The sequence below is a fragment of the Cupressus sempervirens genome, chromosome 6 (assembly GCF_028749045.1).
Source record: "Cupressus sempervirens isolate cs-2001-9-10 chromosome 6, ASM2874904v1, whole genome shotgun sequence".
Classification (NCBI taxonomy): domain Eukaryota; kingdom Viridiplantae; phylum Streptophyta; class Pinopsida; order Cupressales; family Cupressaceae; genus Cupressus; species Cupressus sempervirens.
The window spans coordinates 190,159,862-190,304,040 of NC_143123.1; positions in this window are offsets into that span (position 1 = coordinate 190,159,862).

The window sequence follows — 144,179 nt, forward strand, 5'->3', positions numbered from 1 at the left end:
GCATTTGATTTACACTACAGCAACATCTTTTGTACATCAGCAAGAAAAATTCTGGATTTTGTTTGCAGCCTCGAAAAACCATCTGGGTATCTTTTAGATTTTGCATGTAAGTTGTATATTTTGCAGAATCAAGCATGCAAAGCTACAGCCATACCCCTCTCCATTGGTAGTCACAGATTTGAATGCAGTTTTCAAATGTCTCATTCTTGCTCATACAGACTCTGATTTTAATGATTCTTGTTATGAACTTGGCTATGTTTTTGTGCTCTATCCACTAGTGGAGTTGTTTTTTGATTTTCATGCATGAATTCTTCAAAAAATTTAGATTCTCAGTCGTGACTGTGCACAGTTCTCGTTTTGGAAACTTCGAAGGATCATAACTTTCTCATACGATCTCGTATCGAGGCGATTCTTTTTTTGAAAGGGCATGATTTTTCGAGTAGATCGCAGTGGTGCTTTTTTTTCTTGATTATTGTGCCCAAGTTTCACTTTCAGCATATGCTCTTCATGAGGGTTTGTAATGCATTGAAATCAAGACCACTAAGTATTTCTTTCTAGTGGTAGTTGTAAACGCACTAAAATAAAGTGCCAAATCATATTTCTTTAGCGAGGGGGGGGTGTTCTTTGATTGAGTAAAGAGGGGGGGGGGGCATTGTCATGGCTGGGTTCTCTTCTTTCTAGCATTTCTTCTATGTATTTCTTCATCATGGATCAAACAAATATGCCCATCCTAACTCCATACAATTACTTTGAGTGGAAACCATGCATGACAATTCACTTAAGGAAAGCTGGATTAAATAGGATAACTATGGGACTTGAAATTGAACTTGCTAAAGATGAAGATAAGATTAAGTGGTTTAACAAATGTGATGAGGCATTTGGAACATTGTGTTTGTCTATTTCTCCTGACTTGCTATTTCACATTAAGTCTTTGGATACACCAAATGAAGTATGGACAAAGCTAGAAACACTATTTGGCACACAAGATTCAATGAGGGGTCATATGTTGGAAAATGAATTAATTAGTTTGAGTCTAGGCAATTTCAACACAATCCAAGATTTCTTCACCAAATTGAAATCACTAAGGCTACAGTTAAAACAATTTGGAATTGAAAAGAAAGATGAACAACTGATTCTTAGTATTCTCTCTAAGCTAAGTTCAGAATATTCTATGTTTGTCTCTACCTTCTATGCTACTAAGGGTGCACTTGGTACTCAATTCACCATGCCATCTTTAGATGATTTTGCTGTCAATCTCACTCGAGAACGGGACAAGCTAATCTAGCTGGGCATTCTTAAGTCCTCTAAGATACATGCCTTGGCTACCAACCAAGGCACAAAAGAACAATAAGGACAAAGTAGTAACAACAATAGTAAGGACAAGAAACAAAAGAATAGCGAGGAGAAGAAGGATCAGATGTTGGTTTCTTCAAAAGCAACTATTGATACACCATCTTCCAAGGGTGATAAGCCTAAGAAAGAAAAGGTCAAATGTGCCTATTGTAAAAGACCTGGTCATGATGAATATAAATGTTTGCAGAAACAACTTGATCACTTAACATACATTCTTGAGAAGAATAATATCAGTGTTCTTGAGTCTATCAAACAAAGTTCTAATGAAGGGTCTAACAAAGAAAAAGAAACTAGCAAGGGGAAAGGAAAGGGCAAGGCCCTTTTTGCAGTTGCTTCCTCACCATCCACTTGGGTTCTTGATTTGGGTGCTTCACATCACATGGATTCATCTAAGGAAGAACTTGCATCCTTTGAGCTGTGTACTATGCCTTCTATTTTGATGGGTGATAACACTCTTGTTGAGGTGTGTGGGAGAGGGTCTATTGATGTGGGGGATGGCACATTTCATGATGTTCCTTATGTACCCTCATTGTCAACTAATCTCCTATCAGTACACCAGATCACTCACATAGGTTTAGGCAAGTGGGTTGAGTTCACTCCTGATTTAGTGGAGAGACATGAGTTGCACAATGATTCTACAGTTGCAGTTGGGAGAGCAGATCATCAGTCACGACTCTATGTTTTCTCACTTTGTTCCTGATCCTCCTTTGACTGTTTTGCTCACTCACTTTAATGATGTGAGCAGATTATGGCATGAGCGGTTTGGTCATCTTAACTTCCACTACTTGCATCAACTTAACTAGCAGAGCATGGTCATAGGGTTGCCTTCTACCTTGACATTGGAGTCACTTGGAATACATGATAGATCTTCTAATGGGTCAAATTCACTTGAGCAGTCTTCTACCTCCACTTTTGATGTAGAGAGCGATTCAGAGGACTCACCTCCTTCCTGTCCTAGTCATCATTCACAAGTTGATGATTCTCTAGATTCTCCATCTTTTGGTCCACTTTGGGCTAGACAAACCTTGCAGTTTGTAGGTGATTGGGTTGGGGATCCATCAGACACCAAGCAGACTTGTTCACAATTCCAAGATGCTCTACATATCTTCATTGCTACTGCCTCAAATCCATAGTCCTTTCATGAGGCTTTTGGTATTTTTGAGTGGGATACATCGATGCAGGAGGAGTATAGTTCCTTGATGAGGAACTACACTTGGGATATTGTCCCTTTTCCTAAGGGAAGAAAACTTGTTCGATATAAGTGGATCTACTAGACAAAATTTGCAAGCTTTGCTAGGGGTATGGGATGTTTCATCTTTTGGGGGGGGCACTTCCTCTCACTTGGAGTCCTAATTTTCTTTGGGGAGTCTCTTTTCTCTCTCTTTTGGGGGAATTTTATGTACATGGGTACCTCATCAGGCTTGACTTGCCAGGACCCATTTCTACATCCACCTAAGCTTCGCTTATGGGGGGGTGTTAGTGTAGTTTTTTATTTTTCCTATTTTGGTAGGTTTTTCCTACACTTTTAATAATCTCGCTTAGGTTAATAAAGCATGTCTTATTAGGTGAATGGTTGTGAGGTGTCACCTTCCTACATGTGAGCATCCATTAGCTATCTTGGGAAGATACTTTGCTATCTTTAGTCCGATAGATGGTTTCTCCTCATTGGTTGGTGTTGCCACCTCCTCCCTCTTCCTAGCCTATATAAGCATGCTACCTAGCTTGTATTTGCATCTCTTGTTTTTGCATCCTCTTAATGCTATTTTTCTTCCAGCATTTGCATTACTCTCTTGGAGACTAACTCTATGATGCTATTTTGATTTTGTATCATCTGCATTCATAGTTTAGATATTTACTCTTTGCACTAGTTTTCTGGGTTATTAATCTTTTCAGATTCTAACACAAACACTTATTCTCCAATCAAATTTATAGAACCTCAAATCACCCATCACATTCTTTTAATCTCTAATGGAAACACTACAAAATTAAAACAATAGTGAATATTATCATTTAAAAAAATGCACTATAACATATTCTATGCTCATAATTTGAGGCTAAGAATATTTTTTTCTTTCAAACTTTTTTTTATCTATGTATCTTTTCATGTTACTAGTTCCTTTTAAATCTACCCATAATATTTTCTAACTTTAGATTATTTTTTCACCCATTTAGAAAGATCCTCAATAATGTCTATAAATACCACATTAATAATTTTAGATGTCAATAAAGTGAAAGTAAGAAAAATCTTCAAATAAGTATTCTTCAAGTTCAATCTTATGTTGTAAAAATCAATCTTAGACAAGACAAGTCAATATCTCATGAAATCTAGGAATAAGGTATCTATTCTTGATGAAATCTATGTAATTTATCAAATAAATCATTGATCCTAGGAATAGGGTACCTATTATTGATGCTATTTTTGTGGAAGTTGTGATAACATAAATACATCCTCATGTTCTCATCCTTCTTAACCAAGATAAATGGATGAAATCAAACACTTTTCTAATCATGTCACATCACAATGTCTAAAAATACTATCTACTATTTTCATTTTCATTATACCAAGAGTGCCATTAGACATACTCTCAAAATAACTAGCTTACCATATTCTCTAAACATCAATTCCATAGTCTAAAGTTCTAAGATTGATTCAGTATTGAATGAAGCCATTAAGTATGTGATATGTCATTAGGATTCCATAAGTACACAATATAGAATTTAAATGTGTATCTATTTAATCTCCAAGAGTAATGTTAATGTAAGGGACTTGTTAGGTATAAGCCATGTTCAAACCATCTACCACCATAAATATAACTCTCTCAAAGTCTTCAATTTGCATTAAAAAATTCCAATACTATTAAGTCTACAAAGTAATGGGCTTCACGACTGTCCACTAAAATTATTACACTAAGACTTGACACACTCTAAATGAATAACATCTAGGGGTACTAGAAAGAGTATCAATAGTTTAATTCTCACCACCTTTGGTGTTTATTCATCATCTATCATATCTTTGTCATCCATGTAACTCTACTCACTTTCTTACTCTTCCTCTATCTTCTCATCCTCCTTACTATTAGATGCTACCTCAATGTAGTTAACCTTACCTTTCGTGGACATACAAGATATGGCTCAGATAGATCTTTGTAGTTGAAAGATAATTTTTCTTGGGTAATTCATAGCAAACCTCATTACCCTATTATTATTTTTCCCTAATATTTTTGTCCTTATCCTTCATATGTGAGACTATTTTTTATTGAATTTTTATTTACAAGTATATAATTATGGATGTCTCTTTCCTTTTATTGCTTCTTGAAATATGGGTGGTCTAAGTTCATTAATCAATCCTCATGGATAACTCATTCAACCTCCTTTTCTTGAATGTTAGTTACCAAAAATTTATGTATCTAGAATGATAATGTATGCATTATGCATTAATAAAACCCCATGCTTAAGTTATACCAACTTCTTGTAGTGAAATTAAAGATTTTTGTTAATCAAACCTACCATTTAGCCTCTAGTGAATTCTTTATAGGAATTAATATAATTATGCACCAATACAAATTAATCTAATTACATATCAACATGGTCATTTTGTAATGTCATCACTCATGAGAACTACCATTCAAATGAATAGTCTCTTATTTAGAGGCTACATCATCTAGTACTAGGTTAAGCTGAGAATAAGTATCTAATTTTTACACATGCACTCTAGCCATAGTTTTTCAAACTCCATCTCTTCTTAGTAGCTCTTCTCTTCTATGTGTTACAAGGATTTAATGGAGACAAGATATTGGGGGGGAAGATGAAATGAGATCTTAAACTTTTACTTACAAAACCAATTTACTAAATTCATACCTAATACATCTTATATCTTAGATCTAACATCAAAACTATAATTTTGAATTGTAAATAAAAATATCACATCCATGAAAAGATTCAACACATAACACAGATGATTTGGTTACCCAAAAACACTTCAATGTGAAGGTAAAACTAGGGTGGGGATGAAACCCACAAGTCTTCACTATTGCAACAATAAAGTTAAACTATTAGGGTTACAATATTTGATCATAATATATGATCTACCCTATGAAGAGTCTTCCCTATTAAAAAATATTAAGACTATTAGGTCTTACCCTGTTAAAGGATTTTACACTTAAAATAAAGTAAGGACTCTATTAGGAGATTTACATAGATATGTTAGGATTACTTGGTTAATACATTTTCCCTAACTCAATCTATTAAAACTAACCAGTTCCTGACCCTCAATTTTCTCTACAATATAATTTTGGGTCTCCTCTATTCAATGTCTCAATCTAATATCTTAATTTGATATCTCTATTCTATCCTTCACTGCTTGGATTGTTGTGTTTGATCTCCTTTTAAACTTATCCTTTCTTTCTCTATTTTATTCTTGTTCACTCCTTCATTTGTGCATTCACCCTTTCATTGACACACACACACACACACACACACACACACACACACACACACACACACACACACACACACTTTTACTCTTCCATCCATTCCATACTAATCCTAGGGTTAGAACCTATTAGAAAGGCTAGGGTTGTCATTGCACCAAAAGATAGACCTGCCAATGCCTAATAAAACCAATAGTCTTATAGAACCACAAGAGGTAGTTAAGCCATGTCACAAACCCTATGAGGGATGCTAGCCCAATGCCAACAATCCCCCTCTTGATGTCACTCATCATTTCTTGTAGGATTTGAACCTATGATCAAGCTCTGATAGCAATTGTTAGAAAGACTAGGATTGTCATTGCACCAAAGATCGACCAGTTAATGCCCAATATAACCAATAGTCTCATAGAGCCACATGAGGTGGTTAAGCCATGTAACAAACCCTATGAGGGATGCTAGTCTACTACCAACATACCCTCTTTAAATAGAAAATCTTTGAAAGTTATGGATCATAATCAACAATTCATGGTTTATCTCTTTTTCCATTTCCTTTTTGATTTTTTGATTGGTTGATTTTCTTTCCTCAAGATCATTACCTTCTATAAAGATGCATAAACTCCATTTCAACTATTTCTATAGCCAAAAATGGTTTACATAGTTTTCTTTGCAATTATAAACCCATATGAAAAATTGGTTTTCTTGGCATCTGAATGTCCTGATGCTTATTCATTACTAACATTCATGCTAGAACTTGACTTCTACATGGTTATATATGCACTTGGTCCCAATTTGGGTGCTTGGGAATCTTTGACTTTCTTGACATGTAAGGAAAATAAAATAAGTCATTGGCCTTTACTAGATGACTTGGTCATAATGATGACCTTCATCCTTTCTTAGTAAATGAAAAAGTGTTTGGACACTAATAAAAAACTTAGGCATAGAGATTAACAATCTCTCCCTTTGACATTAGTGGTAAAAACACTTTGTTATGAATATTGAATCCATACAATCTAAATGAACTATTTTTTTTCAATCTAATGTCTTTGACTTTGATTTCTAAAATTTCACTTCATTTCCCCTTTGATATGACTAATTTCTCCCTTGTTTTTGTCACTTACCGATTGGGGTTTTCTTGGGTTAACTTATATTTCTCAAAAATGATTGGTGCCTTGCCAAAATTTTGGAACATCCTTTATTCCATTGTTTTTTTACTCTCTCCAAAATTCAAATTTGAATTTTTGGCTTGGCAACTATATCAATTAGGCTTTCAATTTGTGAGAAATGTATGTCTTTCTTCATGATATTATGTGCTATAGACACTCCCTTCTAATTACTTTCCAAATATGGTAGAAATTAGAATTTAATTAATATCAATTTATTCCTCATGTCACCAACTCAAGCTATGAGCTCAACTAACCTCTATTGTCGAAATGTTAACTTATTGTATGAGAGTGAGCTCAAACTTTCATTCTTTCTTAATGAAATTGTACATGCCCTCATTTTAATGTGTATTATATCAATAGATTGTTGGTTCTCCAATGTGAAGAACTCAACATCACAAATCTTCATATACAAAGTATGAATAGATTGCAAAATTGCTTCTAGCTATGTGACTAAATTAGAAAGATCTTCTTGTCTATGTACAAGTTCTTGAGAGATTTTCTCTAATACTTTTGAATCAAAATTTATTTTAGACCATTGCATCAATTCATCATTGGGCTCTATATATTTTGATTGAAACTTATTAATTGTATTCACTAGGTAATCCAAAATTTGATGCTAATTTTTCAAGTCAGTTATTCCAAATGCATCTACAAAAATATCTTTAACAATATGTAATAGCTATTTCTTTTTGTGCTCTCTCTTTAGTTGTTCATTCTTTTCCTTGAGACTTAATAAAGTTTGCAACTTTTGTATTTGCACAAATGTGAAGTTGCTTAAGCCATACATGGGTAAAGTAATTACATCATCTAGACTTACTAACTCATCTACCATCTCTTCTAAATGATTCATAATCTAAGATCATAGGTTTATATCACTTGGAAGTGATAACTTGAACTATTTACCCTTCTCAATCAATCTAGATACCTATTGCTACTTCTCTTGAGTATATGTCACCTACTATTTAGGTGTTCCAATCAATGGTTCTAATGGTTTTTCCCTCGATGTTTTTATGAGAGCTTGTATAGCTTCTTTCTCTTTTGATTTCTCATTCTCTTTTACTGACTCCTCTACAATATTCATCTTTGTCTCCAATATAGGCATACAAGTGAATTGTAGAAACACAATTATAGCTTTGCCTTGATGATCAACATTTGTATCCTTAGTAACTAATTTAATTTAAAAATTATCAGTCTTAGCACTCTCAATCCTTGGATAATCTATGACTTTTAATAGTGTTATATTAGTGTTGGGTAGAGATGTATCATGCTCAACTTTTTTTAGGTATTCTTCTATTAATACATTATAATAATGTGGTGATGAATTAGGAATATCTTCTATGGTGACAACATCTTATTGTTCATACCTTTCCATCAATTGTCTCATTTCCTCAACAAGTCTTGCAATTTCTTCTACTTCATCCTTATCTACTCTGACTTCTCCGTCTCTTTCCTCTTCCTCTTATTTATTAATTGATGGATTAAGAAAATAAAATTCTTCTCTCCATACATTGATACTCTCTTTCTCAACCTCATGATCTTTATTCATCAAAATTTTATACGCCCTTTCTTTTGGCATGAATTTCTTTACAAAATATTTCAGGTCAATAGACATATGCATATTTTCTAAATCTAGAATTATCTATGCTAAGATGGTCTCCCTTATCTATCTCTTAGTATATAATTCCCACTTCCACTTAGCATAAACCTTATTGTACAATTTTTCTAGAATGCCTTTTCCCAACTCTATAGGTGTAGTCTTAAACTGTATCATTAGTTTTATCAAATATTTTTTGAATTTTTATTGATCTTATTTATTTAAGGAATCAAAATTAATCTCTTTGAATCATTTCAAGTTTTCTTGTTCAATGATTTCTTGACATACCTTATCAACAATTGAGGGAGGTGGTCTTGACACAATCTACAATTTGCTTTGGTTGTAAAACTCAATCTCTTCATCATCTTCTTCCTCCCCAACAAGAACCATTTTTATCTTTGGCCTTTTTGGAATGCTCTCTTTAGGTGAACCAACTTATTTTCTCTTTTCTTGACTTCCTTTAGTTTTAATAGCTTGGGGTTTGGCTATCTTTGATCTCATTATAATTTTTCCTTTTAGGCTCCTAAGGTGTAGCAACCTTCAAGACACCTTTCCTAAAATCAGGTTTAACATTGGGGTCTAAAATTATCACTTTGTTTTTCTTGGTTTTCTTAGGCTCAACAACAACTAGCTCTTTGTTTATTCCTTCCATGACTTTAACTATTTGTTCTAATCCTACTTCTTCTTCTTCATCCTTTTCCTCAAGACTTTTCTACTTTCTTCCTTTTTTTTCTTGGGCTCAGTAGGCTCCACATTCATCTAACTCTTTACTATGTCATATGTTTTGAGTGTCTTGGAATTTGCATCAACATCTTCTAATAAGGCTATAGTCACTACTATTGCAACTTCATCGACATTGACTTCATAAGGCATAGGCCTTAACCATGCAATTCTTGGTATAACTACTTGTGTATAAATAAAATCCATGTCTACCATGAAACATATGTCATTAAAATATCAATTTACAATATATTTAGGAATCTTCATTCAATTTTTCATTTTTCTTTTGAATTCATCAAAGTAGATATCCATGACTACTTCAAAATCCTCTCCTAATTGACTTATCAATTCATTTATCTATTCCATAGTTGTCTTGTACCTATCCTACACTATTATACCAACTATATGAAAATAATTATGTACATTAAAGAATATAAAAACTAACAACGATCCAAACTTACACGATGCGTTCTTTTCTTTCCTTATTTCTCCCAAATTATTTGTCAAATGTTGGAGTTGTAGCTTGGCAAGGTCATAAGTATGATCCTTTTTAACAATTTTATAGCCTATAAGGTCTATAGCAATACATTTCACACTATTCAATCTATTGGATTGGTATAATTTGTGTTCTATCACACATACTACAAATTTAATCACAAGATCTTCAATCCCATCAATTGACATCCCTAGACAATTGTTGGACATGATTGAAAAGATCATGAATGAAGAGAAATGGAATTGGTAAAGAACATTTCAGTCATTGTTTTGTCATTGATGTCAAACTTGCTACTTGCAGGAATGACAATTGCTTAAGTGATCCAAATCCTATCAATTGGTTGATTAACAAGGAGGCGGCAATCAATAAGATGTAACTAGAGTACCTAGAGAAAGGTTGAAGTTATGATGTTGTAATGAAGTATAAGGATTAGCTAAGCCATTGATGAAATAGTGCATTGATGACATACTCTAAGACATAGAGGATGGACACACTGAGACACATGATGTAAGGATCAACTAAGTTCTAGTTAGTGACAAATAGATTCTTATTTAAAGCCAAGCAAGTTTAACTTAGTGTGTCTCAAGTGATCTTTAGGTGTCAAGTGAAGATTAGGTGCTGAGCAGTCTTCAGGTGCCAAGCAAGATATAGGTGTTGAGCACCAGTAAATAATATTAAGAAGCTGGATAACATAGAAGGTGTCAAGCATCAATAAACCAATGATGTCAAGTTGTTGCATTATTTTGAAAATTCAAAGATTCACTAGATCTGAGCTGACATGGTGTCATGTCCCCTTTTCAAATAATTAAAAAATAATAATCTTTGCTAAGGCAGGCAGGCCCAAGAAAGTGAAGTTTCGAAAAAAGGGGGTTAATCTTTGGAAACCGTTGGACTAATAAATGAAAATTATTATTAAAATATGTTTCATTAACCTCTCTTGGATGTGATTTACAATTATTCCCTCTTTTAAGGGGTTTGGAGGCATTTTGGGTAGATTCCAGAACTTGATTTTTGCTCATTCTTTGTTATTCTTCAGAGGCTGCCAAACCTATCGAGAAGGAGACCCAAGAACGGGAGTTTGTAGGTTTCCAGGGAGACCCAAGAATGGGAGTTTGCAGGTTTCCAGAAAGGCTAAGGATAGGATTTTGAAGCCATTCCATGTGCATGCTCATACAGAGTTTGCCTTTGTGCTGAACAGTGTAGATTTGTGGATTTTTGGGTGTGTTTTTTGCATGAGTTTGGTGTTTTCAGTTGAGCATTTCATATCAGTTTTGGTTGCTGCTGTATTTCAGACTTTAAGCTGTTAAAATAGATCTGAATATATGTATTAGGACATGATTAAACTTTTGAGATAGTTTATTAGCATTTTTGTGGTGTTTCTGGGCATTTTTGTGTTAATTTCGAGAGCCCGATGAGCATAGTTTTTGTCCTACATTTGTGATCTGTTGTGTAAAGGATATATAGATCTGGAAATGTCATTTTTTAGGTTTTTATGCTGCTGAAATTTCTGTAAAAATGTCCATTTTCAGATTTATTAATAATAGGTGAAGCTGTGAAGCTTTTGGCACCATTTCTGGCATACCCGATTTGGGGTTTCTTGAGAAATTTGGAGGATCTTTGTGATATTAGTTGTTTGATCTTAAAGATCTGATTAAAGGTTGGAAATATCATACAAAATCAGAAAAGGGACATTACAGTGGTATCAGAGCCATGATCTTGCCAGCCTGAGGGTTTGTAGAAGTTTGCAGGTCAGTTTTGACAACTACCCATATCTTGCATTTCAGTTTTGAGAACTACCCAAATCTTGCATGTCATAATTTATGGTTGCATGTTGCTTGTAATTAGATACATGTCAAAATTTATGGTTTCATGCTACTTCTAATCATTTTCATGTTAGTTCTTAGTGAATTTGGTGGTTGTAGAAGTTTCAATGTCAGTTTTGACAACTACCCAGATCTTGCATGTCAGTTTTGACAACTACCTAGATCTTGCATGTCATAATTTATGATTGCATATTGCTTCTAATCAGCTACATGTCAAAATTTATGGTTGCATGCTACTTCTAATCATTTGCATGTTAGTTCTTGGTGAATTTGGTGGTTGCATGTTGCTTCTAATCAGTTGCATGTCAAAATCTATGGTTGCATGCTACTTCTAATCATTTTCATGTTAGTTCTTGGTATTTGAAGAAGTTATATCCTATTGGGGTTACACTCTACTTTATCCAAAATGGACAGGTATAGTACAGAGTCTCAGAGGACACAATCTTGGACAATTGATAACCAGAGTCAAAATAGTAGAAAGGATGGTTATTTAGACATTCGAGATAAACTTATGAAAATAAGCCATGACATGTCTGAACAGTTGATTGAGCACCATCGTATAATGAATGACATTTTGTTTGACCCAGCTAAGGTGGATAAGTTGACTGGATTTCTATTTGATAGATTTTCTCATAAGATAGATTACATAATTCCCAAGAACTTGCATGAGGAGTTTGAGAAACTAGCTGATAGCCAGGTAGAGGTCTCAGATTCTACTCTACCACAGGGGGTGGTGGGAAAGGATATTACACTGATTGATAGTAACGGTCAACTTGATACTCAAATTGAGACATTTGTTTATAGGTCGTCAAAGGGTGATGCCACAGGTATTCAGGATGGTATAGTTACAACAGGTAGTGACTACAGTGTAGTGGGTTTAGATGATGATTATGAGGATGTTGTTGTGCAGGATGGTGAGATACCTGGTAGAGATGAGCAGACATTGAGCATTCATGAATTTTTTGAGAAAGAGTACTAGGCACAGTTAGATGCTTCATCACATGAGGTTGAGGCTGGTAGTACTTCACATGATTTGTCCAGCCAGCTGAAGGTGAACAAAGATAGTATTGTGACTTCATTATCTCATCATGACAGGTATGTGGAGTTAGTTGGTATTGGTCATATTACTCAAGTGAGGAGTTTTCTTGAGTTACTAGTTGATTCTAGTTTATGGATATGGACTCGGGATTGTTATATTGGCGTTTGGGATTCAGTTGATTGGAGATCTTTAACACTTTTTGGTAGCAGTGTTTGTTTGGGTGCTATCATGGATTTGATTAGCAGATTACATGGTGTTGTCTTTTCTTGTGCCAGTATCTTGTCTAATGTTGGTATTAGTTTTTATACACCAATGTTGGGCTTTGTTCACATATCCAGTCGACCATACTTGCTGGAATGTGTTGATGATATTTCATATTTGGTAGAGTGTATAGATGAGTCTCAGGATCATATTGGCATTGATGACATCCAGGAGGATGCAGTGGGCAGTTTTGAAGACTTAGTTTCCTTGGGTATAGAGGAGTTGGACATAAATGCTAATGTTTTTGATACTTCGTATGTTGATATGAGCTTTAGATTTGATTCACAGGATATGGATGGTAGTACTCTAGAGACTAGTAACTTTGAGGATACTCCTTTAGATAGTGCATCAGAGGAGTTTTGTAGGAGACAATCAAGCCAGTGCCATCATGTGTCTAATTAGTTGAGAGTTAGTGACCGAGACATTGCTATCACTTCCCAGCATTTTGATGTTGCTCGTCAGTTGTTAGCAGTTTATGGATGGTGTTCTCCTACTAGTGATGAGCAGGGAGGCAGTTATCTTTCCTTGACAGAGTTCAACTCTTTATGGGAGGCTATTCAGATTTTGAGATAGAATTATATGCAGTTGGTAGCCGACAGAGATTATCTTATGGAGTGGAGTAGTACAGCATATGATGCATTGTTGGCCAAGGAAGATGAGGTGAGTGAGCTTACTGAGCAGCTTGAGGTGACTTCTGAGATTCTTGAGAGTACACAGTTGGCTTTCAAGGAGTCACAGTTTCATTTGGCTAAGGTAATCATGGAGTTAGAGTGACTACAGTCTTTACCTAATTCTATACAGTCACAAGCTATGGTGTTTGGTGATTCGAGGATGTCCATGGCCGAGATTTTCAGAGATAGTGGAGATGGGGATGCATCCATCCTTGATACTAACATTGGCATATCAAGTTCATTCCCACTAGAGTCAGGTTCAGTTGAGTTGGGTGTTGTAGCAGATTGTTGTATGCTTGACATGGTGGTGGCCTATAGTACTGATGGCACAGAGACTAGAGATGTATCAAAGATTGTGTGTGATGTTGGTGAGTCGACAGTTGGCATGGTTCCTACTAGTAATACTACTCCCTTGGTGATATCTTTGGAGGTAGTAGTCAGTTCAAACATAGTTAATGATCAATTGCAGTTAGTTTCATCTGGATTATAGTCTGAGCCACTGACTGAGATTGGTGCATTCTATCGGCATTACACTGTGAGGTACGCTCATCAATTTACCTTTGATGACCATGTTGATGAGATTATGATACAAAGATGTACTTTGGTTCCTAGTGCTTATCATCAGTTATGGAATAGTTTGATGCTTCGGGATGAGAGTTATGATGGGCATGACATGGTGATAGGTCCTGCAGTTGATAGCTTGATAATACATGACTTAGAGCAAGAGTTTTGGAGTGATGCTTCAGTAGGTGTTGTTATTGATTCTACTCCTTTGGCTATGACATCTCTTGACTTAGCTAGTGATCAGTCACAGTGGGTTATATCACTTGTTCATGGTGAGCTGTTGATTGAGGTTGTTTTTTTTAATCAACATTATATTGCAGGTTATGTACATCAGTTAGCAATTGATCCTTGTGTTGAGGAGTTGATGGCAGGAAAATTTGGTTTGGGTTCCATTTCTTGTTGTTTATCTTGTGATGGCTTTTCACCATCAGGGGTGCATGGGAGTTATGGCTATGAGATAGTGGCTGATGATCTACAGAGTTGTGTTGACTGCAGGAGTTGTACAGTGTGTGGATTCTCCATACTTGGTATAGTTTCATTTGAGAGCATTCACCATTGTTGCAGAGTTGGATTGTACATTCCTTATAGGCCAGTGGAATGCATTGATGGTATTTACTGTGTTGGTAGTCCACTTTACTTGGGTTTTGATGTTCTAAGAGTTTGTGTCTCATGGGTTTCTGACTGTGGAAGTTGTGATTTTGGAGTTTGGTTGAGCTATAATTGTCAGTTTGATTATGGATTCCTCTTGGTCATATTGCAGAGGATATTGCAAGAGCCTGTGTTAATTGGTAGTAGTATAGTTCATGACTACATTTGGGATCCAAGTGGATTGATTGGTTTATTGTTCAGCCATTACTTGAGGACAAGCAATGTTTGGGAGGGGAGGACTTGTCATGTCCCCTTTTCAAATAATTAAAAAATAATAATCTTTGCTAAGGCAGGCAGGCCCAAGAAAGTGAAGTTTCGAAAAAAGGGGGTTAATCTTTGGAAACCATTGGACTAATAAATGTAAATTATTATTAAAATATGTTTCATTAACCTCTCTTGGACGTGATTTATAGATATGCCCTCTTTTAAGGGGTTTGGAGGCATTTTGGGTAGATTCCAGAACTTGATTTTTGCTCATTCTTTGTTATTCTTTAGAGGCTGCCAAACCTGTGGAGAAGGAGACCCAAGAACAGGAGTTTGCAGGTTTCCAGGGAGACCCAAGAATGGGAGTTTTTAGGTTTCCACGAAGGCTAAGGATAGGAGTTTGAAGCCATTCCATGTGCATGCTCATACAGAGTTTGCCTTTGTGCTGAACAACGTAAATTTGTGGGTTTTTGGGTGTGTTTTTTGCATGAGTTTGGTGTTTTTAGTTGAGCATTTCATATCAGTTTTGGTTGCTGCTATATTTTAGACTTTAAGATGTTAAAATAGAGCTGAATATATGTATTGGGATGTGATTTAACTTCTGAGATATTTTATTAGTGTTTTTGTGGTGTTTCCGGGCATTTTTGTGTTAATTTCGGGAGCCCGATGAGCATAGTTTTTGTCCTACATTTGTGAGCTGTTGTGTAAAGGATATATAGATCTAGATATGTCATTTTTTAGGTTTTTATGCTGCTGAAATTTCTGTAAAAATATCCATTTTCAGATTTATTAATAATAGGTGAAGCTGTGAAGCTTTTTGCACCATTTCTGGCATACCCGATTTGGGGTTTCTTGAGAAATTTGGAGGATCTTTGTGATATTAATTGTTTGATCTTAAAGATCTGATTAAAGGTTGGAAATATCATACAAAATAAGAAAAGGGACATTACACATGGTACTTATCTAGAAATTTGTGAACCAGATAGAAGATTGGAATGATGAGCTAGTGGCATTGAACACTATGTAAAACATTTTTGGCAAATGCTAATGGATTTATCATGAAGTTTCTAGATAGAAATAAGATATGGGACAGATACATTGTATCCTACCAAATCCATTGAAACCCTAAAGTTAGAGAGGAAGATTTGAGCGAGAAATCAAGATCAAAACTTCTATATAAGGAGTTGCAGGTTAGAGATCAAGTGCACATGCATGAGAGGGAGTCGGTCATAAGTGTAATCATGCAAAGAAGCCTAGAGGAGTAAGAATAGAGCATCAAGACTCTGAATTGATCAAGTGACCAGAGAGAGCATTGGCATAACGAGTGGAAGAACTCAAGGAGACAGATCTTGAAGGGTGAACAAGCTATCAGCACTGTAAGGGAGGAAAGCCAAGCAAAGAAAAGGACTAGAGAGTGATCTAAAATCTACAAGGTTGAAGTTGCAATTTGTATCAGGTCAAAACCCTTCTAATACTTTCTTACCATTGTATTGATATTGAAACCCTACATTGCTAGGTTAGCTTAAAAACTAGGTGAATAAGCCTCAGGAAAAGGATAAAGAGATCCCCAGGAGAAGGACAAAGAGATCCTCAAGAGAAGGATAAACAGATCCTTAGGAGGTGGATAGGAGATCCTTAGAGAGGGATGAAAGATTCTTTTGAGAAGGTGACTGAAAATCCCATGGACTTGGGTGAGCCTAACAGCTCTATGTAAATCCTTTAACAGGGTGACATTCTAAGTTGAATGTTCTTAAATCCTTTAATAGGGTCACATTTAACAATGTGTTGTAACCTTTAATAGGGCAAACCATCAGAAGTGGTTGAAATCAATTGCGTAGTTATTTTGTGGGTATCATCCCCATTCTAGTTTTACCTTCTTGTTCTTGGAGGGTTTTTGGGTTATCAAATCCTTAGTGTTATGGTGTGATGCATGTTTACTTTTCATGATTGTTTAATGTTCAATTGCGTGCATGATAATTTTAGTTATGTGCAATCAAGGATTTGTAGAAATAAAAAAAAATTGTATTGGACATCATTGGACCTTGGATAACTGATTCACCCTCCCTCTTAGTTATTCTAAAGAATTCTAACAATTGGCATCAGAGCAATCTGCTGATTTGTTTCAAGGTACTAGCAGCAGGGAGATCAAGATGTCCAAGAATGAAATTCCCAAGCTAAACAAAGACAACTTTGTTAAATGGAAAAGTCTGATGAAGCTACACCTCAGATCAATTGGTGACTATGCACAGACCTCAATCATAGCTGATCATGTAGACTCTGCATGACCCCTCACTGCAGATGACATGAGCAAGAAGAAGGAGCACAATCAAGTAATGTTAGATATTGCTTCAGCATTAAGCTATGTTGAGTATGATGACATCAAAGGATGTGATACTTCACATCAGATGTGGAATACATTATCAATAATCTATGGAGGAGATGATAATGTCAAGAGAGCCAAAAGAGAAAGCCTAAAAGGAAAATTTGATGATATGAAAATGGAAGAAGGAGAGAATGGTGCTCAATATGGTGCAAGAATGAAGGAAGTAGTCAGTGCCATAAGAAGCCTAGGAGGACAGTTAGTAGAAGAAATTGTATGCAGCAAATACTTGAGAACTTTTCTTCCCATCTATGTTATAAGAGTATCAGCCATCCAAGAGCTAAGGTGTGTACCAGGAAACACAATGACATTTGAAGGAATAATTGGAAGATTCACTACCTTTGAGCTATCCAACTTTGACAACTACAAGCCAAAAAAATTTGAATCTGCATTCAAAGCTAAGATGACAATGAAAGATAACAAGGAGGTTCAAACAAAGAAAAAGAATGGAAAAGGAAAGTATGTATCCAGTGATAGTAGCACTGATGAAGATGATGTAGACCAATTGGAGGCATTACTAGCAAGAATATTTCACAAAGGAAAGGGTAAATTCAAAGGTAAGCTACCAATCATTTGGTTCAATTGTAATTAAGTTGGTCACATTACAACTAGATGCACACAAAAGAAAAATTACAAGGATGGTGGCAACTTCAAGAACAAGAGAGATGAAAACAAGGACTACAAAGGTAAAGGAAAAAGATGCTACATTGTTGAAGAAGACTCTGACAAGAATGATGATGAAGTAGTCTATATGGCTATGGAAGATGAATCAGATGAAGAGGAAGAAACTATTCTGGTAACTTGCATGAACAAAAAAGATAGATGGATCATAGACAGAGGATGCTCTCATCACATGACTAGAGACAAAAGTAAGTTCATTACCTTTGTTCAATATGAAGGAAATAGTGTTAGATTTGGCAACAATGCACCATGTCAGATCAAAGGGAAAGGTAGTATCAAGCTTACTGAAAAGATATCATGTGATAATGCATACTATGTTGAAGGACTGAATTATTACTTGTTAAGTGTCTCACAGTTGGGCAACATAGGGTGTAAGGTTGAATTTGAAAAAGGAGTTGCTAAGATTTATGATTCTCAAGGAAGTCTATTAGAAAAAGGTGATCAGACTAAGAGTAATTTGTTTTACCTAGACATGGAAGATGCTTCTTGTCTTATTGTTCAAATTGATGATGTATGGTTATGGCACAAGAGACAATGTCATGTAAATTTTGACAATCTGATAAGCATCAGCAAAATGAAGAAAGTTAGAGGTCTACCAAAGTTGAAGAAGCTTGATAACATCATGTGAAAATAATGTCAACTAGGAAAGATGACCAAGTCAACTTTCAAAAGCAAGACTTATACTTCAAATGAAGTATTAGAGCTAGTTCATACTAACTTGTGTGGTCCTATTGAAGTACAAAGCTACAAAGGTGATAGATACATAATGCTATTTGTAGATGACTATTCGAGAATGATGACAGTCATGTTCCTGAAAAAAAAATTAGATGCATTCCAAATGTTCAAATGGTACTTGGCTAGAGTTGAGAAAGAAACTAGAAAGAGCCTAAAATGTCTTAGATCTGATAGAGGAGGTGAATTCACATCAAGAGAATTTGAAGATTTCTAGAATGAAAGAGGAATTAAAAGGCAGACATCAACACCCAAAACTCCACCTAAGAATGGTATAGGAGAGAGAAGGAATAGATCAGTTATTGACTATGCCAGGACCTTAATGATGGAGAAAAATGTTGCACTCAAGTACTGGAGAGAAGCTATAAGTACTGCAGTCTACACACTCAATAGAGTTCAAGTCAATAAAGGTACAAATGCAACACCTTTTGAATTATGGTATGGGCATTCTCCTAATGTAAAATATTTCAAAATATTTGGATGCAAATGCTATATATATAAAGAGTCTAGGAATGTAAAGTTTGATGCAAAGAGTGAGGAAGGCACATTTCTTGGTTATTCTACTAGAAACAAAGCTTATAAGTGCTTGAATGGTAACACTAACAAAGTAGTAGAAAGCACAAATGTGAAATTTGATGAGCTTGCAGAAGTTCAAAGTGTTGAGAACACCAAGAAAGAAAAAGAATACAAGACCTTTCTATACTTTTATGAAGGAATACCTAATAATGGTGATGTTCTAACTCAGAATGACAATCAGCAATAAAATCCAATATCTGTCGAGTCACAGATAGTGAATGCTGAACAACAGACACATTCAGAAGTCAAGCTATAGAATACATAAAATGTTAATTCAGATTTTGAGAATAGCCAACAAGAAGAAAATGAACAAATACCTAATGAAAATATGCATGAGGATATAGATTTTGAAAGAGACAACATGCAAACAAGGAAAAAACCTATATTGGAAAAGTATGTGAAAAGACATCATCCTGCAAATCAAATTATTGGAAACAAAGAGGCAGGACCAATGACAAGGAATAGACTCAGAAATTAAACATGTTTTCTCAGCAAAATGGAACCAAAAATAGTAAGTGAAGCCATAACAGGTGATGACTGGTATAATGCTATGAAAGAAGAAATGAAAAAAATTGAGAAGAACAAGACATGGACCTTAGTCTCAAGACTAGTTGATAAGAATGTGATTGGAACCAAGTGGGTGTTCAGAAACAAGTTAGATGAGAATGGTGAAATCACAAGGAATAAGGAAAGATTAGTCTACAAAGGATATGCACAAGAAGAAGGACTAGATTATGGAGAAAATTTTTCTCTAGTTGCTAGAATGGAAGGAGTAAGGACCTTACTAGCATATGCAGCATTCAAAGGATTTAAAGTCTATCAGATGGATGTAAAGTCCACATTTCTGAATGGTATACTTGAAGAGGAAGTCTAGATAGAGCAACCTGAAGGTTTTGTTGATGAAAAGAAAAAAATTAAGGTATGTAAACTGCATAAGGCTCTATATGGATTGAAGCAAGCCCTTAGAGCTTGGTATGAAAGACTTTACAAGTATTTGGTACAAATAGGATTTGAAAGAACTGATGATAACAACAACATGTACATCAAATCAGAAGAAGGTAAGGATATTCTTGTATATGAAATATTTGTGGATGATATAGTTTTTGGAGGGAAGGAAGTATTGTGCAAAAGGTTTGCTGACAAAATGAAACATGAGTTTGAGATTTCTATGTTTGGAGAAATCAAGTTCTTTGTAGGATTGCAAGTACATCAACTGAAACATGGCATATTTGTGACACAATCAAAATACATCAAAGATGTACTCAAGAAGTTTGGATTAGAAGACTCCAAACCTATCAGCACACCAATGCCAACAAGACTTAAGTTATCTAAAAATAATAAATCAGCTGAAGTCAATCAAACAATGTAAAAATCCATTGGAAAACTACAATATGTTGTACATAGCAGACCAAACATAAAACTAGTAGTTGGAATAGTGGCTAGATTCTCTACCAATCCTAGAGAAAATCATCTCATGGCAGTAAAAAGGATAGTGAGGTATCTTAAAGGAACTGATGATTTTGGCCTATATTACAAAAAGAATGAGAAGTTCGAGCTCAATGCATACACAAATGCAGATTGGGGAGGCAATATTGATGATAGGAAAAGCAAAGTGGAGGAGCATTATTCTTAGGCAAAAGGCTAGTTACTTGGACTAGCAAGAAACAAACATGCACATCTCAGTCCACTGTAGAAGTAGAATATGTGATAGCAGCAGTCAATTGCACAAACATTGTGTGGTTGAAACATGTATTGAAAGGAATGAAAGAAGAGGTAACTACACCTATGATACTGTATTATGATAATACAAGTGCTATAAACATATCCAAGAATCTAGTAATGCATGCAAAAACCAAGCATATTGCATTCAAGTATCACTATGTCAGAGAATTGGTGGAAGACAAACAAGTGAAGATGGAGTACATTCATACAAAGGAAAAAATTGCAGACATCTTCACCAAACCATTGCCCAAGGATACTTATGAGTATCTTAGAGGTAATTTGGGGGTAATACCCCTAACTCAAGTAGTCTAAAGAAACATAGAAACTGCCCTGCATCAATAGGAGTAGATCGTTGAAATATCAGAAGTGTGATGCAGAGGATGACAACAGGAGCAGAAACTCTAGATCAATCACAAGCATGGTGATAGAGGGAGAAACATATGAAGATGTAAAGCCTCTATTTAGCATGTTAAAGATGTTACATCTTTGGAATTTATGTCAAAGAGGGAGATATAGGAGAAACTGATCAAAAAAAAGTAAGAGGGAGATATATATGGAGATCTATATGAAGGATCAGGAATACAGAGTAAGGATGCAACAGCCCAAAAGGAGAAGCAAAACAAAGGATTCAAATTTTGGTGGTAACTAAGTTGATTAGCTTAATCATTTGATCAGTTTGGTTTTCCATCAATGTCAAAGAGGGAGAGTGTTGGAAATGATTGAAAAGATCGTGAATGAAGAGAAATGGAATTGGTAAAGAACATTTCAATCATTTTTTTTTCTTTGATGTCAAACTTGCTACTTGCAGGAATGACAATTGCTTAAGTGATCCAAATACTATCAATTGGTTGATTGACAAGGAGGTGGTAATCAATAAGATGTAACTAGAGTACCTAGAGAAAGGTTGAAGTTATGATGTTGTAATGAAGTATAAGGATTAGCTAAGCCATTGATGAAATAGTACATTGATGACATACTCTAAGACACAGAGGATGGACACATGATGTAATGATTAACTAAGTTCTAGTTAGTGTCGAACAAATTCTTAGTTAAAGCTGAGCAAGTTCAACTTAGTGTGTGTTGAGTGATCTTCAGGTGTCGAGTGAAGATTAGGTGCTGAGCAAGATACAAGTGCCGAGCACCAATAAATAATATTAAGAAGTTGAGGAACACAGAAGGTGCTGAGCATTAGTAAACCAATGATGCCGAGTTGCTGCATTATTTTGAAAAGTCGAAGATTATGGTAGTTATCTAGAATTTTTTGAACTAGATAGAAGATTAGAATGATGAGCTAGTGGCACTGAACACTATGTAAAATGTTTTTGGTGAATGCTAATGGATTTATCATGAAGTTTCTAGATAGAAACAAGATATGGGATAGATACATTGTATCCTACCTAATCCATTGAAACTCTAAAGTTGGAGAGGGAGATTTGAGTGAGAAATCAAGAACAAAACTTCTATGTAAGGAGTTACAGGTCAAAGATCAAGTACGCATGCATGGGAGCGAGTTAGTCATAAGTGTAATCATACAAAGAAGCCTAGAGGAGTAAGAACAGAGCATCAAGACTCCGAATTGATCAAGTGACCAAAGAGAGCATTGGCATAGAAAGTGGAAGAACTCAAGGAGACAAATCTTGAAGGGTGAACAAGCTGTCAGCACTGTAAGGGAGGAAAGCCAAGCAAAGAAAAGGACTGGAAAGCAACCTAAAATTTGCTCAGTTGAAGTTGCAATTTTTATTAGGTCAAAACCCTTCTAATACTTTCTTACCATTGTATTAGATATTGAAACCCTACATTGTTAGGTTAGCTTGACAGCTAGGTGAATAAGCCTCAGGAAAAGGATAAAGAGATACCCAGGAGAAGGACAAAGAGATCCTCAAGAGAAGGATAAAGAGATCCTTAGGAGGAGGATAGGAGATCCTTAGAGAGGGATGAAAGATTCTTTTGAGAAGGTGACTAAAAATCCCATGGAATTGGGTGAGCCTAACAGCTCTATGTAAATCCTTTAACAGGGTGACATTCTAAGTTGAATGTTCTTAAATCTTTTAACAAGGTCACATTTAACAATTTTTTGTAGCCTTTAACAGGGTAGACCATTAGAAGTGGTTGAAATCAATTGCGCATTTATTTTGTGGGTATCATCCCCACTCCAGTTTTACCTTCTTGTTCATGGAGGGTTTTTGGGTTATCAAATCCTTAGTGTTATGGTGTGATGCATGTTTACTTTTCATGATTGTTTAATGTTCAATTGCATGCATGATAATTTTAGTTATGTGCAATTAAGGATTTGTAGAAATAAAAAAAAGTTGTATTGGACATCATTGGACCTTGGATAACTGATTCACCCCTCCTCTCAGTTATTTTAAAGAATTCTAACAACAATTCTAATTTTCTTTGGTAGATTTTTCAATCTCTTTTTGTGTTGCGCTCCTTAAGCTCTTCAATCTATCCAAGGTAAGGTATCTAGTAACTCAATGTATTATGGCCTTGTTAATTTTTATTGGACCTCGTTCTAACCATACCTTCATATCATGAACACAAATTAGGACAATATTTATCCATTCAACTTTGACCTTTTTAGGAAATCCTAGGGCATGGGTAAGCCCTTTCTTAGAAATGATATTGTATTCATCCTTTAGTACACCATTACTGCATAGCTTCTCATAAGCTATCGTAATATTAAAATCTCTAATTTCTCCTACTATGCACATATAATAGCATCTCACATCCTGTACAATCAAAACTCTAGGTGGGATTGATGACAAGGTGCTAATATCATCTTTAGTTTCCTTGAAATTCACACTTATGGTGAAATTTAGTGGTGGATGCTAGTCATTCCTCACAATTTGAACTTTTCTCAATTTTTACATATCACTTACTGATGCCATTTCAATCTAGGGTTCTTGAAAATAGATTCTTCTTTAATAACCTTAGAAAAAAATTAACCAGGCATTGAAAGTAACACTTACTCATTTATCAAATTTTCCAATGCTTCATTGTGATTTTCTTTCTTTGTTGTTAAACTCACCTTGTTCTCCTTTGAATCACTTGTGAACTCTGGAACTACTTGGTAAATAGAAATGTTTGCCCAAATTTGATAAATAACTTCAATTCTCCATTTTAGGTGTAAAATAAATGTTCTCATACTTGGTAGGTGTATGAGAGCTAGCTCGGTCTTCATGCTTAGTTTTTGTTACCTTACTTTTTCAACACTAATTCATTCAATCAACACATCAATTTAGTCAATCACTTAATCCATATTGTAATGTTTTATCAATATAGACTAGATAATTGATGCTTGATACTCTATGTAGTAAATGATTCTTTTTTACTTTCCTTTCTATGGATATGTTCTTAATGCATCTTTTGTTATGAAGATATGAACTTTTAGCATATCTATGTTAGGAACCGATGTAAGTTATATCATTGAATATATATATCCTACATACCTTCTTCTCTTAGTTAGTTGTGGTATGATCACCTGATCTATTTGATTGGGTGATCTTAAATTTTTTTGATCCACTAATTTTAACTTCTACTATTTATTTCCATGTGTTTTTTACCTCAACCGTTTATTTACCTTTTTCATTTCCATTGTTTGGTGCTAACATTTTGGTTCTACAATTTCTACTAACATGTCCAACTTTGAGACAACTAAAAAAAATAGTTCTTTGTTCAACCATTTCTTATAATTTCCTTTGAAAAGAGTCTTAATGAAATTCTCTAGAATATTTCCATATTATGACAATTCTACCATGTATTGTAATCCCAATGGTGAGAGTTTCCTTTTCTTGGTGTTTGCTTTTATTTTTTAGATGTCTAGTTAGATTTTGTCTTATATCTGCACTCATGAGCTCTATGTCTATATTTTTGAAATTTATAAAAATGTCCTTCAAATCTAGATATAGTGAGTGAATCACTTTTCTTTGATCTTCATTCATGTGCTTGATGTCCTACCTTCTTGCAATTAAAGAAATTACCAATAGACTTAGGTGTATAAGTTTGCATACCATTCTTGCTTCTGCAATTGTTGGTTGTATGTCCAAGTTTACCATAGTAATGACATATAGGTTTTCCTTTAGATTTTTCATTTCTTTGTTCTCCACTCTTTGATGGTTTGATGCAAGAGCATCCTAGGCTCCTTGGTGATCCTGCATGTTAGAGTGTTTGGCTTTGGAGTTGGTGGACTTGGTCACCAAAGTGGTAGTGCTTCATCATTATTAGGTGTCGAGTTGGCCAAGGTGCTCATCCATTGAAGGGAATCGGTTGCTAAAGATGCTTTACATATACTATTTCTTGGCATAAATTGTTTCTTGACAATGCTTACGGGAGCTCGACAATGCTTGTGGTTTTACTAATGTTTGACAGTGTTGTTTGCAGGATGGCGATCTCATAGATTTTTTCATAAAACATGGTGCATTTAATTTATTTTGTGTGTGATCATGATGTGGAGAATTTTTTGGAGTTTTAATGCACCTATTTTGGTCTTGGTTAATTGTTCTTGATGTATTTAATAAGTGTTGTAAGCCTTTAAAATCATTTTGTATTTAATATTTGTTGGAGACCAACTTGTAGCTCAATGTGGCTCAACATGTATTTAATGTAAGGGTTAACTTAATTTGTAGCTTACTAGGCCAACTTATGGATTAGTTGAGTATAAGTCAAGGGTTTTTTGGAGTCTTTAGTCATTACATTCATCCATCTTGGAGAAGAGGATGTGGGAGAGGAGAGAACTATGAGAAGGGCTAGTAGTTGAGGCTTGGGAAATAAGGAGATTTCTTAGTGGTCTTATGAGCACAATTTTAGATCTTCCTTGGAGGTTTCTACCAGAGTTTGGATCTAGACTATCTAGGGTTTGGATTTTATCTTGAGGGATATTGTAGAACTATTACTTTTTTTGTATTTGGCCATAAGTAGGAAGGCCTTATAGTTTGGCACATTGCATGTGATTATTTATTTTTTGAATAAAGAGTTGTGATTTGGTATAAAATCTTACATTTTTTTTGTTTTTCCACTATATTGTTATTTACTAGGGGCTAGGACATCTCTTTTGGGGATTCTTCTACCTTGTATTGTGTGAGGTGGGTTGTAGTTTGGTGTCAAATTTTGCATCATTATTGTTTTCCCACTATGTGGTTATTTGCTAGGGGTAGGACATCTCCTTTGGGGATTCTTCTACCTTGAACTAAATTAGGTGGTATTAGAGAAAAGTTTGTTACTAATTGTGTAGATATATCACTGAAGTTGAGGCAGTTTGCACCAGGAATTGGGTGAAGGTTGGAAGAGAAGGTTGATCTTGTGGAGTTGATTGATCTTCTAGATTTATGGATTTATTGCATTAGGTTTATGAAAATATTGAAGATGCCTCCAAGAAAATTGGACCCAAGGGTGATTAATGATATTAGTAATTCTATGGAACAATAGATCTCAAATAAGGTTAAAACATATTTTAGATTTGAAATGGAGGAGGTTAAAGATAGTTTCAAATCTGAGATAGCATGGATGAAGAGTGACATGATTTTTGAAATCATAAGTGTTATAGGTGGTGTATCTTGGCATGTGGGTATTGAAGATGGTAATGAGGAAGTTGGTAAAGACTTTGAATTTTTTGGATCAAGTGGTGAGAATGGAACTGATCATGTGGAGAGACCTATGAGAAATAGGGCTGGTTAGTTTGCTAGGCCTAGATCTTAGTTGAAGTTGAAGAATAAGATTGAGGTTCCTAATTTATCTTGAATCCTAAAGACCTAATTTATTGGATTGGTAAATTGGAAGACTACTTTGAGCTTGTAAATATTTGAGATCAACTCAAAGCAAGGTAGGCACAAACTAAGTTGAAGGGACATGCTGCTCTTTGGTAGAAGGAACTGTAAAGAGACAAAGAGGAGGAAGGTGAAATGAAAATCACTAGATGGAGGTTTATGGTGACTAAGTTGAAGGCTAACTTCATTCATAATAATTATGAAATTGAGCTATTTAAGAGGTTACAAAACTTGAAACATAAAGATATAACTATGAAAGATTATACTGAGAGTTCTACAAGTTGACTATCCAGTCTAGGCATAGAGAATTGTCAAAGGAGAAGGTAGCTTGGTACATTAATGGTTTAAAATTCAATATCAACAATGAGGTTGGTATGTTGAAGATTGATTTAGTTGAGGATTCTTATCACCATGCTATAAAGGTAGAAGATAAGTTAAAGAGGAAAAGTCAAGGTAATTTCAAAGGGAAGGAGAAGCTAGACTACTCAGAAAAGGCTAAACCAAATGCATAAGATGATCCAAAACTTGTTAATCAGAAGAGAAGGATATGTAGAGGTGAGTTTAAGGGTACTTGCTATATATTTGGTGAAGTAGGACACAAATATTATGAATATTCATTGAAGGTTATTGATAAAAGAAATGCTATTGTCAGTGAGGTTGAAAACCCTACCAACGAACCCGAGCAAGGAAATAATCTACTAGATCATTGAGGATTGATCGGTCAAAGGACACTAGAATCCTATCAAAGGAGTAATTTGTTCAGGACTCATTGTAAGTTTGGTGCTAAAGTCTACAAGGTGATTGTGGATGGTGGTAGTATAGATAACCTTGTTGTTAACGAGATCGTTAAAAAACTTGGTTTGAAAAGAGTGAGACATCCTTATCCTTATAGAATTGTTTGGTTGCAAGGTGAAAATGCTTTAGTACCTTATTTATTTATAGATTGGGAAGCATAAGAATCAAGTGTTATGTGATATTGTGGACATGGATAGTTGTCATTTGTTGTTTGGTAGACCTTGGCAATATGATTGTAGGCCTTTGAATGATTGTGTCAAGAATGTGTTTTCAATTGTGAAAGGTTGAAGGAAGCATTCCCTAATTCCTTTCATAATGAAGAACTTGGTAGGAGGAACTTGATTATTGTAATCCAACTTAAGTTGAAGGATTCTAAAAGGGTTAGATATCAATGTGCACAACAAATCTATGGAACACAAAGGGTGGATGTGAAGAAGTAGAAGTGGAACAAGGAAAAGAGTGTGGAAGTTGAGGAATTGGAGGATATGTATGTGAAGAACTAGTTTTGGATGTATATGCTTATTCCAAAAAGATTTTCTTCTAGCTACTAAGAAAATCTTTTCAAACCTAGGGTGTTTGATATAGGAGCATCCTAGGCTTCTTGGTGATCCTACATGTTGGAGTGTTTGGCTTTGGAGTTGGTGGACTCAATCACCAAAAGAGTGGTGCTTAGTTGTTAATTGGTGTAGATTTGGATGAGGTGCTCTGTCATTGAAGGGAATTGGATGCTAAACTAGGTACTTGGCATATACTATTTCTCAATATATACTATTCCTTGGTAATGCTTATGGAAGCTCGATAATGCTTGTGGTGTTGCTAATGCTCAGCAATGCAGTTTGCAAGATGGAGTTCTTGTGGATTTGTTCAATGAAATTAGTGCATTTAATGCATTTTGGGCGTGATTGTGATGTGGAGTAGTTGTTGGAGTTTGTGTGGTCCTATTTTGGTCTTGGTTAATTGTTCTTGATGTATTTAATAAGTATTCTAAGCCATTTAATGCATTTGGTATTTAATATCTATTGGAGGCCAACTTGTGGCTCAACATGTATTTAATGTAAGGTTTAATTTAATTTGTAGATTACTAGGCTGACTTGTGGCTTAGTTGGGTATAAGTAGGAGTTTGTGGAGTCTTTAGTCATTACTTTCATCCCTCTAGGAGTAGAGGATGTGGTAGAGGAGTGGACTTTGAGAAGGGCTAGTGGCTAAGGCTTGGAAAACAAAGAGATTGATTGGTGGGCTTATGAGCACAAGTTTAGATCTTCCTTGGATATTTCCACTAAACTATAGATACAAAATAGCTAGGATTTAGATTGGAGTTTGTGGGATCTTTCCAAACTATTTCTTTATTTGTATCTAGCCATAACCAAGAAGGCCTTACAATATGACACATTGCATGTAATCAACTATTTTATGAATAAAGAGTTGTGATTTGGTATTAGATCTTGCATTCTTGTTGTGTTTCTATTGTGTGGTTATTTTTTGGGGGACATGACATCTCCTTTGGGGATTCTCCTACCTTGCACTACATGAGGTGGGTTGTGATTTGGTATCAGATCTTGCATTGTTGTTGTGTTTTTGTTGTGTGGTTATTTGCTAGTTGCAAGGACATGTCCTTTGGAGATTCTCCTAGCTTGCACTGCCTCATGATTCTCCTTCTTTAGTAGATGAAAATTTCTTGTTGTATCTAATTGTAGAAGTATCTCTTGTTGATCTAGGTGGTCTCATTAGTTCTTCAAAGTATTTGATAGCCTCACTTGGTTTTTTCAATCTTTCCAAAAGTTCCCTTTTAGCCCTTAAATAATTTCTCAGATGCTCATACTATGACCTTAAACTTGTGATCTCCAAGTCCTTCATGTTTTCTTCTTATGTAACAATTATCAATTAATTCACCATATCCAATTGATTGTTTGTGATCTTTTTTAATTCAAATGATCTTTCTTCAAGTCTAGTTTCCATCTATCTTTTATCTTCACAAGCCATGATTTTTTCTTCATCTTCTTTTTTCTTTTACTCTATTACTTCACATAGTCTTATTGATTGGGTTTCATGTTATCTTTTGAGTTATTTTACCTCTTTACTATAAATGTTATTCTTTAGTACTTCTACTATTGTTGCATTGCAATCACAAGTCTTCCCACTATCAAATAGTCCTTATGTGTCGACTTCTTGGTATTGTGTGCCATTTTGCTGAATTGCCAATTCTTTACTTTTTGTCAATGATTTTTTTAACTCTTTTCTCACTCCTTCAAGTTGTTGCAATATGATATGGATTTCAATTATATGGTTCTCAATGAATTTTCCCATTAGGCATTCCTCCATCACCAAAATCTGATCCTCTCAAGCTATTAGACTTATTCCAAGAGAATTGATGTTGTGATAACAATTGCTAGAAGGATTTAGTGGGAAACAAGATACTGAGAGGGGGGGTGGGGATGAATCAATATCTTAAACTTTTACTCACAAAACCAAATTACCAAATTCATACGTAATACATCTCATATCTCAGATATAACTTCAAAATTGTAATGCTGAATTGTAAATGAAAACATCACATCTATGAAAAGCTTTAACACATAACACAAATTATTAGATTACCCAGAAACACTTCAAAATGAAGGTAAAATTGGAGTGGGGATGAAACCCAAAAAAATTTCATTGTTACAACAATAAATTTAACCTATTAGGGTTACAATGTTTGATCATAATATATGATTTACCTTGTGAAGGCTCTTCCCTATTAAAAGATATTAAGACTACTAGATCTTACCCTGTTAAGGGATTTTGCACTTACAATCAAGTAAGGACTCTATTATGAGATTTACATATATATGTTAGGATCACTCAATTAAGATGTTTTCCCTGACTCAATCTATTAAAATTAATTCAATGCCTAACCCTCAATTTTCTCTACAAGATGGTTTCGAATCTCCTTTGTTCAATGTATCAATCTAATCTCTTAACCTTATATCTTTGTTATGTCCTTCACTTCTTGGATTTCTTTGTTTGATCTCCTTTTAGATAGCCTTTCTTGCTTTTTTTTATCCGTATTTTCTCCTTCACATACACATTCACCCTTTCATTCACACACACACACACACACACACACACACATAGACATTCAATCATCCATCCATACCATATTGATACTAAGGTTAGAACCATCTTTAAATAGACAAATTTAAAAATTTTTGGATCATAGTTTTTTATTAGATAAATAGGTTTTACAGGGACCCTGAAACCCAAGAGTTAAAACATAAACAAGGTTGATAATAAGCATTAAAAGCCCAACCAAAAAATAACAAGTCTAAAGGCTAATAATAAGCACTAGGTCTAGTAGAACAAAAAAGGCCATAGGAAAGGCCACATTGTTTTTTGAAAAATGAAACAGGCAAAAGCCAGGACAAAAAGTCAAACAAAAAAGGAACAGCTAGAAACAAAAGGATAGAAAAGAGCTAATCCTCATTCTTTCTTTCTAGCTCCCGCATGAGCTAGGTAGCCTCATAGGCCATCTAGTTCTCCTCAACCCCCTATTGATGATTCATGTGTACTTCCTAGTTTAGACAAGTTTAAGTGATACCCATGGTAGTTTCATCATCAGATCTAGCTTTTCCCCTATCTTTTCCTTCCTCATCCCCCAACATTCCTCTATCTTTAAGAAAACCAATTAAAGATAGGATATTATCATTTATCGAGTTGAGTAGATAGATCATTTGGCTCGACAGATTGTGGTTGTGATTTTCTAGGTTGAGAATCCTCCTTTCCACTAGGCTAGTTCTATTGTCCTAGTCTATCCCTTTCTCAAGACCCGTAAAATTCCTAGCTCCTTCCATTTGACCCACCTTCTTCTTAACATTCTCTAGCTCATGAAAAAGCCACTTGATTGACCTAAAATTGTCAATCATGCTATTGTGCACATTATTCAAAAGGTTCATCCTAGTTTCCCTAGCATTATTAGAGATTGCCACAATTGTAGGGTTAATTAGCTCTTCAAGCTGTGGCTCCTCCTGGTTCTCCACCAAAATCTAGGGATTCATCACTTCTCTGAAAATACCCATTTTTGTTGTCCACACATTAAAATTCCTCTAGGCTTTCCTCCTATCTTTGGCCAGCACTTCCTCCCCATTATCTCCAATACTATCCTTTTTCTACTCATCTGGATGGACTTGAGGATGGACAGGGGAGAGAGGTAGTGAAGACATATCTAGTTCTTGTTGCATCCTCTCATCCTCCAATCCCACTCGCTTGTGTTTCTTCCCACCCTAGTCTTCCTTTTCTTCCTCCTACTTCTCCTTATCCTCATCTTTAGTCTCCATGTCCTCCTCTTCATCACTATAGTCCTTCTCCTCATTCCCAATCATCTTTTGACCAAGACCCCTAGGGCTTTTTCTACTAGGGGTAATGGGAGAGGGTGACTTCTTATAATGAGGCATAAATTTTTTACTAGAGAAATTTAAACCCCCTTCCTCAGAGCTAATGCTCTAAATATCATCTAGGTTAGAGGAGTTTCTTAAGCTACCATTTTTCTCTTTCTCAACCTGTGAGGGGATGTTACTTATTGTCTAAGCCTTAAAGTGCTCATAGATAAGCAATAACAGCTCCTCATGCAAAGCGGGGTTAACAGTGGGCTTCTTTTTGAAGCTAGACACTTCCTTGCTCATGGAACTCAACAAATAGAAAGGAAATGAAACTTTACTATCATGCCAAAAATGATTCAAAAGAACAAAATGGTGGGTGAAAACATGATCAAACCTAGGGTCAAGAGTAGTGTACTCAATGACAGTGCACAAAAAATACCTCCATAGATCATAGAACATATCACTCTTTTTCAAGGCATTCAACTCCTTAGTGTTCTCAATTAAGTCCTTCACTACATTGGCCAAAAGCTTTTTTTCCCTAAAGAACTTAAAACCCTCCATCAGAATCTTAGTTACAGTCAAAATCACCTCCTCTGTTATTAGAAATGAAACCTCATTCACCTTGACTCTACCATCCTTCCATGAGCTAACCATGTTGCTGGTCACATCTTGATCAAAACCATGCAGCTTCATGATATATCTTGCAATCCTTCCCTATTCTAGCTTCTCCCACACTTTGTCCCTACTTCTCCATTTTTTCATCTTTCTCATCAGTTCTTTTCTGCACCTTTCACCCACCATTTTAGCACTTTGCACTCCCACAATTCTCATAAGCACAACACACTGTAACTTCACCACCTAATGTGGACCTTTGTGTTTAAGAAAAAACCTAAAGAAATTAACCTTACAGTAGCACAGGTTGCATATGAAAAAAATGACCCATAAAGCAAGTCAAATAAACTATAATAAATTCTACCTCTTGCACTTTCCAATACAATCTTTATGATTCATATCCTTTCCCCAATAACCATTCCTAGTCATAATTGCAAATTGATCTCCTCTATACTCCCTTGGATATTATCTAGCTCTATTAGGCTCTTAACATCCACTAGAAAACTCTTTCCTGGTTGTTAGGTCATCTTTTGGTCAGATTCGAAACCTTTATTTGTGAACCAATCTACCACTGGGTTTGCTTCCCTGAAAATGTGAGTGACATGGACTCTATTAAATTTAGCAAGAGTCTCACATGTTTCTTCAATTAGATTTGCAATTGACCATGAATAATGAGAATTTCCATTAATACATTTAATAATGTTATTTGAATCCCCTTTAAGCCAGAGATTAGTAACTCCAACTTCAAAACTTAATTTCACCACATGGCAAGCAGCACTTACTTTCGTAAAGTGATTAGTTTGGAAGCCCAACAGGAGAGAGAAGGCCACTACTCCCTCACCAAATCCATTCCTTATTATGCCTCCACTTCCTGAGGAGCCAAGATTTCCCTTGGAGGCCCCAATAAAAGTTGTCTTTATGCCATCCTTCTGGGGGGAGAAGTCACTCGGCTTCCTATCTTTTTAACATTCTATCTTTTTCCTTCTCAATTTTTCTACCACCTGCTTTGATATCTCCCCCCTTCTTTACTAGGTAGTTTTCCTTTTATATTTTTATAAATCTTCTTTCCAAGAACTATGGCTAGCTCCTCTCTATCTCTGAAGATTTTATTGTTCCTCTTCTTCCATATGCTCTGGCAATAGTGAGATAAGATCTAGGTACTTAATTCCTACAAAATAGACAGATTGAACAAAGTTTTCCATTGGCTAAAAATATATGGGAGATTATCTGGCATGCACCAGCTAATTCCTAAGTCTTGGGTAAGGAAATCCCAAACCTTCCTTGAGTAGGAATAGTGAATGACCAAAAGGTTTCCTATTCCCAGCTGGTTCTTACATAAAATACATTTTCTTGGCATAATCTATCCTCTTTTTATAAGGTTATCTTAAGTGAGGATTTTATTCTGTAGGGCCAACCAATAAAATATATTGATTTTTGGTATGAAGCCAGGGAGCCAAGCTCTCAACCATGGAGGCTTCTCTTTTAGGCTCCAAAGAGCCATATAACCTAAAGCAATAGAGTAGTTTCCATTGGAATTGTCCCCCTAGATCATTTCATCCCTCTTGTTGCAGACAACCATATAATTTAACATTAACATGATTAGATTTAGATCTTCAAAGATAATAGATAGATCTTTCCAACTTGGTCATTCCTATAGTTATTGACTTTTAGCCCAAAATGTTGAATACAGTGATTCACCCAAACTTCATAGATAGGATTGTTCATAAGGGTACCTTGAATAAGCTAGCTATCACACCAAAACTGGATATCCTCCCCATCCCCCAATTTCCAAGAAAATTTTGCCTTAGCTAGGTTCCTAGCTTTTAGAAAACCATTCTAGATAGAAGATTCTCTAGGAATATCCTCACTAAAAAGGGTGAATTAAATTGAAGGCCTCTTAATATACTTGTTAACCAAAATGTCTCTCCATTCCCTAGTGCTATTGAAGATATGCCATAATTGCTTTTCCAAAAGAGCCTTATTTAGATGAGTAAGCTTCCTTATACCAAGACCTCCATATTTCTTAGAGAGACAAACTTTGTCCTAGGCAAAAAGAGGATATATATTTTTTCCCTTCTACACAAGTCCATAAGAAATCCCTTTGCATTTTCTCCATCCTCTCAACAAATTTCACTAGAATCACAAAAAGACTCAAAGCATAAACAAGTAAGTTCTGAAGCGTGGATTTAAACAGTTGGCATTTACTAGCTTGGCTAAGAGTGGCATCTTTCCAGCCTACTAACTTTTTGTTAAAACTATCCATAATACCATTCCAGAAGGAGTTGGGAGGAATCATTCCCAAAGGAAGCCCAAGGTAAGTAGAGGGAAACTTTCCCACTCCACAATGCAGAATCCTAGACATTTTTCTCTATCTATCCTCTAGGGTATTAATAAAGTATAAAGATCTCTTATCCTAGTTAATAAGTTGACTCAACCCTCTAGAGTAGATATCCAGGAGTTCCTTCATAGCTTTAGCCTCCTTAACTAAAGCCTCCCCCCATGATAGTCTCATCAACAAAATGCTGATGCAAGAAATGATCACTTTTAGAGGTAGGTTTTATCCCTTTGATTCTACCTTCCTTCTTATTTCTCTCAATAAGCCTTCCTATACATTTAGCTAGGATAATGAAGAGTATAGGCAAGAGAGGATCCCCTTGATGAAGACCTCTAGAGGGTTTGAAAAAATCTGAAGGAGCTCCATTAACCAACACAACAAGAGAGGAAGTAGAAACAAGCTGAGATATCAACTTAAAAACTATTAAATCAAACCTAAAAGCCTTGAGCACCATATCCAGAAAAGACCAGTCAACTTAGTTGTGGGCTTTAGAGAGGTCTAGTTTAAGCAACATCCCTTCTCATTTGCCAGCTTCCATAGAGTGAATCACTTCATGCACCATCATGATTGAGTCTAAAATATGTCTGCTTGGGACAAAACCTATTAATTGCTCTGATATGATCAAAGGGAGGAGCTTGAGCAACCTAGAAGTAAGCACCTTCAAAATAATATTGTAAAAGGAGTTGCATAAACTAATAGGTCTAAAATTGTCCAAAGAGTTAGACCTAGGAACTTTGGGAATGAGAACCAAGAAAGTGGAATTAATCTCCTTAAGAATGCTCCTGGATCCAAAGAATTTTTGAACTACCTTCACCACATCTTCCATCACTACTTGCCAATACATTTGAAAAAAGAAGGTTGGAAACCCATCTAGGCCTAGAGATTTATCAGTAGGCAAAGAAAAGAGAGCTTCACAAACTTCAAAAATAGTAGGAGTAGCATGAAGTATTAAATTATGGTGAGGTTGGATGATCTGAGGAATGCAAGCAACCATGTCTTCCTAGTCCACCTTAGACAACAAAGGGTCCCAAGACAAGAGAGAGTAGAAGAAGGATACTACTTTAGCTGATATATCATTCTCCTTAGTTAGTAGATCTTTCCCTTTCTTAATACCAACAATTTTATTATTAGCTCTATGCTTGAGAGTGGTTAGATGAAAGAACTTTGAAATCTGATCTCCATCTTTAAGCTAGTTAATCCTAGATCTTTATCAGTAGAACTTCTCCTCTTTGTTGATAATATTATATAAGTCTAAAAGAATAGACAACTTAACTTCCCTATTAAGCTCATCATACCCATCCTATTGAATAGAGGCTTGAATAGAAATAAGTTTATCAGACAAGTCATCTTTCTCAAGAAAGATATGGCCAAAATAAGATTTGTTCCAAACTTTAACCATCCTCTTAACATTACCCAATTTCCTAGAAACTCTAAACATAGTAGTGCCTTCCACATCTACTCCCCACCAATTTTTAACTTTATTCAAAAGATCAAGATGAGTGGTCCACATTTTTTCAAATTTAAAAGGGGGGTTCCTTCTAGGTCCTATAGGAACAACCAAGACAGAGATAGGAGAATGGTCAGAACCCACTCTAGGCATAAGAACTAACCTACAAGATGAAGACCACAACCAATTAGGAGAGATTAAATCTATATCCAATCTGACTTGGATACAATCCTACCCAATACATTTGTTTGACCAAGTAAAGACACCTCCCATTAGATCCAAATCCAAAAAAGCCAAACCATTAGTGAAGCTAGAGAGGTCTTGTTTACTTTCCCAGTCCAGAGTCAGACCACCCATCTTCTCCTCGTCCACAAGAGGGGTATTGAAATCTCCTATAATGATACCTTTCTTTAAATTACTACTTTGCACCAGCTCTCCTACTTTAGTTCAGTAATTCTTTCTTTCTCTTTTATTGTTAGAAGCATATAAATTCAGAAAAAAATAGTAATTCTTTCTTTCTCTTTTATTGAATATGATAAAATTTACAGAAAATAATATTACCTTCATTAAAAATTGATTCAACTCTAAAATGTTTGTTATTAAATAGAGTCAGCAAACCACCAAAAGCACCCTTTGAATTTGAAGCTTCCCCACTCATCATGTTACTAAACTTAATTTTCCCCAGAAAATCCTTTTTCATCTTAGTTTCTTGGATCATCATAATATCAGGTCTCTGATCTCTGATCAAATTCCTAATAATTTATTGTTTGTGGGCTCCATTTAGGCCCCTAATATTCCATGAAATAATCTTAATTTTCCATTCCTGGAACACTCCTAAAGAGTTCTTTGGCACCCATTTTCCAAACATCTTCTGGTCTCCTCCTCTCTAGTTTTCTTCCTTGTTCTTCTACCTCTTCTAGCCATTGTTCCCACATCCAGTTTACAACTGCATCTAGTCTCCACTAGAGAGGCCAAAGAGGGTTCTCTAACATATTTCTTCCTAGGCTTAGGGGAAAGAAAAACTTCTCTTTCCAATTCAATGTCCAACAACGTAGATACAATAAGAGCATTCTTCGGAGTACTTGGAAGATCCTCACAATCATCAAGAACCTTCTCCAGAAAGTCATTCTCCACTACTCTTTCATCTCCTAATCTAGAGGAAATAAGATTATCCTTTGGACCTTAATAGATAATTATATCCTTCTTTACTCTATCCTTTTCTTCTTCCTTGGAGGCCAAAACACACCCCCCTTTAGACTCTTTAGGGATCCCTTCCGAATTAGCCTCCAACATAATCTACTATGAAGCATCCTTGCATTCAATTACCATAGGATTAACCTGTTGCAATTTTTTTATCCCTTCAATGACCTGAGATTCCACTATCTCTTGAATGACATCTTGATTTTCATTTGGGTCATTTGCCTCTGGCAGTTCCTTTAGATCGACGGATCCATCAGTATTTAAAGATTTCTTGGCTAGCTCCAAAATCTTAGTTTGGGTAACATCCTTCTTATCTTTGGTCTGAGATATTGTAGCAGAAGATGATAGCTTTTGATTTCCATCCTTCTTAACTCTACAGCTTTCTAACCAGTCATTTTAGAACCATCCTTTTGGCCTAAGATGTTGGTCTTCTTCTACCAAACTTTCTTGTCCCTATTGAGATAAGAAGAAGAAAGAATCTTCTTCTTATCCATCTTTTCATTTGGACATTAAAAAGCCTTATGTCCAGTCTTTAAAAAATGAAAGCATCCAAAAGGTACACTCTCATAGTCCAATTGCTAAATATGAGTACTGAGTTTAGACTTGAAACACACCACTTTTGGCATATCATCCCCTTCCCTAACTCCTATACAGATCCTTGCATAGGTTAGTCTACTCTTAGAAGTAGTGATAGGATCAATAGATAAAAGTTCTCCAAAAGAATTGGCCACACCCAAAAAAACATCCTCATTCTAGAATTCCAAGGGTAGCTCAGGGAGTCTAACCCATACTGGAGCTTTCTGAAAAAATGATTCATTTAAGTCCAATTTTGAAGACCATTTTTGCAACACCAGTGTTTCTCGTCCTATGCTCCAAGGATCTTCACACAAAATATTAGCCATGTCCTCATTAGAGGTGAAGTCAAAGGAGAGAAACCCCTTTTCCATCATGGTAACATTGACCTGACCTTTTAGATGTCATTTCTTCATGGTGAAGGACTGCACCACATCAATTTTTGGTCTTTGGCCAATAAACTTCCCAACCAGTGTGGAGGCCATCGAAGCAATACTATGATCAACTAATTCATCTGGAATAGAAATCATGCACGATCCCTTTTCTAGACTAGAAACAATCTTAACCAGAGGGAAAGATGACTTACCAAAGGGTTTGACATTGAAGAGCGAGGTCCATTTCACTGGAAGATTCCCTGGCCTATCCACCTTGGGTTGCATTTTTGGCTTGTCTTGGACTCCACCAATAGCACATGGGTCCCCATCCCCATTTTCTACCTCACTACACTCTACTTGAAACCCCTCCTTTGTACTTGGTTTTTGATTTCCTCCTCCCTAAGGATTCTCGCTCAAGACCAATTTTGAAATTTGAACAGGTGTTTTGGATCATAGTTAATGGTTCATAGTTCATCTCTTTTTTTATTTCCCTTTTAATTTTATGACTAGTTGATTTGAGTTCCTTGGGATCATTACCTTCTACATAAAGATGTGTAAAATCCATCTTAACTTCTCTACAATCATTAAATATATAGAAATAAAACAAAAATGGTTTACATAGGTTTTTTTGTGATTACAAACTCATATGACAAAAGTGGTTTTCTTAGCATCTAAATGTTCTAGCACTCGATTATTACTAACATTCATGCTAGCACTTAATGTCTACATGCTTGATCTTTTTTGTTTACTTGGAAAAACCATCTCCCAATTTACTCATTGTCAACTGTAATAGCTTAGCTTATATATGCACTCAATCTCAACTGGGGTTCTCAGTAATCTTTAACTTTCTTGTCATGTAATGCAAAATAAACAAGTCTTGACCCTAAACTAAATGAATTTATCACAATGATGACCTTTCATCCTTGATATTAAAGGACTAAGTGTTTGGACACTAATAGGCAACTTAGGCATAGAGATCAACACTATGTCCTAGCTAAATCTTGAAATTGGTCATCTTCTCAACAACTTCAAAATGTTCTCAAACTATCCTTCTAGACAAATCATGTAGCTTCTTCAATACATGACCTAATTAGGGTTTAGATCCTTCTAGAATGATCAAATAATTAGATCAATAATCCTTATTCATTCTCCCTTACCAATAAATATTGCTTTATTTTCATTGGTTAAAATTCTTGCATTGGAATCTCACCTAATCATTTCCTTGATCTTCGTAAACTGTTTCCTAGCTTGGTAGGTTCAAACACATAAAATTTTGTGTATCTAAAAAATTTTATACTCATCCTATAATTCTTAGTAAATACTATTTGATATACTTGGTAAACATGCTATCCCTTCATAATATACATGCTTGGTCAAAACTGTGGTTAGTTATCATACTGCTTGATTACTATACTTCACTCAGTATCTACCCCTATTCAATAACTTTGTATTAGTTTGGTGTCTTCATTCACTGACCTCTCTAAATTGTATTTATTGAACTTAATCTTCAACATATTGTCACACTAATAAAAATACTTAAATAAATTTAGGAGTACCATTATCCCCTGTTCATATAACCAAAAATGCACTTAGTAAAAAATTTGAATTATTCCCCCTAAACCTGTGCTCCTTGGGGCTTCAAAACTTTCCTTGCAATTTTAAAAAACCTTTTTTCAACTCTGTACCATCTCCTTATATCGCCTTAAACTTATATCTCCTAGAACTATTTTACATATAATCCCCCTTATTCATACTATCACATACTATCCACTTTTTTTTTAGAATAATGCCAAAAATACTATTATGTACAAGCTATACTTACATCTTATCAAAAAAAATACTTGTAAGAATTATTTTCGCTGTCTAGAGTACTCCTCTATGCTTCTTTTAGTGCTTCCAATGTACTTTTTTCTAAATAGATCTATGATGAAAGATCTATCATTAGAGTAATAAAATCTTTTCTTATTAATTAAATCATTTGAATTTAATCATTAAGTCACTTATTATCTTTGGTTTACTTAAGCTAAACTTTGGGCATATAACAATTAATTCTTTTATTAATTAATTGTTAGGGTTTTAATCTCCTTTATAATGATGATCTCTCTTTGTAATTCATATTCATTCAATATAATTGCAATTTATTTTTTTCACATTAAGAATGTCTCATTTGTGGATTTGGGAATTCCAATCTCCATAGCTTTTTATTCTCTCTTTCAGTGATATGTGTTTTCATTTAGGTGATTCTTGGGGACTATGGGGTTGATCTTTCATCAACTTTGACATGGTATTAGAACGCCAGATTTTCATTGTTGATCATAGATTGGTTTTGAGAAGTGAATGTCTATACACCTAAGTCATTTACTTAGTTCATGTTGAACAAGTTGTATATGTCCAGCATATGTATAAGTTAGAGCATGTTGAGTCAACAGTGAGTGTCAAGTCACTCGTGTGCTAAATCTCTCAAGCACTAAGCAGAAAATGTATGTCGATTGATTCAAGAGCCAAGAAAGTAGTGCATGTTGAGTTAATCAAATGCTGAGTCATAGTATTGAAATTAGTTATTGTTGAGTATCAGGCACTGTAGATGTCGAGCAACATAGTTTTGTCATAATTTTTTGTATTAGCACAAACTACTATGTAAACCATTTTTGAGTCGACTTACAGATTGAATTACAATATTTTGGTGATAAGGACGAATCTTAAGTTGGAATCCTTATGCATTACATGCACCTAATCAAGTAAAAGGAAGGTTTAAGTGCCAAAATGGATGAATCACAATCGTTGAATCATACCTAACCCTAAGTCACCTAGGTCTTCTTAAGGAAGAAAAACCCTAAACTTTTTATGAGTGTGAAGGGAAATGTATGAATGATCAAGGAGAGCTTTTCATGTGCAAACTAGGACATTCATGGTGACCAAGGTATTATGATCTAAAATTGCATTACAAAATTAGTTGAAGGAGAACACAGGAAGGAAGTGACTAGCAAAGAGACATTTGATCAAGAAGGATCAAGTACATAGCAGGATAGACATGATCTATCATCAAGCAACAAAGTGCTAACTGCAGGATCAATGCTCAGATATTCTAACAAGTGAATCAAATAAATCTCTTAATAGAATAGTCCTAACAAGTTGTATTAAAATCCTCTAACAAGGTGCTTACTTAATTGTGAGTTGAAGTCCTTTAACAAGGCACACTTTTAATAGGGTATTGAAATCCTTTAACAAGGTAAGACTTAATAGTCTTTGTAAGCCTTTAATAGGGAAGACCTTTCACAGGGTAGATCATGGTTCATGATCAAACATTGTAACCTTCATTGTGTTGGCTTGTTTTTTCACCTTTCCTTTTTTCTACATTTAGTAGTGAAAAACACTAAGTATGCCTTAAAATTTTAAAAATAGGTCAAGACCCTGGGTATAATTCATCAAAAACCCTAATGCCATATCTTGTTTTACCCTAGCTTTTGAAAACTTTCAAAAATGCTATTTCAAACTATTTTTAGGGAGGAACACATTTACCCTATGGTTTTTACTTGCACAAGGATGACTTCATAAAATTTGATAAATCTTATATGACCTTGCTTTGGATCATAATTATTTCAAATATTTTATTGAAAAAAGTAGTGGCTATAGCACCTTTTGATCAACCATCAATCTTAGTCAAATCAATGGATGGCACATCCCTGCAATATTAAAATGCAAGGTTTTTAACTAAATCAAGCAAGCACCTTTGCGCCACATAGCCCTTGCTTATGATGGAACTTTGGTGTGCCACAAAATTTATGGTTTGGCAGAGCTGGTTGGAACTTTTGTAGAATCTACAATACCTTTAATGTACGTTCTAAAATTCCTATGATGTCATTGGTTGGTCTTTTAATGAAGGTATTACTTTATGTTCAATCTTTCTACATTGTTGATCTTGTTTAGATCAAAGGCTAGTGCTTGCCCGCAATAAGAAAATGCATGAGCATTAAACAATGCAGGCAAGCACCAACAAGACACATAGCACAATGTGACATCATGGGCCTACATTTTTAGAGGATAATAATGACATACTTTTTGTGGTAGTTGTCAGATGAGTTGGATTAAAAGGAAGTGTCTCATTGGTCATTCTAGCTAACTCGATGTTGTAAGGGTGCAAGATTTTGTGACTATTGATCTATTCAAGATCCATGGTTAGTGCATACCCACTTTATGAAGTTTCATGAATGATAAATAATGTGGGGAAATGTAAATCTAACATGTGGCAAGGTGGGACCAACTATGTAGGGTATGTTTTGAGTTGTGCCATGTTGTAAAGTTGTGATAATTCAAGTGTGTTCATTGGTCAAATGTGATGTGAATTCCAAGTTGGGAGTGATGATGTCATGGGCACAGAAACTCTAACAATTAATTTGGTAGTTAGACTTGTTAGAGCATGATGGTTAAAAGGTATTATTTTAGGGGTCAAATTGGGTGATTGGACCATAAAAGTCTAAGATTTTGACCCACCATTGATCTTGGTCAGATCGACGAAGGGCACTTGCCTGTATTAAGAACCTACAAGAAGTTTAAGCAAAGTGGGTAAGCACCATGTGGATACATGTCCATGGTGATGTCAATGCCTCCATCTTAAACTATAAAAGGGCTTAGGTTTTAACATCATTGATCTACAGAGATCAAAACCTAGTGCTTGCTTGCATCAAGAAAATGCTTGTTGGTTAAACAAAGTAGGGAAGTGCCAGCTTGACACATGAAAAGGTGAAATCAAGGACCTACTTTCTTAGCAGATAAAATAGGACCCACTTGCATGCAAGTTTTTTAGAAGGCATTGATTCACATGGAGAGTTCCTATTGGTCAATGCAGCTAACTAGGTATCATCAAAGTACAATAATCTGTGATCGTCAATTCAACTATGATCAAGGGTTAGCGCTTGCCCGTAATTTCAAGATGCAAGAAATTTAAACAATGTAGGGAAGTGTTAATGTGACATGTGGCAAAGTAGGACCAGTTGTAACCAAAGTGGGATGATGTGTGCCAGGTTGGAATATTTATTAAGTTAGTTGTATTAAACTTTCACCTGTTGCCATAAAAATGTTTTATTTCTCTTGGTTGTTGATTTGGAGGAAGATCAACGGTTGGTGCTTGCCTACAATTTCAAAATGCAAGAATTTTAAGAAATGTGGGGAAGCACCTGTTTGACACGTGGCTAGACTTTTAAAGCAATAAATTAGTTCTACTTTTTTGAATTAAGGTCATCCAATCTAATGAAATCAAAGGATAAGATTCAAATCTGAGTGCAATATGGAAATAACAGCTAATGGAAGTTAATACTACTCAGAGCTCATTCATGTGATTTCAATGCCCTGATATAATTCATGATCTCACCAATATTGGAGCACCAAAGCATAAAAAATTATCAAAGCACAAAGAAATTCCAGAGCTAGGGCACAAAAATTCTACTAGGTGATTCAGTGAATTGTGGCAAAAATTCCATAGAAAAGAAGTGCAAATTTAGCAGATAAGAGATCTGTAACTGATAAAATTAAGTATTTGGTGTTGTGAAAGTTTAAAATTTTCAAGATGTCGCTACGAAAGGAATTTTCTTGACAAGCTGATTACCTTAAGCGGGTTGTACACAATGATTTCCTTGAACAACTCCCACTATCTGTAAATGAAATAACTAAGGGTAGAGAGCTTATTCCAAAGAACCCAAGGGTAGTTGTAGTAGAGGGTTTCTATGATAGAGAAAATTGGGTAAGAGACGAGAAGGTTTCTATGGGAGGTCTAGAATTGTTTTAAAAATGGTTTGCTGAGAGAAACCTTGACATTACTTTAAGCAATGTTTGGGAATTTGAAATTAGGAAACTAGTACTACTCGAGGTTTTCTTTGATAGTGATCTACTTATTGATTTGGCCAAAAAGTATGATCATATTACTACATTTGTGAAGAATTATGCTAGAGACAATCTTTTTAAGATTTCTCATGAACTGATTAGTGAAGTTTTCAATCTTAACCCTAACTGTGCTATGCATGAGACCATTGACATGGATGACCTTCAGGAAAGGTATGATGCATAGAAAACATACCTAAGGACAGTGCCTTTGCAACAACATTTTTCTAGTATTGGTACATTTCCTTTGGTTACAACCCATACATCAAAACCATTAATGAGGAAACATTTTAGTCCTAGGTCTTAGGCATTATATTTCACCTTTTGCCAAATTTTTGGGATGAACGAGGAGGAATATATTAAAGGATCTATCGTTTTGATCATGGCTTAGACATTACAATTAGGAATGAGTAGTATTCTTGATTTTGGCACTTTTTTGCACAAGAAATTCATAATGGTTTGGTGGGAATATCACAAGGAAAGGTAAACAGGTCCTTTTGTTAGTATTCATTACTCATGCATATATATCTATTTAAGGGAGTTATTTTTTCCTCTAAGGGCATGCAGTTGGAAGTAACAAGGGATGAAGAAAAGAATCTAGTTCAATTGTGGAGTGTTGACATGACTTCAACGGCTAGGGATGCCTATTTGGTGAGATTTGATAGATATTTTGCATCCAGGCTTAAATTGCTTTTGAGAGGAGATAGCCCTAGAATTCCACAATCACTGCTAGAATTGGTCAGACTCAAGGACCATGTAAAGGGGCTTTTGGTTGGTCATAACTGGGGGGATTTAATCCCATACAATGTTTCTACAGTGATTAGAGTATATGGCTTTCTAGGGAAGCCTCATGTGCTACCTTTCCATGTGCCTTTGAAGATAGGGATAGCAAAGTTGTTATGACAAATTGGGACTATTGATGAAAGAGATTTGCCTAAGAAAGGTACGTTCTTCCCAGTTGTTACTATGGCACATGATTTTATTTTTGTAAAAAGAGGATGGAAACATTTTAGTTTATTTTTGGATAGGTACAACATGGTAGAATCCCATGCAAGATTTATTGATCCAAAAGGATTTTATGATCTTTTAAGAGAAATGAAAAAAGCTACTTGCATGACACAATAGGTGTATTTTCCTGAGGATGTTATAAGGAATATTTACTCTTTATAAGAGCAAGAAGTTAGGAAAGAAAAATGGATAGTGTTTAGCAAAGTGTTGGAATTCATCAGTGCTTTTGACTTTTCCTATGATCCTTTAAAGGATAAAAAATACTAGGGAGCCAAAATGCATGTGGTGATGAACAATTTTTCTACAATAATGCAAACAATGAATGAGAAAAAGGCTACATATGCCAAAACCTATCTAGACAGGGTTGCAGAGGTACAAAGGAGAATAAATAGTAGAAACATAGTAGCTCCTAGTCAATATACTTTGCAAAAGAGGGTAGGATATGTGATGGTGCAACATATACAATAGGCTACCCCTCATGGAAGACCAAGGCCAGAGAGCCCATCTATATGTAGTGCCCCAAAGAAGCAAAAGTTGGAACAAGGATCCTCTTCTCGTGTAGAAGAGTACTCCCCAAGCCAAACCCCAATCCGAATAGATGATGAAGCATCCTTAAGAGAGAAACTGAGACAAATTGGTGGAGAAGAGGATGTCATTGTTACCAATACACCTAGAAAGTGGAGTACCTCAAGAGCTTCCTGTACCCTCCTTGGACCTTACAATTGTTGATTATCAAGGTAAGTAGATAAAACAATAATTGCCCAAGCTTCTGAGAAATTTATTAATGATGAAAATTTTGTTAAATCTAACACTTTTGCACAATTTTTGTGGAGGAAGAATATAGGAAATTTTGAGAAAACAGATGAGAAAATAAAAATAGAGAAACCTAGCAAACTAGACTCTATTATTCATGAAGAGGTAAGAGCCAAGTTTTTGAGTGACTTTTTCCAGTTCACACCTGAGGCCAGGAGGCAATTAGTCAAAGAGTTAGGGGTCCTAATTTTTCCAGAATGGGACATAGCTAATGCTACGATTTTTTATTCAATTAGAAAAGAGAAAGATGTACAATATAAAATAGAAGAAGAAATATTGCCAGCCCATAGGGGAGTTAAATTTAGTGATGATGGCCAAGCCCTACTAATCTGGTCAATTGAGAAGAGAGACAAAACTAGAATGCAGGAAATTTCTAGTGTAGAGCATACTGGTGCACTTAGAGTATTTAGGGTTGGTGAGGTTGGTAGTAAAAAAAAATTTGGAATGGCATCAAAAATAATGAAATTTAACAATGTGGTGTCTAGATAAGAAGAGGATAAGTTTTTGGAACTTAGTGCTATATTTGAAGAGGTTTTAAAGGCATATGAGGAAAGGGGTAAGAAAATACAATCATTGGAAAACCAAGTATCTCAAATGAAAAAACAACTTGGGAAAAGAAAGGTGGGAGAATCTAGTAGGCCCAGAATTGTATACCCTTGGCCACCTATTGAACCATTTAAATCAACTCTCATTAATGAGATACTAGACACCCCAAAGAGGCCTCAATTCTACACTGTAGAGGAATTTGAAGAAGAAAAGAATAAATTGTATGCACTGCATGTAGAGTTGAACAATCAATATAAAGAAAAAATAAGGTAGGGAATAATGCATTTGATAGATAGAATTGAATGGACAACATTTTTTGACCAATTGGCTAGGATTGTAGCAATTAAAGATGAATTAAAGGGAAATAAGGATAGAATAAAATTCATTGTACAAAAGTGGACTAAAATAAATAATGATATTAATCTCATGTACATATCTTTCATCTATTTGTCATGTCATGAAATAGAAAAGATTTTTTATTTGTTAGATCAGTTAGAGAATTTTGATGAAAAATAGGATTCATTTCAGATAAGAGTGACAATTTTTTTCTCCAAATACATAGCTAAGAAGTTTGATTTATTTCCAAGTGCTCTAAAAATTGTTGATAAAATAAAGGAAAAGGAACAGTGGAAAAAGGAATTGCATGAAATATTTTTTCAAAGAATGAATAATGTTATAAATGAAATTGGTCATTTATTATGGGCAATGACCAATGAGGAGTTGGTTAAAGTACAGTTATTTTATAGTGCCATTAGAAAAGACCTTGTTGAAATAGAGGCAATTGGAAATTCTTTAATAACTGTACAAAGGGAGATCTTAAATTTTGATTGGCCTGATGACACTATTTATAATGAATGGAAGGAACCATTTTTGTCTACAAAATAAGTGGTAGAAGGTGACGAGGTAGAAGAAGATGCAAGTGTAACTATTACCTTAGCAGTTGATGATGAAGACAAGGAGAAACACCAAGTCAAAGTAAGCTTGCAGGTAATTGAAGAGGACACATTGCTTTCAAGCTTGATAGCCACTTATTTCAAAGATTTAGAATAATAAGAGAATTCAATCATAGAGTTTTTATTATTCCAAGAGATGTAATAGAAAAAGGGCCTACCAAAAGAATGTTGTGATGTATAAGTCTTTCTCTTACACACAATTTTGTCTTTTTGTGACAACTGTATGTAAATATCCTTTTCTTAGGATAGCTATCAGCTCTCTATGCCTAAAACTTGTTCCATCTCACACTATATAAGTGAGATTCTAGGGCTAGAGAGGGGTCTAAAAGTTGTGTAATTTTTTTTTTGTTCAAAAAAGGTATAGTTGTTCCAATTATATGTAGATGTTTTGAGCTTACTGTCAAATGTGTACTCTCTGATAATATATAAAAATGACAGAATCAACAAGATATTATGAGCTTCTCATTGAATTTCTATTGGTTATTGTATTAGTCATCTAAAAGAATAATACAAAGGGGCACTTTCACCAAATTTGTGTCACCAATTTCTATCTCCATTTTATGAGTTTGATTATTTTGAAGTCATTTGAATAAGGTTTAATTGATTGAATGTAGTATGGATGGGTTGTATATTGGTTCTATTATTTCTTTTAATTCAAATAATTAAGTAAATGCTTTAGTAGATTGGTAGAGTTTATGAGTTTATGAAATGGATAATTAATAAGAATGGTAATGGGTGATTACAATTGATAGATTCATTTGCAAGTTATTTGAATTAGATTTCCTTCCAATAGTCAATCCTTTGCCCAATGGATAAGGCACTGGTCACATAAGTCAGGAGTGAGTAAGGGTAAATTTTGTCATTACGTATCAAATCAATTAAAAAAATTAAAATCATTTTATTTCATTTTGTTCAAAGTTATGAATGCTGGTCACCACTCATCTACATCTAGTTTCTAAGTCTTAGGTAGTTGTTATTTCTAGAAATATTTGTGAATGATAGGAGATTTATGACCATATCTGCTTGTGAGGAATGTATATAAATTTGAAGATATTTAGGAATTGGATGAATTGTGTATGTGTTTGAAGATAGAAGATAAGAATTAGAATGAAACTAAGATAATTTTCATACAATAGTTTGCATCAGAATCATCCCTAGGTATACCCACCTTGGTTTTGTAGAGCCTAAAGAGTAGAAAACCATCTTTGGTTTTCTTGATGTTGGGTCCAAGTGGTTCACACATGTAATTTTTAATATGAAGTAGCTAATCCTTAGGTTATGTGAGCATTACCACTTTGATATTGAGCATTTTGTTGTTCAGTAGTTTTAAACACCAACAAAATGGTGACTCTGGTGGGGAAAAGTGTACAAGATATGCTTAGGTGTTGAATTGCTATACTTTCCTTGGCCATGTTAGTATTTTAATTATCAAATATTTTGGGAATTACCCATGGTTTTAGTGGTCTTTTCTAGTGACAAACCTTGAGAATTTAAAAAGAAAAAGAGAAAAGGTGTACACTGACATGTATGGTCCTTGCAAAGGTGTCTTATCCATCAAAAGAGAATTGTAATGCCAAAAAAAATTCTAATTTGTTGGATTCTATTTGTTAGTTTCCTTCTTGATAATCTCATAATATTTTACTTGGTCAAACATTAAGGAAGTTTTTAGATCATGGGAAGTGTAAAAAATACATGGGCAAATGTGAAGAAAAACCTAGCTATTAAGTTATAGACTAACTTTCCTCCTAAAGGAAACAAAAATTGGGCTGTGAAAGCAGCTCGGATGCAGAAGGGAAATTTTTCCTAAGAACAAATGGCAAGGGAAAATAATACTTACCTTTCTGTTGTTGAAAAGGAACCCTTCTGCAAGGGTCTTAGATCTCACCCTAGTTTATCTAATGATGATTTCTATAATACTCCTAAAATGATATGTCAAGAGAAAGTTGTCCAACCACGTGCACTTCATCTGGAGGATAGGAATAGTAATAATATTTTCTAGCATAGTACAAACCCTTTCATGTTAGATTATTCTCCTGAAAGGGTAAGACCTAAACATTTAGAACTTGAGAGTTTCAATGATGAGAAGACCTCTAATTCTGAGTTTACTATTCCTGACCTTGATGAGAATGAAATATTTAGAATGTAGCTTGTTGAGCAAGAGGATATTGATAGGAAATTTTAGAAGGAAAGGGAAGAAAAGATCATGAAATCTTAAATGAAGAAAAGCAAGAATTACTTAGGTGAATTACTACCTTGAAGAAGAAGAATGAGATAGCAGCTAGTGCTTGGTAGCCCAAAATTGTGGGCCAAGTTGAATAGCTTAAATTACAAGAGAAAAAGTTACTAAAAGACCAAGATACAAACCAAGAGGGTCTTGTGATACAACAGATCAAGAATTATAAGACCCTAGTAGTTAAAATGGGTGTAGGACATGTTGTTGGTGTTAAAGATGAGGGAAAACAAAAAGAAGTTGATATTAGGATCAATGAAACAACAAAGCTCATCTAGATCCATGATTCTTTGTTACCTTTTGATATTGAGTTGGAGAGGAGGAAGGAAAAAGATGCTTTGGCTAAGAAAGTGGAAATTGCAGAGAATGAGGTAGTCATAGCTGAGATGAATAACAAGATTAAGTTTCTAGAGAATGCTAAGAAGAAATATATATTACTCTTGAAGATAATGATAGATCACATATTGCAAATTAGAATGTTGCTAATTTGTTTACTTCTTTATTGTCTTCTTCATCACAGAAAGTGGATCTTAATAAATCTAGTGTAGATGCTAGTACTAGTAATGCTTTTAACAATAATGAAAGAAATGTTGTCAATACCTTTAAGATTGATCTACAAAGGAGAACTATTCAGTTAGAAGGTTATAAGAAGATATACTTTGAGGTATTCTTGGTTTCCCTAACCCTATCCCACAAGAAATGAGGAAAAGGTTGCCTAAGATTGCTTGAAATAATGCTATCACTTGTGAGGATCACTTGAGGAATTTTCTTGACATGATGAGTGATTATGAGGTTGAGGCTAAAGATATTATCATGAAGTTATTTGTTCATTCATTAACTGAAGGTGCTAGAGAATGGTTCAAGAGGCTCCCTGAGTCATCCATTGCAAACTGGAAAGACATTAAATATTGTTTCATGGAACAATATGGTGTTAAAAAAACCCAAGTTATATTTTAAGTGAGTTCAATAATATTAAGAAATTGCATAATGAATCTATTACTAACTTCAACACTAGGTTCTAGAAGAGGGTGTATAAGCTAATGCAAGCCATGCAAGTTGATGATAAGGTATGTATGATCACTTATTTGAATGTTTTTTATGGTAAAATGGCATACTAGCTTAGGGATAAGGAGCCTAGGACCTTAAGAGATTCTTTCAGAATTGCTATCAATATAGAAAATAATTTGAGGATTTTAGGGAGATTAGAAAGCAAAAGAGATGATCCTAGGTTATTTGGGAGCAAGGGAAATAGAAAAGAAGAACACAAATATATAGGAGGAAGAAAGCATGAGTCTAGTGAGATGAGTCAAGTTTTAAATGCTAGAAAAGGTTTAAATCTTTCTCAGGGAAAGAATGATAGAAAACCCACTAAAAATAAGGTCCTTTATCAGTCCAACTTTAGCAGATAGAATAGATTGCAAAATTTCCCTTATAACACTATTTCGAAGGATGGTCAGCCCAATATTCCTCCTCCTAAGAACACTAGTAGAAAGATCTTCCCTGATCACTTATCAAAAAATTCTATAAATGTGGTAGATGACCCTAAGTTCACTGTTGAACCCACATGGTGTTTTATTTGTCAATTACCTCATGCTCCTAACTATTGTGCAGTAGCTTTTTCATTTTCTGGAAATCAAACTGAGGTAGAATAAAATTAGGAACATGAAGAGAATAGTGATATTGTACGATGCAATATGTTTGAGTCACATTATTACCATTATAACAGTGATGATCATGATAGGGATGTAGAGGAGCAAAGATAGTTTCAAAATCATATGCAGCAGTAGGTATTTTATGATGAGGAGAGTGATGTTGAGGATAATATATGTAATATGGAATCTACCAAAGAGGTGGTGATACTAAGGAAGCCTTCTAGAGAAGAGTTTGATCATATCACTACTAGCATGGTAGCTCAAATACAGAGCAGACATATGGCTCAGAGTGTTGATGGTGGTAAGATGGCTAGTATATTTATCAAGAAAGCTGACCCTAAGAAAAAGGAAGTTGTAAAGCCTAAGGATATCCCCACTCTAAAGTTCAAAGCTATAAACAAGAAATGGGAGCCAAGAAAGGTTGATAGTCCCAAGGATTGTGAGTTCCCAAATAATGCTCCCAAGAAGTTAGATGAGAAGATACCAAAAGCAATCATTATAAGTGATCAAAAACACCAAGGTGTTATAAACATTTTAGATAAACATCATGACAGAAGGAATATGGTTATTGATGGCCCATCTAATTCTTCTATAGATATGACTATAGTGTTATCGTAAATCACTATCAAAGTCCCTTTGTTTAAATTATTAAGAATCCTTGAACATAGAAATAAAGCTTTAGCATGGTTGGGAGATACTGATATAAAGGTGAGACATGAGTGTAATGAAAATCACAATCCCAAGAAAAGTAGTAAAGAAAAGGTGAAGGATAAAGAAGTTGAAGTATTTGTGTCTCAAATTCCTCAGATGTTTTTGGATAATTCTATAAATCAATGTTTGGGAAATGTTGAGCCATTTTTCTTGAGTATTTTATCAAATGGTAAAACAATAAAAAATTGCATGATTAATTCTAGTGCTTTCAATACTGTGATGCCTTTTGAAATAATGAAGGAATTAGGCTTGAAGGTAGATACTACTCAGAGAAGATGTTGTGCTATGGATAAAAGAGAAGTGAGAGTCATAGGTACAATTAATTCTTTACCATATAGACTAACAATCTATCCTAACAAATAACTTACTATGAGTGTATTGGTTGTTGATATTCCACCTTAGTATGGCATGTTGTTATCTAGAAAGTGGACTGCTACCATGGGAGGGAGTTTATAGTGTGATTTATCATTTGCTACTTTCAACATTGAAGGGAATTTAATAAAAGTAAATAGGGAGCCTAAAAGTATATATATGATAGAAGAAGACATAGAGGATGATATGACAAATTTTGTGGATATAGATATCAATGCATTCAAAGGTGAGGTTTTGACTTTGAAGAAATTCAAGCATAAGTCTCAGATGGAAGTAGAAGCTGACACAACAACAGAAAAAGGTGATTTATGGACTATGTTTTTTGATGGTGCATGTTGCAAGGATGGATCTAGTATTTTGTTGATATCTCCAGCAAGGGTAAGATACAAATTTTCCTTTACTTTAAGTTTCCATTGTACCAACAATATAGCAGAATATGAGGCTTTGTTATTAGGCCTTAGATTAGCTCACAAGTATGGGATAAAAATTGTACATGTTGTAGGAGATTATGAGTTGGTTGTATCCCAAGTAAGAAATGCTTATGTGTCAAAAACCAAAAGATTAAAACAATAAAAAAAATGTTGTATGGGATATGATTGAATGCTTTGATGTTTTTGGGATAATATGGAAAGATAGGACTAATAAAAAGATGGCAAACTTACTAGAAAATATAGCAATAAAACCTGATGATATTACATTTGCTAGTATATCTAAAGTTGAGACTCAAACTAGACCCTCTATTCCTAATAATATCTAGAATTGGCAAGTGTTTGAAGATGATAAGGATATTCTAAGATTTTGAACTGTGAGAATATATTGTTAGGACAAGAAATTAATTGTACAACTTATGTAGAAAATATAAATGGAAAGGATACTATTTTTGGGTAGGAAGTTTTGAAATTGAAGATAAACAAAATCAAGGGTTTAGTTGTTTTAGAAACTATTTTTGACAACCAAGACAGGTCATAGGTTGATGCCAGTAAGTATGATGCTAAAGATTTGGAGGAGGTAAATTTGGGAACTGAGAAAACACCTGAAAGGGTATATATTGGTAAGAAATTACCTTATAAAATTAGGCAAGACTTGATAGATTTGTTGAGAAAATATAGACATGTGTTTGCATGGTCATATGATGATCTAAAAGCTTATAGGGAAGATCTTTTTCAGCATGAAATTTCTTTGAAACCAAATGCTAAACCTTTTAGGCAGAAACAAAGACCAATAAATCCAACTTTGGCTCCCAAAATGCAAGAGGAACTAATCAAGCTAAGAGATGCAAGAATCATAAAACCTATTAGACATTCCTCTTGGGTATCCAATCTAGTCCCTATTAGAAAGAAAAGTAGAGGCATAAGGTTGTGCATTGATTTTAGGAATCTTAATATATCTTCATTAAATGATAATTATGGTTTACCAAATATGGAAGCTATGTTAAAAAAGGTTACTGGTTCTGAACTTATGTCCATGATGGATGGATTTTCAAGGTTTAATCAAGTGGTTGTTAAGAAATCAGAACAATTTAAGAATACTTTTACCACTCCATGGGGTACCTGTGTGTATGTTAGGATGCCTTTTGGGCTTACTAATGTTGGGGCTACTTTTCAATGTGCTATAGATGTGGCTTTTTCTGACATTATTGAGAAATTCTTGGCTATATATCAAGATGATCTAACTACTTATTCAAAAAATGAGAGTAATCATTGCATGCATTTAGAAAAGGTATTTATCAGAGCTCTCAAATATGGCATTTCTTTGAATCCTAGAAAATATAATTTTTGTGTTACTAAGGAAAGTTGTTAGGACACTTAGTTGGTAAGCATGGAGTAAGGATTGACCCTGAAAGGGTAGAAGCAATAGATAAAATTTAGAAGCCTAAAATTGTTAAGGGAATTCAGTCATTTTTTGGATAGATTAACTTTCTTAGAAGATTTGTGACTAACTTTGTAGAGATTAGTAGGTGTATATCAAGAATGTTAAAAAAGGGATCTGAGATCAAATGGGATGGTGAGCCTAGCACTGTATTCCGAAAGATCAAGCAAGCTATTAAGGATGCTCATGTTCTTAGGGAACCTAATTATGATAAGCCAATGCATATATTTTCTTTTGCTTCATTTCACACTATTGCTACAGTACTGTTATAGAAAAATGAGGAAGGTTATGAGTAGCCCATTGCATTTTTTAGCAAATCTTTGCAAGCAGCAGAACTCACATATGATATAAATGAAAAATACACATATGCATTGGTAAAAGGGGTAAAAGCTTTTAGGTGTTATCTAATCGGAGGCATTGTTATTGCATTCATCCCTACTACTGTTGTAAAGGACATTTTTTCACAAGAATAGGTATTTGGTAGAAGATGTAGGTGGATTAACAAATACAAGAATTTAATATTGATATTCAAATTACCAAACTGGTTAGAGGTCAAGGCCTAGCCAAATTAATGGTAGAAGAAAATTTAGAGGCAAACCAAATCAATAAACTTGATGATGGTTGCAGAGAAAACCTTTTTGATATGGATACTTCTAACTAATATAGAGATGTGATTTATTACTTACAAAACATGAAATCCCCACCAGGATAAATAGACAACTAGAAAAGATCTTTAAAATTGCAGGCTATAAGGTATGTTATAGTGCAAGGGTAGTTGTGGTGGAGGAATATGCAAGGGGTCCTTTTGAAGTGTGTAGATGAAATTGAGTCTAAAAGGATCTTAAGAGATATGTATGAGGGTGTGTGTGGGGGTCATTATATGGCTAAAACCACTACTCATGAAATTCTTAGGGCTGATTTTTGGTGACCAACACTTTTCAAAGATGCTCATGAATTTGTGAAGATATGTGATGCTTGTCAAAGGTTTAGTGGAAAGTTTAAAAAATATTTGAATTTACCATTAAGACCTGTTGAAGTGCATGCACCATTTCAACAGTGGGGAATTGATTTCATTGGTGAGATTTCTAATAAACCTAGTGGTGGACATTCTTGGATCCTGGTGGCTACCAATTATTTTACCAAGTGGGTTGAAGCAATTCCCACTAAGAATGCAACAAGAAAAGTAGTGATTAATTTCTTCCTAAATTATATTATAACCAAATTTGGTTGCCCATAGAGGATTGTAACTGATAATGACATGTGTTTTAGGTTTGAGGAGTATAAAGAATTCTACATGAAATATGGCATTACATAGTATACATCTTCACCATACCATCCCCAAGGGAATGGTTAATCAAAATCAAGCAATAAGAGCATATTGAAAATCATCAAGAGGATTCCAAGAGAAAATAAAAAGGCTTGGGATTTCAAACTGCCATTAGCTTTATGGGCTGATAGGGTTACTATGAAAAAGGTCATTGAATGTGCTCCTTTTGATTTAGTTTACAATATATAGGCTAGACTTTTAAAGAATAATCTGAAGGAGATGTATAAGTTTGTTCAAATATATGAAGATGATATCATGGATGAGATGCAACTTAGGATGGATGATATCTTACAATTAGAACAAACAAGAAGGGATTCCTCTATTTAGAATACTAAAATGTAGTCATACATGAAACACCTATGTGCTAGGAGAGCTATTGAAAGGAAATTTGAAATAGGTGATATGGTGCTGATGTGGAATGCTAGCATGGAAGATAGGGGTAAGCATGGTAAGTTTGATCCTATTTGGCTTGGTCCATATGAAATTTATGAGAAAAATGGTGAAGATTCATATTATCTGAGGGATCTAACTGGAGATATTCTTAAATTGCCTATTCATGGACAATTCTTGAAGAGATACTTTTCCTAAAATTATCTTTGTTTCCATGAGTAGTAGTGTAGTCCTCTGGTCTTTGTATAGTCTCATGTACATAGTTGTTCCCTATGTTGGTTGCTCTCCTAGAGTTGTCAGTAATTAAAAGGTCAAGCTTGTGGTTTTCTTTCCCCAGAGATTTTGAGCCCTCATTTCAATCCAAAGAATTCAATGTCCCCAAATAGACCCATTACTGGCCTAGTTCTTCACCTTTCTTGTTTTCTACATTCAGTAGTGAAAAACCCTAAATATCCCTTAAAATTTTGAAAATAGGTCAAGACCCTGGGTATAATTCATCAAAAACCCTAATGCCCTATCTTGTTTTTCCCTAGCTTTTGAAAACTTTCAAAAATTCTATTTCAAACTATTTTTAGGGGGAACAGATCTACCCTAGGGTTTTACTTTGGCAAGGATGACTTCATAAATTTTGATAAATCTTATATAACCTTGCTTTGGATCACAATTATTTCAAATATTTTATTGTAAAAAGTAGAGGCTATAGCACCTTTTGATCAACCATCAATCTTAGTCAGGTTGATGGATGGCACATCCCTGCAATATTGAAATGCAAGGTTTTTAACTAAAGAAAGCAAGCATGTTTGCGCCATGTAGCCCTTGCTTATGATGGAACTTTGGTGTGCCACAAAATTTATGGTTTGTCAGAGTTGGCTAGAACTTTTGCAAAATTGGCAGTACCTTTAATGTATGTTCTAAAATTCCTATGATGTCATTGGTTGGTCTTTTAATGAAGGTATTACTTTATGTTTAGTCTTTCTACACTATTGATCTTGTTTAGATCAAAGGCCAACGCTTGCCCGCAATAAGAAAATGCACAAGAATTAAACAATGCAAACAAGTGCCAATAATACACGTAGCACAATGTGACATCATGGGCTAGCCTTTTTAGAGGATAATAATGAAATACTTTCTATGGTTGTTGTTAGATGATTTGGATTAAAAGGAAGTGTCTCATTGGTCATTCTAGCTGACTCGATCTTGTAAGGGTGCAAGATTTTATGACTTTTGATCTATGAAAGATCCATGGTTAGCGCATGCCCACTTTATGAAGTTGCATGAATGATAAATAATGTGAGGAAGCACAAATCTAATGCATGGCAAGGTGGAACAAATTGCATAGGGTATGTCTTGATTTGTGCCATGTTGTAAAATTGTAATAATTCAAGCACATTCATTGGTTGAATGTGGCATGAATGCCAAGCTGGGAGTGATGATGTCATGGGCATGAAAACTCTAACAATTAATGTGGCAGTTAGACTTGTCAAAGCATGATGGTTAAAAGGCATTATTTTAGTGATCAAATTGGGTGATTGGACCATAAAAGATAAATATTTTGACCCACTATCAATCTTGGTCAGATTGATGAAGGGTGCTTGCCCGCATTAAGAACATGTAAGAAGTTTAAGAAAAGTGGGTAAGTGCCATGTGGACATGTGTCCATGGTAATGTTAGTGCCTCCATCTTTGACTGTAAAAAGGGTTTAAGCTATGTCACCATTGATCTTATAGAGATCAATGGCTAGCACTTGCCTACATCAAGAAAATGTTCACTGGTTAAACAAAGCGGGGAAGCACCAGCCTGACACATGGAAAAGGTGACGTCATGGACCCACTTTCTTAGAAGATGAAATGGGACTTGCTTGCATGAAATTTTTTTAGAAGGCACTGATTCACATGGAGAGTTCCTATTGGTCAATGCAACTGACTGGGTATCATCAAAGTATAATAATCTATCATCATTGATTCAACTATGATCAAGGGTTAGCACTTGCCTGCAATTTCAAGATGCAAGAAATTTAAACAATTTGGGGATGTGCTAATGTGACATATGGAAAAGTAGGACCAGTTGTAACCAAAGTGGGATGATGTGTGCCAAATTGGAATATTTATTAAGATAGTTGTATTAGACTTTTCACCTGTTATTGTAAAAATGTTTTATTTCTCTTGGTCATTGATCTAGAGGAAGATCAACAATTTGTGCTTGCTTGCAATTTCAAAAAGCAAGAAGTTTAAGCAATGTGGAGAAGCACCTCTTTAACATGTGGCCAAATTTTTTAAGCAATAAAGTAGTTCTACTTTTTTGAATTAAGGTCATCTGATATGATGAAATCAATGGATAAGATTCAAATCTGAGTGCAATATGGAAATAACGGCTAATGGAAGTTAATACTACTCAAAGCTCATTCATGTGGTTTCAATGCCCTAATATAGTTCATGATCTCACCATTATTGAACCACCAAGTGTGAAAAGTTATCAGAGCACAAAGAAATTTTGAAGCTAGGGAATAGAAATTCTACTAGGTGATTTAGCGAATTGCAACAAAAAATCCACAAAAAAGGATAACAAATTTAGTGGGTAAGAGATCTGTAACTCATAAAATTGAGTATTTGGTATTGTGAAAGTTTAACGTTTTCAAGATGCCACCACGAAAGGAATTTTTTGGACAAGCTAATTACCTTAAGTGGGATGTACATGATGATTTCCTTGAACAACTCTCACTATTTCTAAATGAAATAACTAAGGGGGGAGAGGTTATTCCAAAGAACCCTAGGGTAGTTGTCGCAGAGGGTTTCTATGATATAGAAAATTGGGTAAGAGCCGCAAAGGTTTCTATGGGAGGTCTGGAATTGTTTAAAAAATGGTTTGTTGAGAGAAACCTTGACACCCCTTTGAGAAATGTTTGGGAATTTGATATTGGGAAACTAGTAGTACCTAGGCTTTTCTTTGATAGTGATCTACTTATATATTTGGCCAAAAAGTATGATCATATTACTGGATTTGTGAAGAATTATGCTAGAGATAATTTTTTAAGGTTTCTCCTGAATTGATTACTGAAGTTTTTAATCTTAACCCTAACTATGTTGTGCATGAGACCATTGACATGGGTGACCTTCAGGCAAGGTATGATGCATAGAGATCATGCCTAAGGACAGTGACTCTACAAAAACATTTTGCTAGGATTGGTACATTGCCTTTGGTTAGAACCCATACACCAAAACCATTAATGAGGAAACATTTTAAATCCAAGGCTCATGCATTATATTTCACATTGTGAAATTTTTTTGGGATGGATGAGGAGGAACATATTAAAGGATTCCCACATGACACAATAGGTGTATTTTCCTGAGGATGTTATAAGGAATGTTTTCCCTTTACAATATCAAGAAGTTAGAAAAGAAAAATGGATAGTGTTTAGCAAAGTGTTGAAATTCATCAATGCTTTTGACTCTGCCTATGATCCTTTGAAGGATAAAAATATTGGGGAGCCAAAATGCATGTGTTGATGAAAAAATTTTCTGCAATAATGCAAACAATGAATGACAAAATGGTTACATATGCCAAAACCTATCCAGAGAGGGATGCAGAGGTACAGAGAAGAATAAATAGCATAAACATAATAGCTCCTAGTCAATATACTTTGCAATAGAGGGCAGGATATGTGATGGTGTAGCATATAAAATAGGCTTCCCCTCATGGAAGACCAAGGCTAGAGAGCCCATCTGTAGCTAGTGTCCCATAGAGGCAAAATTTTGAACAAGGATCCTCTTCTTGTGTAGAAGAGTTTTCCCCAAACCAAACCCCAATTTGAATAGATAATGACACATTCTTAAGGGAGCAATTGAGATAGATTGGTGGAGAAGGGGATGTCATTGTTACAACTACAAACCTAAAAAGTGGAGTACCACAAGAGCCTCTTGTACCCTCCTTGGACCTTACAATTAATGATTATCAATGTAAGGAAATAGATGCAATAATTGCCCAAGCTTCTGAGAAATTTATTAATAATGAAAATTTTGTTAAATCTAGGGCTTTTGCACAATTTTTGTGGAGGAAGAATATAAGAAATTTTGAGAAAACATGTGAGAAAATAAAAATAGAGAAACTTGGAAAACTTGAATCTATAATTCAGGAAGACAAAAAGCCAAGTTTTTGAGTGACTTTGCCCAGTTCACACCTGAGGCTGGGAGGCAATTAGTCAAAGAGTCAGGGATCCTAATTTTTCCAAAATGGGACATAGCGAATGCTATGATTTTTAATTCAATTAGAAAAGAGAAAGGTGTACAATATAAAATAGAGGAAGAAATGTTATAGGCCCATAGGGGAGTTAAATTCAGTGATGACCTCCAAGCCCTAGTGATCTAGTCAATTGAGAAGAGGGACAAAACTAGAATGTAGGAAATCTCCACTGCAGAGCATACTGGTGCACTTAGAGTATTTAGGGCTAGTGATGTTGGTAGCAAACAAATTTTTTGAATGGAATTAGAAACAATGAGATTCAGCAATGTGGTGTTTGGATAGGAAGAGGATAAGTTTTTGGAACTTAATGCTAGATTTGAAGAGGTTTTGAAGGCATATGAGGAAAGGTGTAAGCAGATACAATCATTGGAAAACCAAGTATCTCAAATGGAAAAAGCAACTTGGGAAAAGAAAGGTGGGAGAATCTAGTAGGCCCAAAATTGTATACCCTCAGCCACCTATTGAACCATTTAAATCAACTCCCATTACTGAGATACTAGACACCCCAAAGAGGCCTCAATTTTCACTGTAGAAGAATTTGAAGAAGACAAGAATAAATTGTATGCACTGCATATAGAGTTGAACAATCAATATGAAGAAAAAATAAGGTAGTGAATAATGTATTTGATAGATAGAATTGAATGGCCAAATTTTTTTGACCAATTGGCAAGGATTGAAGCAATCGGAGATGAATTAAAGGGAAATTAGGATAGAATAAAACCCATTGTACAGAAATGGATTGAAAGAAATAATGATAGTACTATCATGTACGTATCTATCATCTAGTTGTCATGTCATCAGATAGAGAAGATTTTTTATTTGTTAGATAAGTTAGAGAATTTTGATGACAAATAGGATTCATTTTAGATAAGAGTGACAATTGTTTCTCCAAATACATAGCTGAGAAGTTTGATTTATTTCCAAGTGCTCTAAAAACTATTGATAAAATAAAGGAAAAGGAACAATGGAAAAGGGAATTGGATGAAATATTTTGTCACAAAATGAATAATGTTATAAATGAAACTGGGCATTTATTATGGGCAATGACAAATGAGGAGTTGGTTAAAGTAAATTTATTCTATAGTGCCATTGGAAAAGATCTTGTTGAAATAGAGGCAATTGGAAATTCTTTAACAACTATAAAAAGGGAGATCTTAAATTTTGAGTGGCCCGATGACACTGTTTACAATGAATGAAAGTAAAAATTTTTGCTTATAGAATAGATGGTAGAAGGTGATGAGGTAGAAGAAGATGCAAGCATAACTATTACCTTAACAGTTGATGATGAAGACATAGAGAATCCCCAAGTTAAAGTAAGCTTGCAAGTAACTGAAGAGGACATGTCGCTTTCAAGCTTGATAGCCACTTATTCTGAAGATTCAAAATAATAAGAGAACTAAATCATAGAGTTTTTATTGCTCCAAAAGTTATAACAAAAAAAGGGTCTACAGAAATAATGTTGTGATGTATAAGTCTATCTATTACACACAATTTTGTCTTTTTGTAATAGTTGTATTTAAATATCCTTTACTTAGGATAGCTGTCAGTTCTCTATGCCTAAAGCTTGTTGCATCTCACACTATATAAGTGAGATTACAGGGCTAGAGAGGGGTCCAAAAGTTGTATAATTTTTGTTTTGTTCAAAAAAGGTATAGTTGGTCTAGTTATATGTAGATTTTTTGAGTTTACTCTCAAATGTGTACTCTCTGATAATATACAGAAATGACAGAATCAGCAAGATATTTTGAACTTCTCATTGAATTTCTATTGGTTATTGTCTTAGTCATCTAAAAGGATAATACAAAGGGGTACTTGCACCAAATTTGTGTCACCAATTTCTATCTCCATTCTATGAGTTTGTTTACTTTGAAGTCATTTGAATAAGGTTTAATTGATTGAATGTAGTCTGGATTGGTTGTATACTAGTTGTATTGTTGCTTTTAATTCAAAGAATTAAGTAAATGCTTCAATAGATTAGTAGAGTCTATGAGTTTATGAAATGGATAATTCATAAGAATGGGAATGGGTGTGTTGGTGTTTTAAAACTACTAAGAAACAAAATGCTTAATACAAAGATGACAATACTCACACAATCTAAAGACTAGCCAATTCTTATTAACAAATGTATGTTCAAAGCATTTGGGCCCAACTTCAAAAAAACCAAGGGTGGTTTTCTACTCTTCTGGCTTTACAAAACTAGGGTGGGTATACCCAGGGATGATACAAGACTAGGAAAACTATATGAGAATTATTTTAGTTTCATTCTGATTCTCATCTCAAATCCTCAAATACATACACAATTCTTGATAACTTGATAAACACATCCCATATAACAAATATGGCAAAAAATTATTCTATAGATCTGCAAGTGTTCTTAGTAATAGTGCCTAACTAAAGCTAAAACATTCGATGCAAACAAGTACTAGTCAACTTTGAAGATCTACAGGAAATAAAAGTAAAATTGATTTAATTCTGCATTTTTGACAACCATTTGTGACATATTTCTCTCTCAATTGGATCAAATTTGATAAGTGCCTAACCCATTAGGGTTCAAAGTCTACTACTAATTTCTAGATCTAATTTGTTGCCTTACAAAAAAAATTATCAGAAATTCTTATCAAAATTCATCATTCAAAATCCTTTCCACTACTACAGCAACCTTACCAAATTCATCAAAGCTTTTACTTTATCTATTGAACTAATAGCAGTGATGAATAGATATACAACCTAAATAAATTGCATTCAATTTCACAAGCCTTTACTCATACAACATCAAGATAAATAAGTAATCAAAAGGAGACAAAGTTTAGAAAGAATTGATATGGGGACAACTCATAATTTGTATTCATTTTCCTTGAAAATTGTATACAGTTTATAGTAAACTTAGAATGACCTTTAGAAAGAAACACAGATCATTCTATATTCATGTATTCTCAAGATCTGATAGAGAAAATACACCATGAATTTTTTCTCAAAATAACGAACCAAAAATAGACTAAGTATCACTAAGAAAAATAGAATTTGAACCATCACATTACCTTAAAAACTCACTTATATAGGCGTGAGTTGCAACAAACAAAGGGAAAATGTGACTGATAGGTGTCCCTTACAAGAAGAAGATGCATACATCTGCAAAAATAGAAAAATGATTAACAAGAATTTATGCAAATCATATATTCTCTTGCGGGCTTCTGTCTATCACCTCCTTTTGTTGATTTAGCTCCAACCATGATTCTGCCATATATGTAACTGCTAAGCTTGTCCCTGACAAAATCTATTTTGATTATTGCAAATTGACTTGAACCTATGGGTTTTACCATTATTACAATACTGGGAGAAACACCCTTACTTCCCACTCTTCGTTGATTAACACAACTCCTTAAGATAATGGGATTAATGCTTAAGAAACAACTCTCGAGCATGGAAATAATGTGGTTGTCAAATATTAAAAAAATGTGCAATTTCTGCTTAGCCAACCATGTCTGCATCCAAAACTAGCTTTCAACCAAAATTTGTCACCTGCTAACACAAAAAGATGTGCACTAACAAAAAGTCAAAGGGACTATTCACATGTAGCCCATGGGTATAAAGTCTTCTTCACCTTCTCTAAAAACTCTACACAGGGTCCTACATACTTCTACTGCCATGGCATTGAAGTGTGCCATCTTGAAAATTTCCTTAGAGAAAGGTGTTATTGCTGACAGGATTTTTATTTTATCAAGTCTACTCTTTTCTCCTCTCATTACCTTAGTAGCTTGATCACAACCCATAAAAACACCTGGGATTACTACTCTTCCTCGATCAAAATTTCACATACTGACATATGAGACAAACAACTTCCTCTCTGTAAACCAACTTTCAAAAAAACCTGAACTAATTCGAGAGGAAGAAACACTAGGGATCCAATTACTCTTGTCAAGTAATCCCTCTGCTATCCACAGTCTAAGAGTTAGTGAATTCTTTGGAGACATTTCTTCTATACCATGCAAGACTACAACACTTTAGAGACTATAGTAAAATATGCACTTGGAAATCTCTATTCTGTAGTTCTTTTATGTTGTTTGGCACTCATGCCAAAATCTAGACAATCCTCTTAGTAAATGATCCTATTCAGAAAAGACTTCAAATCTTTATTTGCATAAGGTGCAACTAAGAAAATCTTATAAGTTACACTTTGTTTTTTCTTTTCACACGCAAAACTTTTCATATCTCATTAATATGTAGAGTGCCACTACCTTTAGTATTTAAACCTATGTCGTCGATCTCTGAAATCATACGATTAAGGAATGAAAACTAGGTTGACTCAATGTTCCTTTTAGCATGCTGGTAGTCAAACCAATAAACTACCTCAATCTGTATCTTTCCTTCAAAGCTGGCATTTCAAACTAGGCCCATGGATGACCAAGGACACATGTCATCAACTCGCTAACTCGCTACACTTATCTTTCAAGCACCTTTCCATAGCGAGCTAGCGATAACCACTGATCTTGTTTTGATTGTATGGTAGATATCTGAAACAACTTTTAAGAAAACAATGGTGGGTCCCTCACTCATTAACTTGCTATACTTATCTTTCACATATCTCTTCATAGCGAGTTAATGAGCACCGTCAATCCATACTTGATCTTGTGGATAGAAATTTATTGCAACAGTGGTGGGCCATTGTTCACTAACTCGCTATGCCTAACTTTCAAGAATTTTTCCATAGAGAATTAACAATGGCCTTTGATGCTGGTTTAATCTAACGATCAAAATTCTTTGTGTGCTTTATACATGGGGAGTGGGTCCATATACTGTTGTCGCTAAGATGGTTGAACATGCTGGCACACACATCTACTCCTTTTTTATCTATTAATGACATCACATGTTGTTGGCCTTGCCGCATTTGTATCTTCTAGGTGGGTCGCTACATTGCTACTGGAAAAACATTAAATATCTATCAAACAATACAACGACCTCCCAATAAACAGATGCTGGGAAATAAAGCTCAACTTGCGCAGAAGTAAAAGCAAAGTCTGCATAAGATTTTTGTCAAGATCCTCAAAATCATTTCAAGTTATAAAAGAACGTCGTGTTTTTCAATGATCGAGCCCTTGCTATGTCGCTATCAAAAAGTGGTGTTATTCTGGCTAGCAATATAGCAACCTTTGACAGATTCTCAATTTTGATGATAGAAAACAAAACGCACATTGATTGAAAACCCTATGAATTAATGTTGGTGTTAGAAAAGGTGGCCATGCACATTTATAATGCTGCATGGGAACTTTTGCAGTCATATCAACCTTGAAAAAGAACACTGCCTTTTTACATTTATAATGCTGCATGGGAACTTTTGCAGTCATATCAACCTTGAAAAAGAACACTGCCTTTTTACAAAATTTGGGCATTCGGTACGTCACCACTAGCAAGTTGCATGGATTTTTTTGATTGCGAATTAGTGAATTGCCAAAAAAACTTGGACGCCGATGACATCATTCACAGTTTTCTTCACGTCCATTTATTCTTAAAACTGACAAGCTTGGGACACAGCACGTGCCAAAATTTACCTCATGTTAATATAATTCTTGGTGTCAAATTTCACTTTTCAGTATCATAGACACGTGTCATCAATCTTGCTAACTCGCTATACATAACAATCAAGCATTTTTCCACAGCGAGTTAACAATGACCGTAGATTCAAAAGGATCCGATGGTGTAGTAAAACTTCTTTCACAAGGATTGAACAACGAACTCAACACAGATGGTAAAAGAATATTTGTTTATCCTCCTATTTTTTTAAATTTTTGCACCAGGGAAAATTCAAATGGAATGGGACATAGGGTTTTAACAAAAAAATTCAAAGGCTAACAAAAATATAAATAATCTAGGAACCCTACTGACCATTAATGGAGACAATCTAAATTTTCTATTCCTTGACAGAGGAATTTTATCATATGGAAATTTAGACCAATAGTGGCTCTATCTGGGGATGCATGCCCCTTGTAGGCATGGAAAGGATTTAGATCTCTGGGGAAAGCAGACCACACACCTGACAACAAATTTTTTCACTCTGAAAGCTTTACCAAAAGCAAGAAACTACCACTAAGATTATGTATAAACGATGGCCCTGGGCCACCGCAATTCAACAAAAACTTTTACCTCTGTCATAAATCTGATTCTCATTTGAACATGCATGAGGCAAACTAAAAATATTTCTTCTATCAATTTCACCAATCAGCTTGGCATCATGAATCAACTCTCTTGGTAATACTAAAACTACAACTTCACCTTCATAATGCATATAAAAACTAAATTCACTTGCAACCAATTGCTCATTATAAAGGTTTTGATCAGCATTCTCAAACATACCAAACTGAAAATTCTCTTCATTTACTGACTTATGCATGCTATCAATCTCAAATATGGAAGTTTCATATTCAACTTGAGGAAGAGGATCACTAATACCTTCAAATTGTGTATCCTTGTGCATATTTGGATGGTACTCTGAAGAACAATCTAACTGGTACTCATACATGTCATCAATGTTAGAAACTAAAACTAATCTGAGATCTTCAAATGATTCTTTGAGATCAACAAGTGGGTTAGTCATCTAATTAGAAAATTTATCATAAAATTCATTACAAGGTGCATGCTGATTTTCAAAAACACCTTCATCAAACACCTTGTTATCAATTTCATAAGATGCAATCTCATCAATACTTTCACCATCATATCCAAAAGTAGAACAATCTGATCTCTCACAATAGTAAGACAATGTATCATCATTAAACTTATTCTCAGCTAAATCTGAACTTTCCATGTCTTCTTCAAACAATGGGTTAATGACTCCATGTATTGATCCCTTTTGAACATCAGGAAAAAACATGAGTTGCTCATCCTCACAAGCATCATCATATAAAGTGTTATCATATACTTTAAATTCACTACCCATTTTATTCTAATGGAAATTTTCAGCGTATGAAGAAAAGTTAGAACTATATGAAGACTCCCTTTCTATTTCTTCTACCAAAAATATAGTGTCCATAATTCCATCCTCTTTATCCACTTGTTTAGGATAATTATTACAAATAGACCCTGATTAATTCCTAAACATCTCACTATATGCTGAATCTTTACTATCTAATATAAAAACACCTGACAATTCTTCCCTAAAATCTTCATATTCAAACTCATTAGCATCAACTGCATCACCATCTCTTTATCTTCATACTTTGTGGATAAATAACTTTCATATTTTTCATTTGCTAACTAATTTGTATAACACAAAAACTGAGATGCACTTTCTTTTTCAGATTCAAAAGAAGAATTCATACCTTTACTGATAAAAGAGTACTCACTTCTGTCATTGCTTTCTTCTTCCCAATTTGCATCTGATTCACATGAAGATGAAAACACACTAGCACATTCCTCTTATTGACTTGAGTCACCTCTCTCGTTATTGTCTTCACATGATGCCTCTTTACAATACATTGGATCAACTTTATTATCATCAGTTGAAACATGACTTTCAGCCTTATCATACTCACATTGATATGATTGTCTTTCAAATTTAGATTTAATAACATTCTCAACATGATGCACTCTATGAAGAAGATAAATCATTTCTTGCCTATTTAACTAATTAAGTGAATCTATATTACCATCTACTACTGAGACATTAGAAACATGTGAACTCTATTCTTCTGACTATGACTACAATAAGTGTGATTCATATTCTTCATTTTGTATCACCTTTCCATGGCATGTCAGATCAGCAATATCAAACTCATTATCATGGAGACAACTCTTAGCTTCCTTACTTGCACAAAACTAAGATCTAGGTGCAAAAACTTCATTAGCAACAGAATCATGTATACAATCAACATCATAAGAACTTGCTAATGTAACTAATTCTTGATCTACAATAGCAACACATTACTGAACCCTATCAAAGTCTAAGATACATCCTACTGCTCTAGCATCATGAACATGTGTGTCATCATTTTTAACCAAGCTAGCCTTACTTATACACATATTCTAATATGAATTTTCCACTTGATTAAAACCTACAGCAAGGGTATTGATATGCTTATTTGAAATTGAAGCATCAACACCACATTCATCCTTTCTTTGAAACACATTATACTGGAAATCTAACATAGAAAAATGACCTCTGGTCAATCCGTACTTCAAATTATTTTCGATATCCCTAGCGGTCACAAAAGCCTGATATAATGTCTGTGGTTCTTTATCCCTTAGTAGATAGTTTATTTTCTTGTCAAATGCATCAAAATACACTACTAAACACATTTGATCATTAGGTCTATAATTCCCAGGGATTTCATTCAAAACTCTTGCAAATCTGATGTTAAATTGAGAGACAAGTTCATCACTCTGAACATGAATCTTCAAGAACTTGTCATATGAATCAGATATGCTTACCCTTTCTCCAAATTTCTCCATGAAGGCTGAATGCAATTCACCCCAAAATAAAATAGAACATGCTGGTAGGAAAGAAAACTAGTCTCTAGCATCACCTTCTAAGGTTTGAACAAATAACTTCATGTGCATGTCCTCATGGGCAATCTCACAGTCACCCATAAAATCAGCAAACAACACAATATGATGACTGGCTAAAACAAGATAGTTCCCATTAAACTTAGGCAAACTTTTTCTAACATCACTAGGAATGACATTCAGGAAACCATGAATACCATTGAAAACCAATGGCATATATCACTTGGTAGAAATGGATCTAAGAACTTTAGTAACTGGCTGCATCTTAGGTGGAATGAATCTTGACATTCTTTAAAAAAATTTAACCTCATTCACCTATAATGACTTCTGATTTAAAATTTGCAGCAAATATATACCCTTCTACCCATGAACCACTTCAAACTATACACTTCATAAACTTAGAAACAACAACAGAAACTTGATCCAATGAAGTGTATGAAACCTTTTAGACTATTCTCCTCCCCTTAGTGCTAAAATTCACTTGATGGAGAACACTTTTCACAATCAATTTTCATGAAAAGAAATTACATGAAAATGAGAATACCTTTAGTGTTGTTGTATGAAAACACTGATCTTCTGATTGGCCTGGTGCTAATATGAAATCTTCACACCACTAATCATAACCTTACAGAGTCGCCATCTCCTTGAGGAGAACTAAATGAAATCATAGCTGTAGTTCATTTTTTATCATTAAAAATTCTTATAATAGCAAATCAAACATCACTTCCAGGCTTATTGGTCAGAAACTTACACACTCTCTTCTTCTTGCTTAAAATTTTACATAACTTTCAGATCTGCCTATTTCAACTAAAAACTCTTTAAAAAAATTATAGGTAACCAATCTACACTGGTTCAGAGATCCTTTAGATAGAGTCACCACTCACTATTGTGAGAAAGATTCCAAACATGATTCACAACACTTCAGATCTGAATTGTCACTTTGTAGAATTTAAAACACTATAAAGAGAAAACCCCCTTTTTTCAACCATTCTGACTCTGAAATTATAGTAGTACTCTGAAAACCACATTCGACTGAATTGATTGAAAATAACACTTAATAGCAACACAATCTTCATTCAATCTTGAAGAATTCTACTACAACTGGATAAAACATACTGGGGGCATGAAGCTTAAGTAAGAAATCTAGAAAAACACATCAAAGAACTTACTATTGTAAATTTTTCATGCCCTTCTCCTACTATATTGAATCTCCTTTCAAATTCTCAAGGTTTGTTTGTCACATAGATTATGGGTTCGATCCCCAATAGAGTTGCCATTTTGTTGGTGTTTTAAAACTACTAAGCAACAAAATGCTTAATACCAAGATGACAATACTCACACAATCTAAAGACTAGCAAATTCTTATTAACAATTGTATGTGCAAAGCATTTGGGCCCAACTTCAACAAAACCAAGGGTGGTTTTCTACTCTTCTAGCTCTGCAAAACTAGGGTGGGTATACCCAAGGATGATACAAGACCAAGAAAAATATATGAGAATTATTTTAGTTTCATTTTGATTCTCATCCCAAATCCTCAAGTACATACATAATTCTTGATAACTTGATGAACACATCCCATATAACAAATACGGCCAAAAATTCTTCTATAGATCTACAAGTGTTCTTAGCAATAGTGGCTAACTGAAGCTAAAACATTCCATGCAAACAAGTACTGGCCAACTTTGAAGATCTACAGGAAATAAAAGTAAAATTGATTTAATTCTACATTTTTTACAACCATTTGTGACATATTTCTCTCTCAGCTGGATCAAATTTATTCAGTGCCTAATCCATTAGGGTTCAAAGTCTACTACAAATTTCTAGATCTAATTTGTTGCCTTACAACAAATTTTATCAGCAATTCTTATCAAAATTCATCATTCAAAATCCTTTCCACTACTACAACAACCTTACCAAATTCATCAAAGCTTTTAATTAATCCATTGAACTAATAGCAGTGATGAACAGATATACAACCTAACTAAATTGCATTCAATTGCACAAGCCTTTACTCATACAACATCAAGATAACCAAGTAAACAAAAAAAGACAAAGTTAAGAAAGAATTGATATGGAGATAGCTCATAATTTGTATTCATTTTCCTTGAAAATTGTACACAATTTATAGTAAACTCAGAATGACCTTCAGAAAGAAACACAGATCATTCTATATTCATGTATTCTCAAGATTTGACAAAGAAAATACACCATGAATTTTTTCTCAAAATAACGGACCAAAAAAAGACTAAGTATCACTTAGAAAAATAGAATTTAGACCATCACATTGCCTTGAAAACTCACTTCTATAGGCATGAGTTGCAACAAGCAAAGGGAAAATGTGACTAATAGGTGTCCCTTACAAGAAGAAGATGCATACATCTGCTAGAAAAGAAAAATGATTAACAGGAAGTTATGCAAATCATATATTCTCTTGTGGGCTTCCGTCTATCACCTCTTTTTGTTGATTTAGCTCCAACTATGATTCTGTCATATATGTAACTACTAAGCTTGTCCCTAAAAAAATCTATTCTGATGATTGCGAACTGACTTGAACTTGTGGGTTTTACCATTATTATGGTACTGGGAGAAACACCCTTACTTCCCACTCTTCGTTGATTAACACAACTCCTTAAGATAATGGGATTAACGCTTAAGAAACAACACTCAAGCATGGAAATAATGTGGTTGTCAAATATTAAAAAATGAGCAATTTCTGCTTAGCCAACCACATCTACATCCAAAACCAGCTTTCAACCAAAAATTTTCACCTGCTGACACAAAAAGACGTGCACTAACAAATAGTCAAAGGGACTATTCGCATGTAATCCATGGGTATAAAGTCTTCTTCACCTTCTCTAAAAACTCTACACGAGGTCCTACATACTTCTGCTGCCATGGCATTGAAGTGTGCCATCTTGAAAATTTCCTTAGAGAAAGGTGTTATTGCTGACAGGATTTTTATTTTATCAAGTCTACTCTTTGCTCCTCTCATTACCTTAGTAGGTTGATCAAAACCCATAAAAACACCTGGGATTACTAGTCTTCCTTGATCAAAATTCAACATACTGACATATGAGACAAACAACTTCCTCTTTGCAAACCAACTTTCAAACAAACTTGAACTAATTTGAGAGGAAGAAACACTAGGGATCCAATTACTCTTGTCAAGTAATCCCTCTGTTATCCACAGTCTAAGAGTTAGTGAATTCTTTGGATCCATTTCTGCTATACCATGCAAGACTACAACACTTTAGAGACTATAGTAAAATATGCACTTGGAAATCTCTATTCTGTAGTTCTTTAATGTTGTTTGGCACTCGTGCCAAAATCTACACAACCCTCTTGGTAAATGATCCTATTTAGAAAAGACTTCAAATCTTTATTCGCATAAGGTGCAACTGAGAAAATCTTATAAATTACACTTTGTTTTTTCTTTTCACACACGAAACTTTTCATATCTCATTAATATGTAGAGTGCCACTACCTTTAGTATTTAAACCTGCACCGTCAATCTCTAAAATCATATGATTAAGGAATGAAAACTAGGCTGACTCAATGTTCCTTTTAGCACGCTGGCAGTCAAACCAATAAACTACCTCCATCTATATCTTTCCTTCAAAGCTAGTGTTTCAAACTGGGCCCACGGATGACCAAGGACACATGTCATCAACTCGCTAACTCACTATACTTATCTTTCAAGCACCTTTCCATAGCGAGCTAGCGATAACCATTGATCTTGCTTTGATCATATGGCAGATATTTGAAATGACTTTTAAGAAAAAAATGGTGGATCCCTCGCTCATTAACTTGCTATACTTATCTTTCGCACATCTCTTCATAGTGAGTTAACGAGCACCATCAATCCATACTTGATCTTGTGGAAAAAAATTTATAGCAACAGTGGTGGGCCATCGCTCGCTAACTTTCTATGCCTAACTTTCAAGCATTTTTCCATAGCGAATTAACAATGGGCTTTGATCCTGGTTTGATCTAACGATCAAAATTCTTTGTGTGCTTTATACATGGGGAGTGGGTCCATATACTATTGTCGTTGAGATGGCTGAACACACTAGCACACACATGTACTCCTTTTTTTCTATTAATGACATCACATGTTGTTGGTCTTGTCGCATTTGTGTCTTCCAGGTAGGTCGCTACATCACTGCTAGCAAAACATTAAATATTCATCAAACGATACAGCGACCTCCTGGTAAATATATGTCGGGAATAAAGCTCAACTTGCGCAGAAGTAAAAGAAAAGTTTGCATAAGATTTTTGTTGGGATCCTCAAAATCAGCTCTAGTTATAAAAGAATGTCATGTTTTGCAATGATTGAGCCCTTTCTATGTCACTATCAAAAAAGTGGTGTTATTCTAGCTAGCAATATAGTAACCTTTGATGGATTCTCAATTTTAGTGATAGAAAACAAAACACACATTGATTGAAAACCCAACCAATTAATGCTAGTGTCAGAAAAGATGGCCATGCACAGTTATAATGCTGTGTGGGAACTTTTGCGGTCATATCAACCTTTAAAAAGAACACTACCTTTTGGCAAAATCTGGGCATTCGCTACATCACCACCGGCAAGTCGCATGGATTTTTTTGATAGCGAATTAGTGAATTGCCAAAAAAACTTGGATGCCGATGACATCATTCACAGTTTTCTTCACATGTGTTTATTCTTAAAACTAACAAGCCTAGAATACAGCAAATGCCAAAATTTACCTCATGTTAATATAATTCTTGGCACTGGATTTCATTTTTCAGTATCATAGACATGTGTCATCAATCTGGCTAACTCGCTATATGTAACAATCGATCATTTTTCCATAGTGAGTTAACAATGACCATAGATTCAAAAGGATCTGATGGTGGGGTAAAACTTCTTTCACAAGGATTGAACAATGAACTCAACACGGACAGGAAAAGAATATTTTCTTATCCTCATATTTTTTAAAATTTTTGCACCAGGGAAAATTCAAATGGAATGGGACATAGGGTTTTAACAAAAAATTTCAATGGCTAACAAAAATATGACTAATCTAGGAACCCTACTCACCATTAATGAAGACAATCTGAATTTTCTATTCCTTGATAGAGGAATTTTATCATACGAAAATTCAGACCAACAGGGTGATTACAATTGATAGATTCATTTACAAGTTATTTGAATTATATTTCCTGCCAATAGTCAATCTTTTGCCCAATGGATAACGCATTGGTGACATAAGTCAGGAGTGAGTAAGGATAAATTTTGTCACTACATATCAAACCAATTACAAAAATCAAAATCATTTTATTTCATTTTGTTCAAAGTTATGAATGCTGGTCACCACTCATCTACATCTAGTTTCTAAGTCTTAGGTAGTCGCTATTTCTAAAAATATTTATGAACCATAAGAGATTTATGACTAGATCTTCTTGTGAGGGATGTATATAAATTTGAAGATATTTAGGAGTTGGATGAACTATGTATGTGTTTGAAGATAGAAGATGAGAATCAGAATGAAACTAAGATAATTGTCATACAATAGTATGCATTAGAATCATCCCTAGGTATACCCACCTTAGTTTTGTCGAACCTAAAGAGTAGAAAACCATCTTTGGTTTGGTTGATGTTGGGTCCAAGTGTTTCGCACATCTAATTGTTAATAGGAAGTAGCTGACCCTCAGGTTATGTGATCATTACCACTTTGATATTGAGCATTTTGTTGTTCAGTAGTTTTAAACACCAACACATTGGATACACTTTATAAATTCTATAGTGAATATTTGTGGGTGTCATCCCCACCCTAGTTTTACCTTCTCATTGGAGGGTTTTTTGGTAATCATATCTTGTGTCATATGTGTGAATTCTTATGTGTTTGCATTCTTTGTGTGTGCATACTTTGCATGGTATTTTAGTTTTATTGAATCTTTTAGATGGGTGTGTGGTGAATATTTTATGGGTTAAAGTTTGAAGCACTGATTCACCCCCCTCCCCCCACCCCTGAAGTTTACCTTTCCTATTTTAATTTCAACAATTGACCAACATAGTAGAAAAGTTCAGTGATGGAGATCTTGATACTAATGCAAAGTTATTTGAATGGTCTAAAAAGAAGTTTCAACATAAAGTGAATGAGAAGATATCTAGTGAGAGCACTTACACAAGTTGCATTGACAACTAAGATAGGCAATGTGAAGAAGGTACTTGAGAATATTTTCTCTTTGCACATCAAACTATGAAATCCCACACTCTTCACACATGAAATAAGGAATCACATCCTGAGCTTGGAGATTCAAATGCATAAGTAGGAGATAATTTCCATAGCAAGTCAAATTGTGATATTGCTATCAAGATTTAATGTGTGATTTTGAGTCAAACTCATTGACCCATGTTTCATGAGTAGTGATTCAACATGAATCCATCTCTGATGAGAATAAATGGAACACTTAGCACTCATTGGATCTAGTGATGCTCACAAGGGTGAAGCATTAAGACTTCCTATGAGGTCACTCATCCCAGTACTACTCTAGCCTGAGCGTGCTTAACAATGGAGTTTCCTCCATGGTCAAACCCAAATTTTGAAACCCCATTTGCAAAACCTTCACCAAGTGTTGTGCTTTATGAACCACTCATTAGAAATCCCCTTAAGCTCATCAATTGATAACTAAGAGAGTGTATTCTCATGAGAGATGGATTCATGTTGAATCACTAGTCATGAAACATGGGTCAATGAGTTTGAATCAAAATCACATAGTTAAATCCTAATAGAAATATCACATTGAGTCAAATGCAATCATCTGGAGCTAAATTTCCCATGACTCTAGCTCAAAGTGAGAAACACTTCAGGACCCTTTTACAAACCTAGAGTCAATTAGTAGCACTAGCTATAGATGAAACTAACATAAGGGCCAATTGTATAAGCATCTAGACTGCATTAACTCCTCGCATAGAGATTTTGCATAAGGAGTTAGGCTATGTAGAAACTCTTATGAAGAAAGACCCCAATATTTCTACATTAGATGGCCTAGTTTACCATGTTGCTGAGCTGGCCATCCAAATTAAGTCTTTGGAGGTAGCTTGTGAAAATTGGGATATTGCTCCTAAGATTATTCTTGAGGTCCATAAATATTTCTTGGATAAACACACTATTAGTGTATAACCCATTAACATTAGTGTCAAAAAGGGGTAGAAAGGACTAAGGGGGAGTAAGAGAATGGGAGAGCAAGCAAAGAATATCAAGCAAGTGAAAGAGTATTAGTCGAGGCACATCTATTTAGTAGGAGTAAGATTTTGAGGTATTTTGATATTTTGAAATTTTGTATAGAAGCCAAATAGTTATGTTATGTTATGCTCATAAGAATAAAAGTATTAATACATGACCAAGTGTTTTTGACACTCATGTCAAAGGGGGAGATTGTTGGTATCAGACTAGTTTTGAAAAGTGAGTGTTTATACACTTAATTCATTTACATAGTTCATGTTGAAAAAGTAGTATATGTTGAGTACAACATGTATAAGTTAGTGCATGTCAAGTCAATAGTGAGTGCTGAGTCACTCATCTACCAAGTCTCTCAAGTGTTGAGAAGATAGTGTATTTTAAGTGATATAGGAGATGAGAAAGTAGTGCATGCCAAGTCAATCAAATGTTGAGTCATAGTATTGAAATCAGTATATGTCGAGCATTAGGGACTACAGATATTGAGCAACACAATTTTGTCATAATTGTTTGTATTGGCACAAACTACTATGTAAACCATTTTTGAGCTGACTTACAGAATGAATTACAATATTTTGGTGATAAGCATGAATCTTAAGATGGAATCCCTATGCATTACATACATCCAATTAGGTAAAGGGAAGGTTCAAGTGGCAAAATGGATGAATCATAGCCATTGATTCATACCTAACCCTAAGTCACCTAGGTCTTCTTAAGGAAGATGAACCCTAAAATTTCTATGAGTGTGAAGGGGAATGTATGAATGATGAAGGAGAGTTTTCATGCATAACCTAAGACATTCATGGCGACCAAGGTATTATGATCTAAAATTGCATTGCAAAATCATTTGAAGGAGAATAAAGGAAGGAAGAAGTGAATAGCATAGAGATGTCTGATCATAAAGGATCAAGTACATAGCAGGATAAAGGTGATCTATCATTAAGAAATAAAGTGATAATCATAGGATCAATGTTGAGGTATTCTAATAGGTGAATCAATTAAATCTCTTAACAGAGTAGTCCTAATAGGTTGTATTGAAATCTTCTAACAAGGTGCTTACTTAATTATGAGTTGAAGTCCTTTAACAAGGCACACTTTTAATAGGGTGTTGAAATCCTTTAATAGGGTAAGACCTAATAGTCTTTTTAACCCTTTAACATGGAAAACCTTTCACAAGGTAGATCATGGTTCATGATCAAACATTTTAACCTTCATTGGATACTATTTATTACTGTAGTAGTGAAGAATTGTGGGTGTCATCCCCACCCCAGTTTTACCTTCTCATTGGAGAGTTTCTAGGTAATCATATCTTGTGTCATATGTGTGAATGCTTACTTGTTTACATGCTTTACCTAGTATTTTAGTTTACTTATTGAATCTTTGAGATGGATGTGCGGTGAATATTTTATGGTTCAAAGCTTGAAGCACTGATTCACACCTCTCCCCCCCAAGAAGTCTACCTTTCCTATTGTAATTCCAACATTCATGCCCCTATTATATTTGTGAGAAATTTGACATTGGTTTTTAGATATGTGGCTTTTAGAGGATTTTGTATTGACTTTGGGGTGGAGGTATTTTTAGGAGCACTTTGAGCCCAAACAAACATCATCATTGAGCTTAGAGCACTCAAAAACCCTTATTTCCATATAAAATACATTTAGTTTGGACGATGTTGAAATCTGAGGAATTGTTTTTAGACCCAAGCTATATTAACCTATGCACACAAATTGAGAAGACATTTTTTTATAATTTTATTGATCAAAAAATTTGTAAAATGTCTTGTTTTATTATTATTATATTATTGGTTTAAAAAAAAAAGTCAAAATATTTGGAAGGAGGAAATTTTTGAGGAGGGGGTGCTTGAAAAGTTTTAATCACCATATGTACATTTTTTGTGGAAGTTTTTTCATTGGGTACATAGCTTAGTTTTAGATTTAGAGGCTCCCTTGTTTTTGGGTCAATCCCAAGGCCAAAGCATGTTCATCAACCCAAGGCTAGAACAAATTTTGGAGGCTACTCTCTCTCCTCTCACATGACCATTTTCTTCGCTAGTGGTGACATTTTATTGGGAATCTATTTGCATTTTTTTGGGAAGCAAAATCATTGGTGGTTTTATGATGTTGTCACCATTTTGTCTTGGATCCACATGTTTGTGGGGACATGTACTCATGACTTCCTTGACCCCCATGCATATAAGGAACTTTAGACATCATGTGTCACAGACCCCAGTTCCACCTCATTTTGTGCTTTAGGCTTTTGTTAGACTTCAAGTATTTTTGTGAGTGGTTGATCTACTTTATAGGAGTCAATGAAGGCCCACCTTGGGCTTCCCCCATCATAGGCCTATCCTTGGACTCTATGCTAGCACTGGACCCCATGTCCCCATCGATAATTGTTCTACCCCAAAGTCAATGCTATTACATATGTTTGGCTCCTGAGGGCACTCTCGTGGCCACTCTACATATGTAAAATTGGATGTGGCCTATTTTTTTATATTAGGAAGGTTTATTGCGTATTCCTAACACTTACTCCTTCACTCAGGTTGCCTCTCCTATGTGTCACATTAGATTTTTTATTTGTAATTTGATTAATGGGAATTTTTTTTGTTTTGTGTGCTTATTTTTTGGAGCTCACACCTACTCTTATTTTCACAAAATTTTTAGAGTTGCCTAATTTGTTTGGTTTGAGAGAAATTCTTAGAGCACACATTATGTGCGGCTTGCAATCAACATGTCAAGCCTCTTTTTTATTACACCTGACATGCCCACATCATTAGTCTTGATGACATGTGGAGTCCCTACTCTACCCAGTGGGCCCTTTTCATGTTGGCCAATATTTGTTTTAGTAGTGAATAATATACCTTGCATCATTTTTTATTTCTAGTTTTCTATAGTGATTTAGTTTTTGCATAGTTTTTTTCTCACATGTACGTAATTACCTTTAACCATAGGTGGAGTTGGAGTCTTTTTCAATGGTTTGCCATTTTTTTTGGCAATGATTTTCATTTCACATAATAATTTTTGGCCACCATATTTTTTTTCTATCACCGACCCATCATTTTTTGGGTAAACTATCTTTTCTTGGTTTACTAGATGTTCTTTGTTTGGTATCAAGGGTCATTTTTATTGCATTTCTTTTACTCAACAATTGTTTGACCATCAAATATATGCTCATCACCTACTGATGTCAGTATTGCATCAATGTTCCTATTTTCCCTTCTAGTCTTTGTTGAACCTACCTTCACATTTTTCCTCATATCTCAATCATATCAACTCCATCTTTTCCAAACAAGATATTGCCAGAAATCTAGTTTTGAGCCCGTAAGAGTGGTAGAGGTAATTTTTAGTTTTGAAGCATTTTTTATGGCTATTTTTTGTGTCAAAATCAAGTGTTTTATTATGCACTCTAGGAAAAAAATATTGAGCATCTGATCTCTAATTTTGGAATTCTTTATATCATTAGAAAGGCCTTTGAGAGCTTTTTCAATGATTTTTTTTTTTTCATATTTTGCTCCAAGCACATTCTATTCAGCCTTTTGCATTTTTGTATTCTAGTGGATATCTTGGTTGTTTTAGGTTTGAGGATTGATTTTTTTTCTTTAGATGATTCATCATGAGTTTTACTATCTATTGTATCATCCCTATGTCTCTTCTATTCTATTTAGACATCATTGCATGCATTCTTGCAAGCACACTGAGATAAAGTGCCATATTCCATCACTATTTTTGTTTTAGTTATTTTTCCTTATTTTGCTTTCTGATTTGAGTAGTGTCATCTAAGGACAATCATACATATTATTGTATTCTTGGGATTCACCATATATTATGTTTGATTGTACATGCACTGCTCTTATTAAAGTGCCATTGGGGGTTTACATTTTTCCTTTGTTTGTTATCTTCCTTTGTCTAGTGAGTTTCCCTTCTGTGATATTAGGCTCATGATGTGTTTGAGATTGATCACCTTATTACACATATATGTACTCTTTTTTGAATCTTGATCATGGTTCCTTGACATGTAGTTATTTTGGCCCACTTTTCCAATTGCTAGTCAACTCACCTTTGTCAATGTTAGGGGGCTTCTTCTATTGGGCTTATGCTTCCTTGGTTCAATGGAGTGAGCTATGTATTCAATTTTTGTTCCTATGTACTAGGTGGATGCAGTGGTTGGGTAACTATGCATTTGGTGAGATGGATCATCTACCATATAGACTCTCTTCTTTTCATTCCTACTTTAGTTGCAGCCTTCTATGTTCAATTGATCAACTTTTCAAGCTTTGGTGTTTCATGTCATCTAAATCTTTGAGTTCATTTTTTTGCATTCATGTGCCTCCTAATTTAACCCTTCAATCCAATATCTTCTCCTCGTATTTCCAAATTGATCCAAATCTAGTCAAACACAATGACAATCCTATCCATTAGACTTTATTTCCATGACAAATGTTGTATTCTCAAAAAAGAACATGAGAATAGAAGTTGAGAGGAAAGACTATTCACATTTGTATTTTTTAAATAATAATACAAAGACAAGATGATTTATTAAAACCTCACCTTGGAAATATTATTTCACAATACCTATAAATACAAATGATAATAGGAAATAATAAAAATGACACCCTTCGTAAACATTTTCTAACCTTACGACATACTTGGGAAAAGGAAATAAAACCCCATGAAAGTCTTTAGACTCCAAAAGTTATAAAAATGAATTGAGGAACATAAAGATTGCAAATTCAACTCTAAATTCATTCATTAGCATCATTTATTTGAGAATTTTGGAGAGTTTGAAAGCAAGGAAAGCCACCATTGCTAGGGTACTTTTGAGAAAATTGTGCATATCACACACAATTTCTAGGCATATTTTTCATGTCTAGCGAGTGGATATCTTGTTCTAATACAAGCATATGAAGGTAAAAATATTTCTAAGGTTGCATTCATATATATTTTGGTGATTTAATTTGTATTTTCTAGAACAACTCCTTAATTTTTTGTTATTTCTCTCCTCAACGTTGCCCATATTCATAGTAGGCAACAAGTTTAGTGCTGATATGGGCCTTTCTTTATTAGATTTTGTAGCACTATATGTGTGGTACCTTTTAATATCACAGACTTTATGCAATGACTCCTCTGCCTTTATCTACTTTTTGTAAGCTACACATTTTTTTCTTGATAAGGGCACCACTATTTTCACTTTTCATTTTGCTAAAATTCATTTTCATATGCAAGAATTCCATTTGGAATGAAAAAATAATTGTATTTTCTAAAATGCCATTCCTTTAGTTGATTTTCTTATTTCCATTTTTCTAGGGCCTTCATTTTTGTAAATTATTTGTACTTTCCTATAAATTTTGGTTGTGATTTTGTTATCTCTTTTTGTGGTGCTTGCAGGATATGCACAGATCTAGAGTTGAGGGTTTTTAGTATTCATTGCTACTTAAGTCAAACCCTTCATTTGTCATGAGAAACACTTCTATATCTTTTTCTTTAACACTAGAGGTTGTTTCAATTCTGGGTTTTTCTTTGCTTGCAAGTTGTAAGTTATTGATCAAATTTAAGTGTTTCTCTTTGACTCAAATTTTAATATTCAAACCACATTCTTTGTATTTTATGAAGCCTTTCATGTAGGGATTTCCAACTAGAAATGCTCTTCATGTTCCACTCACAAAACATATTTCAGATTCTCTGTCAACTACTGAGATATATATCTTAGAAATTTGTTATTATGCCATTCTACTCATTTCACATGGCACAAATTTCTTACATCCCATCATTCTTGTATTAATTCTAAGATCACTTATATGCTTTTAGCTTGGCCATTATAAAAATCTTAGCCATATTTATCAATTTTCTATCTTTTGGTGACTATTGCTTGTATGGTTTTTGTATATTCTTTGATATATGTTGATTCTCTCCATTTTTCCAAAAATACATGTTGGAAGTCACTTTCATTTTTTTCTTTCATTTTTTACATCTCATTTAGATATCATTACTTCTACATTCTAAGTTTTCATGGCTCTTTTGTTGATGATTGGTTAATTGTGATATGTAATTGTTGTCATTAATCGCAACACATGATGTACATGTTGATAGGAAACCTTGGAAATAAAGATACTTAGTGTTTGGCTATCAAAAAATTGTCTAAGTATAGAATTTGATTTACAATAGTGTATTGTTTTTCTTATAACATGTTGTAGATGTCATATTATGACAAGAAAAGTTACATGGAGATAATATATGTGTTGATGATGACATGTATAACCTCAAAATTTTGTATGGATTGTATAGAATAGAGTTAATCATGTTTTGATGAAGTAGGATAGCGGAATTGAAGGAAAGAATTGTTTTGATTGCAAAACAATTACTTGTCCAATTAGTGTCGACATCCTAGATGTTTACTCTAACTTGGAAAAATGATTTGTGGTCTTAGCTGACCTAGTAGTATTTTATGTAAAGGCATGGTATTTATGCAAAGGACTTCATGTGATAAGAAGAGAAAGTGCTTATGTGTGAGCTATTGTGTATCAAGTGTGCAAACTTGTTAGCAAACTTTTTTGAAAGCGATATATGAAAAGTTATGTATGAACTATCTAGTGATCCAAGCTTGAGCTAAAGATCATATATCAGTGAAGGAAGAAAAATAATAGTAGATTACTTGTTTGAGAAATGAGCTCTTCTTGTAGTTGAAATTGCATGTTTGGGTAGTGGGCTCATCTTACATACATTACACTACAACTCCTCACAGGGTTGGGATCTCCTAATAGAGATTAAATATCTCGTAACAGGAATTATTATACTGAATTTTCTAATTGGCTCCTAATAGGGTCCATCCTCTAAAAAGGAATGTATATATTAGTATGTTATCTAGTGGGTATCATCCCCACCAGGGCTTTCCCTTGGCCAGGGTTTTCCTAGTTAACAAAATATGGTGTTATGAGTTATCTTTGTGCATTGTTACTATTATTGTTCAACATTACTTTATTGCTTTGGTATGCATGGTTTAAAGTAAGTAATAATATCTAGTTGGTGGCTAAAGTTTGTAGATTACTAATTCACCCCACCCCCTCCCCCCCTTCAGTAATCCCTATTTCTAACAATTAGTATCAGAGCCCAGTTACTTTGAAGAGGCTTAACAACTTAAGTAAGATCCCTATGGATATGGAACAATTGATGAAGAACCTCAAAAATCTTTTGAAAATTTTGATCTCCTTACTAAAGAAAGAGATAAGCTAAAGGACATATATGAGGACTCCAAAGTATGGATTGGTCAATTGAAAAAAAAGATTGATCATCTGAAATCAAAGCATGAATCTACTAAATCTAGAACTATTGATGATGACTATTCAAAGTTGAAGACAAAGTACAAAATCTTGAAGCATGAATTAGAGATTACAAATTTGAAGTTGACTTTAAGAAATGATCCTAGCAAAGTTGAATCTGAAAACGCATATCTGAAAGAAATTCTAGCAAAGAAAACATTTGAGTTTGAAACATTGAAAGAAGATCATGAAGAACTCCATAAGTACAATATTATTGTGAAAGGTAAATTGACACAGTGCAAATAGTAGCTTGAGAAACTTTATTCTAACAAAGAAAAGCTTGATGATTCTATGTCTATACAAAGACCTTCTTATGACAAGACTAGTCTTGGTTATTTAATTAACATGTATACAAAGAAACCTAAGATTAGATCAAATCCAAACAAAAAAAGACAAATATAATGATAAGATTGAATTCAGTCAATCTTTTGAGAAACCTAAAGAAATTAAGCAAATTAATGAACTTGAAATCTTGGATGAACTGAAGCAAGTGGGAACTTCTAAGGAAACCAAGTATGAATTTAGAGGTAAGTGATTTTTGTGTAATGAAATATGTCATATGAAAAGAGATTGTGCTCATAAGTCATTTAATCATGTTAAGGACTTTTATTGTCATAATTGTCATGGCATGGGTCATAGTGCAATTGATTGTAGGAAACCTAAGTATGATAATGATAGAAGAAATAGTAGAATGTCTAGAAATATTAAACCTATAGATAGAAGAAGATCTAATGAAAGGAAATCGAGAGAAAGAAGATCTTATGATGACAAAAGAAAGATTGTGTGTTATAAGTGTAACAACTTAGGACACATTGCTTGAAATTGTCATGCACTTGATGATCAGTAGAATCCTAGAAGTAGAGCACCTATATGTCAGTTATGCAATAACTTTGGGAAAAAAAAAAGGTACTGTAGAATGGATAGAAACTTTAGAGATAGAAGGGACAATGGAAGAAACGTTGGGAATAGAAGGAATGATGGAAGAAACTCCAGAAATGACAAAAGGAACCAAGAAAGGAACTCCAAAACTAGCAGAAGCAATGAAGAACAAAGAAACATTGTTAGTGAACTTTGAGAAGAACTTAATGAAGCATTTGTGAAAGGAACAGATATCTCAAAAGAAAAGTTAGATGATGATGAGATAGAAAGATCAAAGGAAGTTGTTGAGTTTGATTCAATAAAGTTGAATTAAGCTTGTTCACAGCATCAAAAATTGAGAACTTTGATTAGAGACTGAATTAGAGTTAGTGAAGTTGGGAAATGATGTAGGTGGTACCTAATCTCACTTGTATTTGGAGCTCATATAAACAAGTTGTGATGAAATTTAGAGTTACTGGTATTACAGTAAGAGTTGATTCTGTAACAAAAGATGATAAGTACATTTTTGCATAGAATTTTGTGATGCAAAGTTTTGAGGATGATTTTCATGATGGAAGAAGGCTATAGTAAACCTTGGGTGGTATTTGAAGATCGAACAAATGATTCTAGATAGTTATCTAATTGAAAAATGCAAATAGCAACTTTTTCATATTTTTGAAATATGCAATTAATGTAGTTTCAAGTTGATGCATAAATGGAGTACAGAATTTTTTACTTCATTGCGAAAAAATTCAAAGGAAAGAGCATTCTAAAGAAACTTTTTAGAGTTATTTTGAAGCAAGCCCTATTTTTGGAAAGAGGTATTTTATCATTTTTCCATAAAATTTGTTTGATAAAAAATATTGTTGATAAGAATTATGGATATGTTAGTTGTTCATAGTGTTGAGAATGAGGATAGACCTAAGTTTAAGATAGTGTTCATAAAACCTAGTGAAGGAAACACTAACTCTACATTGTCTATCACTTTGAACAACATAGTTTATCTAGAAGATGTAGAAAACTATTTGAACTACAAGTTTGAGTCTATTAGCAACAAATGATGAGCAAATTTGAGTCTATTTGAGTATATTGGCAGCAAGTCTAAGTTAGATGAATAAATTTTATGATCTTTATAATAATTTTAAGATGGATTAGATTGATATACTATTGTAAGACATATCATTGCAAATGATCTAAGTATTAAGGATATATAAGGAGTAGTGAACCAGAAATTTTATGAGAGACTCATAAAGAAGAAGACTCTAGCAAGAGAACAAGATTTTGAACTTCAAAAGTCTATGCTAAGGACAATCTACAACACTAATGATGAAGATGAGATAAAGATATTTTTGAATAACCTCGCACCATACTTGAGAAAAAAGTTGAGGCCATTCTTATTTATGGTTGGTGAGAAGGATAAATTCAAAAAATAGATTGCAGCAACTATCAGCCAGATGTTGTCAGAATCACAGACAACAACTCCTCCAACTCCTAGAACTACAAAAGTATTAGTTAATGGTGATACTATGAAAATTGATCAAACCAATGTTACAATCAACATTGATGATACCAATCCATTTGATGGTTCCTAACCAAATGTACATGATATTGAAGATGTTGAAGAGAAGTTGAAACAAAATGAGGAGGAAAAGAGGCTAATAGAAATTTAAAAATAGAAGATAGAGGAAGCCAAGAAGAAATTGCTTGAGGATGAAAGGAAAAGAAAGGAAAATGAAGATAATAGGAGAACTTCCAAAGAAGAAAGGAAAAAGAAAATAGAGGAAGAAGAGAGGAAAATATTAAAAGAGAAGAAAGAAAGAGAGGAAAAGGAAAGGAAAGAAGAGGAAGAGAGGAAAGCTAAGGAAGCAACACAAATACAAAGGGAGGATGAGACTAAACTATCTAGTTCATCTACTCAGCTCTCTCTTGAAAGTTTGGCCACTAATGATGATGATCAGATAGATTTTATTTCATCCTTATCCAAAATTCTATAGAAAAATAAGATAGTGAAGAGTTTGCAAAGATCATTGATGGAAGTGACTGACAAATTGCATAGTACTTTGATAGTATAGCATACTGAGACAGATCTCAAACTAAGAGCACAGATAGTGCTAAAGTATTTTAATGAAGAGTTTACAAATTTGTTTAATGTTGGAGAGGAAAAAGCTCAAATTTCCCATGATGCTAATTTGTTTAGCACCATCTTCTCATATATCAAGAATGACTTAGTCAACCTTGATACATGCATCAAAGAAAATTGGAAATGTTATCAGGAAGAGAAAGCTTTGAATGTTAAGTGTACCTTATCATAAAAATTGACTAAGGAATTGGAAAGTTAGATAGAGGCAAAGATGAATGAGCTAGAGGCTTTATCCAGCCTAATCCAACACCCATCTAGCAAAGTTGATGATATTAAGAGTCTGGTTACCAGTGTTCACAACAAGATCAGGAAACTAGAACTTCATAAAGAGAAAATATTGAAGAGAACGTTTGATTTTAGAGAATCTATTGCTTTGAAATTATCATTTATTGAAAAGTACCTAGAAGAATGTGCCAAGGCCAAAGACACATATAAAAACTTTTTGTATTTAGATATCAATGCAATTGAGATTACATCATATGCATTATGTGCAATTCTCACATCAGCAAAGTCTACCAATGAAACATGGAAAAAAGGTATGGATAGTTTGAAGGCTATTTTTAATGATTGTATGAAGATTATTTTAGCATAAAGGCAAGGACAAGCAGTTTTGACATTTTTGGATAGAATCTTGACATTTTGAGACCTTTTTCATTGATGTCAAAGGGGAAGTAATAGCAAAAGAAAATTAGAAAGAAGAAAATTTGGATAGAAAAGGGGAAAGATACATGTGTATTATGAAGTATATTGAAAGGGGGGGTATATTTGTAAAGTTGTAATAGATGTTATGTTTACTTTGATAGTTTGTTTTTGTCACTTAGCAAATTTTCCCTATTTTGTTGTCATCAATGTTAAAGGGGGAGATTGTTAACAATTGGCTAATTGTGATATTTAATTAGAAACACATGATGTACATGTTGATAGGAAACCTCAAAAATAAAGATACTTAGTGTTTGGCTATCAGAATATTGTCTAAGTATAGAATTTGGTTTACAACAATGCATTGTATTGCTTATAACATGTTGCAGACATCATATTATGACAAAAAAAGTTACATGGAGATAGTATACATGTTGGTGATGATGTGTATAACCTCATAAGTTTGTATAGAAAATATGGAACAGATTTAATCATGTTTTGATGAAGCAAGACAACAAAATTGAAGGAAAGAATTGTTTTGGTTGCAAAATAATTACTTGTCCAATTAGGGCTGACATCCTAGATGCTTACTTTAACCTTCAAAATTGAATTGTGATCTTAGCTAACCTAGCAGCATTTTATGTAAAGGCATGGTATTTATGCAAAGTACTTCTTGTGATAAGAAGGGAAAGTTCTTATCTGTGAGCTATTGTGTATCAAGTGTGCGAACTTGTGAGCAAACTTTTGTAAAAGCAATATATGTGGAGTTATGTATAAACTATCTTGTGATCTGAGATCAAGCTAAAGATTAGAGATTAGTGAAGGAAGGAAAATAACAATAGATTACTTGTTTGAGTAGTGAGCTCTTCTTGTAGTTGAAACTAGATTTTTGGGCAGTGGGCTCATCTTGCATACATTACACTACAACTCCTAATAGGGTTGGAATCTCCTAATAGGGATTCAAAGTCTCCTAACAAAGATTGTTATACTGAATTTTCTAATTGACTCCTAAAAGGGTCCATCCTCTAACAAGGAACATATATATCAGTATATTATCTAGTGGATATCATCCCCATCGGGATTTTCCCTTGGCCAGGGTTTCCCTAGTTAACAAAATATGGTGTTATGAGTTATCTTTGTGCATTGTTACTTTTACTGTTCAACATTACTTTATTGCTTTTTTATGCATGGTTTAAAGTAAGTAATAATATCCAGTTGGCAACTAAAGTTTATAGATTACTGATTCACACCACCCCCCCAATAATCTCTATTTCTAACATCGTTTCTATTATATCCCCTGTTGACAAAGAAAATATGGAAATTCTAAATTGGGTGTTAGTGCTTCTCTTCTTTGTTCTCACCAAGCTTCAATTGTAAAACATGGAATTTATTTCTCTTCCCTATTCTAACTGTAGACATTCTTACTTATAAATGAATAATAATTTTAACCATTTTACATTTATTCATTATTTTTCCCCTCTATTGGAAGGATTCAATGTGCATATTTTTCACAAATCTGAAATGACTTCTTTCATGCACATATTTGGTAATACCTTTAGAAAGAAAGACAAATCTTAAAATATTTTCCTTCCTATACATTGCATCTAGACAATGTTGAGAAAAAATTATTTATTATGATGTGAAAAGCTTCAAATTCATGGGCTTGGTGCATTCATTTAGTCTTTTGTTAGCAAATAACACTTAGAATCTACTACTTTGAATATGTCAAATGCATAGAAATTCATTTTATAAATCCTAAAATGATTCTATCTATAGCTGCAACTTTCTAGAAATCATTTTGTTTATATTGATTGCTAATGCTTGCTTGCAATTCATTGCTGAATTCTATTCCTTTAGCTGATTATCATAGAGTCCTAAGATTGTATTGTGGCTTTTCTTCATTTCCATAGGTGAATGATAAATTAAATTTTATCAAATATACTCCCTATGTTTTCTTGAGCTAATTTTTTACTTGTGACCTTAATGGATGCACTACTCTTCCTTACTTGTATGTTTGTTATTATGGATGTACTCTCATTTTCAAAGTTGGTTTCACTTAAAATTGACTTAGCAACTATACAGAAGAATTTTTTGTAGCTAACTATAAGCTTTCAAATTAATTTCAATCTATCCCTTAACATGTAGCTAATTAATTACTTTATGATCTAAAATATGATAATAAAAGGTTTCATGCACAATAAATGCATGTCCCTTTGATATTATGTACATCCCTTGCTTTATATGATGTGTGTTTAGCAATGATACACTAGGCTCAAACCATTGTGGGAGCCACATATTATGTCCACATAATGTCATTGATCATTTTTTTACATGCGACATAAATAGTTAGAAAATAAATCAGGCCTGAGGATTTTGGATATAGATGCATATTCAAGGTAGGATGGTGAGTTTGCTAGTCATTTCTTAGATCATTTAGATCTAATTCTTTTCTAGTTTTCACATGAAGGACATGGTATGGGAGTGTGGAAAATAGGACAACAGGAACAAAGATGTGAACAATCAGTAACACAATCAATTATTCTAGGCAATGTCGGGCACCCTTGACCCTTCTTCATTTCTTGCCTTTTCTTTTTATGCAATTATTTATATTTTTAAAATCAACCTTTATTTTAATTGTTTACTAGTTAATTTCATGATCTGTGTGGAACATTAGGGATACTTTATGAATAAAGTTACATTTTTTGAAATTATAGTATATGGTATTTTTTCACTTCATTAGATATTTCTCTATTTTCATCATAAAATGACTCTTATATACATAAAAAGATAAATTGATTGTATAATGTTATGCTTTGAATGTAAACATTAGATGACCAATCCTTTTAGCAAGTATGGCTCTTTCTATTTGAGCTAATATGTCAAATAGATAACAAATTGGTGACATATAATGGGTGCCTTCTTGCTAGATATGAAAACTAGCAGCCTTAACATTCCATTGGGCTAGGAGTTAATGCAGATTTATAGGGGTGGGTGATTGTCTATTTCAACCTAGTGGTATTTGCAAAGTTGGTAATGATGAAGCGGGATCCTTTTCATCATTACAAATTGTATGCATATCATTTGATAGGAATAAAGGATGATGCATTCCTCTGGCTACATGAAATACCCAACAACAAGGATAATAGAGCAAGATGATTGTGGGTGTATGCAAGTAGTCTAAGTATCCATTCAAATACTTGTGTATATGCATGGTAGTTCACATTTCTCAATTATTCAAAAAGCTTTGAAAATCTTTATTGAAAATGGGATACACTACAAAAACCTAGGAAAACTTGGAAAACTTGTGCACAAAAACACTTAGTGAAAACATGAACACAAACCATTTGTAGTAGCACCTTATTGAAAATTGAGAACACAACTTTATAGGAAGCTCAAACTTCAAAGCAACACTTGATGTGTCTTCTATTAACTAGAATAGGTAGAACATCACCCTTTGTGGTAAATAGTTGAAACACATTATGCTCGTTACATTGGGTAATCAAAAAATATCTCTCCTAAAGTTATCAAACTTTGTATGCTTTCCTAGCCTACTCTTTAACATATCCCACTTTAGCACAACATCTCCTTCACTGAAACACTTAGGAGTAGTTTTCTTATCAAAAAACCTCTTAGTCTAAATCTGATGATACTCTAATGTTTCATTAGCTTTCCTCCTAGATTCTTCGAGTTCCATCAACTCAACACACCTTACAACCATAGGGTCTTCCTCTTCAAACATTTTCATCTAATGCATAATATTGAGAGCTAGAAGCTCAGCTGATAATGGAAATCTCACTTCTTTTCCATAAACAAAAATATAGTGGGAGTTTCCTATGGATCTTTTAGGAGTTATGTAGTGTGCCCATAATGGATCATTTAGGCAAGACTGCCAAACTTTTTGACTCTTCTCCATATTCGCTTGATTATCCTTATTAGGTTTTTTTGTTAGTGCTTTCAGCCAAATCATTTGCCTTAGGGTAGCAATTTTTAGACATACTCAAGTAGATACAATGCTTAACAACCCATTCAGTTATCTTCAAACCAATAAATTCCAATGCATTATCAGATATTACAGACATTAAAACCACAAACTTGGTCATTGTATCTTGATAGAAATTTAGAATAATAGATTCATTTTAATCTTTCAAAGAAACAACCTCTTTCCACCTTGTGAAATAGTTTTTTTCTATAAGTATCCACTTGTGACTAGCACTAGATGGTGGATTAATAGGCCCTATGAAATCAAGGCCCCATTTTATGAAAGTTTGGTCAACCTGAATTGGTTGCAAAGGTTAGTGGGAGCTTCTCTTTATTAGTAAATAATGCACACTTTACATATTTTTAGAACATGCATAGTAGTTCTTAAACAAATATGGCCAAAAGTAACCAACACACATGATTTTCCATATTTTAGTTGTAGGGGCAAAATGACCTCTTGAATTTCCATCATGAAATTATTTTTATTCTTTTTAAAATTGATCAAAATTGATGCACCACAGCAACATGCCATTAATATCTTTCTTAAACAACACATGATTAAACAAGATGTAGGGAATAGACTACACATTATAGAATCTTCTCTTGACTTTGTCCAAGTTAGGTGGGCTTTAACTATTCCTTAGGAAATGAGTCATGTCATGGACCATCCATCACTCCTTAATGCTCTAACAGCCTAAATGTTATCATTGTAAACAAAAACACCAATTGCAACCTCATCATTTTTATATTCTACAACTGCTATCATCTTTTCACATAGTCCCTTACCCCTTGTCATATTCTTGATATTGATATCCACATAAAACTCCATAACCTTTATAATCCACTTGACCCACTTATCATTTAGATCCCTACTCAACATTAATTCCTTCACACTCATGTGGGATACTAGAATGCATATATTATTACTAAAAATTGGGGGCTTACATTTTTTCAAACTATGCACCACAAAAAGTGTGTGTTTCTTCTCAACAAAGGTGTACCTAGTTTCATAGTCATCCAAATACTAAGTGAAGAATGCTATGGGCTGCTCATATTTCTCTCTATTTTTCTACACCAGCATTGCAAATATGTAATCAATGTTGCCAAAAAAATACAAAATGAAATCTCTTGTAAAATTTGGATTAACAAGTGTTGGTATTGTTGACAATGCCTCCTTGATACCCTGAAAGCTATCATTTCCCTCCTTAGTTCATTTGAATTCTACATTATCCTTTAGTATTTCAATTAATGGCTACTATAATATTTCTATATCAAGAATGAATCTCTTGAAAAAATGTATCCTTCCTAAGAAGCTTTGCAACCCTTTCTTGTGGTTAGGCAATGATAGTTCTAGATGGCCTACACACTTTCAAGATCAATAGTGATCCCATCTTTTGACACAATGTGTCCTGGGAGCTTACTCTCATCCACTATGAATATGATCTTCTTTGGGTTGAGGGAAATACAAAACTCTTTTGTATCTCTCAAACACTTTCCACAAATGTTATGAATGTTGAGAAGTAGTTAACTATATACGGTCACATCATCAAGATAAATCAACATAAACTTATAAATTGGACCCCAAAGTACATGCTCCATATCCTTCTAAAATGTGGCACTAGCATTGGACAACCCAATAGGCATCCATTTGTAACTCATGGTTCCCCACTTCATTATGAAAGCTATCTTAAATTAACTAACCTCACTAACACACACTTTATTGTAACCTAAATAGCCATCAAGAAGAGAAAACCTCTCAAAACCAGAAACCAACTAATAAATATGCCCCATAGAAGGCTTAGTGATGAACTATTGAGATCATTAAAATATACACACAACCTTATTTCACCATTCTTCTTTCTTTCTAGTACTATATTAGATACCCAAGATGTGTGCTTGATAGGAAAGATTATTTTTCCTTCAATCATTTTGGTTAATTCTTTGAGAATTAATGGTTCCAATATCAAAGTTAGAGGTGTATTCTTCTACCTTATAGGATTAGAGGATGATTCTAGATCAATAGTATGTTAAGTAATACTTGGGTTAAATCCATTAAGATTAGAGTACTGCCAAGAAAATACCTCAGGAAGCTATTGATACAAATATTTGAACTATTATTTTTCTTCTACTAAATACACTTTCCCTACCTCAAGGAACTTCCCTTCTTCTATTTCCATATCCTTTAAATGATCCTCTTTGACTTAGATTCTATCTTTACCTTTCCTCGGTTGATTTTTATTGTTAAAAGTAAACTCCAATGTGACCAAACCCTTAGGAACCTTATTATTCTTTAATTGAATAATCTGATCATCATATTATTGTTTTATCTTATTCTAATTTGTGACAACAAAATGCTCCTCCTACAAAAATGTCAAAATATACTCATCACTATCAAAAACATGTCAATTAACATCATTATCAGGAATAAAAGGCTAGATAACCAGCTTAGCATGTTTTTGTACTTTCTCTCTTTTAACATCCTCAAGTGGATCAAACTAAGTTCCTATGGAAACTAGATGGTCTACATGTTTATTCTAACTCCTCATAAATTAAACAATATTAAAGGCATTGAAATATTTAATCAAGTCCCACTATCTATTCATTTAGCACTTCAAAACCTTGGCTTTTGCAATATTCATGCCTCTAACCTGATTTACCACTAACTCACTATCCCCACAAACCTTCATGCACCTAATTCCAAGCTTCCTTGCCCATTCAATACCATCTATCAATCACTCATATTTAGTAACATTATTCATTCTTGAGAAAAAGAAAAATGGATAGCTACGTAATGCTTAGATCTCCTAGAGGTGATACAAGCATGACCCCTCCATCAACACAATTTTCAGCTTGAGACCCATCAAAGTACATTTCCTTTATTTTGTTGACAAGACATCTTTTCTTTTCTTTTTTTCCAAGTTTGAAATTACTACATCAACCTAATGAATAACATAATTTCTCATGTTGTTCTCAAGAACCATATCAACAAGGTTGTCAACAAAATTTTCTACTACCCATTTATGTAACAATATCTCTAGAATGTCAGCATCCTCTTGGCTATTATTTATAATAGCAATTGGACTTTCTATACCAGTTTGATCAGTTGTTGTTATGTCTAAAACTATATTAACTACACTAGGATGATAAAGCTCTATATGATCTTTGGCTAGTATTTCAGATTTTATAGTGACTTTTGTGCCATATCTAGTCGTAAAGAGCATATGTAACCAACTAGTCAACAAGTAACAACCTATTTTAGATGTGAAGTCTCTCAAAAGACAAATGGAAAATTATGGGGCCAATTCAATGATACAAATGTATTTTGGAACAATTTTTTTTTAAAGCAAGAAGTGTAAAGTCTAAACCCTTAATGATAACTAAGGTGTTAATTGTTGTCCCCATCTAATTGAACATATCCCTTTCTAATGTTTAATATTTTAGACCTAACTTATTAGCTATTTCCTTAGGCATAAGAGAACTACTAGCACCACTTTCAACCATGCAATTGTGAAACAATTTATCTCCTGCAATTAGTGACAAATAAAAAGGAGGAGGCTTACAGTCCTGCTACCTCATTACTTTGCATAGTACTGATGTCCTATGGATGATTTGTAAGAATTTTGTCACTTACTCTTGTTATAGCCTTGTTCTTACCTTTCAATTCTTTCAAAATGATTGTTGGATATCTTTCTATCCTACAATTGAAAAATTATCCCACACCAACATGTTTACATTCAAATTTTTCATCTTGTCCACAATGTTGAATGGTACAAAAGGATTCATCTGTGATGAAAGATCTATTTGATGTGTAATCACTAACATTTCCTGAGTAGCTATAAGCTCTCTCACTTCATGGATAGTCTTTTGTATGGTCTCCATATTACCATGAATGTTAATGATAATCCTATGGGGGGGTATATTAGCATTGTTGAAGACATGATTCAGTGGTTGTATGTCACATTCATGACAATGTTTAGCATTGATGTTAAAATACTTGTTATTATGTGAAGATTGAAAAATTTACAAAGGAAGAAGCATTTTACAAAGTTAAAGGATTAAAGATCAGCTCATGCACACTTGTGGTTATGTGATGTAGGAGCATCCAGAGGTATAAGGGCAATCCTATGTCATCCAAAAAAAATGTACTTAGACTTTGTTTCTATTTCATGTGTTTTCATTTTTGGATACCCATTTGGGTCAAATAAATGTTCCAACTCTCACAGTTCCACTATTAGTGTTCTAGGATAGATTATTTGAACACCTTGGGATACGTGTAAATGCCAAAAAAATAGGAGTATGTAATTGAGCCATCATTTTGGTGAACTAGAAGGTGTAAATTGGTTGGAATATTTTCATTGTAATTTAGAGCATTCTAGAAAAAGAATCAGGTCAAAAGGCCCCACAGTTTGAAAGTTATCACAGTTTCTTTGTTTTTGGAGACATCTTAAGAATGCTTCAAAGTTAGGTTAGGGGAATTAAATGACCTTGAATAGAGCTTTAAAATGGGAGACAAGTGAAGTTGGTCCATAGGGCTATAGAGCACTTCGAGAGCTTTCAAAAAATGTAAATGGTTTGTCAATCAGAGCTACAGTTCAAAAGTTATGGCTCCCGAAAGTTCGATTACCGTTTCTGGATTCTTCTAATTTTGTGCCAACTTCTAATGTGACTTCTAGAGCCTTCTATTTGGTCGGTGGATGCCTACTAGCACTTTCTAGAATTTATTCCTAATCCTTAACCCTCCAGGGTCTATTTAAGAACATTTATGGCATTGTAAAAGGCAGTTTGGAGTGGAGTTTGAGAGGAGGTACTAAAAGAAGAAATTATCTCTAGATTTATACTATTGTAAGCCCATAGGCATGTTTTGAAGTCTATTTTCTCTGTAGTGAATGTATTATCTTATTTAAAAAGTTAATAAAATTTTCCCTTTCCTATTGTGTCCATTTTGTGCTTGGGTTGTATCCCCACCAAGTGGTATCAAAGCTCATTTTCCTAAGTGTGTAGACAGAGCACCGACTGTGAGGCAGTTTGCACCAGAACTGTGTGGTTGTGAGTTTGAGTTAACAAGATTCCTCCACAAAGAGAGCATGGTGGAAGGGCCAGAGCTATTAATCCTGAGGAGTTTAGAGCCCTCTAAAGGCAGGTACAAGCATTGCAGGAGGAGCTCCGTAGAGGAACAAATGTTTCCACAGGCGATGAAAGTGAGGATGACAATGAAGAAGAAGAAATTGGACCAGAATGAGAATTTGATGGGGAAGTTCTGAATCAAGTAGAGGAAAGGATTTTTAGGGCCATTACTAAGTTTGGGAAAAGACCTACAATTGATGTGGGTGTATTTTCAAGAAATCTGAAATTGGATGAGTTGATCGATTTGATCAATGAACTGAAAGAGTACTTTGAGTATGAGGATATCAGGGATCTAGATACGGTTAAGTTTGCAAAGGCCAAAATAAAAGGCCATGCCAAAATCTAGTGGCAAGAGGTTCAATTGGAAAGAAACAGAAGAGGAAAGGAGAAGATCACAAGGTGGGATCGTATGGTGGACAAATTGAAGAAGCAATTCATTCTTGTTGATTATGAGCTTGATTTGTTTAAGAAGATGCATGGGTTAAAGCAAGCAGGAAAATCAGTCCAAGAATACACAGAGGAGTTTTACCAACTTCTAATTAGAGTAGGGCATGCAGAAGAAAATAAGGAGAAGGTTGCTCATTATATCAATGGATTGCGACCTAGCATCCAGGAGGAATTAAGTCTGGTAAGAATTACCAGCGTTGAAGAGGCATACCAATTTTCCCTACGAGTTGAAGAGAAGCTAAATAAGAGGTTTGAAGGGAGACAAAGAGGGTGTGGCCAAGGAGGAAGGGGTAGTGGTAGGTCATCTAGAGGCCAAAATGAAACCCAAAAGAAAAATGAAGATTTGGGTACTAGTAGGAACCATAGGAACGAGGATTTCAACTGCTCCCATGATCAAGAGTTTGAAAATCATAGAGGAAGAGGTAGAGGACGTGGACAAGGAAGAGGAGGCTTCTTTGGTACCTATTTTCATTGCAATGAAGAAGGTCATCGTGCCTTTGAATGCCCTCAACGACAAGGAAGGACAGATAGGAGAGCTAAGGGTCAAGCTAGGGTTGTTCATGTGGATGAGGATGCATAATCATCACATTCAGAGGATGCAGAAAGAGGAGAGACTTTAGTAAATGAAAGGGTCCTACTAAGTGGCAAGATTGGACTAGGAAAAAGGAGGAGTCTATTCTATACTAGGTGCAAGTGTGAGGATAAATGTTGTGATGTGATCATTGATCATGGTAGCACTGATAACTTGGTATCAGAGGAGATTGCTTAGGTGAAAGATGATCATAAGGTCCTGGTAAGTGAACAATGTTTAGTAAAGTTCAAAATTGGGAGTTACCATGATGAAGTTCTCTGTGATGTTATTCCAATGGATGTTTGCCATCTATTTTTGGGAAGACCATGGCAGTTTGATAGGCATGCAGTACATGATGGTCATGCAAACACATACTCTCTAACAAAGGATGGAGTTTTCCATAAACTAAAGCCCATGAAAAAGGAAGGTGAAAAGGTATATAGCAATGCTAGGATTTGTCTTACTGATGGAAGGAAGTTTTCAGATGGTATGAAACATCAGTGTATGTCCTATGCTTTGATTCCTAGGAAAGATAAAGAAGGTAGTAGTGAAATACCACTTGAAGTTTCACATTTACTATGGGAGTTTGGAGATATCATCTCTGATAATGTTCCAGAAGGATTGTCACCAGTAAGGAAAATCAGTCATCAGATAGATTTAATCCTAGGAGCTAGTTTTCCTAACAAGGCTACTCACAGGATGACTCCTACTAAAATTGAGGAGCTAAACAGATAGGTACAAGAGCTATTGAGAAAGGGCTTGATTTGAGAAAGCCTAAGTCCATGCGCAATACCTGCAGTACTGGCACCAAAGAAGGATGGAGAGTGGAGGATGTGTACAGACTCTCGAGCTATAAATAGGATAACCATCAAGTATTGGTTTCCTTTGCCAAGAATGGATGATCTTTTTGACTGCTTGAGTGGAGCTCAGTACTTCACAAAGATAGATCTCAAGAGTGGTTATCACCAAATACAGATTTGACAAGGAGATGAGTGGAAAATAGCCTTCAAGACCAAGGAGGGTCTTTATGAGTGGTTAGTCATGCCCTTTGGATTGACAAACGTCCCAAGCACCTTCATGCAGCTTATAAATGAAGTACTTAAGAAGTTCTTGGGAAAAAAATTTATTGTCTATTTGGATGATATTTTAATTTTCAGCAAGACTTTGGAAGAATATTTATTGCATATTCGTAGTGTCCTTGAAAGGTTAAGGGAAGAGAAACTATTAATTAGTTTGAAGAAGTGTATCTTTGCAAAAAGGGAGTTAGTCTACTTGGGGTTTGTTATATCACCTGAAGGTCTCAAAATGGATCCAAAGAAGGTAAAAGCCATCTTGGAATGGCCTACTCCAAGGTCTACTACTGAGTTAAGATCATTCCATGGTCTGGTTAGTTTTTATAGGAAGTTCATTAAGAATTTCAGTGGCATATGTGCACCCCTAATTGCTGAAGAAGAAGGTGACAAAACAACCTGTGTTGGCACTTCCAAATTTTAGAAAGGTGTTCTAGGTGGATTGTGATGCTAGTGGCAGTGCTATTGGAGCTGTATTGAGTCAAGAAGGTAAGCCTATTTCATATTTCAGTGAAAAATTGAATGATGTGAAAAAGAAGTATTCTGTTTATGATCAAGAGTTCTATGCAATAGTTTAGGCCTTAAAGAAATGGAGGCATTATTTATTGCCAAAGGAATTTGTTTTGTATACTGATCATCGGGCATTACCGTACCTAAATAGCCAAGCTAAATTGAATCAGAGGCATATGAAGTGGGTAGAGTTCTTACAGAGCTATACATTTGTGTTAAAGCATAGAAGTGGAAAATCTAATAGGGTTGTAGATGTACTAAGTAGGAGACAGTTGTTGTTTATAGTAATGCAGGTTGAAGTAGTTGGGTTTGATGAACTCAAGAATCTGTACCCTGAGGATCCTAATTTTGTTGAAGCATGGAAAGCTTGTAAAGAGCATGTTGTTGTAGATAGAACTAAGTGGTTAGACTATCTGGTTCAGGATGGTATGTTATTCAAGGGCAGTCAATTATGCATTCCAAGGAGTTCCATGAGGGAAAATTTGATTAAGGAGAAATATAGTGGAGGGATGGCAAGACATTTTGGTTGAGATAAGACCATTTCCATTCTTAGAGAACATTATTTTTGGCCCCAGATTTCACAGGATGTGAAGAAGTTTGTACAGAGTTATTAGATTTGTCAAGTTGCCAAGGGATTTAGTCACAATACTGAACTTTATCAGCCATTGCCTATTCCATCAAAGCCATAGGAGGACATAAGTATGGATTTTGTTCTTGGATTACCAAGGACACAAAGGGGTAATGACTCAGTATTTTTGGTGGTTGATAGGTTCTCCAAAATGGCACATTTCATTCCATGCCACAAAACTCATGATGTTGTCCATATTGCAGACTTGTTTTTCAGAGAGGTGGTAAGACTACATGGTCTCCCAAGGAGTATAGTTTCTGACAGAGATACCAAATTTGTGGGGTATTTCTAGAGAACATTGTGGAAGAAGTTGAGAACAGACTTGAAATTTAGTTCCACGGATCACCCACAAACTGACGGCCAAATAGAAGTGGTAAACAGAAGTCTGGGCAATTTGTTGAGATATTTAGTTGGGGATAAGCCCAAAGGATGGGATTTGATTCTACCACAAGCGAAGTTTTCTTACAATAACTCTGTAAATAGGAGTACTGGTAGATCACCATTCCAAATTGTATATGAAAGTAGCCCAAGGACTACACCAGAATTGAGAAAGATAGAGCAAGGGGAGAGGACAAGTGCTAAAGCTGAAGAATTTGCTGAACATATCAAGCATCTACATGAGGAGGTTTAGGCACAAATTACCAAGATGAATCAATAGTATAAAGCTAGGTCTGATCAAAGGAAAAGATATAAGGAATTCCAAGTAGGGGATCTAGTCATGGTACACTTAAGAAAAGAAAGATTTCCAGCTGGTACTTACAACAAGCTAAAAATGAAGAAATTTGGCCCCTGCAAAATTATGAAGAAACATGACTCAAGAAATGCATATGAGGTGGAGTTGCTAGATGGTATTCACATTTCTTCTATTTTCAACATTGCAGACTTAACAGAGTATCATGATGATGTTGCAAATGAGGAGTTGATGCTAGAACCATGTCCAATTCCTGCTTCTAAGAAGGAGGAGATAGAAGACATTCTAGATCATCGTGTGGGCAGGAGTACCATAAATAGGTAGTATGAAGAGTATTTGGTCAAGTGGAAAGGATGGCCGATCGAGGACTCAACTTGGATATCAACAGCTGAGGTTTCTCATTTGGGATTTCCTCTACCATTCATAAAGTGACAGGGTCACTTTTCAATCTACCCTAGGTGTCTGATGCAGGAGCATCCAGAGGTATAAGGGCAATCCTGTGTCATCCAAAAAAAATGTACTTAGTCTTAGTTTTTGTTTCATGTGTTTTCATTTCTAGATACCCATTTGGGTCAAATAAAGGTTCCAACTCTCACAGTTCCACTATCAATGCTCTAGGATAGAGTATTTGAACACCTTGGGATATGTGTAAATGTCAAAAAAATATGAGTATGTAATTGAGCCATCATTTTGGTGAACTAGAAGGTGTAAATTGGTCAAAATATTGTCATTATAATTTAGATCATTCCAGAAAAAGAATCAGGTCAAAAGGCCCCACGATTTGAAAGTTATCGTAGTTTTTCAATTTTTGGAGACATCCTAAGAATGCTTCGAAGTCAGGTTAGGGGCATTAAATGACCTCGAATAGGGCCAAAAATGGGGGATGAGTGAAGCTGTTCCACATGCTATAGAGTTCTTTGAGAGCTTTCCAAAAATGTAAACGGTTCATCAATCGAAGCTACGGTTCAAAATTTATGCCTCCCGAAAATTCGGTTACCATTTTTGGATTCTTCTAATTTTGCACCGACTTCTAATGTGACTTCTAGAGCCTTCTATTTGGTTGGTGTATGCCTATTGGCACTTTCTAGAATGTATTCCTAATCCTTAACCCTCTGGGGTCCATTTAAGAACATTTCTAGCATTGTAAAAGGTAGTTTAGAGTGGAGTTTGAGAGGAGGTACTGAAAGGAGAAATTATCTCCAGATTTATACTATTGTAAGCCCATAGGGCATGTTTTGAAGTCTATTTTCTCTGTACTGAATGTATTATCTTATTTACAAAGTTAATAAAATTTTCCCTTTCCTATTGTGTCCATTCTGTGCTTGGGTTGTGTTCCCATCATTATGTTATAAAGTATGTCTAGATACTACATCTCAAAGCCCGTGTGGAAATACAAAGACTAGGAAAAGTTACAAGGATTTTGGTGAAGGGAACTTTTAGACAACATTTCTAGAAAGTGGGTATTATTTTTTTGATTTTATCTCCTCACAAGGATGGAATTGGATTAACTATACTGAGACAAAGATTGGAGATGTGTTGGATATGTCTTGGTTAAGAAGGCATAACCAAAAGATAATCATGTGGAAAGTTATGAAGTATGTGAGCTGACAGTTTTCTTTTAATCTTGGAAAGATCTAAATGCTAGAATTGCTTTAGAATAACTGAGAGGGGAGGTGAATCAGTTATTCAAGGTCCAAATGTTCAATTAAAACTTTTTCTTTTCAAGTAAAGTGAGTCCATTAAACTGTTCATGTATCCAAGCTTAAACTTTCCTACTTTAGCAAGTTACTATAAAATCAACATGCAAGCATAACACGTGAAGAATTAACACATAACATATTGATTTACATGGAAACCCAATTTGGAAAAAACCACCAGTAACATGATACTCAATTCTTATTCTTCTAAAGTGATGCCCTGTGAAAGGCCTACCCTATTAAAGGCTACAACACATTGTTACATGTGGCCTAGTTAAAGGATTTAATCACCCTGTTAGAAGTGGGCTTGGTTAGAGGACTTTACAACATTCACTTGGAATGCCACCCTATTAAAGGATTTACCAACCTAAGTCCATAGGATTTTTACCCTAGCTGACATAATTGTTAGAGAGTAACAACAAGGGCTTTTGACCTGATATAACTCACAACTTAACTTGTAGATTCCAGATCTCTGTCCAGCTTATAACATTGCCAGGCTTTTAGTCTTTATAGCTCTGACAGCTTGTTCTCCTTTCAAGATTTGTCTCCTTGAGTTTCCATGCTCGATGTACTAGTGCAATTTCCTATATTTCCACTTATCGAAGTAGAGTCTCTATGTTCTATTCTTCCTTCTCCTTGATGTCTTCTCCTTGACACCCTTCAACTATTAGAAATGCTTTAGAATAACTAAGAGGGGGGGTGAATTAGTTATTCAAGGTCCAAAATGCCCTATTCAAACTTTTCACTAAGTATAGTGAGCCCATCCATTCATTCATTCATCCAAGCTTTAACTTTTCTAACTAGCAAGTTACTATAAATCAACATGAAAGCATAACACATAACAAGCCAACACATAACATAGTGATTTACATGGAAACCCAATTTGGGAAAAACCACTAGCAACATGCTACTCAATTCTCACTCTTATCAAGTGATGCCCTATGAAAGGCTTGCCCTATTAAAGGCTTACAATACACTGTTAAATGTGACCTTGTTAGAGGATTTAACCACCTTGTTAGAAGTGGGCATGTTTAGAGGACTTTAGAAAAATCACTTGGAATGCCACCTTGTTAAAGGATTTACAAATGGTTGTTAGGCCAACCTAAATCCATAAGATTTTTCCTTATCTAATACAATTGCTAGAGATTATTACAAAATTTTTAACCTAACTACAACATATTACTTAACTTGCAGATATCAGATCACTTCTCAGCCCATACCATTGTTTGGCCTTCAATCTCTACAACGCTAATAGCTTGGCCTCCTTTCAAGCTTAGTCTGCTTGAGTCTCTATTGGTCTAATTTTTCACAATGCAGACATTTTGAAAAATTTTAGTGAAAAATCTTTTGAATCTTGAAATCTTGCAAAATAGGATTTTGTTCCTTATATTTTGAGAATCCTTAGATTGCCCTAGTTCATAGCCTGGTCTCTGTGTCTTTGAAATTCTATTAAATTCTCAAGGTTTTTCTTTGGAGAATTTCTTAGAAACCCTAGTGCCCTATCTTATTTTACCCTAGTTTTGAAAAACCCTTGAAATATTTTCAAAAAAATGTTTTTTAATGGAATATCTTTTTACCCTAAGGTCGGGCTTATGTGAGCATGGTTTTATTAAAAGCTCATTTAAAAATCATTGACCACATTCTTTTTGACTTGATTATTTTATTGAAAAATGCCCAGTGTGTTACAAATTGTGTATGACCATTGATCTTGTTTAGAGCAACGGATATCACATTCCCGAAATATTGAGCTGCAAGGCTTTTAAATAAAGTGGGCAAGTGGTTTTTGGACACATATCAAGGTGGGGTTGGGAGTTCCTAGTATATGCTATGATGTACCAAATTGAAAATTGATTGCTGACATGTACTACTGGTTGTGCCATTAAGGAGGTTTCCCTGCCAAATTTGATCGAAGTTTGGTTAGCCATAGATCCTTGAAAGATCAAGAGCTGGTGCAAGCCCACAATAAAGAACTGCTCATTCAATAAGGAATGTGGGAATGTGCCATTGTGTCGCATGTCATAGTGGGGCCAAGATTAGGACGGGAAACTAAGTCATGCCATGTTGTATGCCACATATGCTTAGCTGGAAGTACTTATGTTACCAGCATGAAAATTTTTACACATTAATGCAATAGTCAAATTGGTAGAAGCACGAGAATTGAAAGTAGTCATTTCATTGGTCCAAGTAGATGAAGCAACCATAAAGTGAAAAATTTTTCTTACACCGTTGATCTTGTCTTGATCAATGGAGGGTGCTTGCCTACATTGAGAACTTGAATGAAGTTTAAATAAAGTGGGTATGCGCCATGCAGACACGTGTACATGGTGACATCACTATTCCCAACACAGAAAGATTAAAGGTATAATCAGTGTCATCATTGATCTTTCAAAGATCAATGGCTGGAACAATCCTACAATATGGAGATGCTCATTAAATAAGGAAAGCAAGAATGTGACAACTTGACATGTGGAAAGAATGACATCAAGTACTTACCTGCTCAAAAGATAATATAGGACCTGCCTGCGTGGAGGTTGTTAGAAGGCATAGACTCACATGGAGACTTCCTATTGGTTAAAACAAATGATTGGGCCTTAGTCAACTATAAATTTATGTAATCATTAATCTTGTCTTAATCAATGATTGGGGCTTACCCGCTATTTTAAGATGCAAGAAATTTAAGGAATGTGGGTAAGCGGTAATGCAACATGTGGCATGGGGCCCATTGAGTGATAACGCAGCACTATGTTTGAGAGGTCAACCAATCAACAAGTGACACATGGTGCTTGGTTAATAGAGGGTTGACCACAAATTTAAAGGCAGAGGGAAAAGGAATAAAATATTTTAAATGCCAAAATTTAAAATATTTTTCAAATGAAGTGCACATCAGATTTTTAAAATTAAGTGAGCCTTTTTCTAAAGTTTGAACTTTAGAACAATTTTGAAAATTTTGAAAATTTTAAAATATCGTGAGTTGCAAGCCAGAGCCATGCAAGGGGGCTATGACTTTCAAAATGATATTTAGGAGGTTTCTGAGAGGCGAACATGGTAGTGTTATATATCACCAGAATCGAGAGAATCTAAATTTTTTGATTATGGAGTTAGTTTCTGCACATGAAGTAGTTTATTTGAGCTATAAGAGGTTTTTAATCAGGTTCCAAATTAGCAATTGTATTCAAGTAATAAAGTTTATAACTATTTCATAACATGGAAATGACCTAAATATCAGTAAAAGATAGTGAAAATGTAGTTAAGGTTGAATTCTAATTAGATTCACTCATAAAAACTCAATTTCACTAGCATTTTCATGAAGTTATTAGATATTTTTGGTGACTCAAAGAGTTTTCATCATTAAATAGAGATATTTACAAGTTTGTTACAATGTAATGATGAAAACAAATCAGATCAAAATGGGAGAAGGAAGAGAGAGGTTATTTAGTTGTAGAAGATTGAATTTCAAGTGGACACATATTAGGCATAGATCAGATCCAGGAATTTACTTCTTGCTATATCTTTCTTTCTTCCATTCATTGTAGGTTGGGAAATTTTGGAAAGTTTCTCTAGAATGAAAGAATTTAGTAGAACTGGCCCTAGAATTGATGAACTCTGAATGGAAGATCTGGGATGTACTAGTTCTAGACCATGAAGCTTTTTCTTTGGCTATGATACCCCCTTCCCATCCCATCAGTTTCTCATTCCCACCATTTTCTCTCTTATATTGCAGCATTTTCTAATTGTATAGTCTGGTTTATTAGGTTCTTTGTGAGTTAATTTCATGCATCTTATGTATTATTTCAAGGAAATCAATACAAGGAATAGCAAATTTCATGCATCTTATGTATTATTTCAAGGAAATCAATACAAGGAATAGCAAGTGTTTAGTTTCAGTTTAAATCTTGTCTCCTTTCTCAATTGAGTTGTGATGCTTTATGGTCTTTGAACAAAAAGCCTAGATCATAAGTGCAGTCCCTTAAGGTTGTATGCTGCTTCACTATTGCTTGTAATTCAAGGAATTATGTAAATGCTTTAGAGATTCAACAGGGTTGTAGGTTTATTGAGGAGGATATTAGGTAAGAATGAGATTTAAGTTGAACATTGATGTCTATTTATAGGGTGAATGGATAGATCATATATCTGAATATATGAATAAGTATTAGATATCCAAAATGCATGAGGGAGATTCATGAATTTCCCAATGGATCAGGCATTGATCAACTACAAGATCATTAGTTTATTGTCCATACTTGGTTTTCATCCACTTTCCCCACCCACATAAAATCAAATCAAAATTCAAATCATCTTTAAATGTTATGTTGAAGAACCTAAATTTAATCCCCTTACTCAGCTTGTGAATATCATAGAGTTGCAATTTTCTACTGTAGATCTATTTTATTACATGATTTAATAGGAGAAATAAGGGTTTTATCTACTTTATATTAGATTCAGTATATGCTTTGATAACTGGTACCATATAAAGAATCTATAGGTCCACCTGCCTAGGTTTTGCAGAGCCTGGAGAAGAAGAAGGGTCTAGCCTTATAGTTGGCCCAAGACTGTAGTCAGGTGTATCCATCATAGAAATTTGCTAGCCTTAGATGTATCTATTTGGTTTCTTGGTCATTTTCAAAACTATTAAATTAGGAGCCAATAGTCTCGATGCTCAATGTACTAGTGTAGTCATCTATTCATGACCACTTGTAGAAGCAGAGCCTCTGTGCTCTTCCTACTCCTAGATGTCTTCTCCTTGACACACTTAACCACTTCACAATTTGGCTCTTTGTAGCAATAGCATCAGCAGCATTTTCTTCTTGGTTTATGACTCTTTAAATAGAAGTAGTGGAATTCCTTTTCCTGCTTGATTCTTCCATTCTTTAATTTCAATTCATATGGATTAGGTAGGATTCATTGCATCTAACCCATATTTTTTTTCCTCTAGAAACTTCTTGAATAATCCTTTTGAATTTGCCTAAAAATAGTTTACATAGAATTCTATGCCACCAGCTCATCATCCTTATCTTCCAACTAGTTCACAAAATTCAAGGTAACCACTTTGTCAGCTCAGATTTGGTGAATCTTCATCAATTAAAATATTGATGCTCGACACATACTGTGTTACTTGGCATCAACTGTGTTTTTCCTGATGCTTGGCAACTAAAGATCACTCAACACCAACTATGATTTTCCTAATGCTTGGCACTTGAACTTCACTCAGCACCTGAAGATCACTCGGCACACACTAGAATTTCATGTTACTTGGATCCAATTGAGAATTTTCTCGACTTCAACTAACTTTCTCAGCAACCACTAATGATCTTAGTTTGAACTTTGTAGTCAACCTTGTTACAACTTATTCCTCCAAAGTTTCTAAGTGTGACCAACCTCTATCTTTTTGTATGTTATCAATACATCATTTGCCCATTATCTTAACTAATCCTTGCACTTCATTACAACATCATAACTCAACCTTTCCCTTATGTGCTCTTGTTACATCTTATTGATCAAATCCTCTTCATCAATCAACTAAGTGATAGTACTTTGGGTCTTATAAGAAAATGTCATTCCTACAAATAGTAGGTTTGACATCAATGAAAAAACAATGATTGAAAACATTCTTTTAACAACAATCTTCCTTCTTTGCAACAATCTCCCTCTTTGATCTTCATCAATAAGATTTACAATTAGATTTCCAACAACACTTCAACCCAACAACTCTAGCTTCTTGGCTTGTGACTCCTTAAATAGAAGTCTAGAATCCTCTTTCCTACTCAATTCTTCCCACTTTCAATTTTATTTCAAATGGATTAGGTAGGATTCAATGAATCTACCCCATATCTTGTTCCTTCTAGGAACATCATGAAGAATCCTCCTAAATTCACTCAAAAATGGTTTACCTAAAATTATGTGCCACAATCTCATCATCCTTATCCTTCATCTGGTTCACAAAATTCAAGGTAACAAACTTGTCAACTCAGATCTGGCAAATCTTTGACTTTTCACATAATGTAGCAACTTGACACTATTGAAATTCTGGTGCTTGGTACTATTTAAATTCTCCACACCAACTATGTTTTACTAATGCTTGGCACCTACTGTAGATTCACTCAGCATCCACTAATTTTTTTCTAATGCTTAGCACTCATTACTTGCCTAGCACCTAAACTTGCTCGACTCCTTCTATATCACTCAGCACACACTAGATTTTTCATTTGCTCGACACTACTTGAAATTCTTCTCGACATGAACTATCTTGCTCAACACTCACTAATTAACTTAGTCAAGCTCTGTAGATAGCCTTGTCACAACTTATTCTTCTAAAGTTTCTAAGTGTGGCCAACATCTTTATCTTCAAGTATATTATCAATACATTATTTTACCATTGTCTTAATTGATCCCTATACTTCATTAGAAAATCACAACTCAACCTTTCCCTTAGGTACTTGTGTTACATCTTGTTAATTAAATCCTCTTCATCAATCAACTAAGTGATAGTACTTGGATCTTATAAGCAATTGTCATTCTAGCAATGAGAAGGTTTGACATCAATGAAAAATTAATGATTGAAAACATTCTTTATCAAAAATCTCTCTCTTTGCAAACAATCGTCTTCTTTTTCAACAATTATCTTTTCAATCAGATTTCCAACAATCTCCCTCTTTGGCATTGATGGCAAAACAAACTAATCAACTAGTTATCAAAATCCTAACTAGGTTAAAATAGTAAATCAAATTCCAAAAAGAAATTTTGTTACCATTTCTATTTTCATCAGCTTTCACATCTCCTTCTCTAATATGCTATCCTAATTTCTTTGCTTCTGCTTCTCCCTCTTAGTTGGTTTTTCCTTTCTCTTTCATTTCTACTATATCTTCTCCTTTTGCATGTATGATCATTTACTATATGACTCCCTATTTTTTGTAGCTTACCACTTTGATCAATTCTACTCTTCTTAACTACTATTTCTCCCTCTTACATTTTTTCTTCCTCAATTTTTACTATTCTAGTATTAGCTACTTCTCCCTTTGTCTATTTGATTTTGTAGATTTGATCTGTTTTTGCTATTTCTCCCTCTTTCACAAAAATGCCAAAGATACATTATTTTAGCATCTTACTATGCAAGTATAGCATTTGCAAGAACCCTAATTTCTCCTTCTGTCACTTTGCTTGTGACTTGTGAGGAATTTTAGTACTTTGATTACTTCAGGAAAAATTCTAAAGTAAATATCCTCTGCATCAATTTGTAACTTTTTAACAAACAACTCATTTGATGTAGAGCATTTTTGTTGTTGCCCAAATAGCCTTGGATAGGGTTATCACCCCTTACTTACCTCTAAGATAATCAAATGCATCTTTAGATAATGCTTTTGTGAAGATGTCAGCAATTTCTTCCTTTGAGCTGGCATACTCCATCCTTGCTTGCCTTCCACCAATTCTCTTACATAGTGATACTTAATTGCAATATGCTTCGTTTTGGCAGGCATCACAGGATTCTTTGATATGTTCATGGCACTTGTGTGATCACAATAGAGTATCATAGGTTTAGTCATCTCTTCCTTCATACCTTGCAATAGATGTTTGACCCATACAATATTGGTGCAATTGATAGCAACAGCAACATTTTCAACTTTTGCTATGGACTGTGAGGTACAACTTTACTTTTTACTGATCTAAGTAACCAATCTTTTTCCTAAGAAAAGTGCTCTACCACCGGTTCTCTTTCTATCATGAATATCACCTCTGTAGTCTGCATTAGTGTAGGCTTTTAACTCAAACTTTTCACTCCACTTGTAGTATAATCCAAAGTCATATGTTCCTTTCAAGTACCTCAATATTCTTTTTAGTTCCATTAGATGATTTTCTCTTTGGTTTGTAGAAAATCTAGCCACTATTCCAATAGTTAATGCAATGTCTAGTCTACTATGCACCACATACTATAACATTCCAATCATTGATCTATACATCTATTACCATTGGTGTACTAATTGGTTTTGAATCTTCTAAGCCAAATGTCTTGAGTACCTCCTTGATATATTTTGATTGAGTCACAAATATGCCTTGCTTCAATTGATGTACTTGCAATCCAACAAAGAATTTGATTTCTCCAAACATTGACATCTCAAACTCATGTTTCATTTGATTAGCAAAGTCTTTGCAAAAAGCATCTTTTCCTCCAAATATTATGTCATCAACAAAGATTTTAGATATTCAAATATCTTCACCTTTTTTTTCCTTGATATACAGGTTGTTGTTGTCATCTATTCTCTCAAATTCTATCTTCACAACATATTTGTGCAGTCTCTCATACCATGCTCTAGGTGCTTTCTTCAAACCATAGAGTGTTTTATGCAGTTTGCAAACCATATCCTTGTTGTTGTCATCATCAAATCCCTCTGGTTGTTCTATGTAGACTTCCTCTTCTAGTATACCATTTAGAAAAGTAGACTTTACATCCATTTGGTAGACTTTAAAAACTTTGTAGGTAGCATATGCAAGTAGTGTTCTCGCACCTTCCATCCTTGCAAAAGGGGCAAATGTTTACCCATAATCCAATCATTCTTCTTGTGCATAGCCTTTGTAGACTAGTATGGCCTTATTTCTCGTGATCTCACCATTTTCATCAAGTTTTCTCTTAAATACCCATTTGGTACCAATCACATTTTTATCAACTGGTCTTAGAACTAAGGTCCAAATTTTGTTCTTCTTTATTTGATCTATCTCTCCTTCCATAGCTTTATACCAATTATCATCTTACAGTGCATCTTTCACTATTTTGGGTTCAATCTTTCTCAACAGACATGATTCATTCCTTAGTCTATTCCTTTTCATTGGCCTAGCCTCCTTGTCACCAATGATTTCTTTTGCAGGGTGATGTATTTTTGCATACTTGGATAGTCTCGGTTTTGTCCTTCTTTCCATGTTTGATCTTTCAACTTTGGAGTCATTGTGCACATCTCTTTCTGGTATTTCATCATCTCTCTCATGTGTATTAATTTCTGAATTAGAATGTGCATTTTCTTTATTTTGCAACTTGACTTGCAACTCGACATTCACTGGCAATGACTTAGCTAATACTAAAATTTGTTGCTAATTTCCAACTTGACTGGAAACTTCATCTCCAATAGGCATTCCCTCATATAAATATACAAAGGATATATATTCTTTTGGTGTCTTTATTTCATCAACCTAAGCTTCTACATGGTCATCAAAATTTACATTTTCACTCTCCACAATCTTATTAGTGTTAGTATTCAAACACTTATATGCTTTACTTCTAGTGGAGTATCTAAGGAATATGTCTTCATGACTCTTTGCATCAAACTTTCCATTTCTAGTATCTTTAAGAATATAGCATTTACAAACAAACACTTTGAAATTTTTTACATTAGGTGAGTGACCATATCATAATTCAAAAGGTGTTGCATTTGTACCTTTCTTGACATGTACTTGATTTAGGGTGTAGACAGCTATACTTACAGCTTCTCTCCAATACTTTAGAGCAATATTTTTCTCCATCATTAATGTTTTGGCATAGTCCATCACTAATCTATTCCTTCTCTCTGCAATGCAATTTTGTAGGGAGTTCTTGGTGGTGATGTTTGTCTCTTAATTCCTTTGTCATTGCAAAATGTCTCAAATTCTTTTTATGTAAACTCTCCTCCTTTGTTTGATCCTAGGCACTTCAGACTTTTTCCTATTTCCTTCTCAACCTTGGCTAAATACCACTTAAACATTTGAATTGCATTAGATTTTTTCTTTAAGAACATGGCAGTCATCATCCTAGAGTAGTCATCTACAAACATCATTATGTATCTGTCTCCTTGGTAGCTTTGTACTTATATTGGGCCACATAGATCAGTATGCACTAAGTCTAGTACTTCTTTAAAACTATAGGTTTTTCTTTTGAAACTTGACTTAGTCACTTTTCCTAGTTTACATTGTTTACACATTGTATTTTTAGGCTTCTCCAGCTTAGGCAATCCTCTGACTTTCTTCATTTTGTTGTTGTTGATCAGATTTTCAAAGTTGACATGACATAGCCTTTTATGCCATAGTCATACATCATCAAGTTTAACAATAAGACAGGTTGCATCTTCCATATCTAGGTAAAACAAATTACTCCTAGTTTGTTCACCTTTTCCTATCAGATTTTCATCAATGTCATAGATTTTAGCAGATTTGTTTCCAAATTCTACTTTGCATCCTACAATTCCTAATTGTGACACACTCAGTAGATTATAGTTCAATCCTTCAACATAATATGCATTATCACATGAAATTTTCTCTGTAAGTTTAATTGAACCTTTCCTTTGATTTGACATGCAACGTCATTTCCAAATCTAACACTATTTTTGTCATTTTGAGTAAAGGTAACAAACTTACTTTTGTCTCCTGTCATATGATGTGAGCATCCACTATCTGTGATCCATTTGTCTTTTTTGTTCACATAGGTTACTAGTACTATTGCCTCATCTTCATCTAACTCATCCTTCATGGCTACATAGACTACCTCATCATCATTTTCATCAGAATCTTCTTTTTCAATAATATAGCAATTTTTTCCTTTGTCTTTGTAATCTCTACTATCATCTTCTCTTTTATTCTTGTTCTTGTTTCATTCTTTGAAGTTCTTTTTTCATGTGCATCTTGCAGCAATATGTCTTACTTCATTGCAATTAAAACAAATGATAGGAAACTTACCTTTGAATTTACCTTTGCCTCTATGAAATCTTCTAGCTAGAAATGCTTCCAATTGTTCCACATCTTCCTCATCTATATTGCTTTCACTGGATGCATACTTTACCTTTTTCTTCTTCTTCTTTGGTTTCACCTCCTTAGTGTCTTTCAATGATATCTTGGCCTTGAAAGTAGATTCAAGATTCTCAAAACTCAAATGCAATGAGTCTTCCTACTATTCCTTCAAAAGTTAGTGTGTTTCTTGGTACATGCCTTAACTCCTATATGGCTGAAAATCTAATAGCATAGATGGGGAACAAGGTTCTTTAGTATTTTCTATTAATAGTTTCATCTTCTAAATGACCACCCAAACTTCTTATTGCACTTACTACTTCTTTCATTCTAGAGGCATATTGAGCAGCATTCTCACCTTCCTCCTTTTTCATATCATCAAACTTTCCTTTGAGGCTTTCTCTTTTAGCTCTTTGAACATTCTGATCTCCTCCATAGATATCAGTCAAGGCTTTCCACATCTTGAATGTAGAATCACATCCCTTGATGTCATCAAATTCAACATAGTTGAGGGCAGAGGCAATCTCCAGCATTGCCTGATTGTGCTCCTTCTTTTTCTTCATATCTTCTACAGTGGGTACAGTTGGATCAACATGTTCTACTACAATTGAGGTTTGTGCATGGTCACTTATTGATCCAAGATGTTGCTCCATTAACTTTTTCCATTCAGTGAAGCTATCTCTGTTGAGCTTAGGAACTTCTCTCTTAGACATCTTGATCTTCCTACTTCTAGTACTACCTTTAAACTAAATTAGTAGATGGATCTAATACCAATTGTTAGAATTGCTTTAAAATAACTAGGGGGGATGAATCAGTTCTTCAATGTCCAAATGTCCAATTAAAACTTTTTTTAAAGTAAAGTGAGCCCATTAAACTGTTCATGCATCCAAGCTTAAACTTTCCTACTTTAGCAAGTTATTGTAAAATCAACATGCAAGTATAACACATGAAGAATCAACACATAACACAGTGATTTATGTGGAAAACCAATTTGGGAAAAACCACTAGTAACATGCTACTCAATTCTCACTCTTCTAAAGTGATGCCCTATGAAAGGTGTGCCCTATTAAAGACTACAACACACTATTAAATGTGACCTAGTTAAAGGATTCAACCACCTTATTAGAAGTGGACTTAGTTAGAGGACTTTAGAACATTCACTTGGAATGCTATCCTATTAAAGGATTTACCAAACTAAGTCCATATGATTTTTACCCTAGTTGACACAATTGTTAGAGAGTAACAAGGGCTTTTGACCTAATACAACTCACAACTTAAATTGTAGATTTTAGATCTCTATTGAGTGCATAACATTGCCTAGCTTTCATTCTCTACAACTTTGACAACTTATTCTCCTTTCAAGATTTGTCTTCTTGAGTCTCGATGCTTGATGTACTAGTGCAATCTCCTATATGGCCACTTATCGAAGCAAATTCTATGTGCATTGTTCTTCCTTCTCCTTGATGTCTTATCCTTCACACCCTTCAACCACTTCAACCTAGCAACTCTAGATTATTAGCCTATGACTCCTTAAATAGAAGTCTGGAATCCTCTTTCCTACTTGATTCTTCCCACTTTCGATTTCAGTTCAAATGGATTAGGTAGGATTCAATGAATCTACCCTATATCTTGTTCCTTCTAGAAAAATCATGAAGAATCCTCTTGAATTCATTGAAAAGTGGTTTACCTAATATTCCATGCCACCAGCTCATCATCCTTATCCTCCATCTAGTTCACAAAATTCAAGGTAACAAACTTGTCAACTTAGATATGGTGAATCTTTGACTTTTCACATAATGTAGCATCTTGGCACTATTGAAATTGTAGTGCTCGGCACATACTATGTTACTCGGAACCAACTACATTTTACTGATGCTCAGCACCTACTATGGATTCACTCAGCATCCACTAATTTTTTTTCTCAACACCTAAACTTGCTCGGCTCCTTTTGTATCACTTGACACACACTAAATTTTGCATTTTCTTGGCACTAACTGAAATTATGCTAAGTATGAACTACCTTGCTCGACACCCAGTAATGAACTTAGTTAAGCTTTACAAATAGCCTTGTTACAACTTATTCTTCCAAGGTTTCTAAGTGTGGCCAACCTCATTATCTTCAATTATATTATCAATACATCATTTTACCATTGTCTTAACTAATCCCTGTACTTCATTAAAAAATCATAACTCAACCTTTCCCTTAGGTACTTTTGTTACATCTTGTTGATTAAATCCTCTTCATCAATCAACTAAGTGATAGTACTTGGATCTTATAAGAAATTTTCATTCCAACAAATAGTAGGTTTGACATCAGTGACAAAACAATGATTGAAAACATTCTTTATCAACAATCTCCCTCTTTGCAAACAATCTTCTTCTTTTTCAACAATGATCTTTTCAATCAGATTTCCAATGCTAAAAATGTGATGTAACATGTATTGTAACTATTATAACCTTAAACTACACCCTTTTTAGGTTTGAAAAAACGTAACATGTCAAGGAAATATTGAGACACTCATAAGCTATGGGTTTCTTGTAAAATAGAGTGTATCTCCTAGCTTTTAAACTATTAAAATTTCTAGGAAAGAGGATAGAGAAATTTGAAATGAGATGACTTATAACTGAAAGAACATAATTTCTAAAACTTCTTTTACTACAATGGATATTAAATTTCATGAAAATTACCACTTGAAAATAGCACTAGATAAAATGTAGAAATAATCCTAGAATTACAACTTATCATAAATCTTTTGCACATAAATATTTCATTAATTGGTTGCAAATGATAGAAAACTGAAAAGAATATGACTTTCACAAGACAATATTTGAGCATTCAAAAAATAACATGACTAATAACCTACACAATGAGCACTTATAGAAAGGAAATAATACATGAGACAAAGGTTTAAATAAGAAGGTTTGATAATACTTCTAAATTCCACCTTATTGTTCATTGAAATAACTAAACTACAACAATAAGTAGAGGAAGATTCATATTTTGCAAATAGTAGGCCTTCTATTGCTTTCAGTTAAAAAGTAAATTACATAAGATATGATCCAAAAATAATAAGGATAAGAAAAATCATTATGTCTTCTTCCCTCAATAATTAGAATTGAAAAGAATAATGAGTTCAAAACTTACTAAGTATCCTTCTCCAACCACTTCGATCAGATCCATGTAAATAGCCAACAAAAGGGGGCCTAGATGATTCCAAAATAAAGTAAAAAATCTCAAAAAATCCCACTAAGACATAACACACCTATGAATCATCAAAAAATATCCATGAAAGCTCTACTTGGTAATAGAGACCCTCCAAGTGTCAAGACAAAGTCACATACAACCCTTCAATCCAATATCTTCTCTCCATGTTTCCAAACTAATCCAAACCTGGTCAAACACAATGATGACCCTATCCATTAGACTATATCTCCTTAACAATTGTATTTTCAAAAAAGAACATGAGAATAAAATTCAAGAGGAAAGACTATTCACATTTAATTTTTTATAATTATAATACTAACACAAGATGATTTATAAAAACCTCACCTTGGAAATATTATTTCACAATACTTATAAATAAAAATGGTAATACGAAATTATACAAATAGATAAGTGTTCAAAAATAAATAACGCCCTTCCTAAACATTTTCTAACCTTACAAAATACTAGGGAAAAGGAAATAAAACCACATGAAATTCTTTAGACTCCAAAAATTATGAAAATGATTTGAGGAACATATAGATTGTGAATTCAACTCTTAATTCATTCATTAGCATAATTCATTTGAGTATTCCCAAGAGTTTGAAAGCATGGAAAACTACCACTTCTAGGGTTTTGAGGAAAGGTTATAGCCTGCACATGATTTCTTGGCATTTTTTTGGTCTTTGGCCATTGGATATCTAGTTCTCATGCAAGTATATGATGGTAAAAATGTTTCTAAGCACATGACCATATCTATTTGTTGGAAATATAGGAGTAACTGAGAGGGGCTGTAATGCCCCACCCGGAGATCCTTGGAAACAAGGATTCAAATCAGGCCAAGATTTTTTTTTTTACAAGTATGAATGCACAAGACAACATCATACAGAGATCCCAAATATCGCAACGGAAGAATTCAACACAATCCCGACAACCAACAAATCTTCGAATGCCACTACCCAACTGACACACCCAAGAAAAAGCCAACAACCACCACAACAAGATGAGAGCACAAGAAATGACCACTCATCAACAAAACACCAAACTGGGGTAAAATGCAAAATCTTGAAATTTGGCTAAGCCTGAAATCATGAAGCCCTAAAAATTTCCTAGAATCCATAACTTATCTCTGAGAGGTCTAAAACCTATCTCAAACGATTTGTCGCATATATTAAAATATATCCTAAGTATAAGAAATACTTAAACAATATATTTTAAACCCCAAGAAACTAAAATAGAAACACAAAAACTCAATTTCAAGAGAAACTGACAGAATTCAAAATGCAATAGCATAGGGCGAAGAACGCCCAAAAGGGTATCCAAAACTGCTCTCAAAAAGATCAAATCATGAAGAAAAGTGCCTGCTGATGGCAAGTGCAGGATTTTCACAAAAATCGTGTGACACTTTTTACTAAGGGAGGGCAATACTTCTCCTTAAGGTGTGCGACACTCTTCCAGTGTCGTACAACATTTCTCAAGAAGGCATGCGACACTTTTCAGCATTGTACGACATTTCTCAAGAAGGTGTGCGACACTCTTCCAGTGTCGTATGACATTTCTCAAGAAGGCGTGCGATACTTTACAGTGTCGTATGACATAGTTTGCATGGGCGTGCGATACTTTTTAAAGTGTCACACCATGCTAAACAAATGTCGCCCATAGAAACATGAAAACACTCCCAGAAGCAAAAAAGACCAAAATTAGAGCAAAGAACCTCCACACTAGGGAGTACCGGATCCATAAAGGCTTGAGGAACGAACACTCAAGTGCAAGAACAACACAGAAAGGAGAACATCAATCCATCTAAACTACAGCAGCAAAGAACACACTGAAAATAAACATCACAGTGAACTAAACAACCAAACTAAGTACATGGATCCTCCCATCCGTCAATAGCATCATAAGACCATAGTGAGTCCTAGCCATCCCCCACGCGTAACATCCCAAGCCACCGACCAAATCGTTAGTACTATCATAATAGGGACGTCACTACTAAAATATGCACGATAAAAGCATAAGAAAATCTAACATGCTAGTGATAACGCATAAGATAATTCTATAGTAGATAACATCACCTATCACATGCTAAACAACAGTAAGCAACAGATATACTACTAGAGAAAATCACATAATCTAATCATATGCTGAACATCATAATAAGGGAATGCGCCAAATAAAATAACATCATCTAAACATGATATACAAGCATCCCAATGAAAGCATAAATCACAAGAAAGCATACTCTGGAACCCGAAGTACCGAGTGAAGACATCCACCAACAGTCACACTAGGACAAAGATCGTCTCTGTACACCGACCCCTAGCGGTGGTGAAGGTAGCTACGCCTCCCAACCACGTGGCACCCGTAGGTCCACACCCACTGTGCTGATGGAGATAATGATCCAACCAAAAACACATAAAATAACATCCAAGGCTAACACTCACGCTAGATAGTATGATGGCTGCAACCAAGAACCTAAGACAATACAAGGAGTACAGGTCCTGGTCAGACACTCAATAGGCTACTATGTAGGGACTAACATCATGGAGAGTCACTTGGCATCAAAAAGCCCAAGCTAGGACTTGCGCAGATTCAACATCCCTCAACGGAAAGGCTCTTGCACCCCAAACCTTTTTATTATCTTAAGTTTTATTATCATTCACACATTTTATTTAATTTTCACTTAATTAAAGCTTCCTTCGCCAACCCTCTGGGCACAATGATCACTAGACTGCGACGTAGAAGCCCCCTCCATATGCTACCCTACCCTACCCATGCTCATCCTACGATAAGTGCACGTGGGCATGCATACTCCCATCCCAACCCCAATGATCATAATTTTTGGAAAATCCACAGAAGATCAGGCCTCGCAAGTCACCCAACAAATGTATGCGCACATACTCGTGTGTGGCGCACCACCATCACGAAGATCATAACACAAGGACAAGAATGAGAACACAATGCAAAGAAAACATCCAACTGAAAGCAACATGGGAAGGATGGATTCTACACGAATCCCAAAGATAATAAAACCATACATCATAAAATCACTCAATCAGCCTCAATCTGAGAGTATGGATTCTACACGAATCCCAATGATGTAACAAGACCAAACATCATGAACTCACTCAACTGGCCTCAATCCGAGAGTATGGATTCTACACGAATCCTAGTGTTCACAAAACAAAAGCAAAGGTCCAAAAAAACCATAAAAAGTATAAAATCACTCAACCGAACACAATGTCGGCAGTACAGATGCAACAAGCATCCCAATGCAACATAAAAGTGCAAAAGTGATCTGACTGATATCCAAACAAATCATCTAGGTCCACGACCCACATTGTGCCAAGAAAACCTGAGAAAACAGGGTGGCACGCAAAATGAGGTAAAAACTTCAAAATTAAAATGCTTTTGGCCTTTGGGTTCAAAAACTCCAAAAATCCAAAAATAAATGGAATCAAACACCATATGCAAAAACGGCCAGCATAATGGCATAAAATCTCAAACCCTCATCCCAAAAAATAGGGAAATGTACATACCCGCCCAACCGGGTAGAACTAGCATACAGAAATGGAGGGGAACACTAGTTCTCAGCCTCCAAACAAATTGCTATCAAGAATAGAATCACAAACAGAGCAGAAACCATAAAATAGGAAAGCCCTACCTCACAGCCAAAAGGGCAAAACGAGAATCTGAACCATAAAATAAATATCTCGCAAAAGTAGCTGAAAATTGTGGCAATCCAAGGTTTCCACGAGCAAGATCCAACGAGCCCAACCTCGCGATGATCCCACGCCCATAGCTCCCACAATGAACAAAACAGTAAATCCTCATGAAGAAGATTTTGGGTTTTACTCTCCAACTTTCCAATTTGAAAATGAGAAGTGAGGAATTAAATTCCTCTTTGGATACTTATTCACTTTTCTGGTGAATAATCGATTAGGGCAAATAACCAACCAACCTAGTTAAATCCCGAATCGACCCAAACAAAAATAGGCTATTCCTATAAATAGGAATTCATCTATGGTAAATTTGCCAGAAATTAAAATAAATCAATTAAAAAGCCCAAAAACCCAAAAACACAAAAATCACCTAAACAACTTTCACGACAATGTGAATCTCTAAATGCACAGACACGCTTACTGGTCTAATCACATAATGCAAATGACTTTCGATTTAATAATCACCGAAAGGTTTAAATTAAACATTTTAATGAAGGATACGTCGACCATACAAGGACGACATTGGTAAAATATGAAAGGCTGAATCACTAACTCCATGTGCCACTGCCAGTGATATAAATCCTGTACACTAAACAACATGATCAAGTGCAATTACATATAATAACATAGCCGAAGCAATAAATGCATTAAATCACCTAATTTAACCATTTATTTAATTATATTAAAATAATCTATTTACATCACTCACGTTCGCATAAAGCATAACAACGCAAGAATGAAGTAAATAACCATAGCATTAAATCCATCACATAACAAAATCAGAGGTATATCCAAATACCAGATAACCAGATATCATCATAAAACACACTGTCATCTCAAAATGGCATCATCATGCAATATGATTAACTGAATAGCATAGTAGTCTAATATCTATGATACTAGAATCAAAGAGTAACATTTGACCCTCAGGTCATCTCAAATGTAAAACATCACATAAGAACAGATATCTCTTAGATCAAAATAAAACAAGGTAAATGTCCGCAGCACATAACCAAATAATCCAACAAGAACAATCCATTCTAATTACTTAAGCATTTAATAACGATTGATTACTCTACATTAAAAAGGCATTTAAAACACATAAGCAAACATAGCCATAAACATGACTAACCACTGCTACAGGAACCTAGTCCACTGTAGCATGGTAAAAAGTACACAGTGCAATCTTTGCACACATCTCAAGGTAATCATGGAACAACCTCATGATACCACATCGATCCTGGTAACCACTGGCACAAACCTCAGTGAACCAAAAATCACATCATAATCTCAAAGATTAGACAAAAGCATAACCAAAGCAACTGATAAAGAAACATAAACCCAAACACCTCAATGGTGTAGACCACTCAGGGTCATAATCATGATCCATCACAAAAAAAGATCAGCAAGGTTGCATCCATCAGGACGACTTACGAAAGTCAAATGGGAGAGGCACTAAAGGGGGCGGTGAATTAGTTACCATTAAAATAAATTCTAGATCCCTTAGATGTCAACAATAAAATTTAGACTAAGAAAATTGATTGTCGTTGATGCTTAATAAACAAACAAAAATTGTTATAACTCAATAAATGCAGAGTGAATTAATATTAGCAAATCTTAAAACATTATCAATAGTTAACTTGCAAGCATAAGAGAAATAACATGAACACATGAGACATCAAGATTTAACATGGAAACCCAATTTGAGAAAAACTAGCAATGTAACTAGTTACTATTTTTCACTCTTCTAAAGTGAGCCCTGTTAGGAGCCAACCTTGTTAAAGGTTACAAAACACACTGTTAGGTATGACCCTATTAGAGGATTTAATCACCTTGATAGGAGTGGCCTTGCAAGACGTCTTAAAAAAATTCAATGAAATTGCCACCTTGTTAGAGCTAGCTGTTAAACCAACTTTGTTAAGAGATTTTAGATCACTGCTACAATGGTTAGAGAGTAACAATGAAATGACCTGATTGTGATGTAACTAAATTGCTGAATCTAGATCTCTTTTGTGCTTAAACTTGATCCTTACTGATTGAATATTACTTTTCTGCTCCACAAGGATACCTATTTATCCTTCAAGTTTGCTCCCTCTCTTTTCTTTTCAATTCAACAACACACTTGCACAAACACTAGAAATCTCAAATTGACATTTTATTTATACCTTTCAGATTATCAAGTCAGCCCAAATTCAAATTACAATAACCAATATTCATCATCATAGTCAACTAGAATTAATACATAAAGTAATTAAGCTTCATATGCCAAAATAAGAAAAATCCTTCATAAGTCAACCTTGCTCGGTAGAAATAAATTTGGAATGATTTCTTGTGTTAACCAACAGAAGGTCAGTTAACACTCCAAACTTGTAGAAATATTTTGGTAATTGAGTGAAGTCAATGAATACTAACTCTATCCAAATTTCCCTTCATTAACCAAGTGAGCTTGGTTAACACTCTTTTCTACCTAAATTCCTTCGATGCCTAAGTGAGCTCGGTAGACACTATCATCTATTTAGAGTAAACCTGTGAATGCTTAGTAGACAAGGAAAACTATCTTCATTGACCAAGTGAGCTTAGTAAGCACTATCTGTCAATTGATATGGAATTTGTGTAACATCAAAGACAACACACAATTAATCAATTGTATCCAACAATCTCCCTCTTTGGCATTGATGGCAACACAACATGTCATAGCATAATGAAATTTGAGAATAAGACTCCCTTTGATAGAAAGTTTCTCCCTCTTTGATTTTACACAAGAAATTTTTCTTTATGTTGCATTCTCCCTTTGTGAAGGAACTACATAAGTTCTTTTCAAACTTCTCCCTCTACAAAATTTTGAAAAGATAAAGATATGATAGTAAACTTCACCCTCTTTGACAACACATGCCAAAGACAACACAGGCCAAATTTGTATCAATGTACTTTGAGTACTAATTCATATGCAATATTCTCTTGATTATGTTGTATCAAATGATTGATCTTTAACTTGGTTCTTGTTGATGCATCACTAAAATTTATTTAGTGAGGTTCAGATAGGGAAATGACCCCTAGCTTACTTCTTAGATACAAGAATGCATCCTTAGATAATGGCTTGGTGAATATGTCTACAATTTGTTCTTTTGTATGGACATATTCCAATTTGATTTCTTTTTCCTACACCAGTTCTCTAACAAACTGATATTTTTATAGCAATGTGCTTTGTTTTGGAATGGATCATTGGGTTCTTTGATATGTTAATTGCACTGGTGTTATCACAATACATGACTAATGGCTCTTTAATTTCAACCTTCATTCCTTCTAGCAATTTTTTTAACCAAACAATGTTAGAATAATTTATTGTTACTACCACATACTTTGCTTGTATTGTGGATTGGGATGTGCAGTTTTGCTTCTTGTTTGTCCAAGATGCTAGGCTTTTACCAAAAAAGAAAGCTCCACCACTAATGCTTTTTTTGTCATCAAGATCTTGTGCCCAATCAGCATCATTAAATGCCTTTAAGTCTAGGTTTCCTCCAAGTTTGTACCATAAACCATAGTCTTCAGTACCTTTTAAATATCTCTAGATTCTTTTGATTGCCATCATGTGATTCTCTCTAGGTTCAGCTGAGAATCTTGCCACTATCCCAACTGCTAAGGAAATATCAGGCCTTGTGTGAACTACATACTATAATTTTCCAATCATTGATCTATATAAGGTCTAATCTACTTCTTTGGATTCATCGCCTTTGGTAAGCTTGAGTCTAGTACACATGGGGTTACCAACTGGATTGAATCTTCCATTCCAAACTTCTTGAGTATCTCTTTTATATACTTAGATTGAGTGATATAGATACCATTTTTGTTCTGTTGTATCTACAATCCAACAAAGAATTTTATTTCACCAAACATGGACATCTCAAACTCTTTGTTCATTTGTTCTAAAAATTCTTTGCATAGATCATCATTTTCTATAAATAGATTATCATCCACAAATATCTCTACCAAAACAATTTTGTTATCTGGTCCTTCCTTGATGTATAGACTACTATTATCATTTGTTCTCTAAAAACCAATCTGTATCAAGTCAAACTCTTTGTTCATTTGTTCTAAAAATGCTTTGCATAGATCATCATTTTCTATAAATAGAGTATCATCCACAAATATCTCTACTGAAACAATTTTGTTATCTAGTACTTCCTTGATGTACAGACTACTATTATCATTTGTTCTCTAAAAACTAATTTGTATCAAGTAATTATGTAGTCTTTCATACTAGGCTCTAGGAGCTTGTTTGAGACCATACAGTGCTTTTTGTAATTTATAGACCATGTCCCTTTTGTCAAGATCAAAAAAACCCTCTGGTTATTCAATGTAAACTTCTTCATCAAGAATGTATATTTAACATCCATTTTATATACTTTGAATCCTCTATAAGTTTCATATGCAAGTAGGGTCCTAACACCTTCTAATCTTGCAACAAGGGAAAAAGTCTCACCATAATCAATTCCTTCTTCTTAAGAATAGCCTTTACACACTAATCTAGCTTTGTTTCTTGATACCTGTCCATCTTCATTTAGCTTATTTCTGAATACCCATTTTGTTCCAATCACATTTTTATCTTTAGGCCTAAGAACAAGAGTCCAAGTTTTGTTCTTTTCTATTTGCTCTATTGCTTTGTTCATTGTCTCAATCCAGCTTTCATTTTCTAGAGAATCCTTAATACTTCTAGGTTCAAAATCAGCAACATGTACCTTTTAATTTGTTTCTTGTCATAGTATCTTCTAATTTATCTCCAATAATCTAATTAGGTGCATGATTCCTTCTGACATACTTGGCCAACATAGGTTCTTTTCCTTTTGAATGAATTGCACTATCTTCATTTTGAATTTCAACTTCAGGCTTGGGTCATTTAGACTTGGTTTGTATTCTTGCAACTTAGTAACTTCAGAAGACTTGAGAGGTGAAGTCTCCTTATTGTTAGATATGCCTATCAATGTATCAGGTTTGAAGTAAACAAATCTTTTGTAATCTTCTGGTTCCTTTTTGCTTTCTTCTTTAGTCTTTTCTAAAAACTCATCAATTCTCATATGTGCACTTTCTATGATTTTATGAATAGAAAAATTCAAACATTTATATGCCTTACTTCTTTAGGAATATCCTAAGAAGATACCTTCTTCACCTTTCACATCAAATTTTCCTTTTCTAGACTCTTTCAAGATATAACATTTACTACCAAGTACTTTCAGGTAACTTACATTGGGTTTGTAGCCATACCATCATTCATAGGGAGTTTTATCTAAGTCCTTCTTCAACTGTACTCAGTTCAAAGTATGAACTATAGTGTTGATGGCTTCCTTCTAGTATTTGATAGAAACATTCTTTTCAATCATTAGAGTCCTTACACAATCCATGATGGATCTATTTCTTTTTTCAGATATTCCATTCTACTCAGGAGTGCCAGGGGTTGATACTTGCCTTTTGATTTTTCTTTCAATGTAGAAATTATAGAATTCATTAGAGATGAATTCACCACCTCTATCTGATCTTAATCATTTCAATCTTTTTCCTTCTTCTTTTTCACTCTTGCTAGATACCATTTGAATTTCTCAAATGCTTTTGACTTTTTGCTAAGATACATAATAGTCATTATTCTAGAGTAGTCATAAACAAAAAGAATAAATAATTTTTCTCCACTATAACTTTCTACTCTAGTAGGTCCACATAAGTTAGTATGCACAATTTCCAAGACATCTTCAGATTGATATTTTTTGCTCTTAAAAATAGTCTTTCCCATTTTGCCAATCTGACAATTTTTGCATAAACCAACATTTGATTTCTTCAAACTAGGGTTATCTCTTACTTTTCTAAATTTTCTTATCCTGACCACATTACCAAAGTTTACATGACAATATTTTGTGCCATAACCAACTTTCTTCCATTTCAACAATAAAACATGAGCAATCACCAAGATCAAGATAAAATAGTTACCTCTTGTTTGTTTACCTAATCCAATCAAATTCCCTTTGTCATCCAGCAGTCTTGTCATGCCATGCATGAATTCTACCTTGAATCCAATCTTGATTAGTTGTGCCACACTTAGTAGGTTATTTTTCAGTCCTTCAACCCAATAGGCATTGTCACATACAAGTTCATTGGTTAATGAGATGCAACCTTTCCCTTTTATGCACCAAGGTTCATTGTTTCCAAACCTTACACTACCTCCATCATAGTGTTCAAAGAGTTAAAATTTTATTTTGTCTCCAATCATATGATGTGAACATCCACTATCCATGATCTATGTATCATTTTTACTAACATGAGAGATAAGTCTCATCTTATCTTCTTCATCAGATTAATCTTTTATAGCAATCTACTCTATTTCATCTTCATTGTTATCAGAATCTTTAGCCATAAAACAAGTCTTCTTACCTTTTTCTTTGAAGGATTTGTGACTTTTGGATTCTTTCTTGCCTTTGTACTTGTGGCTCTTCTTCTCATCATTTCTTTCTCTATTTGGACACTTGGCAACAATATGACCAATTTCTTCACATGAAAAATAGATTAAAGCAACTTTACCTTTGTACTTTCCTCTACCTCTAGAATATTTCTTTGCAAGTAAAGCTTCAACAAATTCAAGATCACTATCAACACTTTCCTCTATTTCCTCTTCACTTTTTGACTGATTGTCCTTTGTTTTCTTTCCTTTTTCTTTGAGTGAAATTTTAGCTTCAAATGTAGACTTAACATTTTTGGAAGCTAGAACATAATTGTCAAAGTTTTCTAGCTCAAAAGTTGTCAATCTTCCTACTAGGGCATAGACACTCTGATTGCATAGATGGGAAGCAAAGTCCTGAGAACGTTACTTACAATAGCTTCTTCCTTGATTTCTCCTTCAAAAGATCTGATTGCATTGATACTAGCTTTGATTCTTTCCACATATTTGGCAACATTTTCATCTTCTCTCATTCTCATCTGATCAAACTATCCTCTAAGGCTTTTTTCTTTAGCTCTCCTTACACTTTCATTGCCACCATAGATATCCTTTAGCTTGTTCCACATATCAAAAGTATTTGTATAGTCTTTGATCTCATCAAATTCATCATAGCTAAGAGCAGATGCAATGTCAATCATCATGATGTTATGGTTCTTTTTCTCAGCAAGATCTCCAACAGATAATGTACTAGTAGGATTTTTGTATTTTTCATCAAGGTATTTGTAGCCTGAATCACTAATGGTGGCTAGATGAAGTCTCATGAGTCCCTGCCATGCTAAAATGTTGTCTATATTTAGCTTTGGAATCTCTCTCTTGTAAGATATCCTGATATTTAGCTTAGGTCCTTGAAACCTTTCTTGCAAGCACGAAAAGCTCTGATACCAATTATTGGAAATAAAAAAGAGTAACTAAGAGGGAGGGTAAATCAGTTACCACTAAAATGAATCCCAGATCCCTTAGATGTCAACAATGAAATTTAGACTAAGAAAATTGATTATTGCTGATGCTCGGTAGACAAACAAAAATTGTTGTAACTCAGTAAATGCAGAGTGAATTACTTTTAGTAGATCTTAAAAAATTATTAGCAATTAACTTGCAAGCATAAAATAAATAACATGAACACATGAGACACCAAGATATAACATGGAAACCCAATTTGGGAAAAACCACCAATCTAACTAGTTACTATTTTTCACTCTTCTGAAGTGAGCCCTATCAGGAGCCAACCTTGTTAAAGGTTACAAAACACACTGTTAGGTGTGACCCTATTAGAGGATTTAATCACCCTACTAGGAGTGGCCTTGCAAGAGGTCTTAAAATAATTCAATGGAATTTCCACCTTGTTAGAGGATTTACAACTAGCTGTTAAACCAACTCTATTAAGAGATTTTAGATCACTACTAAAATGGTTAGAGAGTAACAATGAAATGACCTAATTATGATGCAACTAAATTTTTGAATCTAGATCTATTTTTTTCTTAAACTTGATCCTTGCTAATCAAATATTACTTTTTTGCTCCACAAGGGTACCTGCTTATCCTTCAAGTTCACTCCCTCTCTTTTCTTTTCAATTCAATGAATACACTTGCACACACACTAGAAATCTCAACTTGAACTTTTATTTATGCCTTTTAGATTGTCTTGTTCACCCAAATTCAAATTACAATAACCAATATTCATCATCATAGTTAGTTAGAATAAATACATAAAGTAATTAAGCTTCATATGCCAAATTAAGAAAAATCCTTCGTAAGCCAACCCTACTTGGTAGAAACTAAGTTTGGAACGATTTCCTGCATTAACCAATAGAAGCTTGATTAACGTTGTGAACTTGTAGAAATCTTTTGGCAACTGAGTGAAATTGGTGAATATTAACTCTGTCCAACTTTCCCTTCATTAACCGAGTGAGCTTGGTTAACACTCTTTTCTACCTAAATTCCTTTGATTCCTGACTGAGCTTGATAAACACTGTCATCTATTCATAGTAAACTTGTCTATTCTCAGTAGACAAAGAAAACTATCTTTACTGACCAAGTGAGCTTGGTAAGAACTAACTATCAATTGATATGACATTTGTGAAACATCAAAGACGAAAAACAATTAATCAATTGTATCCAACACTATTTTGGCGATTTAATATATATTTTTTAGAAAAATTCCTTCATTTTTTGTTGTTTCTCTCCTCATCTTTATCAATATTCATAGTATATGGTAAGTTTAGTGCAATATGGGCCTTCCTTTATTAGGTTTTGTAGAATTATATGTGTGTCACCTTTAATCACAAGGTTCATGGCACAACTCCTCTACCTTTATCTCCTTTTTGCGAGCTACATGACCTTTTTCTTGATAAGGGCACCACTATTTTCACTTTGAATATTTTTGGTAATCATCTTCATGAGTAGAAATGCCATTTATATTGCATAAATAATTGGCTCTTCTAGAACATCATTCCTTCAGCTAATTTTCTTACTTCAATTCTTCTAGGGCCTTCATTTTTGTAAATTTTCTATGGTTCCTTACAAATTTTGGTTGTGTTTTTGTTATCTTCTTTTGTGGCACTTGTAGGATATGCCCATATCTAAAGTTAAGGGTTTTTATTATTCATTGTTGCTTAAGATAAACCCTTCCTTTTTTATGAGAAACACTTCTATATCTTTTTCTTTAACACTAGAGGTTGTTTCATTTTTGGGTTTTTCTTTGCTTGAAAGTTGTAGGATATTGTTCAAATTTAAATGTTTTTCTTTGAATAATTTTTTTATATTCAAAGCCCGTTCTTTCTATTTTTTAATACCTTTCATGCAAGGTTTTGTAGCTATAAAATCTCTTCATCTTCCTCTCACATAACATATTTGGGTTTTTCTATCAATTACTGAGACATATATCTCAAAGATCTACTATTATGACATTCTACTCATTTCACATGGCTCAAATTTGTTGCATCTATGCATTCTTGTATTAATTTTGATATCACTTGTACCCTTTTATAGCTTAGTTTTTACAAAAATACTTACCCTATTTTCTCATTTTTATGCCTTTTGGTAGCTGTTGCTTGTAGGGTTTATGTATATTCTTTGATATATGTTGATTCTCTCCATTTTTTGGATGAGGGTTTTTCAAAAACTGCATTTTGAAAGTCACTTGCATTTTATTTTCTTTTAGTTTTTACATCTCATTTGGATTTTTTAACTTCTACATGTTGATTTTTCATTTCTCTTTGCTATTATAACCCCTGTGGATGAAGAAACTATGGTAATCCTAAACTGGGTGTGAATGCTTTCCCTCTTTGTTCCTACCAAGATAAAGCTATAAAAAATGGAAAATTATTTATATTCTATATTATAACTATAGACATTCTTACTTATAAATGAATATATGAATAATAATTATAACCATTTTCTATGTATTCATTATATTTTCCCTCTGTTGGAAGGGTTCAATGTGCATATTTTTTACAAATCTGAAATGAGTTCTTTCGTGCATAGATTTGGTTATGCCTTTAGAAAGAAAGATATATCTTAATTTATATTTTCCTTCCTATAAATTTCTGCTAGAGAATGTTTAGAAAAATTGTTTGATGTGATGCGGAAAGCTTTCAATTCATGGGCTCTTCGCATTCATTTTGTCTTTTGTTAGCAAATAACATTTGGAATTTTCTGCTTTAAATAGGTCAAATGCATAAAAATTAATTCTATCATTCTTGAAATGGTTCTATTTACTACTAAAACTTCATGGTAATCATGCTTTTTACCTTTTTTTCTTGTGCTCTATATTCATGATGTAGCTTGCACCATTTAATCTTTCACTACTTGTTTTATAATCAGGTGCTAGTAGTTTTAAATGACATGACTCCTACAACCCCTTTTTGCACTTGTACACATGATTGTATTAATTTTCACATTTGGGCTATCTCATTTGAATTAGCACATTATTAGACTTAATCAAAGGGCATACACTTTTACCATTGCTTCTTTCTTATTTCCAACATGATTTATATGTTTCTATACTCTTTGATCTCACACATTTATGCCTTAATTTTTTATGCTTGCTTGCAATTCATTGCTGAATTTTGCTCGTATAGTTGATTATCATATAGTCCTAGGATTGTACTATGGCTTTTCTTCATTTGCATAGGAGTATGATAAATGAAATTTTATCAAATTTTATCCTTGTATCTTTTGTAGCTTCCCTAGTACTTGTGGCCTTAATGGATGCACTTCTCTTCATTACTTGTCTATTTGTTACTATGGATGTACTCACATTTTCAAATTCATTTTAACTCAAAATGGAGTTTGTAACTATTTGCTAGAAAAATCATGCAGTTTAGTTTAAGGTTTCAAATTAATGTCAATATGTCCTTTAAACATATAGCTGATTTGTTATTTTTATGATCTACAATATGATAATAAAAGGTTTCATGCATAATAAACACGTCCCTTTGATATTATGTAGTTTCCTTTCTTTATATAATATTTGTTGATCAATGATATACTAGGATCGAACCCTTTTGGGAGCCACATATTATGTCCATGTTTCATTGATCATTTTTCTGTACATGGCATAAATAGTTATAAAATAAAGGATTTTGGATGTAGATGCATATGCAGGGTAGGATGGTGAGTTTTCTAGCCATTTCTTAGATCATTTAGATCTAATTCTTTTTTTCAAATGAAGGACATGGTGCGGAAGTGTGGAAAATAAGATAATGGGAAAAAAGATGCAAATGATCAACAACATGACTAGTCATTCCAGGAAATGGTTGGCACCCATGACCCTTCTTAATTTCTCATCAATATTTTTCCGCATTTTTATTTAAGTTCAAAATCAGCCTTTTATTTTATTTTTTTCCTACTTAGTTTCATGGCCTGTATAGAACATTATGGACACTTGATGAATAAAGTTACATTTTGAGAAAATATAGTATATGGTATTTATTTTACTCCATGAGATATTGCTCTATTTTCATCATAAAATGTAACTTATATACATAAAAAGAGAAAGTGATTTCATAACATTATGCTTTGAACATAAACATTAGATAACCAATCCTTTTAGCAAGTATGACTCTTTCTATTTCAAATGGTAGGTCAAATAGACAACAAATTGGTGACCCAAATAGGTTTATTCTTGCTAGACATGAAAACTAGTAGCCTTAACATTCCATTGGGCTAGGAGTCAATACATATTTGCAAGGGTGGGTGATTTTTTTTTTTGCCCAGTGGTGTTTCCAAAGTTGGTAATGATTAAGTAGGCTCCCCTTCATCATTATGAATTGTGTACATGTAATTTGACTAGAATAAAGGATAATGCATTCCTCTAGCTACATGAAACAATAAACAACAAGGACAATAGAGAAATATGGTTGTGGGTCCATGTAAGTAGTTTAAGTAGCCATTCATGTTTGTATATATGCTTCATTGGGGTAGCTAGCTTTACTCAAAATATTGTTTTATGGGCCATACATATATAATCATGCATTAATGGTTAGGGTAGTTACATGCATGCAAGACTTTCTTTCTCTATTGTCAAAAACATTGGGTAGTTTTGAATAGACATAAGTATGTTAAACAAACAACTTTATTTGTATGTATAGGTCATTAGGACAACAAGCTGCTATTTAGTACACTTTCATGATTCATCTATATGAATGTATCTAGTTGATTAATATACTTATTTGTATGCATGGTAGTTCAACTTTCTAAGTTTTTCATAAAGGTTTGAAAACCTTTATTAAAAATAGTAAACACTAGGAAAACCTAGAAAAACTTGGAAAACTTGTGTACAACAACACTTAGGGAAAACATTAAAAAAACATTTGTAGTAGCACCTTATTGAAAATTGAAAAACAACTCTACAGGAAGCTCAAACCTCAAAGTAGTGCTTGAGGTGTATTTAGTTACCTAGAATAATTATAACATCACCATCCATGGTAGATATATGAAATGAATTATTCTCCTTACATTAAGTACTCACAAAAGGACCATTCCTAAAGTTGTCAAACTTTGTATGCTTTTCTAGCCTACTCTTCAACACATGTCACTTTAGCACAACATCTCTTTCACTAAAACTCTTAGGAGTAGTTTTCTTATAAAACACCCTCTTGGTTTGAATCTAATGATACTCCAACATTTATATAGCTTTCGCCCTATATTCTTCAAATTCCATTAAATTTGCATACCTTGCAACCATAGGGTCTTCCTCTTCAAACATTTGTAGCTAATGTATAAAATTGAGAGATGAAACCTCAACCAATAGTGGCAATCTTGCTTCTTTTCCATAAACCAACATAAAGGGGGAGTTGTCTATGAGAATTTTAGGAGTTACTTGGCCTAACCATAATGTAGCTATTAGGAAAGAATGCCAAACTCTTTGATTCTCTCCATGTTTTATTGATTATCCTTATCAAGTTTTTTGCTAATGCTTTCAGCCAAACTATTTCCCTTAAGGTAGCAGTTTGAAGATGTATCAACTAGATACCATTCTTAACATTCCATTTAGTTATCTTCAAATCAATAAATGTAAATGCATTATCAAATATTATGGACTCTAGTACCCCAAACCAAGTTAGTATATCTTCATAGAAACTCTAAATAGAAGATTTTTTTGAATCTTTCAAAGCAACAACCTTTGTCTACCTTGTGAACTAATCCATCCCTATAAGTATCCACTTGTGACTAGCACTAGATGGCAGATTAATTGGCTCTATGAAATCAAGGTCCCATTTCATGAAAGGTTGGTCAACACTCATTGGTTGCAAAGGCTAGCTGGGAGCTTCTCTTTACTAGCAAATAAGGCACACTTGATATATATTTTTAGAGCATGCATAACAATCCTTAAACAGATCTAGCCAGTAGTAACCAACATGCATTATTTTCCATGTTGTAGTTCTAGGGGCAAAATGACCTCTTAAATTTATGTCATGAAATTCTTTTAATACTTTTTCAACTTGATCAAAATCGATGCACTATAGCAACATGCCATTAATGTCTTTCTTAAACAACACATGATTCAATAACATGTAGGGAATAAACTAAAAATGATAGTATATTTTCTTAGCTTTTTCCAAGTTAGGTGGGTATTATTCATAATTCCTTAGGAAATGAGTCATGTCATGGACCCATCCAGCACTCCTTAATACTCCAATAATTTGAATGTTATCATTGTTAATCAAAATATCAACGCAAATCTCATCATCTTTTTCTTCTAGAATTGATGCCATCTCTTCACACAGTCTCTTACCCCTTATCAACCTTGTTATATTGATATCCATATCAAACTCCATAACATTTGTAATCCACCCAGTCCACTTATCATTTTGATCCCTACTCAACATAAATTCCTTCACATTTGGGTGGGATACTAGAATGTGTATCTTATTATTAAAAATCAGGAGCTTAAATTTTTTCAAACTACGCACCACAATAAGTATGTGTTTCTCAAAAAAGGTGTACATGTTTTCATAATCAGTCATGGGCTACTCATAGTTATCTATATTTTTCTACACTGATGTTGCAAATATGTTATCAATGCTGCCAAAAGCATACAAAATGAAATGTCTTGTAAAATTTGAATTAACAAGGGATTGTATTATTGAAAATGCCTCCTTGATAACCTAGCAGTTATCATTCCCCTCCTTATTTCATTTTAATGATATGTTCTTATTTAGTATTGTAATTAATGGTTGCTACAATCTTACCATATCATGAATTAATCTCCTGAAAAAATATATCCTATCGAAGAATCTTTGAATCCCTTTCTTATTGTTGGGAAATGAAAATTCTATAATGGCCTACACCATTTCAGAATCAATAGTGATCCCATATTTTAACACAATGTGTCCCAAGACATTAACCCCATGCGCTATGAATAGTGGTGCAGGAGCACCTAAGAAGACAAGAATACTAGGCCAGAGTTCATAAATGATCAACTTTATTTTATTATGGTCATTCATGATGTATTAAGTCAATTTGAGTTAATTTTAATAATAATGTAAGGTTGAAAGATAAAATTGTAAAAGTTGTCAAATATGTAAGTATTGTCATAAAATGTGGCAATATGAAAAATATGATGCAAGAGAGAAGTTGAAAGGTCATAGGATTATTTGGATGCTTTTTCAAATATTGAAAATGTTATAAACACCACGTATTGGTCATTCCAAATCAGAATGAGAAGGAAGAGAACATTTTGGTATTATTTTGTGTATTCATTCCTAGTTATTTTGATTGGTGTTCACTATTTTTATGTCATTTCCAAGTCTTGTACACATAGTTATAGTGTATAAACCATATATAAGTTATATATTTGGATATAAGGATGAATTAGCTTAATTTTCATTTTGGTTTGGATTAATTTCATTTTATGTTGAAAAATTTATGCAGATTTTTGTGAAATTGGTTATTTGCAGATGTCGGATTCCCTGACAATAGTCATGTTGTAAAACTTGGTACTAACACATATTAATGAGTTATGACCTCTAAATAGATTCTTTGTAAAGATGCATGAATAATACTTCCTTTCCCTTTGGTTTGGGTCATTTTTATAAGATTATGGAAGTTATGAATCTTTTAGTAGAAACTGGTTTTTAATATCTTCAATGGAGTTGTGGGCACAAGTTTGCATGAATAAAATGATTCATCAATTAGGAGAATTAATGGCTTACATATTTGGAAAATATACTCATGAAGGATTAATATGAAATTTGTTTGGGATCATTTGGTTTTTTTTTGTGAAAGATATTGGATTTGTTATGAAGGGTTACATGAGTGTTTTCTAGTTTGTGACAGTAAAAATGGGTCTTGATAGAAAGACCATAAAATGTAAAGGAATGGTTTTATTGGGGTCAGATTTGGATTTTTTTACAAGGAATAATTGTAAACAACTCCTCCCAAATATTTTTCAAAAAGATGTCAAGGATAAAAGTTATGAATAAAATAATCTAATATAGAAATCTGATTGTGTGAATAGAGATATATTGATAAACTTGTTGAAACATTTTGTGCTTTACTTCATGAGATGCCTCTAAATAATAAATATATTGAATGGATCAGTATGTATCCCATTGATTAGTTGATTTATAATATTCTCTGCATGTAGATATAAGACAATCTACACCAGGAAATGTTGGGTATTTTGATTCTTATTGTGAAGTTACTTGACTGTAGATGTAGGTTCACTCACTGCAGATAGGTGGAAATTGAGGTCTACCATAAGGGCCATAGGAGATGGTCCATTGTGTGTTTCTAGGATATTGGGGAGAGAGGCAAGAGAGGATTCCCAAGTGAGGGATAAAAGTTGGTGTTTGTAGCAGCATGGAGGAGTGAACTTCAGATGAGAGATGCACCTTGAAGGCAGCTAAAATAAACTCCATAGATAGGAGTCACATTTGAAAGAATAAAGAGGAAGTAGCAAAGAAATAAATCTAGTGATGAAGACAAAGAGGCAAAAACTTTTTACAAATTCTCACCAGAGAAATTTCCATGGGATATGGAAATTTTCAAACTCAAGAGTATGGTGCAGGAGCACTTAAGAAGACAAGAATACTAGGGAAGAGTTCATATTATGATAAATTTTATTTTATTTTGGTCATTCATGATGTATTAAGACAATATGAATTAATTTTAATAATAATGTAAGGTTGAAAGATAAAATTGTGGAAGTTGTCAAATATGCAAGTAAATATTTTCATAAAATGTGGCAATATGAAAAATATGATGCAAGAGAGAAGTTGAAAGGTCATAGGAGTATTTGGATGGTTTCAAAATGTTTAAAATGTTATAAATACCATGTATTGGTCATTCCAAATCAGAATGAGAAGGAAGAGAACATTTTGGTATTATTTTGTGTATTCATTCCTAATTATTGTGATTGGTGTTCACTATTTTTATGTCATTTATAGGTCTTTTATAGATAGTTACACCTTGGAAACCATATATAAGTTATATATTTGGATATTAGGATAAATTAAATTCATTATCAATTTGTTTTGGATTAATTTCATTCTATTTTGAAGAAGTTAGGCATATTTTGGTAAAATTGGTTATTTGCAGATTTTAGATTCTCTAACAATAGTCATGTTGTAGAACTTGGTACTGACACGTATTGATGATTTATGACTTATAAATAGATCCTTTATAAATATATATGAATAATACTTCCCTTACCTTTGGTTTGGGTCATTATTATGAATATTTTTGGGAGTTATGAATCTTTTAGTAGAAATTAGTTTTTTAATATCTTCAATGGAGTTGCAGGCACAAGTTTGCATGAATAAAATGATTTATGAATTGGGAGAATTAATGGATTATATATTTAGAAAATAGACTCATGGTTGATTAATATTAAATTGGTTTGGTATCATTTGGTTTTGGTTTGTGAAAGATATTGGATTTGTTATGAAGGGTTACATGAGTGCTTTCTAGTTTGTGACAATAAAAATGGGTCTTGATACAAAGACCATAAAGTGTAAAATAATGATTTTATTGGGGTAAAATTTGGATATGTTTTAGAAGGAATAATTGTGAACAACTCCTCTAAAGGATTTTTTAGGAAGATGTCAAGAAAAAAAAGTTATGAATAAAATAATCTGATATAGAAATCAGATTGTGTGAATAGAGATATATTGATAAACTTGTTGAAACATATTGTGCTTTACTTCATGAGATACCTCTGAATCATAAATCTATTATATGGATGTTGAAGGGATCAGCATGTATCCCATTGATTAGTTTATTTTTAAGATGTTGTACATCAAATATGCTCTTCTTTGGTTGAAGGAAAATACCAAACTCTTTGCATCTCTCAAATATTTGCCTCAAATCCTACAAATGTTTAACTATAGTCATCAAGATAAATTATTAGGAACTTATAAATTAGACCCCAAAATGCATGCTCCACAACCTTCTAAAATTTGGAACTACTATTAGACAACCCAAAAGGTATTCATTTATAATCCATAGTTCCCCACTTGGTTGTGAAAGTTGTCTTAATATGATCAACTTCACTAAAACACACTTGATTGTAACTTGATTAGCCATCAAGAAAATAAAATGTATCAAAACTAGCAACTAACTCTAGAATATGCTCCATAGAAGGTAATTGATGGTGATCCTTTAGTGATACCCTATTAAGGTCAAAAAAATCTACACACAACCTGATTTTATAATTCTTCTTTCTCACTGGTACTAAATTTGATACCCAAGATGTCTATCTAATAGGAGAGATGATTCCACCTTCAATAATCTTGGCTACTTATTTGATCTTTAATGGTTGCAATCTCATATTTAGAGACCTCTTCTTCTTCTTTCTAGGTTTAGAGCATGAATCTAGATCAATAATATGTTAAGTAATACCTGGGTCAAACCCCTTTAGATCAGAGTACTACCAAGAAAATACCTAAGAAAACTCTTGACACAAGTCTTTAAACTATTATTTTTCTTCTTCTGAACACACTTTCCCTGCCTAAAGGAGCTTCCCTTCTGCTATTTCTAGTTCCTCAAAATGATCATCTTTTACTTGGATTCTAGCTTTACCTTTCCTCAATTGATCATCATTGCTAAAAGTAGACTCTAATGCAACTAGACCCTTAGGAACCCTATTATTTTCTAACTGAATAATCTCATCATCATATTGTTTCTTTATCTTATTATAATTTGTAACAATGAAATACTCGTCCTCTAACAAAAAATATCAAAATTTTCTCATTACTACAAAAAAGCTATCAATTAACATCATTACCAGGAATAGAAGGTTGGATAACTAGCTTAACATGTTGCTATGTACTTTCTCTCTTTTAACATCCTTGACTAGATCAAACTAAGCTCGTATGCAATCTAGCTAGCCTACATGTTTATTCTAACTTCTTGAGACCAAAATACTATTAAAAGCATTGAAATATTCAACCAAGTCCCAAATTTTTTTCATGTAGTACTTCAAAGTATTGTTTTATGCAACATTTAGTCCTCTAACCCAATTTACCACTAACTCACTTTCCCCACAAATCTTCACACAACTAATTCCAAGCTTCCTTGCTTATTCAAGATCAACTATCAATCCCTTGTATTATGCAATATTCCCTTGTATTATGCAATATTATTTATGCAAGAAAAATAAAAATGGAAAGCTAAGTAATGCTTAGATCTCCTAGAGGTGATACATGCATGGCCCCCCCATAAACACCATTCTTAGCACAAGACCCATCAAAGTACATTTCCTACAACTCATTTTGTTGCCAAGACAACTCTTTACTTTTTTTCAAGTTCAAAATTACTACATCAGCCTCATGCATAACGTAATTCCCCATGTTGGTCTCAACAACCATATCAACAGGATTTTCAACAACATTTTCTACTGTCTGTTCATGTAACAATATCTCTAGAACATCAACATCATCTTGGTTATCATTTTTTATAGAAAATGGACTATCTATACCAACTTTCTCAATTGTTGCTATGTCTAAAACTATATTAACTACACTAGTATGATAAGTTTCTATATGATCTTTGGCCAATCTTTTAGATTTTATAGTAATTTTTTTGGCATATCTAATCCTAAAGAGAATATATGACCAATCAACAGAAAAGTAACCACCTATTTTAGATGTGAAGTCTCTTTAAAGAGACATGACAAAGTATGAAGGCAAGTCAATGATACAAATGTCTTGAGGAACAAAAAAATTTGGAAAAGCGTGAAGTGTAAGGTCTAAACCCTTAATGATACCTAAGGTGTTAATTATTGTCCCATTGAATATAACAACTCCCTTTTCTAATGGTTGATACTTGAGACCTAACTTATCAACTATTTCCTTAGGAATAACAGAATTACTGACACCACTATCCACCATGCAATTGTTAATTGATTTATCTCCTACAATTAGTGAGAAATAAAAAGGAGGATGCTTAGGGTCCTTAGATACCTCATTACTTAGTGCATTATTGCTATCCTGTGAATGAGATACCTTATTACTTAGTGCATTCTTGCTATCTTGTGAATGATTTTCAAGCACCCTGCTAGTTACTCCTACCATAGACTCATTCCCACCTTTCAATTCTTTCAAAGTGACTTGTAGTATATCTTTCTATCCTAGAATTGACAAAGTATGCCATACTAACATATTTACATTCAAATTTTTCATGTTGTCCATAATTTTGAATGGTTGTAATGTCCCTTGCTAGGACATTAAATTATTTTAATATAGATTTTCCAATTCATACTTTTACTAAAAAAATATCTCATTTTTTTTCCTTTTGTATTTCTCTATTTTTCTATGTGATGCCTATCACTCAATGTCAATATTCTCTCTCTCTCTCTCTCTCTCTCTCTCTCTCTCTCTCTCTCTCTCTCTCTCTCTCTGTGTGTGTGTGTGTGTGTGTGTGTGTGTGTGTGTGTGTGTGTGTGTGTGTGTGTGTGTGTGTTTGTGTGTGTGTGTGTGTGTGTGTGTGTGTGTGTGTGTGTGTGTGTCTATTTGTCTGTGTGTGTGTGTGTATTCTTTGAGTTGGGTCCCTTCATTATTAATATTAACTATCTTATGCTAATAATATAATTATTATATTATGATTATATATTATGAACTAATAGTTATATATATTATATATTTACTAAGTGTTTAGTTTAAAATATTTTTATTCTCATATTTTAAATAATAATATCTAATGCAATATTGTAGTGTGATTATAATAACTATATCATTATTTTTCATATGTATTATTTATCCTTTTAATATTATAAGTTTATATATAATAGCTATCTATTATTAAATTATATGTCAAGGTGGGGATATCATAGTCTACCCCTCTTGAATTTGCTTGTCCTCAAGCATGATCATTCATACACAACCTTTCATAGATACAAAGTATATATTCAGATGAAAAAAGACCTAAAGGTTTTATGGAATATATATCTTAATGCATAAAAACATAAAATAGACACAAAGTAGACACATTAATGCATGAAAACATGAAATAGACACATGAAAACATGATGTAGACACATGAATGCAAGAAAAAACAAAGAAATGTTGTAGATACATAATTTACATGTAATCATGATTAACGCCTTTTAATTCTTTGATAAATTTATGTAACCACAATTGATCATTAGTGCACATGTTGATAAATTACTCCAAGACAATTCTCTAATAAATTAGTTATTCATCTTTAACACTCATATAAACCTCAAAAGATGGAAGGAGGATATTATCCAAGTTGCCTAGATGTCAAATGTGCAAATGGACTCCCGCAAAGTTTAAAGGTCCAAGTCCACATCATAATAGATTACAAGTCTCTGACCCCTACCCTATCTTGGGGCAAAGATCCAATTGCTTGGACTTAGAGAAGCCCCTCCTTGGTAATATCATTTCCTTATTTTATTGGTCATATAGGAAGTAACATTCATTCTTATATTTCTGGTCATATTATAATTTCAAACCAATGAAGGATACAATAGATGTTATTATTTGAATTTAGGATCAAAAGGTATAGATGTTATCCAAGTTGCCTAGATGCCAAATGGGAAATGAATTCCCTCAAAATTTATAGGTCCAAGCCTATGTCTCGAAGGATCATAGATCATTGAGCCCTACCCTATCTTGGGACCAAGATCCAATTGCTTGGACTCGGGCAAGCCTCTCCTTGGCAACATCATACTCTTCCTCCCATAGAAAATATATTAATAAAATTATTGATAGTTTTATTTTCCATGATAATTAAACATAATACTATTAGATCATTCAAATAATATCTAATTTAAATATATGTTGTGAATATATATATATATATATATGCATATATTCTATACTCTTTAATCTATATTTTCTACCATATTATCTCTTTATAATTAACAAATACAATGAATAATCTATGATTCACTTAAATCATATATTCATAATGAAATAGGAAAACAATAATTACATCAACATTACCTTAACTTCTCTATGCATATAGTCCATGGAGAATATTCACATATAAAATATTACTATTTTCTATTATTTCATTGCATTATATAAACTACACATTTAAATTTTATATATCTATATGTTGAATTCACTCTATTTCATTCCAACTTAATTGGAGATGGCTCCCTCCATAGCCAAGCGAGCAACATGGTTTATGAATCAAACTTTCTTTAAATTCCTTATTTCATATATTTATATAGCTTTCCTATCATTATGTTCTCTCTTATTGGAATTTATTTCCAAGTCACTCTTTAACATAGTGTGTTGTTGTATTCTAATAAAGCTTTGCAACCTATTATCGCTCAGTTTTGAATTTTGAATTTTGAATTTTTTAATGGCAGTCCCTAGGCCTCTGAATCCTCCACCCTACCCAAACTTGTAGATGGTGCTAGCTTTGCACAGGTGTTTGAAGGACACGACAGTGGGTGGTGGGTCCTTGGGTGATGTTGGGAAGTCTTTCTCTGACACTATGGTTTTGGGTAGTGGGGGACCTGTTGGTTGTCTATTGGATGGAGGTCAAAAGATGATATATGGGACACTAAAAGGTTGGAAGAATGCACTTGTGGGCTCTTTGGTGGCTAATGTGTCAAAGGAGGATCCCAAGATTACTCATGGAAAAGATAGGCTAGTGATATCCCTCCCCAATACCTTAGTGGACAGTGTTACCTCTGGCCTTAAACATTGTGTTGTGGGCAGATTTGTAGCCTTTAGACCTACAATCAAGATGGTTCATAAATGGCTAAGTCAAAAATGGAAAATTAGGGGTAGTGTGGGTGTTTCAAAAATTCCAAGTGGCCTCTTCTATTTTAAATTTACATCAAATGAAGATATCAATCTCATTCTCTCAAAAATTTGGTACTATGGGAAACATTATCAGGTCTTGACAAGGTGGCACCTAGGCTTTGATGCTAGTGTTGAGCTCAATAGGCTAGCTCCAATCTAGGTTAGGTTACTAGGACTACCCCTAGAATTTTTTGATGGGAAGATCCTAAGGTGGGTGGGGAACTCTTTTGGGCATTTTGTTACTATGGAAAAAGTTACTATACAAAAATTATGACTGGTATACACCAGATTATGTGTGAATGTGGCTTTGAATCATACCCTCCTGACTATGGTCATGCTCAAAACTAAATTAGGAGAGAAATTTCAACCCATTGAATATGAGAATGTGGGATTATTCTATCGGAAGTGTGATCATTTTGGACACCTCATAGTGGACTGTAAGGCTCAAGTGCAAAAGGATAAATAAAAGGAAGGCTCCCCGAGAATTGTTGTGGTAGAGATGGGGGAACCCTTGGATACCCCAAGCTTGGTGGAGGAGACTGTCAATGTCCAAAAATTGGAGGATCGCCTAGCACAGACTTCCCCAAGTAGAGGACCAAGGGGGGTATTTTTCTTAGGGAAGGAGAAGCTTTAGTAGAAAAGGAGAAAATGGGAGAATATCCCTTTAGACGTGAGCTAGAAGAATTAGTGGGTTCACCAATGGGAAAACTTAAGAAAGGAGAAACAGTGGAGGAAGGTGAAATAGTGGTTAACCACCTTCTTCTTTGCACTCCATTAAAGCAAGATAGAGAGGGACTCCAAGAACCAATGACCATAGATGGTGTTGCCCAAGAATGGGTATGTACCTCTCTCCAGCAGAGGTTGCTGCTAAAGTGATGGAAAGCATTGAGAAGGTTGAAAAAGAACTAAGCCCCACCTCACCATAGGAGGGGGATAATGGAGAATGGGAGTTTTAGAAAAGGAAGAGCAAGAGGAAAAACCAGATGTAGGGGTATGTGGGATAGCTGGAAGACCAACTAGTAAGGCAACCAAGACCAAAAAAGCAGCAAGGGACGTGGCTAGTGGCAAGCAACTTACACTAGAGACTGTAATAAGAGGTAAGAAATGAAATTCCTTTTTTGGAATCTAAGGGGGTTAAAGAACCCCTAGAAGCAGTATGCTCTAAAATAGTGCATATTTCAAGAAAAGGCAGACTGTGTGTAAATACAAGAAACCAAAATGTCTACTACCAATTTTGATAGAATTGCTAGTCATTAATGGTTGTGTGGTACTTACATACATATGGAGGTTGAAGGATCCTTGAGGGGCATTGCTACTATGTGGAACCAGTGCTCTATGATAGGGGTTGAAGCTTGGAAGGATAGAAATTTCATAATTACTAAATTCCAAACTAGTATTCAACATTGGGGGCTTATAAATATGTATGCTTCTAATAGTAAGATGGGGAGGAAGGAAACATATGACAAGCTGGTAAGGATCTTGGAAAATATGAAAGATAAACAATTAATGTGTATGGGAGATTTTAATACCCCCCTTTACCATTTGGAGAAACTAGGAGGAAATAGGGACTGCCCTGAAAGTTTGCAAGACCTTAATGACTTTATAAGCATAATAGATTTTATTGATGTGGATTTGAGGGGGAACCCATTTACTTGGACCAATAATAGGAAAGGGAATGATCTTATCCAAGTGAGATTGGATAGGTTGATGGTAATAGGGAACTAGAATAGTCTGAGTAAGTCCATACTTGAGAACTTTACTAGAACTACTTCAAATCATTCCCCTTTAATCTTTAAATGGGAGGATGGTTTAAAGGGTGGACCAAAACCTTTTAGGTATGAAATAATGTGTCAATTTCACCTAGAATTTAAATATAGAATTTAGGAAAGGTGGAATATAAGGTTAGATGGCATTGCTATCTATAGACTAACTCAAAAGCTAGATAATATAAAGAGAAATGTCAAGGGATGAGTGAAGAGTTCCTTTGGAGACTTGTTCAAAATCAAAGGAGAAGTGGAGGAAATTTTGAAAAAGATCCGAGGGGAAATTGCTAAAGGAAACAACCTTTAAAGTGCAACTGAGGAAGAAGAGGAATATAGAAAAAAATGGAAGGATATTATGTTGAACGAGGAAATTTATTAGAAACAAAGATCAAGAGTCCAATGGTTAACTAGGGGGGACAAAAACACTACTTTCTTTCACAGGTTAGCTTCCAACCGTAAAAGAAGAAACACAATCAGTATATTGGAAGGGGAAGGAGGTAGGATACATAAGGACCAAGAGGAGATGGGAAGACATGCAGTGGAATATTTTAACAAGGCTTACATCAAGGATAATAATGTAGGAAATCAGGTTATCAGAAGAACTTTGATAAATATGATCCCACAAGTGTTGGGTGAGGTGGAAAACAACCATGTTTTAGGAAACATCATGGAGGAGAAAGTAAATTATGT